General features: G+C 50.3%; 1 protein-coding gene across 1 annotated transcript; it reads right to left on the reverse strand.

Annotated features, from left to right (window-relative positions):
- Window positions 1-34,897: 34,897 nt before the first annotated feature.
- Window positions 34,898-109,630, reverse strand: UCK2 (uridine-cytidine kinase 2). Its single transcript, XM_051858423.2, has 7 exons — window positions 109,336-109,630; window positions 47,126-47,285; window positions 46,257-46,353; window positions 44,861-45,003; window positions 39,353-39,450; window positions 36,204-36,252; window positions 34,898-35,328 (listed from the first exon to the last, which is right to left on the reverse strand). Exons 1-7 carry the CDS (start codon window positions 109,432-109,434, stop codon window positions 35,189-35,191), a joined length of 786 nt encoding a protein of 261 aa, XP_051714383.1. The 5' UTR covers window positions 109,435-109,630; the 3' UTR covers window positions 34,898-35,188.
- Between the last annotated feature and the right edge of the window lie 9,873 nt (window positions 109,631-119,503).

Consider the following 119,503-nt stretch of genomic DNA (forward strand, 5'->3'; position numbering starts at 1 on the left):
CCTCAGTCCCTTATCTCGAAGGCCTTGTGAAAACCACAGCCCCGGGATCCAGGAAGGCAGTTCTAATTTCAGAAAAAAGCCACAGTCAATGAACACCAAGCCTTGCACATGCAGGAGACATGACCCTGGGCAAACCATCCCCTTCTGGAATGCCGTCTCGTTTGCAGTGAAGGGGTTGGTTTAGATCAGTGCTTGTCCATTTTAACCGCATCTGAACCACCTTGAGGGCTTTGTTAAAATGCAGATTCTGGCTCCGTGGATCTAGGCTGAAGCCCAAGAGTCTTCACTTATTATAAGGCTAATGCCAGAGGACCCTGGACTATATTTTGAGAAGCAAGGGTCTGGATCTGTGGTTCTCAAACAGGGACAATGTTGACCCACAAGTGGACATCTGGCAACGTCTGGAGACAGTTTTGGTTGTCACACCTGGAAAGCTGATGCTACTGGCCTCCAGTGAGTAGAGGCCAGGGAGCACTAAGCATCCTACAATGCACAGGACAGGCTCCTACAGCACAGACTCATTCAGTCCAAACTATTAGCAGCACTGAGGGTGAGAAACCTTGATCTAGATCTTGATCAGTGGTTCCAAACTTGAGCATGCGCCGGAATCACCAGAATTTGTTGCAGCACGGATTGCAGTAAGTCTGGTGTAGGGTCTGAGACTGTATTCATAGCATGTTCCCAGGAGAATAACCCTGGATAGGGGCCAGCACTGTGGCATAGTAGGTTAAGCATCCACCTGTGGTGCCACCATCCCACATGGGTGCCAGTTTGAATCCCCGCTGCTCTACTTCTGATCCAGCTCTCTGCTGATTCCCTGGGAAAGCAGTGGAGGATGGCCTAAGTCCTTGGGCTCCTACACCTGCATGGAAGACCTGGAAGAAGCTCTGGCCACTGCAGCCAGTTGGGGAGTGAACCAATGGAAGACCTCTCTCTCTCCCTCTCTCTGTCTGTAACTCTGCTTCTCAAGTAAGTAAATGAATCTTGAAGAAGAAGAAGAAGAAGAAGAAGAAGGAGGAGGAGGAGGAGGAGGAGGAGGAGGAGAGAGGAGGAGGAGGAGGAGCGGGGGGGGAGGAAGAGGAGAAGGAGGAGAAGACCTGGCTTGAACCTGGTGTTGTGGTATAGTAGGTAAAGCCACCACCTGTGACACCAGCATCCCAAATGGGTGACAGTTCATGTCCCAGCTGACCCACTTTCAATTCAACTCCCTGCCCATGACTTGGGAAAAGCAGTGCAGGATGGCCCAAGCACTTGGGCCCCTGATACCCACATGGAAGACCCAGATGAAGCTTCTGGCTCCAGGCTTCAGCCTGGCCTAACCCCAGCCATTGTGGCCATCTGGAGAGTGAACCAGAATATGGAAGATCTCTCTCTCTCTCTCTCTCTCTCTCTCTCTCTCTCTCTCTGTAACTCTTCCAAATATCACAAAGGAACCGCAAGTCTCTGAGGGCCTGGCACTGAGGCTTTATACATCCCTTCTCTGTTTTCCTCTGGTTGTCTGCAAAAGAAGTTGAGAGAAGGAACAAGGCAATGTGTGCCTTAGGACATGGACAAGCCGGAGGCCAGAGGCCAGCCCTGACATATCAGCAATACGCTCTGCATGACCTTGGCAGCCTGCACAATGTCACCTGGTTGGTAAGACGGTCAGGTGGGCTCAGTCAGCCCGGGGGCTTCACGCATGTGGTAAGCACTTCCTGCCTTAGACAGACCAGGAAGGCCGCTGTGCAGACCTGAAATTCCCTCAACACAATACTGACCACCAAGATTTTATCTGTTGCAGAAGCAATTGGCCTCATGGGTCTGGCGATTAGAATCTTGTAGAACCAGCTATTCTCCCTTAATTTAGTGTGTTAAGCTAAAGTATGTTGGATAGGAGACTGGGGATGGTGGGTATCTCACATCTGCACTCAAGCCACTAGTTGGGGGCTTGAATTCACACACACAGTAGACTACGACCCTCCCTCCTAAACACCCCAGCAGGGTCACAGGTTATTGGCCCTTAAGTACGAACTGGCTCCTGGATGACAGCTTCGGATCTAGAGGTCAGGCAGGACCAAGGTGGGAAAAGATCAACTCTAGCTTCAAGAACGTTCCTGAAACAGCTGGTGGATCTGTTTTTCAGGGAAGCTCACAGACCTTCTCTGAGGCTACAAGTGAAGTATCAGAAAAGCAGCAGCTCACCCCAGAGCTTCCTGCCCCTCCACTCTCAGTTCCTCACAAGTGACCCACGGAATGTCAGACCATGTGCAGGGAGGGAGAGGAGAGGAAAAGAGCTGTCTGCCTAGGGTGACCATTTAGGAGGTCCATGAGAGGGTACACAGTGTGACTGGACCACGTGACCCTTCCATTTGCCTCCCAGCAAACCGTGACTGAATGAATGTGTGATTCACCTCTCAGCCCGCCCACTTCTGCAGGCAAACTCAGGCAAGTCACCCCATCACTGCTGTGAGTGGGAACCATACAAGTGAGGGTGCAACACAAGGCTGCATATGTTATCAACCCCCTGCTATGTGCCAGCACCCATGGAAGAACCAGGGCTACACCGTGAGCAAAACCCTCAACATTTCCTGGTGAATGTACCCAAGGAACGTCAACGGGGGTACCTCTCCCTAAGAGACCAGTCAAACACAGCCTTCAGTCCACTCACAAAGAACAGCTCCACCCAGCATGGCAGCCGAAGCACAGAATGGAGCCCAGTGAGGCCTTCTCCATGATGAATTATTTTTACCTTGGGAAGGGATGGGACAGCGGCTCCCCGACCTTTAAATATTAAGTGATTCATTATGACTGTACCACTTCCCTGAGAAGTGCACTGCAGGAGACACAGTTACTCAGTGTGACCAAGGCAGGTGGGAGGCTGGCTGCCTTCAGGGACCTGATGCCAGGAGCTGGCAAAGCTCGGTTGGCCAAGACCCTCCTGAGGGCAGGACTGCGTCTTGCTCATCCGTGGCCATGTGAGGCAGTCCCTCTGAGTGCCGGGCTCTGGGCACCTGGCAACACTCGGGGCGTGGATGCTGAGTGATGGGCTCTGCAGAGCCGGGCCAGGCCCTGCCCCAGCACTGCCACAGAGTCCTCTCTGGAGGAAGGACTCATGGAGAAGACGGCTGCAAGCTCCTGGCAGGTGAACACAGTGGTTGGCCAGAGCCTCCCCGGGCCCAGTGACATGCATTCTGGTCAACAGCCAGTAGCTGTATGCCACCATTACCCTTAGTCTGCCTTGCTCCCTCCATCATAGCCCCGCTCTCAGAGCCCCTTGGGACCCCCAGCCTTCCTCTCCCCTCACCCTGCTGGCCCCTCTTCCAAGATAATGCCCAGTGTTCTGGGTCCTTTCACGGCCTACCTCGCCTCTGTCCCTTTCTCTCTGGACTCACTCCTTGCTGCTCCTGTCTCACTAAAGGCCTGACTTCTCCAGGGGCTAGGGTCAGCGGTGCTGACTTTCCACCCATCCCCCCACCGCTGAGATGCTGATTCAGGCAACACGTTTACCTTGTTCCTAGAGGTCTCTTGGAGACGATTTTTTGACCCAAAGGAATGACATATGTGGAAACTTGCAACTCCACAAAAAACTGTGGGGCCTGAAAGGTAGGACAGAACGGGGTGGGGACAGGCATCGTGGCGCAGTGGTGAAGCCCCAGCTTGCGACACTGGCTTGCCACATCGGAGCACCAGTTCCAGTCCTGGCTGCTCCATTTCCCATCCAGCTTCCTGCTAATGCACCTGGGAAGGTGGTGGAAGAAAGACCAAATCCTTGGGCCCCTGCCACCCATGTGGGAAAGCAGGATGGTGTTCCTGGCTCCTGGCTTTGGCCCAGCCCAGACCTGGCTGTTGTAGCCATTTGGGAAATGAACCAAGGATAAAAGATCTTTGGCTCTGGCTCTCCTCCTCTGTCACTCTGCCTTTCACATAAATGAATGTATCCAAAAAAAAAAAAAAAAAAAAAAAAAAAAAAAAAAAAAAGAGGGGCTTGAGGACAGCTACTTTTGAGAACACAATAACCCTAAGAGGCAGGTAGAATTTAGGCAAATTATTACCAGTGAGGACTCCCTGCATAACAAAAGCTTTGAGGATCTCTCTTGAGATCCTGAGGCCCAGGCTTCCCTCAGAGGGCGTGGAGTGTTCGCCCTCAAGCCCCCCACCCCTGTAGGGCCCCAGCTGAAAGATGCTGTGGAAGCATTTAGGGAAACAAGGCAAGCAGCCAGGCCCAGCCTGTGCCTGGGGCAGCAGTCAGTACAGTTCAGGTGTTCCCTGATGGGAGTCCCAGCGCAGACCCAGGTACCACTGCCAAACCTCCAAGCCTGGCTCGGGGCAGCCAGTCCCCGTGTGCCTGGGGCTGGGGCTACCTGCAGCTGGGGCTCAGCCCAACCACAGGTAGTGGCTCAAACTGCAGCCCTTCCCGTCCCATCAGCAGTGAGCAGCCAGGTGCACGTGGCCACAGTGCAGACAGTGAGATGTGACAGAGCTTTACCCAGGCCTGGAAGCTTTGGATTCCCAGAGAGCTGCTTTTCCGTGTCTTACTCAAGCCTTCCTAGCCAGGCTGCTTCTCCTATCCTTTCTCTGCAGTGGGAGAGGCTCCCCCACTTTCTGAACCCCCCTGCCTGTCTCTGACAAGCAGCCTGGCCTCAGCTGGGTCTTCTGATGAGGCCAGGGTTCCAGCTAATGGGCTCCCAGACGCTTCCCAGTCCATGCTACAGAGGCCAGGAGAGCAGGCGTCTGTGCCGTTCTCCCCTGTGGCCCCACTAAACACATCCCCAAACCTGCCTTGGGTACTGTCTCTCAGTCCCAGTGCCTCTGACTGCCACACCCCTGCAAGCTCCACCCTCTCCTCTCTTCTGCCCACGTAAAGGTCACGCCCTGGCCCATGCGCACCCACACACAGCCATGGGAAAAGGGGAAGTGTCTGGGTTCTGGGCTAGGTGATTCAGGTACGACTCACCACTGGCATTTATTAGCTGTGAGCTTACGCAGGCCACATCACGTCTAAGCCTCAGTTCACTGCCCTCGCAAGCAGGGAGGAAATGAGCTCCTGCCTACCTGACCAACGTGGGGAATAAGGTCGGGCATACAGGGGCCCAAGAAATACCGTGTGTATCTTCTCCTTCTGGGGTTAGAACCAATGGAGGAAAAAGACAAAAATGAGACAGTGTGCTTTTAAAAATCCATTTTGTTGGTAGAGCTGAACTGGAGACCATGAGGCAGCTTTGTGGCCCAGGGGACTTCCTGATATGTCCCTCCTGAATGCAGGGTGACGTGGCAGGCATTTGTGAGTGTGTGAGTGGCACGCTGGGCCAAGGGTGTGTCATCTGGACCTCCAACAACCGCGCACAAGACCTGACACACATATGGCTTTTTTTTTTTTAAACAGCAGAGAACTCTAAGAGTTTATCAACACTCAACTAACAAGCTATAGGATTGCCATCTGGACCCAATGAGTGAATTCCAAAGCCAGGCCCCCTGTCACCCGTCTAGGGGAAGCCAGGCCCCTGCTAACTGGCCTGTGACTTGGGTGCAGTACAGGACAGCTGTCTCAACCAAGGGGTAGGGGCCAGCACTGTGACTCAGTGGGTTAAAGCCCTGGCCTGAAGGGCCAGCATCCCATATGGGCACAGGTTCAAGTCCTGGCTACTCCTCTTCCAGCTCTCTGCCGTAGCAGAGAGCCTTCCACTGGGAAAGCAGTGGAAGACAGCCCCAGTCCTGGGGCCCCTGCACCTGCATGGGAGACCTAGAAAAAGCTCCTGGCTCCTGACTTCAGATCGGCACAGCTCCGGCCATTGCAGCCATCTGGGGAGTGAACCAGGGGATGGAAGATCTCTCTCTCTCTCTCTCTCTCTGTCTCTACCTCTCTCTGTAACTCTTTCAAATAAATAATTGAAAAAAAAGAGGTAGCACTTATACTTTTCAAGGTATTTCACATTCACTATCTTGCTGCATCCACTTGTTCAGTAAGTATTACTGAACATCTCTATGTGCTAGACCATCTTCTAGATCCTGGGAACACAGTAGGGAACAACCCAAAACCCCTGACCACAGAAGCTTACACTCTAGTGGGGAGAGAGACCTCAAAGAACTATTGGCCGGGAGAAAGATAGACACAGACACAGAAACATTCACCAAAAATATTAAATCGGGCTTAAGGGACAGACAGACTGGCCAAGGACGGCTGCTCTGAGGGTCAGAAGCCGAGACCCCAATGGAGTGAGAAAATATGGATATCAGAGGACGAACTTTCCAGTGCAAAGGAGCAATGCAGTCATCAGCACCAGCCAGCACCAGCAAGTGAGGCATAATGGCTGAAACAAGAAGAGGGGTGGTGGTGAGAGGCGAGAGCTCAGAGTCAGCAGCGGGGGCCTTGTTGGTTATGAGCTGTATTCTTCAGTGTGTAGGGAACTGGAGGATTATAGAAGTAGTGGTTTGATTTTACTCCCATCTGTTATTTTTATTTTCTACACGTTTATTTCATCTACTTGAAAGGCCAAGAGAGACACACACACAGAGACAAGGACACAGGGAGAGATCTCCCATTTGCTGGTTCCCTCTCCAAATGCCATCAACAGCCAGGGCTTGGCCAGGCTGAAGCCAGGAGCCTGGAACTCCATCTGAGTCTCCAATGTGGGTGGCAGGGGCCCAAACACTTGAATGGTCATCAGCTGCCTCCCATGAGGCATTAGCAGGAAGCTGAACTGGAGGCAGAGCAGGTGGGACTCAAACCCACACTCTGAAATGGGATGCGGGCATCCCAAGCACAGCTGAACTTGCTGCACTTACATTTTGTAAAATATGGCAATGGCTGCTATGGGAGAGTAGGCTAGAAAAGGCAAGACTGGGAGCAGGGAGCCCAGGCCAGTCTGAGGCCCCTACAGCACTTCATTGACAGACAGAGGGCAGGTGATGGACAAGCTAAGAAGCGGATGTGGGATCTGTTGTGAATACAGCAGGGAGGGTATTGTCCCAGAAGCAGAGAAAGAAACAGAGCTGAGGAGCAGGCTGGGAGGATGAATGCACAGTGAGAGAGGAGTCTGGCTAATGAGAGCTGAGCCCACTCTGCACTCAGCTCCCTGGCCAAGGACCTCTACAGCAGGTGCACTGGGACAGCACCTCAGGTCCAACCTGACACCCAGCCCCAGCCGCTGAGGCCTCCGTGGCTCCTCATCCCTCTCCTGTCAAGATGGCAGACCAGATGCGCCATCTAACACTTGCTGTGTATTTTGCAAGTGACATTTTCCCAGGAGTGGAAACACAGCATGCCACTTTAATGCAAGATGGTAGAACAAAGGCACAACTCTGGGGGAAGCACGCCAAATCCTTCCCATTGAGGGAGCCTCACCACACGGACCCCAGAGGGGCTGCAGATGCTATGGCTCATCCGTGTTCCTGAGCACAGGCTGGCCAGGGGCTTGCGGGGGCACCAAGTTGTGGGAAAGGGCGCTGTGCTCTTCGCCTGCTGGTGGGGAGGGAATCATTCACAAAGGGCTGGCAGCAGCATATGGGGGACACAGAGAAGGAGTGAAGGGGCCAGCACTGTAGTGCAGAAGGTTAACACCCTGGCCTGAAGCGCCGGCATCCCATATGGTTGCCAGTTCTAGTCCCAGCTGCTCCGCTTCCAATCCAGCTCTCTGCTATGGCCTGGGAAAGCAGTAGAAGATGGCCCAAGTCCTTGGGCCCCTGCACCCATGTGGGAGACCCAGAAGAAGCTCCTGGTTCCTGGCTTAAGATCAGTGCAGCTTCAGCCATTGAGGCCATGTGGGGAGTGAACCAGCGGATGGAAGACCTCTCTTCTCTGTCTCTACCTCTCTCTGTAACTCTTGTCTTTCAAATAAATAAAATAAATCTTTAAAAAAGAGAGCGAGAGAGAGAAGGAATGAAGAATGAACCTAAGGGCAAGGAAAAGGGGCTTCCATGCATGGTCTGAACAGGGCTCGCGGACGCTCAGGGAGGGGAACACGTGAGCAGAGCCCTGGAGGAGTTGCAAGGGCCCCATGCAGGAGTCCTGCCCCAGGGGTCGGTGTGACCTGAGCAACAGGAGCTGCAGCAGACAAGAAATCTTCACTGAGCAGGGAACGATGCTCTGCCCGGAAAGCCCACAGGCTTTCATCCAACACCATGAACAGACAGTGCTATTCATGGTGAGGCTGTGGCACAAGGAAGCTGTTTTTAAGATGAGTATCTTTTACTGAAATGTACACACAGAAAAGATGACAAGGCCTAAGTGTACATTTGAGCACATGGTCATGTTGAGAACACAGTCAGAAACCACCACCCTGGTCAAGATGATTAAGACCAGAAATCTAGGGCAGGCACATAGCCTAGAAGATACTGCTTGGAACGCCTGCATCCCACATCAAAGTGCCTGGGTTCAAGTCCCAGCTCTGCTCCCGGTTCCAGCCTCCTGCTAATGTGCACCCTTGAAGGCAATGGTGACGACTCAAGGAGTTGGGGCCTTGAGGGAGGCCTGTGCTGAGTTCCTGGCTCCCAGCTGTGGCCTGACCCAGCCCCAGCTATTGTAGACACTGGGGAGTGAACCATCAGATGGGAGCACTCACTGTCTCAGCCTCTCAATTAATTAATTAATGTTTTTAAATTAGCAGAATGTTTTTTAAGACTTATTTTTTATTTATTTGAAAGGCAGCATTACAGGGGACACAGAGAGAGAGAGAGAGAGGGAGAGAGCTCTTCCAACTACTGGTTCACTCCCCAAATGCCCTCAATGGCAGGGCCCATGGTAGGCCAAAGCCATAAGCCAGGAGCTTCTTCTGGGTCTCCCACATGGATGCAGGGACCCAAGCACTTGGGACATCTTCTACTGCTTTCCCAGGTGCATTATCAGGGAGCTGGATTGGAAGTGGAGCCGCCAGGATTTGAACCAGTGCCCATATGGGATGCCTGCATCACAGGTAGCTGCTTAACCCACCATTCCACAGTGCCGGTACCCTGAATTAACAGAATCTTTTGATTCTGAAGTCCTTCTCTTGCATCTCCCAAATCTCTGCCCTCCTTCCCAAAGGTATGAGGGTACTTCAAAATTTCATGTAAAATGGAATTAAAAGATAAATTTATTGGGGCATAAAAAATGTTGACATTCATGCATTGTAGGGGCTTTTGAAAAGCTCATAGAAAATGTAGGGGAAAAAAACTGCATGTGTTTCAATTTTTGTATCAAAAAATAAATTTTTATTCCATTTTCCATGAACACTGTGAAGTGCCCTCACAAGCCAAGTCCTCAGTTTGAACCCCATGGATTACTATTGGAGTGGAAGTTTGCACCCAGGTCTGTGAGTGTCCTAAAGCCAGGATTTGCAGGAATCTATAAGGGGTGGGAAGACTTCCCCCGCCTGGCTGGCACAGAACTGTTTTCCCCAGGCCACATCCCAGTCTGTGCTGTTCCCTTGCATCCTCCAGGCTGGTCAGTCAGAGGCAGGTGACAGTCCCAAAGAGAAGCTCCGGAATCCAGTGCGGGAGTGTCCTCACCTGCTCAACAGGCATGCACTCTGCAGAGGTCAGAGAGGTTTCCCACACCCCATCTCTAGGAAAGTACTATTGAATGACATACCCTTATGGATGCAATGAATCAGTATCCCTGGGCAGTCTTCTTGTTTGGATTTTTTTGTTTGTTTGTTTGTTTTTTTACAGGCAGAGTGAACAGTGAGAGAGAGACAGAGAGAAAGGTCTTCCTTTGCCGTTGGTTCACCTTCCAATGGCCGCCGTGGCTGGCGCGCTGCAGCCAGCGCACCACGCTGATCCGAAGGCAGGAGCCAGGTGCTTCTCCTGGTCTCCCATGGGGTGCAGGGCCCAAGCACTTGGGCCATCTCCACTGCACTCCCGGGCCATAGCAGAGAGCTGGCCTGGAAGAGGGGCAACCAGGACAAAATCCGGCGCCCCGACCGGGACTAGAACCCGGTGTGCCAGCGCCGCTAGGCGGAGGATTAGCCTATTGAGCTGCGGTGCCGGCCCTTGTTTGGATTTAACCACACTCTCCAAGTGAATGGTTTCAATTTGTGAGATGTGTGAAGACTACGAGAAGACTCACCCCCTGCTCTCCTATCCCAGCCTCTGGTCTGTGTACCAGGACAACAAAAGGAAACAGACAGGAGACTCACAAAGGAGCACTCTGGAGCACTCCCTGGATGCCCCCTGCTGCTCCCTATCCCCCCCCTCCCCCCAGTCACAGCTCGTCCAGCTCTCTGCACAGAAGCCCCTGGTGCAGGCCCCTGCTGACCACTCTGCTCCCAGCAAATCTCACTTTTCCCTGCATCCTTTCCCAGGACAAGTTCAAGCCCACACTTCTGAGGCCACACCCTCCTGCTTCTACTCTCCTGAGCTGAGAACACTGGGTGGGAAAGGCTTAATGATTGCTTCTCTCTGAAGCAATACCCCTCCCCTAAAAAGCCACTGCAGGATCAGGGGACAGCCACGGGACAGAGGCTCAAGCCAAGCCGCAGAGCTCGAAACCTGTCTGTTGGGAAAATGCCTATAAAACGCAGATATGAATGATGATGTTCTGGGTGGGGATATTATAGGGGAACAAGAAGGCAAGGCTAGGGGCCATGGTAATCATTGCCTGCTAAGGTGGACAGTGGCTTCCATGGAGTACCTTAGAGACCCTGTAAGGATACCCAGGATCCACAGAGCCTAGGAGGACAGAACTTGGTCTTTGAGACGGCATGTCATAGCAGAGGCTACAGCACCAGGTAAGGGCATGCATAGGGGTTTAAGCTTTGCAGTCAGGAAAACACAGGGTCACATTTCAGCTTCTCCAGGTATTGCTGACTTGGTGCAATTTACTTAACTTATCCTAAACCTCAACTCCCTTTATGGAAAAAGGGGCAATATACTCTACCTCTCGGGATTCTAATGAGCTTTAAAACAAAACAATGCATTTCAAGACAGGCACACTGGGGAGACTGGCTAGCTAAACAGTTGATGAATGAAATGAAGGGGAGAAGTTGCGATTCTGCCCCCTGGTGGAGTTTTGAAGCCTCGCACAGGGGAGAATGAAATGGTGTAATTACAGGACTTGTGGCCAACACACAGAGTCTAACTCTGCCAGATCCTCCAAGCTGCTGCAGGGGAAGCCATGCATTAGTCCCTCTGCCTGTGCGCTCACACCCACACGCAAACAAAAGAAACATCTCCAGATCTGAGTGTGTTCAGAGCTGCATTCGAGATCTGTCATCAAATTATTAGCAAACTGGATGGTGTTGTTGTGGACTGCAGGATCCTTGCTGAAAAAAAAAAAATCTCTAATGTGAAAACAGCAGTCAAAGCACAGATTACAACCCTCCAAGAGGAATTGCTCTTCTAAAACAGCCTCTCCTCCAGAGCCCACACCATCAGCCTCTGCACACACCCCACCCACACACACACACACACTCACATACACACACACACACACTCTCACATACACACCAAAGATGCCTGCATGGAGCTCTCGCCTTAACCAAAGTTTTTTAAACATTGGTTGTGATCAAATCAATAAACAGACTGGGTTTTTTTTTAAGATTTATTTATTTATTTATTTGAAAAGCAGGGTTACAGAGAGGCAGAGAGAGCGAGAGCGAGAGAGAGAGAGGTCTTCCATCTGCTGGTTCACTCCCCAGATGGCCGCAATGGCTGGAGTTGTGCCCATACAAAGCCAGGGGCCTTCTTCCAGGTCTCCCATGCAGGTGCAAGTGCCTAAGCACTTGGACCATCTTCTACTGTTTTCCCAGGCCACAGCAGAGAGCTGGATCGGAAGTGGAGCAGCCTGGACTAGAATTGGCACCCATATGGGATGATGGTGCTTCGGGGAGTGACTTAACCTGCTACGCCACAGTGCCAACCCCCAGACCGTTTTTAAATCGCCTGTGAAGGGATCAAGTTCTGAGGAGCTCATGGGGGTGTTCTTCGGTGCAGCACACGGACAAGCGTGGGGACTCTGCCCTGTCTTCTGGCCTCCTCCCATGGGTCAGAGACTGGCCACTCAGTTCCTTTATCACTGTGGCCCTGGAAATGACATTGGCTTTTCTTCTCAAGGGTGAGAGCACAGCCTGATTCCATCCTACATCCGCTCTCCCTCAAAGTCTGGGGCAGGGAGCTCCTCTCCCCAGGCTGGGGCAGGTCCCACCCACAGGATCACCCCTCTCCGATGCCTGGTTGAATCAACTCCTGGCGAGGGCCAGCCCAGTGCTTTTATGACACGGCTGTCCTGGCTCTGTCTGAACCAGCCTGGCATCTATCAGGCAGCCACAGGGCTCTGCCTGCAGCAATGTTTACATTCTTACCAAGTCTGTAAATGCCCACAGCAGGCCCAGCCCTCCCAAGCACTGGAGATTGCAGAAATTCCTATCAACAAGCGTTGTCATGCGTCATAAATATATAGCACTTACAAACTCTCAAAGCATTGGGGCATTGCTTCACTTAAGGTTGGCACAAGCCTGTGAAGAGGTAAGGACGTGGCATTACCATCCCTAAATACAGGGATTAAGGATGAGAGGGTGGTTAATCCAGGGTCATGCAACCAGCCAACTGCAAAGCTACGCCTGGGGACGGCTAGTAGTGGCAGGGAGTGAGAAGACGTATGCATAAGCAACCACTGCACAATGAGGTTGGGTGAGACTGCAGAGTGGGCGACTCAGGCCCTATACATTTCCCTTACAGACTGGCCAACCTGAGCCCACAGAGCAGACGTCACAGCTGCCCCTTGCTGTGAGACACCCCCAGGTCTGGGAGTTGGAACTGCACCTGCTTGTGCGTACTCTGTTCTGCTTTGTATGAGACTTCTGTCCACACATGAGTGGCCCTGCGCTGTGTATGAGTCCTTGAGGGCAGACAGGTGCCTGGCACAGTCCTGGCCCAGGTCCTTAAAGTCTTCACATTACCTGTCCTTCCCCTGTTCTGAAGGTTACAGGTCGACTGTGCTGTGGCTCACTCCCACCATCTAGTGGCCAGTTCTGAGAGCGACGTATAGCGGGGGAACTGAGCGTGGAGGCCCAGTCATACCTGGACCTCAGTGCACCGTTCTCATTAGGAGCAACTCAGACAGATAATCATGAAACTCCTTAAAAACACATATCGGGGGGGGAGGGGTGGGCACTGTGGCTCAGTGGGTTAAGCCTCCACTTCCAATGCCCGCATCTCATTTTGGAGCAAAACTTCAAGTCCTGGCTACTCTTTGTCCAACCCTGCTTCCTACCAATGCATCCTAGGAGGCAGAAATAGGTGGCTCAAGTACTTGAGTCCCTGCCACCCAGATGGAGCTTCTGGTTCCTGACATCAGCACCTGGCCATTGCCACCATTTGGGGAGTGAACCAGTGGGTGGAGATCTCTATGTGCGTCTCTCCCTTCCTGTCTTTCATTCTGCCTTTGAAATAAATAAAGTAAACATTTTTTAAAAAATACTTGTGCAACTCACACTAGCAGAGTCTGGTTCTAAAGCAAAAGTCAAACAAACCAATGGGCCAACTGTTCATCAGGCATTGATTGTATGCGCAAGCACTCTGCAGAGACACATGAAGAGATTGGAGGACGTGTCACAGTCCCTACCTTGCAGAACCTCTGATTTAACTGCGGCAGCAGCACTCCGTGCCCAGGCATCCCACTTTACATAGAGCAAGGCCAGTCTTGGAACTCCAAAGTGACATAAGATCCCGTGGACAAAGCTGAACTCCTCTGGAGAAAAAAGGCTGGAGAACACCAGAGAGACACTTTTATTTTCTTCACCATCATGGATCAGATAAGCAGAAAACTCTCCTTCTGGAAAATATCAGGAAGTTCTGGATTAAAAAAAAAAATGAGAGCCGGCGCCGTGGCTCAATAGGCTAATCCTCCACCTTGCGGCGCCGGCACACCGGGTTCTAGTCCCGGTTGGGGCGCCAGATTCTGTCCCGGTTGCCCCTCTTCCAGGCCAGCTCTCTGCTATGGCCAGGGAGTGCAGTGGAGGATGGCCCAGGTGCTTGGGCCCTGCACCCCATGGGAGACCAGGAAAAGCACCTGGCTCCTGGCTCCTGCCAGGATCAGCGCGGTGCGCCGGCTGCAGCGGCGGCCATTGGAGGGTGAACCAGCGGCAAAGGAAGACCTTTCTCTCTGTCTCTCTCTCTCACTGTCCACTCTGCCTGTCAAAAAAAAAAAAAAATGAGTCCTGCCTAATGCACAGCTGAGCACATAGAACATAAATAAATTTTACAGGGCAAAGGATAGGAGCTGAAAACATAACAATAAGACACTGTAGAGCTCAATAAGAAGGTCTGGGAATATAACAAAAAAGCGAAATATGTGGCCAATGAAGTCAAAAAGCTACAAGAAGCTCAATATATAGGGTTTTTTTAATGGTTTGTTTATTTATTTATTTATTTGAAAGGCAAAGTTACAGAGAGGCAGAGAGAGAGAGAGAGAGAGGTCTTCCATCCTCTGGTTCACTCCCCAAGTGGCCGCAATGGCCGGAGCTGGATCGATCCAAAACCAGGAGTCAGGAGCTTCCTCCAGGTCTCCCACACAGGTACAAGGGCCCAAGAACTCAGGCCATCCTCCACCACTTTCCCAGGCCATAGAAGAGAGCTGAATAAAAAATGGAACAGCCAGGACCCAAGCCAGTGCCCATATGGGATGCCAGCACTGCAGGTGGAGGCCCCACCCGCTACACCACAGCGCTGGCCCCAATAGATAGAGTTTTTTTTAATATGTAAAATTTATTGTATTAAGCCATTGAGATTTTTAAAATATTTATTTATTTGAAAGTCAGAGTTACACAGAGAGAGAAGGAGAAGCAGAGAGAGGGAGAGAGAGAGAGAGAGAGAGAGAGAGAGAGAGAAGTCTTCCATCCTCTGGTTCACTCCCCAGTTGGCCACAATGGCCAGAGATGCACCTATCTGAAGCCAAGAGCCAGGAGCTTTTTCTGGGTCTCCCACATGGACACAGAAGTCCAAGGACTTGGACCATCTTCCACTGCTTTCCCAGGCCACAGTAGAGGGCTGGATCAGAAGTGGAGCAGCCAGGACTTGAACCAGCGCCCATATGGGATGCCGGCACCGCAGGCGGCAGCTTTACCCACTAAGCCACAGTGCCAGCCCCTAGATAGATTTTTAATAGCACACTAAACAGGGCTGCAGAGACAACTAGATGTAAGCAATTTTGCTAAAATGTGGCATTGAGGCATAAAAAGATGAAAAATAAAGCAAGAGAGTTAAGAAACATAAAGGAAAGAACAAAGTTACATGCACATAACTGCAAATCTGGAGGAGAGAATAGGCAAACAAGACAACATCAGAAAAGGTAATAGGTATGAGTTTTTCTAGAATAGAAGAAACATACGGATCTTGCCAACAGGAGGAACAGGCACAAGCAGGATAAAGAAAAACAAATCCACATCACAACACTTCATGACAAACTGCAGAACATCAAAGACAACAAAGGTAACTGAAAAAAAAATGTCAGAAGCAATAGAAAAATCTGTTCAAAACGTGGAGATAAACAGCGGAATTGTCTTTCAAGAATGAGGGCAAAACAAAGACATCTTCCAAAAAGAGGTTCTAAAGCCCTCTGTCAAAGAACGACTTAAAATGTGCTTTAGAAGGGCTGGCACTCTGGCGTAGAAGGCTAGACTTCTGCCTGCAGGGCCGGCATCCCATATGGTCACCGGTTCAAGTCCTAGCTGCTCCTTTTCTGGTCTAGCTCTCTGCTATGGCCTGAGAAAGCAGTGGAAGATGATCCAAGTTCTTTGGCCCCTGCACCTGATGGAAACCTGGAGGAGACTCCTGGCTTCAGATCGGCCTAACTCTGGCCATTGTGGCCATTTGGGGAGTGAACCAGCAGATGGAAGACCTTTCTCTCTGTCTGTCTGTCTCTCCCACTCTATATCTCTCCCACTCTATACCTCTAACTCTGTATCTCTAACTCTTGAATAAATAAATAAATAAATAACCTTGGTGGAAAAAAAAAAAAACCAAAAGATAACCATTAAGGTGTGAAAAATATAGAATGGTAAGATGCTGGTTAAGACGCCCACATTCCACATCCTGCTCCCTGGGTTTGATAACCAGTTCTGGCTCTGGATTCCATTTTCCTGCCAGTGCAGAACCTGGGAGCAGCAGGTGATGGCTCAAGTCACTGAGTACTTGGCACCCATGTGGGACACCTGGAGTTCCCAGCTCCTGGCTTAGATCCAGTCCCATGCAGCCCCAGCTGCTGCGGGCATGTGAGGAGCGAACCAGTGATGGGAGGATGCCATCCCCCCTCCCCCTTTCTCCCTCTCCTTCTCAAATAAAGTTTTTTTTAAAGACAATAACATCTATTTTCCAAATGCAGAAAGACAATAAAAAGTTGTTATAGCAAGATTAAGAACTGCTGGTTAAAACATGTATTGAACCACTGTTTTATCTCTGCTCCCTCCTTAAACCACTCTAAAAATAATAACACCAGTGAGTTTAGCAAGATCACAGGATAAAAGACCAATGCATTAAAAGTCAACTGTATTTTTATATACTTGCAACAAAGTATTACAAATTGGGATTTTTTAAAAAATACTACTTACAATAGCATCATAAAACATGAGATATGCAGAGGCCTCTAATAAAGGTATACAAAACCTATACACTCAGTGTACAACAAGACATTGCTGATAGAAATTTTAAAAGACTGAAATAAATTGACAGTTATACCTTGGTCATAGGTCAAAAGACACAACACTGATAAAATGTCAATCCTCATCCAAATTGACTTATAGATTCAACACAATCTCAACAAAGGTTCCTGCAAAGGATTTTTTATAGAAATTGACAAGCTGATTCTCTGAAATTCATATAGGAATGCAAACGACCTCCAACAGCCAAAAGAAAATTGAAAAACAATAAAATTGGAGGCTAACAGGACTCAATTTGAAACTTAATATAAAGCTATAATAAACAAGGCAGTGTGGTATGACACCACAATAGACAAATTAGTGGGACAGAGAACATGGAAAGAGACCCATATATACGAACAACTAATTTTTTGACATAGAGTGCAAAAGCAACTCAATGGAGAAAGGACAGTCTTCAACAATGGTGCAAGAACAAATACATGGAAACCACATGCAAAAATAATGCACTTCCATCTACCCCTCACATCCCCCAAAAAATTAACTCAAAATGGATCACAGACCATTTTATGTCTATGTCTATATTGTAGATAAATCTACAACCCAAAAAACTTCTAGAAGTCAAACAAGAGAAAATTGTTGTGCTATTGAGTTACACAAGAATTTCCTGGATATAATCCAAATTCACAACTAATAGAAGAAAAAATCGATAAATCTGACAAATCAAACCTCATCAAAATGTTAAACATTAGTTCTTCAAAAGACTCTGTCTTAGGAGAAAAATGACAAGCCATAAAATAAGAGAAAGCTTGCAAAACATAACAGCAAAAGATTGGTATGCAGATATATTTTAAAAAAAAACTCTCAAAATTCAATAAGAAAATAAACAACCCCCACTAAAGATTTGATACATAAACATGGATGAATTTCAAAATGAAGTTGAGTAGAAAAAAGCCAGACCGAAAGAAGTACATATTGTATGATTCCACTTATATAAAACTCTAGAAAATACAAAATAGGTTGTACATTTGGCCTAGCAGTTCTGATACACTTTGAGTACCCATAGTCCACATGGGAGTGCCTGGGTTCAAATCCCAGCTTTGTTCCATCTTCCAGATAAAGCACATCCTGGCAGGCCAGTGGATGGTGGCTTAAGTACTTGAGTTCCTGCCACACACGTGGGAAACCTGAATGGAATTCCCAGCTCCAGCTGTTACAGGTCCTTGAGGAGTAAACCACCAGATGTGAGCTTGCTCGCTCTCTCTCTCTCTCTCTCTCTCTTTCAAACAAATAACAACATAAATAACTAATTTTTTTTAAAGATTTATTTATTTACTTGAAAGTCAGAGCTACACAGAGAGGAGAAGGAGAGGAAGAGAGAGAGGTCTTCCATCTGCTGGTTCACTCCCCAGATGGCCGCAACGGCCGGAGCTGTGCTGATCTGAAGCCAGGACCCAGGAGCTTCTTCCAGGTCTCCCACGCAGGTGCAGGGGCCCAAAGACTTGGGCAATCCTCCACTGCTTTCCCAGGCCATAGCAGAGAGCTGGATCGGAAGTGGAGCAGCCAGGATTAGAATCGGCACCCATATGGGATGCTGGCGCTTCAGACCAGGGCTTTAACCCACTGCGCCACAGCTCCGGCCCCATAACTAATTTTTTAATTTATTTTTATTTAATTATTTATTTTTAATTTATTTACTTGAAAGAGTTAGACAGAGAGAAGGTAAGACAGAGAAGGAGAGAGATCTTCCATCCGCTGGTTCACTCCCCAGATGACCGCAATGGCTGGGGCTAAGCCAAGCTGAAGCCAGGAGCCGAGAGCTTCTTCCGGTTCTCCTATGTGGGTGCAGGGGCCCAAGCACTTGGGCCATCCTCTGCTGTTTTCCCAGGTGCTGGGAGCTGGATCGGAAGTAGAGAAGCCAGGACTTGAACTGGTGCCCATATAGGATGCCAGTGCAGCAGGTGGTGGCTTTACCGACTATACTACAACGTTTGCCCCTATAAATAATTTTTAAGTAATAAAAAGGGTTTTTTGTTGTTGTTGTTGTTGTTGTTGTTGTTGTTGTTAGATTTATTTACTTGTAAGGTAGAGCGACGGGGCGGGGGAAGAAAAGGCAGAGAGAGTGCGAGAGAGCCACCACCCACTGGTCCACTCCCCAAATGGCCATTAACAGGCAGGTCTGGACCAAGCCAAAGCTAGAAGCCAAACATTCCATTTGGGTCTCCCACATGGGTGATGGGGCCCAAGTACATGGGCCATCTTCCGCTGCCTTCTCAGGTGCATTGGCAAAGGAGCTGGATCAGAAGCAGGGCAGCTAGGACTCAAACTGGCTCTCACATGGGACGACAGCATTGCAAGCAGAGGTTTAACCAGCCACACCACAATGCTGATCCCAGGGGGAAAAAAATGCTTTTTTTGCAAGAAAGTACAAGGCAATCCATAATAAAGCAGAGCACAAGAGTAGGAGAGAGGAAATCAAAGGGCATCAGGAACTTTTAGAAGGTGATGGTTCCACAGGTGTATACATCATACACTTCAAATATGTGGTTTATTAAATATCAAACCTCAGTAAAACTATTTTTTAGAAAATAAAACAAAATCACATTGATTCTTTCTTATATTATCTTTTGCATTTCTTCCTTTATTCAGGGTAGGATGCACTTGGCTAAAACGATCACATTCCCCAATTTTCTCAGCAGGTAAATGTAGACACAGACTGGGTCCTGACCAATGAGATGTGAGCAGAAGTGTCATGTGGTCCTTCTGAGAAGTCTTCTTTAGTGGGGATGAGGCAAGCCTTTCTCTGCTTCATTCCATATTGGATGAGAATCTGTTGGCCGAACCATCAGCAGGCTTCTTGAGCCACAGTGTTTTTGTTTTTTAAGAGTTATTTACTTGATTAAATTTAACTGAAAAGTGATCTCTGTTAAATATAAGAGTGGGAATAAGAGAGGGAGGAGAGGTACAATTTGGGACATGCTCAATCAGACTTGCCCCAAATGGTAGAGTTAGAAATGTGCCAGGGATTCCAATGCAATCCCATCAAGGTGGCAGGTACCAATGCCATCTCACTAGTCCAAGTGATCAATTTAAGTTCACAATTGACCATAATGATAGATCTAAGAGTCAAAGAGATCACATAAACAAGACTAGTGTCTGCTAATACTAACTGATAGAATCAAGAAGGAGAGAACGATCCAACATGGGAAGCGGGATACACAACAGACTCATAGAATGGCAGATGTCCTAAACAGCACTCAGGCCTCAGAATTAGCCCTTAAGTCATTCAGATCTGGCTGAAGAGCTCATGAGAGTATTTTAGGCATGGAAAGCCAAGACACTCTGGAAAAAAAAAAAAAAAAAAAAAACGCCACCTAAATGAAAGATCTCTGCAAGTGAGATCCCAGTGGAAAGAACGGGCTATCAAAAAAGGAGGTACCTTTCTCTGAAGGGAAGCGAGAACTTCCACTTTGACTATGACCTTGTCTAAATAAGATTGGAGTTGGCGAACTCAAAATGCTTCCATAGCCTTGGCAACTAATGACAAGAGCCTAGTGTGATAACTGACGCCATAAACAAGAGTGTCAATTTGTTAAGTCAACAACAGGAGTCACTGTGCACTTACTCCTCATGTAGGATCTCTGTCCTTAATGTGTTGTACAATGTGAATTAATGCTATAACTAGTACTCAAACAGTATTTTACACTTTGTGTTTCGGTGTGGGCTCAAACTGTTGAAATCTTTACTTAATATATACTAAATTGATCTTCTGTATATAAAGCTAATTGAAAATGAATCTTGATGAGAATGGAATGGGAGAGGGAGAAGAAGAGGGGAGGGTTGCAGGTGGGAGGGAAGTTATGGGGGGGGGGGAAGCCATTGTAATCCATAAGCTGTACTTTGGAAATTTATATTTATTAAATAAAAGTTTACAAAAAGAGTTATTTATTTGAAAGTCAAAATTACTGGGGCACGGGGCGGGGAACAGAGAGAGATCTTCCATGCACTGGTTCACTCCCTAAGTGGCCACAATGGTCAGAGCTGGGCCAAGCTGAAGTCAGGAGCCAGAAACTCCATCCAGATCTCCCATGTGGGTTGCAAGGGCCCGAACACTTGAGCCATCTTCCACTGTTCTCCCTAGGCCATTAGCAGGTAGCTGGATCAAAAGTGGAGCAGAGGCCGGCGCTGTGGCGTAGCAAGTAAAGCCGCCACCTGCAGCACTGGCATCCCAGATGGGCAACAGTTCAAGTCCCGGCTGCTCACTTCTGTTCCAGCTCTCTGGTATGGCCCAGGAAACCAGAAGCAGATGGCCCAAGTCCTTGGGCCCCTGCACCTGCATGGGAGACCAGAAGAAGCTCCTGGCTCCTGGCTTCAGATCAGCACAACTCTGGCCATTGTAGCCATCTGGGGAGTGAACCAGCGGATGGAAGACCTCTCTCTCTCTCTCTCTCTCTCTCTCTCAAGACTCTCTCTCTCTCTCTCTCTCTCTCTCTCTCTGCCTCTGTCTCTCTATAACTCTGCCTTTCAAATAAATAAATAAATAAATCTTTTAAAAGAAGAGGAGGAGGAGGAGGAGCTAGGACATGAACTGACACCCATATGGGAAGTCAGCATCTGCAAGAGGCAATTTTATCCTATATGCTACAAGCCCAGCCCTCATAGTGATTTTTTTAATATACGCCAGGGGCAGGCATTTGGCACAGGGGTTAAGACGCCACTTGGGATGCCTGCATCCCGTATCAGAGTGCTCATGTCTGAGTCCATGTTCCACTCCTACTTCCAGCCTCCAGCTAATGCAGATCTTGAGAGGCACCAGCTGATGACTCAAGTAGTTGCATCCTTGCCACTCCCTGGGAGACCCAGCCTGAGTTCCTGGTTCCTGGCTTCTGCCTGGCCAGGACCCTGAGATTGTAGGCATCTCAGGAGTGAGTCAGCAACGGGAATGCACTCTCTCTCTCTCTCTTTTTAAAAAATAAAATAAATGGGCCCCGTGTTGTGGCACAGCAGGTTAGGCTACTGCTTGTTATGCTGCTGGTATCCCGTGTAAGAGTACAGATTAAGTCCTGACTGGGATGGTTCGAATCCTGGTTGCTCTGCCTCCAATCTAGCTCCCTGCTGAAGTGCCTGGGAAAGCAACGGAGATGGCCCAAGTGTTTGGGCTCTGGTCACCCACATGGGTGACCCTGATGGAATTTCTGGCTCCTGGCTTTGGCCTTGCCCAGACTTGGATGTTTCAGGCATTTGTGGAGTGAACCAGTAAATGGAAAATCAATCTCTCTCTGTCTCTGTCTCTCTCTCTCTCTCTCCTCTGCCTTTCAAATATATAAATAGGCCAGCGCCGCGGCTCAATAGGCTAATCCTCCGCCTTGCGGCGCTGGCACACCGGGTTCTAGTCCCGGTCAGGGCGCTGGATTCTGTCCCGGTTGCCCCTCTTCCAGGCCAGCTCTCTGCTGTGGCCAGGGAGTGCACTGGAGGATGGCCCAGGTGCTTGGGCCCTCCACCCCACGGGAGACCAGGAGAAGCACCTGGCTCCTGCCTTCAGATCAGCGCGGTGCGCCAGCCGCAGCAGTCATTGGAGGGTGAACCAACGGCAAAGGAAGACCTTTCTCTCTGTCTCTCTCTCTCACTGTCCACTCTGCCTGTCAAAAAATAAATATATATATATATAAAAATAAATAAGACTTAAAAATAAATATCAACAAAACGGACGCAACTGGAAACCATTATACTTAGTGAAATGAGCCAGTGTCCAAAAGACAGATACCATGTTTTCCCTGATCTGTAGTAACTAATAGAGTACCTAAAAGGTAATGTATAGGAGTGAAATTGACATTTTGGGATTTGTTGATTGTTTACAGCCCTTGTCTCTACTGTTGAGGAACAGTGTTTTGTTTTCTTCCATACTATTTGCTGATCTCTTTACTTAGTGTAGGGTTAATCTTATGAATATAAAGTAAACTGAAAATAGATCTTTGTAAAAATTTAAGAGTGGGGCCGGCGCCACAGCTCACTAGGCTAATCCTCCACCTGTGGCGCTAGCACCCTGGGTTCTAGTCCCGGTTGGGGCGCCAGATTCTGTCCCAGCTCCTCCTCTTCCAGTCCAGCTCTCTGCTGTGGCCCGGGAAGGCAGTGGAGGATGGCCAGGTCCTTGGGCCCTGCACCCTCATGGGAGACCAGGAGGAAGCACCTGGCTCCTGGCTTCGGATCAGCGCAGTGCACTGGCCACAAAGCACCGGCCATAGTGGCCACTCTGGGGGTGAACCAACGGAAAAAGGAAGAGCTTTCTCTCTCTCTCTCTCTCTCTCTCTCTCTCTCTCTCTGTCTAAACTCTGCTTGTCAAAATAAATAAATAAATAAGAGTGGGAATAGGAGAGGAGGAAGAAGGGTGGGAGCGTGGGGGGGGGGGGAGGCTGGGTTGAAAAGCATCACTCCATTCCTAAATCTTTATCTATGACATACATGAAATTTGTGTAGCTTAAATGAAATCTAAGCAAAATAAAATATAAACCAAGTGCAGATGATAGAAACACAGTAGCTGGAGTCTCGGATGACATGAAGACGACACTGTTATCAGCCCTCAACTTCCAACTCCTAGATTTCTTTCACAAGCAGAACAAACTTCTACCTAGTCAGTTACCTGGGGCGTGAGCTAGCTTGTTTCCCTAAATGCAATAGACCCCAAGCCTACCTGGAAGGGCTCTTCTCAGTGATGCCTGGCCCTTTCCAGACACAGCTGGCAGGGCTAGATCTGTGACACGCCGACACTTTGGTTGGCACGGCCCCAAACCTGACTGACACCGGCTTTGACCCCTTGGATCCACTTTGATGTTCTCATCTGCTTCCTGGCCTTCCTCGGCTCACTGGTCTGAGCCAAACGTGCTGCATTCTTCTCAGCACTTTGGCCTAACTGCACTTTGCAGTGAAAATAAATAAAAGAGCTTCAGGCTCGCATGAGCCACTTCATGGCTTCTCATGTTTGTTGAATCTGAGACCCCATGTGATGCTCCACGGGACCCTGGGCTGAGGAGGGCCGGGATTAGGCTCTCAGTTCTTGGAGGACGTGGCTGGCACGAGTGAGCCGCCAGCCAGCACACCAGGGCAAGAGTGGGAAGCTCAGTCCAGAACGAGGGGCCCTGGCTGTGCGCCCCTCCTGCGCGACAGGCACAGTCCCCCTGAGTCACCAGCTCCTTGATCCTCTTTTGTTTCTTAAATATCTGCCCAGCACTTGACAGTCGGACAGGAACTACACCTTGCCAAGTGTCGGGAATACTACAAGCAGCCAGACAACCTCTCCACCATCACAGAGACACCAGCCCAGGAAACAACTTAACTACACACTGCTGAGATGTGATGAAACACTCCCTGGTGGCTTCCCTTCTGTTTGTAGGTAAGAACCAGAGAATTCTGGTACTTCCTCTTTCCCTTCAATGACCAGCCATTTCTACCTTCCACTTCATAATTATTTCATCCAGACCTCTGCAGAATAAATGGATTCTTAATGCATTCCTATCCACTCAATACTGTCACAAAATCCTTTTACCGTGTTCCTTACTGATAGCTTTCTTCCGATTTCCAATTCCCTGAATTCCCATGTAAAATATTCATCTTATCCTCACCCACTGTGCGGCCAGCACGCATCCTGCCCTCCCACCCCATCTTCCATCCCAGACACTTTCCGAGCCCTGCACTCCCCAGGCCGTTCTCTCCTTGGCTCCTTTCAGCGGTTCTCCCAGCATTCTCCTTCTCTGGGCTTCAGGAAGAGACACCCCAAAGCCTACGCTCTTCCTGAAACACTCAAGGCCTCCTTAGCCCTAGGGATGGAAAAATGCATTCTTTACCCAACGGCAACAGGATCGCCCATGAGACCAGGGCTACCCGAAGCCCTGCTCTCTAGCTAATGAGCCACAATCCCAGGTAAGTAAGTCACTTCCTCTCTCTGGGCCCTATTATCCCTTTATGCAAAAGGAGAGCATCCAACCAGGGCCCTGACACAGTATAATTCTAACTTACTGACCTGTGCTGCCCAATGAGGTAGTCAATGAGCCCTTGACATGTGGCTGGCCCAGACTGACAGGTACCATCAGTGCCAAATAGACATCAAGGACTTTAAACAATGAAGGAATACAAAATATTTCATGAGTAATTTTAATATTGATTACTTGTTGAAATAATAGTATTTATATATCATTCAAATTAATTTCACCTGCTTCCTACTCTTTCAAATGTGGCTCCAAGAACACGTTCAGTTGTATTTGTGATCCCCATTCCGTGTGTGCTGGTCAGAGGCAGCATAGAAGCCCAGCACTGTCCAAGTCACACAGGGTCACGGGGACACCTCTGGTCTACCATTCTTCACCAGGTTCCCCAGCTGATGAGGTGATCTGAATCAGACTAGGGCCTCTCAGTCTGAGGATTCAGGACAAAACCCTGAGGAGAGCTCAGGCGATCCAGGCACTTGACAAATGACACTTCTTTTTCACAAGCCTCTAAATGAAACTGAACATTTCCGTCCATTAGGAAGACAATTTGGAAGCAACAAATCAGTGGAACGTTAGGTGTCCTTATCTGTCGGCTACAGGAGCCCTGGGCACCTCACATCACAGAGTGGTTGCAGAGTTGCAGTCTATCGTGTGGGCCCATCACTGCCCCACAGCTGCGGTGCACCTGCCACAGGATCTGGGCACTCGGTATTACTGAAGCCACACGCACATCACTCGTCCACAGACTTGGATAGTCTGTATCTCAACAGAATTGAGTTCCTTTGATGGTTACTGGATTTAATTCCATGTGGATAAAAACATCAACATGAAAAGAGGTCATTTTGCCAGGTCTTTGATACCAAAAAATTAAAATTAAATTTTTAAAAAGATGAAAGTCCTTTATCGAGAAAGATGTATTTCCACCAGCCAGGCACATCCTAGCGGTGGAAGACGCTGGCCCTGAAGGGGTTCCAGGAACAATGTCCTACTGCTGATGCCAATGCCTCTAGGCCTGTGTGACATCAGGGCAGGCCCTCCCCAGCTGCAGAGCCAGAGGCCACAATCTCCAACCCCTTGTTTCTGATGCTACAACTTTTTGGCACTCATTTTTCTGAGGTCCTAAGACACATACCATTAAACTTTAGGATACATTTAAAATTACTAAATCATATATGCAATTCACATCCTTTCTGACTCCACCCAGGAACCCAACTTCCCCCTCAGAAGCTCGCTCCAGGGTGGGTGTCAGGATAGGCAAGTGGAAGGGTCTCAGGCCTGGACAGCTCAGAGCCTCAGGGACAGGCCAGCTCTGAAACCCGCTGAATGTCTCTGGGCCAAAGTCTCCTGGTTTGCTGTTGCTAAATTCCTGCCTCTCTAAAAGCTGGCTCCAGCAGCAGGTGCTGAGAAATCAGCGCAGGGACTCCTCCCCCAAGCCAGCGGCTGCTCCTAGGAGCACAGCCTCGCCCACCCCGCCCAACACGGGGGCACACCAGAAACTCAAGAACCACCGTGCTGGGCAACTCGTGCACAGGACGGGGACCATCCATCAACACTCAGGACAAGGCAGAGGGTAGCGCTGGGTTACAGTTGCAGCCTGAGGCCAAACAGCCAAGCTAGTAGTAGGTGAGAGAGCAAAGTTCACAGTCTAGGTCTGCATAACCCAGAGTTACATTCTCAAGCACATTCCCTCCTTGTCCAGCCGAGGCGAGTCAACACTGAAACCCTTGTAAAGGTGGAATGCTTTTCACAGAACACAGCTGTCCCCAACTTCCAAACGCAAATTTTGGATGTGTTCAAGTCTCTCTCCAAAGCCTTGATTCAGGGGCCGACGTTTGGCACAGCAGCTTAAGTCGCCGCATGCAACACCGGTATCCCATTATCAGAGCACCTGCTGCTCCACTTCCTATCCAGCTCCCTGCTAATGTGTCTGGGAAAGCAGCAGAGATGGCCCAAGTGGATGGACCCCTGCACCCACACAGGAAACCCAGGTGGAATTCCAGGTCCCTTGCTGGCTTTTGAGTCTTTTTTTTTTTCTCTTTCTCTTATTTTTCAAAATGAAATTTGCTATTTCTCCAAAATTTTTATTTGAATTTTTATTTACTTAATACAAACAGAGAGACAGATCTCCCATCCTCTGGGCCACTCCCTAAATGCCTGCAACAGCCTGGACTGGGCCTGGCTGGGGTCTCCCACATGGGTGGCAGGGGCCCAAGCACTTGAGCCATCACTCTTGCCTCCCAGGATAAGAAACGGGAATGGAAAATGGAGAATGGAGACAGGAACTGAGACCAGGCGCTCCAGTATGAGCTGGGGTGTGGACATCCCAAGCAACGGCTTAACCACCATGCCAAACACGTGTCCTCTCGTCTCTGATTCCTACGCTGAGACTTCAGGTGAGAGTCCATGCGGGGCTCAGTGACTAAGACATGCTTGAAGGCCACCAATCTGCAGGGTGTCTACAGCTTGCCCAGCTCTGGCAGACATCCCGGGAAGACTGCCAGGGTGGGCACAGCCCCAGGCCTGCTGGGTTCTGACACGCTGAGAGAGCAGTGAATGGGCTTGAGGACACACTCACAGCCTCATCTCAGTCTCCAAACAGCGAAGGGAGGGCCTTCACAGCACCCAGTGGGAAAAGCGGGACCCTCAATGCTGGCAGCAGCACAGGTTTCATGGTCTTCCTGATTAAATGCATAAGGCCCCCTGGTTTCCAACCCGATGTGTCTGATCTGCACGGTTATAAAACATTGTCCCCCTACAGAAACAGAATTCTTGGGGATATACCCAGGTCATTTTTAAGATTATTTAATTTATTTATATAAGAGAGAGAGAAAGACACAGAGCGCATCTGCTGGTTCATACCCCAAATGCCCACAGAGCCGGGGCTGGACCAAGGTCAAAGCTGAGAGCTGGCAGCCGGAAACTCAATCTTGGTTGTCTTCCGCGCGAGTGGCAGGAACCCAAACCATCACCTGCTGCCTCTCAGGATGCCTGAGCCAGGAACAGAACCCAGGGACTCCAAAGTGGGATGCTCGTATCTTAATTGCTAGGCCTGACCTGCCCCAGTAACGTTTTTTAGTAAGTCCTTCACTAACGACAGCCAACTTGTGGAATCATTCCAATGATTTGTAGCAATGCAGAAAGAGGGTCAGCTGCTATGGTCCCTAGTGAGGGCTTTCCTACTTATCAATAAATAAGTAACAAATTAGTAGCTAGACTTCTAAGGGCACGTGGGCAATTTAGAAACAGCACGGTGACTAAGCAAATGACATGCTGCGATCTGAATCCTACCACTAGGTGGCAGACACACACCAAGCAACCTGGCTACCAGATGGATTGGTCTAACTCCTGGCAGTCATTTGGGTTCAGCAGTTTCCTCTTCAGTAAACAAAGCATGATCACATTCCTTTCACACTGTGCAGGGCTGTTTTAAGAATAAAATGAAGCAAAGTGAAGGTGTAACTAAGATGTGGAAAGTCAAACGCCGGGGCCAGAGCTGTGGCATAGCAGATGATGCCTGCATCCCAGATGGACAAGGTTCAGACCCGGCTGCTCCACTTCAGATCCAGATCCCTGCTAATGCGCCTGGGAAAGCAGCAGAGGACGGCCCAAGTGCTTGGGCCCCTGCACCTACGTGGGAGACCCGGATGAAGCACCCGGCTCCTGGTTTCAGCCTGGCCTAACGCTGGCTATTGCAGCCATCTGGGAAGTGAACCAGTGGATGGAATATCTATGTCTCTCTCCCTCTCCTTCTCTGTAACTCCTTTAAATAAACAAGTATTTTTTTAAAGTCAAATGTGAAGACTACAATGAAGTTGAAAAGTCAGAAACAAAAGGTAAACTACATATGGCACTAACAGAGGAAGAAGTCCATCTGGACACCTGGACCAGGACAGTCAGAGCTCAGTATACCCAGGCCATCTTCACTCAGAGCAAAACATTGTAGGTGCCATCAAATCCAGTCGAAACCAATCCTCAGGGTAAGACAAATCCATGCCTCGACTTGGCTGTATGAAAATTGCACATGGTTGAAGCCGGTGCTGTGGCGTAGTGGGTAAAGCCTCTGCCTGCAGTGCCAGCATCCCATATGGGAACCAGTTCAAATCCTGGCTGCTCCACTTCCAATCCAGCTCTCTCTCTACTATGGCCTGGAAAAAACAGTAGAAGATGGCCCAAATCTTTGGGCCCCTGCATCTGCGTGGAAGTCCTGGAAGAAGCTCTTGGCTTCAGATCAACACAGCTCCGGCTGTTGCAGCCACTTGGGGAGTGAACCACTGGATAGAAGACTTCTCTCTGTCTCCTCTGCCTCTCTGCAACTCTACCTTTCAAATAAAATAAATTAAAAAAAAAAATGCATGTGGTAAGGCACAATCCAGGTTTTCCTGCCCCTTGCCACCAATCCATTAACTGAAAATATGACTGGATTTTTCTAACTCACATTGATTCACTTGGCTGCTTTAGTTTAGCCCATGGTTTATTGAAGACACATATAAGCACATGCATAGGCATAGTTTGAAATCCAGCGAGTGGGGCAGGCTTTGTGACACAGCAGGTTAAGCTGCTAGTTGGGACTCCAGCATTCCATATCTGAGTGCTGGTTTTGCATCCTGGCAACTCCACTTTCAGTCCAGCTCTTCCTGCTAAAGCACATGTGAGGCCACAGACAATAGGCCAAGTACTTGAATTTATTTATTTATTTATTTTATTTTATTTTTTTTTTTTTTACAGGCAGAGTGGACAGTGAGAGAGAGAGACAGAGAGAAAGGTCTTCCTTTGCCGTTGGTTCACCCTCCAATGGCCGCCGTGGCCGGCGCGCTGCAGCCGGTGCATTGCGCTGATCCGAAGGCAGGAGCCAGGTGCTTTTCCTGGTCTCCCATGTGGGTGCAGGGCCCAAGTACTTGGGCCATCCTCCACTGCACTCCCGGGCCATAGCAGAGAGCTGGCCTGGAAGGGGGGCAACCAGGACGGAATCCGGCGCCCCGACCGGGACTAGAACCCGGTGTGCTGGCACCGCAAGGCGGAGGATTAGCCTATTGAGCCACAGTGCCGGCACAAGTACTTGAGTTCCTGCCACCTATGTGGGTAACCCAGATGGAGTTCTTGAGTCCTGGTTTCAGCCAAGTCCCAGCCTTGGCTGTTATGGACCTTTAGGGAGTAAACCAGCAGGTGAAAGTTATCTGTGTGTGTGCAGGGGGGTCTCATTCTGCCAGTCAGATAACCCAACTTGAAATAAAAGAAAATCCAGCAAGTAGACTTATGCCATTCTGGGTTTAGAAATTATCTGATTAATATGTCTTTTGGGATGCCTAGTCCCATATCGAAGTGCCTGGGTTCAAGTCCCAGCTCTGCTTTCCACTCCAGCTTCCTGCTAATGTGCACACTGGGAAGCAGCAGGTGATGGCTCAAGGAGAAGGGGTCCCTGCCACCCACATAGGAGAGCTAGACTGAGTGCCAGTCTCCTGGCTTCGGACTGGTCCAGCCCCAGTTGTGACATTTGGGGAATGAATCACTAGATGAAAGATCCCTCCACCTCTGTATACCTTTCATTCTTCATTCTGGGTTTAATTTTTTTTAAATTTAATTTGTTAAATTCTTAAATTCTAAGTAGATCATTTAATTAAGTTCTGGTTTAAAACAGAACTCTAAACACCCCTCAGCGAGAACAGATAGAAAACCATCTCCGGGCACTTCCGCTCCAAGCAGACTTCCCCACGTCAAGTCTCTCCTTCTCCACCTCTCTAAAATCTTGACGCAGGTTCTAACAGGCTTCTGTTAATCACCTCATTCACAGCTTGATTAAAACAGCACTGGTTAAACAGGTGTCTCCTGGCTGTGCAGCAGAAGGCTGGCTCAGAGGGCGTTGTCACCAAGCACACGTCCCTGAGGGCTTTGCCAGCCTGCACCACCGTCCCTCCAATGGCAACGGAGCAAAGCGTGAGTCCAGGGGTGGCCCACAGGGACAGTGGGACGCTGAGTGAGGAAACAGCAGCCCAGATAAGCATGAGTTTGCTCCACTGCTACTACATGGCATCAAGCACAAGCCAGGGGATGGCAGTGCTGCCTGCTAACAGCCACTCTTGTGGCGGCACCGAGGAGTTATTTGAAACACCCAGCAGCCTCCTAAGGATGGATCCTGATGAAAAAGCTGCTCAGTGCCCAGATGGGATTGCAACTGTCCAAAAGCAACAAGTGGCTTGAAAGAGCTGCTCAGCTCTGCTCACTGGTGAGGGTCTTTTGGGACAAAAGGGGAGTTGGGAAAGAGGGGGACAGCTGGCAGGGGCTGGATGCTACCATGAGCACAAAAGCCAATCATTTTTAAATCCTGGGTGGATGACCTAGGTCTTTGCAAAACAGGGACATAGATACTCATTCCAGAGCACACAGCTGTTTATGGCTCCAACTTGGCCTTGTTTGCTCTGAAAAACTGTAAACATTCCTTTTGCCACTGCCCACCCCACTCAAAGGTCTACTTCACTTGGAAAATTTTGGTTTTACTATTTTTTTTTTTTTTTAAGATTTATCTATCTATTTGAGAGGCAGAGCCACAGAGAGAGACAGGGTTAGAGAGAGGTCTTCCATCTGATGGCTCATTCCCCAGAGGTAGGCCGATCCACAGCCAGGAGCCAGGAGCTTCCTCCAGGGTCTGCAACCTGGGTAGAGAGGCCCAAGCACTCAAGCCATCTTCCACTGCTTTCTCAGGCCATAAGCAGAGAGCTGGATTGGAAGAGGAGCAGCCAGGACATGAAATGGAGCCCATATGGGATGTCAGTACAGCAGAGGCTTAGACTATGCCACAGTGTTGGGCCCCTAGTTTTCACTTTTAACATCAAAGGGCAGCAATGGGCTGGGTAACTGGCTCAGGGAAAGAGGTGGGAGGGGGATGCATAAGCTGGGTGATATGAGAGAGGACACAGAGCCAGAAAGTCCCAAGAACCAAGACCTCACAGAAACTTTGGCCCAGGCTTCCTGCTTAAGAGAAATACAAGTCCACTCTGTAAGCCCAGCTGAAGTCTGGGGTCTACCCACTTATACTCCAGGTTTGACAGGCTTAGCCGCAGCAGGCTGGGTGACCCCCACATCTGCACCTGCGAGGCTCAGCACACCCGCCCCTTACCCTGGGGCACTGCTCCAGACCAAGCACCACAAAGCAGGCGGAAGTTGGGTCACATTTGTTCAGTCTTTATTGACAGCAAAGTACATAATACGTGGCCACTTCTGTAACTGCTAACAATAAAGGTGAGGCGGTAAAAAGAAAAGGAGCCAGAGCAAGCATCTCCAAGGAAAACAAATGTCTAAGCCTGTATGTAGCTACTAACCCTGTCCTGAGGCAGGACCAGGTGGGCACTCGCTGCCTCCAGTGTGTGGGAAAGACCAGCCGCCTGGCCCAGCGAGGGCAAAAGAAGGCCCCTCAATGTGTGATTTAAGGGGACTTGGAGCTCCAACTACGTCCCAACCGTGCCTTTCCCAACCCCTTTCCCTCACTTTGACACCAAGAATGTTGCCCCGACTCCACCCTGAGCCGAATGTGACAGACCAGGGTGGCCTAAGTCCAGCTGGTCTTTCCCAGAAGCACAGCCCTAAACCCCAAAACCTACCCTGGCCTTGCCAAAAGCAGCCCAGCACACAGGAGACCCCTGGGGCAGAGGGAAATACCTGCCTGCAAGAGGCTACTTCCTTTCTGCAGCCTTGAGTGCCAGCACAAGGTCAAGGTTGCTAACAGGAAACTACACCACAGAGGGTAGCAAGGGAAGTCAGGCACGATCCAACCCTGCTGGAGTCCCTCCGCTTCCCAACTGCTCCGAGGAGCACACAAGCCTCTGGCTTGCCCTGGTGGCTCCAGAAGCAGGCAACCCGTTCAGGCACAGTGACAAATATCGAGTTCCAAGTACAGGAGAGGCAGGAGCCAGCACCCCTCCCCGCTGCAGGCCAAGGGCAGAAGCAGAGGTGATTTAAGGTCGTCCTTGGGGGAGGTAGCCTGGAGGCTGCCCTGCCCTTTCTGTTGGAGGTCCTGGTGTTGCACCCCGCCACCTCTTCAACAGTCCGCCCTGTCCACTACAAACCAAAGGAATCTTGGAAGTCACAGAATTTTCATCTTCAGACCCTGTCTCTCCACCCATGCTGGTCTCAGCCCACCCTAGTAGGAACTCAGGACAGCAGAAGTTCCATTGGTATGACAGAGTATGAGGCCGAGCCTTCCCTGGACACAGGGCGTGGTCCACAGACAACACCCGTGGAAGTGGAAGCACCCACCCAGGGAAGGGGAAGCAAGCACCGTTGGGTGGCTGTGAAGCCAAGGGACTCCCATGCCCCCTGTGAGCAACCTCACCCCACTCTGCTCCTCTGTGCCTCTCCCTGAAGAGCAGAGAGGACCCAGATGACAGATGCCACAGCCATGGCTCCATTCTAGGAGGTCTAATTCTCCAATAGAATCAGAGATTAAAAAAAGAATGAAGACCACAACCTGTCCTATGATAAGCTCAAGTTCAGATATATGAACGGATACAGGCAGAGCAGCCACAGAGTGGGGCAGAGCTTCCCAGCCCTTTTTGGCCCCGGGCACGGTGTGTCCCAGCCACGCTCCAGTGGCCACGTTAGCAGAGGCAGGGCAGTGGAGGGGGGGCTGCTCATTCTGGAGGCTTGGTCCCAACACCACAAGTCAATAAGGAAGCAGCTTAAGTGAGTCAAGGCTCAGAGATGAGAAGAACCCTCTTCCAAGGCAGTGGGATAGACAGCCAAGGCACTAAATGGTTTGGCACCTGGGAGCTTCTTCAAGTAAAGTTGAGCGCCCTACCCACTGAACGGCCGAGGTTTCCCCTAGCACAGACCGGCAGCCCTTGCGTCCTCAGGATCCTGACCCAGGCCTGCCGTCCACCCTGCACCCCAGAACCGTGCGAGGCACACTACGGAGAGAACAGACGCTGAGGCTGGAACGCGCCAGTCCCACGAGCGCACAGGGGCAGCCATCCCCGCTCCAAGGTCACGGTTGGCACCACCACGCTCTCCCTTCAAGGCCGGCGGTGCCGTCTCCTGAGCTCTCTCGGGGACTAGGTTTGACTTTTCGTTTTTAATAGCCAAACAGATCTGAAGCCCCAATTTTAAGTCCAGAAAAACGAAGACTCGGGCGGCCTGGACGGCTCCGAGTCCGAAGTGGGAGATTCGGCGTGGGCTACAGAGTAACGGAGTCGGGTTTAACTGAAAACGGCTCGGCCGGGGCTCTGAGGGCTACAGGAGGGTCTCCAAGGGCGTCCGCCAACGGCCGAGCAGCAGCCGCCGAGGGCGTGGCCCACCAGGCACTAGGAATACAGATGCGGAAACCGAGAGGTTAACGATGCTCAAGTCCCCCTCCTGTCTGGTCTCCCTTCTCCTCCACCCCCGCACCCACAAGGTCGGGAATCGCACTCCTTTCAGACAATGAGCTTCGGCCCAGGATGTTCTCAATCTAAGACTCCGACACAGGTGCCTGTGATTTACAAGCCTTGCTTTTAAACACTTCCGGAAAGCGGCTTCCGCCACCCCCAGGCCCCTCCTGGTCAGCAACGCCAAGTTCGCTGGGCCGCACTGGATATGAACCGCCGCAGACGGCCACCGTGGTGGGGGAAAGATGCCTGCCCACTACCCTAGCGGTCACAGTGAACAAAAACGACCGCCCACCATCACCACCACCACACACCAGCAACGCCACCCTGTGAGCGCGAGTCCGCCACCAAGGGGCCGCCGTGCGCCTGGCAATGCAGGAAAACGCGCAAGGGATGTGACCAGTCACTTCTGGGAAGCCGAAAGAGCCGGCGCTGCCCCGGACGCCGCAGGAGGCACGGTTCCGCGCCTTCCTTCCTCACTGCGTTCATGAAGTTGAGTCCTGCGTAAGTTCCCTGACCGGGCAGGATGGGCCACTCTGGCTTCTCGAAGGTTCCGAGAAGCAGCAAGGAGGGCGTCACAGGGCCACCCCGGCAGCCGGAGGCAGGCTCAGGCTCTCCGCAGTGGGCCTCTTCCCTGAGTTTGACTTTTGAGTTGAAATCTTAACTCATTTCAACTCAAAAAAAAAAAAAAAAAAAAAAAAAAAAAAAAAAAAAGATAGGAGTGTCTCTCACCCATCTGTCACTACGCTCCAGCTCTACTTGGGAGCAAGGAGGGAGGGAGGTAACACGGAAAGGGTTTCAAACCCCATTCTGGAGGTTGTCAGGGCAGCCAGGCGCTAGCCAGCCTCCTCCCTCCACGCACCCCACAGGTGCCCGAGCCTGTCCCACCTAGAACACATGAGGCCATTTCCCCTTGGAGGAACTCCAGCTCCCGACCCCAAACACTCAGTACAGGCCCTCCTGCAAAATACTTACGGCAAACAGCTTTACAGTATTTGTACATTTACACAAAAATAGATCCTTTTATATATATATATATGTATTTATAACTGGTTACACGTTGGATTCATAATTAGGCATCACCAGTAGTAGTTGGCACAGTTTGTCATTTAAGCTCAGGGTCAAGTTCTGTTTTCATTTCGCCGTTCCAAAGTACAAAAAGAAAAAAAAAAAAAATCAAAGGCATTTCCTCTCCGTGGTGTTTTCTTAAATACAGTAATGTCATAGGAAACGATATGTACAGATGGATGGTGCCTCCTGACCCCTCCTCTGTCTCCTGGAGATAGGGGCCGGGGTCTGAAGGAGGCAGGGGTCAATGCGGCCGGCTGCTGGACTCTGATGCCTGCCTCTTGCGTGAAGGGGTGTAGCCGTTGAGATAGCCGTTGGTCTGCCTTTTGGAAAGCCCTCCGTTGAGGATGTCCTGGATGTGTTGAACGATGAGGTTGATGGCCACTGTGGGGCAGAGACCAGAAGCATTAGGAAAGGAGGGAGGGACGAGAGCTCGTGCAGGGCTGTGGGCACACTCAGGTCTGTCTGGGTGAAAGGACACACAGGAACCAGAGGCAGACTTCCAGGGAGGTGGCTCCAGCCCTAGCGGCCAAATCATTCAACCTTCCGGGGCCTGTGACGGGGCAGCAACCTCTCACAGCAGAGTGCAAAGGAACAAGGCAGACAATGCCTGGCATTCAGGCAGCCCTTCATGAAGGGGCTTCTTAGCAGCAGATGGTCAAGAGTCACCACTGGAGGAAGCAATCAAGCAAGGTACTGCCGACCTCAGGCCTGCCCATGGTCCTGACCGCAGAAGTCCGGAGACCCTTCCACCAGCCGCCCATGGAAAGCCCTTCTCTCCCTCCACCACAAATGCAGGACGGAGATCTGTTATTAGCCTTGGAAATAAATTCTGCACCTCAATCAACTGATCAATGCCAACATCTCCAAATAAGGAGGAAGCACCCAGCCTTTTCTGATGTGACACACCATACTCCCTCCTGACCGTGTCAGCTCACACCCAGAGCGAGGAAGCAAAGGATGCGTCCACATGCAGGACCATTCTAATGAAAAATGGGTCTATACTCTTAAAGATCCTGTCAATGGGAAGCTTCCTGGAGTGGGTGACTACACTGGGGCTGTGAATGAGCATGATGGCAAATCATCCTGAATGAGGCCAGCCACGTGAGGCAGCAGAACTGTTCTGCTCACAGCTTCAGGCTAGTGGCACACACATGCCTGCAGGGCCCTGCCGTGGTCACCGCACATCTTGCCCCACAGTACGCCTAACCAAAGGGCACAGGTTTCACACCCAAGCACGGCGCCCGGCCCGGACTCACCGAGATTATCTGCACCTCTAGGAATGATCACATCGGCGTATTTCTTTGTCTGTGGAGAAAAAGATTTCCAAGACATCAGTGGGACTATTCAGAGGTTAAACTGGCCCGAGCTCCCCCTCCAAGGGAACACGGGAAAGGGCCAGCCTTCCACTACCAACCCCAGAGGGCACAGCAAGAGGCGTCCAATAGGATCCTGTGCACCACTTCATGGCCGAGGCACACCTAGAGATTTGGGGGCCCCCGACAAAGGCCTTATTTAGCTGCAGCATGATGGGAGAAGGGAGGCAGAGAATAAGGCACAAGGAATGAGGACTTCTATGTTCCCGTGAATGTGAAATGATCCGATTGGGTGGCTCATTCAAAACCAATTAATAATTTGACATTTTAATTATCTACCTCAAATTTTTATCTACTTTGAATGATAATAAATCAGCTTTTGCTTAAGTTCTTGTTAGTGATGTCTCTGATAGTAACCGATACAGAGGACACGGTCTTTGAAACCAAGTACATACTTGCATCTTTGCCACTAAGAAAAACATCAGTTAGAGAAGCCTAAACGTGAAAAGGGAGCAGTTCACCTTGGCCTTTTATGCTCGGGGTTAAGAGGTGGCACCACTGACCCCTAGGTGCAAGGACAAAGCCAGGAAAGTAATCCCCACCCATGGCCAGTGCCACTGGCTGCTATTATACAATGTAAAGATTTTAAAAGGGGAGGGGGGGCACCAATAGCTAGACCCATTTCTTTTGCTTTTATTGACCTTGCTGAGATTTTGTGGGCCGTTTTACAAGGACCCATGTCCTGGCATATGAGCTCAGTTAAGCCTAAGAGCAAACAACACCCTAGTAATGACCAGCGCAAGCCCCTCTTCCCCCAGGCAGCTTCCATGCTGATGCTGTTGAATGCAGCTGCAGCAGGCCCAAATCCAACCTAAACAAAGCAGGTGTACATCAGGTCTGGCTTCTGGACTTGCAAAGCAATGTGCTGGTCCTCCCTGAGCAGGCAGCAGCTGGACAGTGGGATCAACAAAAGCAGCCCAGGAAGTACCTGTCTGTAACTTTGAGCTGCATTACAACTAAGTCAAATGGCAAGAAACTGGCGATCATCTTAACTCACTGTCCAATAATAAACTAATTTCTGTTATTAAGTTAGAGCAGGACGATTCTCAGGAGAGAAATGGATGATGGAAAAGAGGAGATGATGGGCCTGGCGCTGTGGTGTAGTAGGCTAAGCCTCTGCCTGCAGCGCCGGTATCCCATATGGGCCACAGTTTGTGCTCCTCTTCTGATCCAACTCTCTGCTATGGCCTGGGAAGGCAGTGGAAGATGGCCCAAGTGTTTGGGCCCCTGCACCAGTGTGGGAGACCTGGAAGAAGCTCCTGGCTCCTGGCTTCATATCGGCCCAGCTCTGCCCATTGCGACCATTTGGGGAGTGAACCAGTGGATGGAAGACTTTTCTGTCTCTCCCTCTCTGTCTGTAATTCTACCTCTCAAATCTTTTTTTAAAATTTTTCTTTTAAAAAAAGAAAACAGGAAAGGACCTCCTAGCTCCTTGGCATACTCTGTCCTCTTCCCAGAAACCTAATCTTGTAACCTAACCGTCTCCAAGGCAATGAATAGGGCCTCAAGGTTACTCAGCTAACTCAGAAAGTCCACCTGTCCTTGATCTGAAACAGAAGTCTGGTTTGATGTAAAGAAATAATGACAGGTTTAGAACACATTTCCAGGAGAGAAGGAGAAAAAGTTAATTGTTAAACAGAAAAATCCCCAAACCTAGCTTTACTCTAAACCCGTTTCAAGGCCTTCCCAGATGGTAGGCGCCCCAGAAGACCTTACCCAAGACGAGATCAAGTCCCAACCTCTCCCTCCCTACCTTCCACCCACTTTGGAGCTTAATTATCAATAATTGAGGAGTCTGATCACGGTGTGGCCAAGCTGGAGAAGGCACCATGACTCGGGTGTAGGATTCTCCTCCTCCCCAGACTAAACCATCTCCCCCACTTCCCGTGACTTCTACCTTTCTGTGCCACCCCTCCCCCACCCCTGCCCAACCCGAGAGGTAGATGGTGTCTCCTGGGCTGAGGACTCCACCCTCACTCCCTACTTCCTTCTCCGAAAGGTACCTATGTAGAGAATTCCCAGCCACCACCATGCGGAGGACTACGAGGAGGACCTGAAGTCTATGCCAGGGCATTGTCAGGAAGCTTATCCCTGCTGAGACTTCTCTGGGGGCCCGACAGGTTTGAACACAGCTCCTCTAAGAGCCATCATGAGGTAGGACACAGCCTGAACTGAGGGTCCCACACCACAACCCCACCACACAAAAATGTGTAGGACTTGCTGGGAATCAAAATGGCAGCCCAAGGACTGGCTCCACCCTAAAAGGGCTGCCTGGAGACACAACGGCAGAGCTCAAGGCACCCAGGCTGCCCTCTCATGTGAGCAGTGAGAGTTACTCAAATATCTCTGCGTGCTTTCCTGAATTCCAGATTCTGGGCTGGTGTTCCAGCGTAATGGGTAAGGCTGCTGCCTGCAACGCCAACATCCCATATGGGCACCAGTTTGAGACCCAGCTGCTCCACTTCCGATCAAGCTCCCTGCTAATGTGCCTGGAGAAGCAGTGGAAGATGGCCCAAGTGCTTGGGTCCCTGTACCCAAACAGAGACCCAGAAGAAGCTCCAGGCTCCTGGCGTCAGCATGCCACAGGCCTGGATTTGGGGAATGAAGCAGTAAATGGAAAATCTCTATCTCTCTCTCTCTAACTCTGCCTTTTAAGTAAATAAAAAATAAATCAAGGAGGCAAGTACTATGGCTCAATGGCTTACAACACTGGCATCCCACGTGGGTACCAGTTTGAGACCCAGTTGCTCCACTTCCAACCCAGCTCCCTGCTAATGCGCCTTTGGAAGTGAAAGCAGCAAAGGATGGCCCAAGTGCTTGGGCCCCTTCTCCCTACGTGGGAGACCCAAAAGAAGCTCCTGGCTCCTGGATTTGGCTTGGCCTGATCCTGGCTGTTGCGGCCATTTGGGGAGAGAACCAGCAGATGGAAGATTTCTCTCTGGAACTCCACACCTTTCAAATAAATAAATCTTCCAAAAAATTTTTTTCCAGATTCTACAGTCAGCAGAAACCAACCAAAGAACCCCACTCACTGGCAAGCAGAACTCCTCGAAGGCGGGCTTGACGAATGTGATGTACTGAGACAGAATCTGCTCCAGGTCCCGCCCTCGCTCACTGATGTCCCTTAATACTGTAAGAGAAGGAGAAAACAGTCAGCCAGCATGCCCGCCCGCCGTGAGGCAGGCCAGGCCCGCACAGGCCCCACGTTTGCTAGGGGTGATTCACATGCCGGAGTCCAGAGAGACTTGGCCAAGATCTGATCAGCAGCAGTTGCAGAAAATAGCCAAGTTTACATTCTTTTTTGGTTTACTATGGTCAGATTTCTGCTGTGACAAAATGTTCTCTGAAACAAGAAGAATGCCTGGCCAGAGCCAACGACCTTCTTGTCTCTACATCTGACCCAAACAAAAAAGCAATGTCATCCCCAAAAAAGAGGGAGAGGGGTGGGCACAGCCCCGGAGAACTCACCGCTAACAGGAAGCAAGGTGGTGGGGCTTCCTCCTGTCCTCTGCGCTTACCTGTGTTCGCAAGTCAAGCAACCTGCTGCGTCTGGCTCCCACCCACACTCCCTGAGAGACGGTGAGGAGGCAGAGCATGCCGGGATGGTAGCTGTTCCCACTGCCCTCACATACACAGGTTTGCACACAGGAAAAGCAGTTCATGAAGAGGAGAAAACCAAGGTCTAGAAAACTGTGGGCTGCAGCCATGGAGAAGCCCAGGTAGACCCTAAGTCACCATCTTCTCTCCTCTTCCTTCTTCCCCCAGTCAGTTTTATACAGGGACTTTTCACCCACATTTCTTTTTTTTTTTTTTTTTTAATAGAGCTTAAGAAATGGAATAAAGGGGGCAGAATCCTGATGATGCCATGGCACATTAACCCCTGGGAGCCTCGGTTTCCCCTTCAGGGCTGACTCTGGAAGGAGGTGCTCTCAGATCAAAATGGCCTCGCCCGCCGGATGTCATTTTACAACTTGTTCCCCAGCTGCCAAGTCTTTCATCACCACGGCAGAGGTTACCAGATCCGCCCACAGTCACTGGCAACGGCCCCTCAGCTCCTCCTCGGCCACCTCTCAGCTAGCAGACTCAAGGGTGGGGTGAAGCTCTCTGTCAACAAACACAGGCAATCGCTGTTCGTTTCTGGAAAGCTGTGGTTCCAAATACCACAGGTGCACATGTGCAGACGCGCAGGGGCAGGGAAGGAAGCCTGCAGCGAGGGTTCAGATCAGAAGGCTAGGAAACCATCGGGGAGTCCGTGTTCCAGGGAGCCAGCCAGGGACTAATGACGCCACCATCTGACTTTCAAACCAGCTCCTCCATTTACGAAGTGGATTTTTAGCACATGCGTCCTGGTAATAAGACGGCTGCCTGGTCTTTAATGTGTCAGGGCTTGTTCACAACCCCTCCTACTGGCCCAGCCCAGCCTGGCCAGGAAACGGCCTTCTCCCGCACTGCAACACAGGCATCGGCTGGGAATGCTCAGCCCAGAGGAAGCCCTGAGGAACTGCCACGTGGCCGGCCCCTAGGAGTCCTCCGAGCTCTGGCATACATAGCCAATGAGCACAACGTGGCCAAAACAGAGTGCAGCCTCCTGCTCTTCACACGTTTCCAGAAAAAGGTCAAGGGAAAAAGGAAAGCAGATCAGGAAGATATCAGGGCTGGGGTTAAAGCACACACACACACACACACACACACACGCATACACGGGCAGTGTTCACTTCCCTGCCAACGCCCAATGCCAAGTTTGTTCTACGAGATGTGCTTTTCACACGACTGCTTATGGCTTTGGCTACGTGGGCGCCTTTGCCACTCTCCCGGCACGCCCGCATTCCTTCACGTGGCCCCAGCTCCTGGCTCCCTGTGTCTGGCAGACATGGTGGCCTTATCTGCTCTGTCACCGGAGAGAAGCGAGTGGCCATGCAGAAGCCTGGAAAGAGATGACTCACGGGGCATCTGTCGAGCAGCCCAGACTCTGCTTCCAGCACTACCTGCTGCGGGTGAAAACTGGCCTGGATGTGAATGCTGTCCCCAGCAACTCCTCTGTGACCTTTGAACCTCCATGACCTTGGTGGTAATATAGTGGCAACAGCAGGACCTTCTTCCTAAAGTTATTATGCAGGGTACAGAGAGAGGAGCACAGAAGCCAGGACACAGCACCCATGCACACGCGTTTCTGAAATGACTGATGACAGCACCCTCTGCAGAGCTATGGCTCCCTGACACAGCACAGTGGCAGCACAGGAACCAGGATCTCGGGCAGGCAGGAGAGGCCCAGAGTGAAGCAGGGAGTCCTGCAGCGCAGCTGGACAGGTGACGGTGTGGTCCAGGAGGGGCCCGCAGGACGCAGACACCCGCAAGACAGAGTGCCGTAGAAGAAACGGGGCAGGCAGGGGAGAAGAGACAGATGGGGGTCAGCAGGCTGCCCACACAGAGGGAACACGCAAAAGCCAAGGGTACCGCCCACCTCTGCTCCCCAACAGCCTTGGGCCCTTCCTCAAGCCAAGGATGACATGGGGCCAGCCAGCTGGCTGTGTTGAAACGCCCTGCCCCTCAGGCACAGCCCAGAGACGGGGCCAAGCCAAAGATGCAGTCTGAACCGGGCCAGGGCACAAATGGGAAACCAAAGACACAGAGCCAGCTGCCCCTGACCTCACTAGGACCCCAGCTCATCTGCTGGACCAGGACAGGCCCTTTCGGAGGAGGAAGCAGAGGGCAGGAAGCTACTGGTCTACCCAGAGCCCTTGCCTGGACGTCTGCTTAGGCCCTTCTAAACCCAGCAGAACTTCTGGTCAGCCCAGGACGAGGGCACATTTAGAAGGACCTGAAACACAGTGGCTAAGTCAGTTCACTTCCGAAGCCAGGTGAGGAAACGTGCTATCCCACAGGAAAAGAACAGACTGGACATCCTGAAGGCCACTACGGCCCCAATTCTATGTGATCCAGGCACAAAGAATGGTGCAGGGGGGACCAGGCGTCCACTGTGCTAAGTCCCCCAGCCCCGCCCTGTTCCTGTGGCCAAGGGCAGAGCCAAGGGCGAGCAAGGAGGGACGCAGAGGCCGGCACTGCTGGGAACCAAGGCCCTTGAACCACAAGGGGGAGGGAGGGGTGCCTCCTCAGGCCCCTCCCCCCTCACGTGGGGGTCTCATGCCCAGGAGGGTGACAGACAGATGGGTGAAATCCTGGAGCAACTTGGGAATGTTCTCAAGCCCAACAGCTGCTCATGACTAACCCACTCCCCTCCCTCATCCTGCACCCCTCCCCCCCGAAGCACATGCCAGGCATGTTTCCTGTCCTACGTGGAGAGAGAATGGGTTCATGTGATCGGCATGGGGGGGGAGGGGGGTGACTTGTGGGCAGGTGGCAAATCAGTAGGTCCGAGCCAGGAAGCTCTAGGGAAGGCAGGGGCTGGCAGACCTGGCCCACAGAAGCCCCCAGGGACAGCCCCATCACCTTGGGGATTACCTCCATTCCTCCTAAGGGTCCCAGGACAAGGAAGTGGGAGTGTTCTATTCAACTCACACCATGATGACCCCAATTTGAGTTAGAGGCCCACAATTCACTGACTTTCCAACATCATGGCCACGACTCCTGATACGGCTCTAATCCCCTGGGCCCTCCTGCTGGACAATGCTGGCACCAGCTCCTGGGGCCCTGACCTAGTGGTTTGTCCTAGTGGCAGATCAGAGGATGTGGGTGGCTTGAGCCAAAGCAGACTCTCATCCACCAGGCAGACACTCGTTGACTAATGCCCGTTCCACCTGACACCTCACCTGCCTTAGGAACACTCATGGGCTACGATCGCCCAGCAGGAAAATGACACACACAGAGGTTAGAACACCATCTGCCCAAGGTCGCACACCTAGGAAGAAGGATCTCAGCCCAGTTCACGGGACTCCAAAATGTGCTGCTCCTGAGACACTGTGCTGCCTCCCTAACTTGGCAAAGGTGCTGAACCAGACCCTGGGGACTGCCAGGCTGGGGCTTCACTGATTCGAAGGTGACCACACATCCTGCCTCATCTAGAACCTTCTCCCCACCGAGAGGCCTGTTCCTCTTGGCTTCCCTATAACGAAACCCAAGCCTGAGGTGCCACAAAGCCTCCAGGAGGCTCTGTGCAGGGCCTACACCACAGCAACCCCCCCCCACTCTTGTCCTCCACGAGGTCCCACCTGTCCCCACCCCGATTCACTCACAACCGCTCTTGGGGCAAACCCCAGGGCCGGTTCTTCTGTAGGATGAGCCCCTGTGACGACAGCACGCACCTGGATGATGACAGATGTGCTTCACCAACCAAGAAACGGAAGTCACCCACCTCGGGAGGGAGAAGGCTCTTGGCCGGGGCCCACAAAACTGGGAACGTGTTCTGTGATAGGGAGCTAAGCTTGCCGTTCCCCGCCTCCCTCCTCCCGGGCACAGCAGAGCCAGAAACCTCAGTCACCTTTCATTCCTCACAAGTTACCCCACCTCTCAACCGCCCGTGCTGGGTCCTGTCAATTCTCACTCTGCTAATACCCTTTGCAAGTCTCCCCGGCCCCACGTTCCATCTCCCACACAGCAGCACGACAGCCCGCAGTCCAGGTCAGCAAAACAGACTCCAAACAGACTCCCCGGCCACAGTCTTTACTCAACATCTCCTCAGAATGGTGGTGCAGCACAGGGCGGTGGTCACTTCATCTGCCTCCCCCAGTTCAAAACTGCCCAGAGAGACCAAGTCACTCTCCGTCCTCACAGCCTGGCCCTGCCCTACTTTCTGGCACCTCCTCAACACAATCCTCTGCACGTTCCAGCCACCTGCCATTCTCAGAACAAGCCACTTCTGTCTACACCTGCGACATACGCTTTCTTGGATGGTGTCCATCCGCCCCACCCCCACCCTCTCTCAGCATGAAGCCTCGGGAAGTCTCTTGCAGGAAGCAGACTCTGCTCGGTGTCTACAGAGCTTAAATCACAGGCCAGCTCCCCATCCTGAGCGCCTGTGCCTCCCGTACCAGGTACAGGCTCAGCAGGGTGCAGACACTCACTCAGCAAAGCCTGATGAGGGAACAGGGCTGCTGGGCTGCCTGGGAAGGGCAGCAGGGCCCCACAAAGCTCTCTGCAGGATGAAGGGGCTAGGGAAGCAGGCTGGGAAGGCGAGCTGCCCAGCACTGCGGGCACAGCGGGCTCCTGTCCCCAGATGCCCTGTGGCTAGTTCCCATCATCGAGGCATCTTGGTTTCGATGCCTTGCAAAGGGGGCGGGGAGGGGCTGGAACTCACAGGCATCACGGGCATCGCACCACACTTTTTCCCAGCAAAACCAGAATGTCAACTTCTTATTTTGTCTCAGTGACCTCACAGGCCTTTCGTTATCCAAAACAGTAAGTGACTAATCCCTTCTCAAATGTCACCGAAGTCTGGGCAGGAGGATATCCTGGGGCTGGACAGACGCAGCTGGGCTGGGCCACACAGCTGCCCCAGGCGAGGCACATGCTTCAGGCTCAGGGCCCGACACAGGCTCCTGACCCCCACCCCATCCCAGACAGCCATACAGCCTTGAAGAACACACCTCTGCGGGACAGCCGGGTGTCGGCGTCTGTGTCCACAAAAAGCTTCATCTGGAACAGGTCTCGGACCTCCTGCGAGTAGAAGGCCAGGATCCCTTCGAAGAGCACCACGTCGGCGGGGTAGACAGTAACCGTCTCCTCCTTCCTGCAGGCAGAGGGCACATGAGGGCAGGCTAGGCCGACGCAGGGGTCGAGGAGCATGGCTCCCACGGCCTTACAGAAGAGCCCTCCACGCCACCCAGGAGCCAAGAGGAAGTGTTCACGGCGAGGACAAGGGGCTCCTTTGACCAGCTCTCCTGGGCTCTCGCCACAAAGCAGAGAGGGCAGACATCCTTTTCACAAGAATAAAAAAAAAAACCTGCTGTGGGCCTCAGAACACAGACAGACAACAGCAGACGCCACTTCTCGCTTCTCCGGGGGCGTCCTGAGGAATGCCCTGCGCCAGGCATCTGTGGAACCTCACAGCGTGAACTTTGAAACACAGAGGCTCGATTTTCTCTCAGCAGCCCCATCCCTCCCCCAGGTCCTGAGGCAAATGAAAGGGGGAAGAAAGAACAGAGACCGGGACAGAGGAGAGGAGGACACAAGGCTTAGAACAAGAGGAGACAGACCAGAAGCGTCTGTGCAGAAGTCAGGTCCCGAGTTCTATCTGATCTGACTGTACCCCAAGCCAGCACAGTGGTCACAGGTCAGGACACAGGTCCCTGGGGGCAGCCGCCCTTATCTGCACCCCAAGGCAGGTGGGGATGAGAAATTCCATAAATGGATAAGCAATGGCTCCAAGAGGGAGCGTCTGCTTGGGTCCGGCTCTGTCTGCTCTCAACAGGTTGCTATAGGGGCTGGTGCTGGGGTGTGACGGGTTAAGCCATGACTCTGTTCCTACTCAGGGTCACGGAAACAGAGGCTTCCCTTCAGAGGGCTGGCGTGATGGGATCGGCATGCTTCCTGGAGGGATCGTGAATTCTGGGAGCACACCCTCACACCTCTCCACCTCGGTCCAAGCCCGGCTCACCCAGGAGAGCAGAAAAAACTGTTTTCTTTGTTGTTCTTCCTGACCTTCCCTCCACCCCTCCTCCTCGTGTGTTCCAGGAACAACAGCTCAGGGGTGTTGATCAGAACAAGCTTGGTGCAGTTCCTCACCCAAGCCCCAGTCGTGATCTCTTCCTTCAGCGTTAATGAGACAGGACGGCTGGACAGTTCCAGGAAGAGCCTAGGTGAACGTGCCAAGGGTGCAACCCACGGCGTAGCCACTGCTCTGCCACCCGCTGCTGCAGGGGCTTCGAGCAGGGCCAGGGCAGAGGCCCCAAGTGTCCTGAGTGGGGAAGCAGGCCCAGCGCACACCAAGGGGGACACTCTGGGTTGCAAGCGGTACAACCCAGTCCAGAACCGTCTACCTACCGGGAATGGGACACAAAGTCGTACACGGGGATCTGGACCGTTTTCCCTTCTGTGATTTCTTTGAGTGTCTTGAAGATGAGTTCGTTGTCAAAGGCATCTGAAGGAGAAGCACTCTGTTACCAACACTTCTCAGCTTTAAAACGATCTCTCCTGCTGTCCTGCCCCCACCCCTCACCCCTGCCATGCGCCTCGAACTAGAGGAGCCAAGCTCTGGCCAGATTTCGCCTCTCCTTCTTGGCCACCCTTGCCCCCGGCCTCAGGCGGCTCTCTCTCTCGCCTCTAGGTTCAGCTGCTGTCCTGAGATTGGTATCTGCCAGCCTGGAAAGTTGACTCACAGCCGGTGGGGTATGTTCCACGGGCACCACGCCGAACCACCATGAGAAACCCAAACCAGAGCAAGGAGTGCCGATCGGGGCGGCCAGGACAAACCCATTCAGGCAGCACCCAAACTCGCCATCTCTTCCTGCCAGCCGCTGGGCTGAACCCACCCACTGGGTGCACCCACACCAGGGAGCAGAGGCTGCCTCAGATCAGAGTGGGTGCAAGGACCAGCATGTGTGCTCTGTCTGTGGCTCATAGACAGTCACCATGTTCAGACTCAGCCAGATATGAGCCAAGGGCTACAAGGGAGCGTTTCAAAATCCCTTCTCCCACAAGCCCCAGCATGGCCCTGACAGGTGGTTATTAGGCCCCTATGGTATACACTTCCTCGTGAGAAGGACAAGAAAACTGCCCCCAACCCACCACTCCCAAACAAGCTCACGCATGTTCTCTTCTCTCCCTCTGTTTCCCTTATACACACATGTGCGCGCGCATGCACACACACACACACACACACACACCACTCGTCCCTTTAAACCCTGACTCACCCGGGTGATCAAAGTTGAACTGGCCCTTGAGGGCCTTGGCCTTCTGCTCGGACGTGAGGACGCGGTAGAAGCTGTCCTGACTCAGGATGACCACCTGCTTCTGGCGATAGTCCACCTCGTTCTGGCCCAGGAGCTGCACGATCTTGGCGCAGACAGAGGACTGTGTGGAGGGAAGAGAGTACCAAGGAGTGAGAGACAGGAGTGTGGGTGGCAGGGCCACTGAGCTGACGCCCACTCTGAAGGAACAAACCAAAGGACCGTGAGTGAGCTGCGGGGCTCAGAGAGAACGGATGCAGGGAGACGGAGGTCCCTTCCCCCTTTCCTTAGCACAGTCATTGCTCTTCAGGCCTCTGCAGTGACCCAAGCCTTTCCCAAAGGCTCTAATAAGAGATGTCACCACCTGATTCTGCCTGCTTGCTCCCTGGTACGGGCAGAGGGCACACGGATGACACTGGCCCCGGAAATCAAGAAGCAGCTGCACTGCCCGTGGGACACCCCTCGAGCCCCCGCAATTCTCTCTACAGTGACAGAATTAAAGTCACAGCCAGGGGTCAGGCCAAGATCAAGGCTTTACCCCCACTTCTGCTGGTTACTTGTGCTTTAGTCCACAGGCACCGACCTCTTCAGCTTCAGAGTGATGTGAGACACATACATCATCAATGCCTACAACAACCACTTAGGGTAGCGAGGCCTGTTCCAAAAGACCTCAAAGCTGCACGCTGGGGTGGGCACTGGGGTGCAGCAGGTTGAGCTATTTGCGATGCCTGCACCCCGTATCGGAGTGCCAGTTCAAGTCCTGGCTAATCTGCTTCTGACCCAGCTTCCTGCTAATGTGCCAGGAAGGCAGCTGATAATGGTCCAAGTACTTGGGTTTCTGACATCCATGTGGGAGACCAGGATGGAGTTCAGGCTCCTGCCTTCACCCTGGCCCAGCCCTGGCCACTGCAGCTATCTGAGGAGTGAACCAGCAGATGGAAGATCTCTGTCTCTGTGTCTGTACCTCCCCCTTCTCTCTAACTCTGCCTTTTAAATAAGTAAAATAAATCTTTTTTAAGGAAGGAAGGAAGAACGGGCAAACTACGTGGCTTTCAAAATTTTTTGCACCAAAATAAAACTGCATTGTCCATTAACTTTCATTTATTTATTTATTTATTTATTTATTTTGACAAGCAGAGTTAGACAGTGAGAGACAGGGAGAAAGGTCTTCCTTCCGTCGGTTCACCCCCCAAGTGGCTGCTATGGCCAGCACATTGCAGCCAGCGTGCTGCGCCGATCCGAAGCCAGGAGCCAGGTGCTTCCTCCTGGTCTCCCATGCGGGTGCAGGGCCCAAGGACCTGGGCCATCCTCCACTGCCTTCCTGGGCCACAGCAGAGAGCTGGACTGGAAGAGGAGCAACCAGGACAGAATCCGGCACCCCAACCGGGACTAGAACCCAGGATGCCGGTGCTGCAGGTGAAGGATTAGCCTATTCAGTCATGGCACCGGCCATCCATTAACTTTTTCAAGTACCCTCATATAGAGTGGGAGATGGGATGGTTGCAGGTGGGAGGGAGGTTATGGGGAGAAAAGCCGCTATAATCCAAAAGTTGTACTTTTGAAATTTATATGTGTTAAGTAAAATAAAGTACCCTCATATATCTATCTTTTTCTCCCCAATAACACTCCTTTTAAAAGGAAAATTATAAAAACAAGTAAATTCAAAATAAGGATTATGTTTATAAAGTAACTCACTTTTTTTACTTTTGATGCAAAGAGTAACATAAAAAATGTTGATATAAAAACCCTAGAAACCATAATTTTGAGCCTCCTTGTGGAAGTGGTGGGCCAATTATCAAGTTTTAAAAAATAAACAAATCTAGGGGATTCTTGGGTTCAACCTTAGATGCCTAATAGTGAGCTTATTTTATTAGACCAACTGATGTTAACACAGACAGCTGTGAAGACATTTTAAGCTATAATTCTTATAAAGTCATTTGATGTGTCTGAGCATAAGGAAACCCGCCATTCCTGCTGTTCCAGTCTACATAAATTCAACAGTTTTGCACAATATGCTCTGTGGCACAAGCTGTGACACCCAGCCCCACCCAGGCTCTTTGGGGAAACATTAATGCCCATCATCATCATCACCTGTCGATTATTTGAACACAAGTTCTTTTACTTCCATCATACTTTTTCATACTAGCATTGAAAAGCATATTAAGCTACTTTGGACTACAGGGTAGAAGTTGTGCCATGACTTTAGCTGTATTCAAAAGTGAAAATGCAGGGCAGGTGTTTGGCATAGCAGTTAGGATGCCAGCAAAGACGCCCGCCCCCTGTGTCAGAGCCCCCGGCACCGGCTCTCACCCATGTCCCTGCTGAGGCGGACCCTGGGAGGCAGTGGTGACGGCTCAAGGAACTGAGTTCCTGCTGTCCGTGTGCAGAACACGAACTGAGTTCCAGCCTCCAAGCTTCAGTCCCTGCCTGCTGTAGGCATCTGCAGAGTAAAACAGTGGATGACAGGGTCCTCTGTCTTTCTCTCCTCGCCTTTCAAATAATTTAAAGCAAAAACAAAACTTTGTGACTGAAATGATCCGAGAGAAATCAAAGACTCTATGCAATTATAAACCTGAACTGCTAAATATCAGAAGGCCATGCTTTCCTTTTACAACTGGCATCTGTTTCTTACATGCTAAGGTTCTGTGAGGGTAAAATCTACTATAACCTTTACTAGTAGAATTTCTTCTAGACATGTCAAAATCATACTTTTTTTTTTTTTTTTTTTTTTGGACAGGCAGAGTGGACAGTGAGAGAGAGAGACAGAGACAGAGAGAAAGGTCTTCCTTTTTGCCGTTGGTTCATCCCCCAATGGCCACTGCAGCCAGTGCATCGCGCTGATCCGAAGGCAGGAACCAGGTACTTCTCCTGGTCTCCCATGCAGGTGCAGGGCCCAAGCACCTGGGCCATCCTCCACTGCACTCCCTGGCCACAGCAGAGAGCTGGCCTGGAAGAGGGGCAACCGGGACAGAATCCGGCGCCCTGACCAGGACTAGAACCCGGTGTGCCAGCACCGCAAGGCGGAGGATTAGCCTAGTGAGCCGTGGCGCCAGCCCTCAAAATCATACTATTTTCCACCTATAATTAAAACTCAGAAAACGCTGTTCATACGCAAAATAATCGCATCACTGCTGATAAAGTCATATATATATATAAAAGTCATACCACCCAACTTCGCAGAGAGACCACCCTTCCCCTCGACCCACACAACCCAGGACAGAAGCTGAGCTCCCACGGTAGGTACGGCTCTGGAAAGCCAGTGCTCACTGCAAAGCCTCATTGGCTCACAGCTGCGCGTCTCCTGTCTTCAAGGGATGGCTGTCGACCCTTCCTTCCACAGAAACACCACCACTGCCTGCTGACATTGCACCTGACCGCTTATTCGCTGGTTGGCCCCATGCCAAGTGCTCCATTCCAGCCACCCTTAGGAGCCACAGGTGCTCTCTCCATCAGGGAGGAGGAGGGCAAGGTAAATGACCTGCCCACTGTCCTGCAGCCCTGCCTCCTTCTGACCTCCACCCAGAAGTCGCAACCCAGAGATAAACACCACCACATGAATGAGCAAAACAAAGTTGCCTCTGCAGTCATCTACATTTTCAAGGTATTTCTTTACTCCTGGGCTGTGTTAGAAATGGAATCTTACAAGACCAAGAGAACTGCTGAATCTGAGTGACATGTCCTTAGGGGCTGATAGTGGTGGTGGTCTCTGTTTTCCTATAGGTTTTCTGTGGGCTCCATTCTGCCATGAGGGAAGGGTCTCTTCCTTACCTAATGCCCACGCCCACTTCTTTATACCTCCTTTAAGGATCTTTTTGTTTTTTTCTAATTCTGCCCCCTTTTCTTAAGGCTGAAATGAGGTTTCAGAGTGTCATCTTGTTCCTTTAAGACAAGAACTAATTCACCCAGAACTGCGGTTTGAAAAAGCAGACAATGATGAGCCTACAGAAAGCTATGGGCTGGAGAGGATGTAACTGGGCCCACGCTTAACCACAGGAGCAACAAGACAAAGCCCATATGATTCCACTTCCAGGTGCATGAGCAGCCAAATCCTTAGACACAGCCAAGTTGGTTGGAGGCTGCCAGGGGTGCAGGAAGATGGAAATGGGGGGGTCACTGAATGGATAAAGCTTCAATTTACAAGACAAGAAAGTTCTGGGGAATTGTCCAACCATGCAAATACTCAACACTGCTGACGTGTACATGCAAGCACGGTTAGGATGGTTAAGTTTTAAAACATGCATGTTAGCACAATGAAATGTAGTAATTCTTATAACATGAGCCAAGTTTCTTCCTACATGCTGGACACTGGGCTCAGCACTTCAAAGTTTTTCAATTGTTGTGACCTTATAGATGGAAATTATGAGTGCTGGGGGCGAATGCTGGGAGGAAGAGGTTAAAGGATGCGCCCATTGGAGCCGGGATTCCAATGGCACACTCCAGTGCCAGACTCCACCTCTCCTACACAGCTGCCCTGCACCACCTCACAGGCAGACAGGCACTGCCCATTGTGGAGCATGGCTCCGCTCAGTTCTGCCAGAGATGTCCATATGTGGCACAGAGTATCCAGCCCATATTCTGTCCACTGCCACTTAGGAGAAGCAGAGGGATAGGCCCGCTGAGACTACAGATTGCTGTCTGAATGCAAAGTTAAGGTCAGCTCAATATGTCCAGGAATCCTCAAAAAAAGCAGAAAAAAAAAAAAAAAAAAAAACAAACCCTACATGGATGGCAGGATCCATGAAAGTGATTTATAATTTCCTCGCTTGTAGGATACTCTGAAGACATTACTTCATGAGACTCCTTCCAAGATATTATTTTATCCATTTATTTTCTCATGAGGAAAAGAGGTGGTTAGAGAATGGATAGAGTTAAACGGCTTGCGCATGGTCGCAGAGCTGAGGCCCAAACCATCGATCGTCCTGCTCCAAAGCCGCAGTTCTTCTCACTATGCCAGAACTGCAGCTGTGGCTGTGGCGTCTGCCCCAGCATGTTCCACTGAGCTACTCCACTCCCAGAGGACACTGCTTAGGAAGGGAAGGGGTCCCAAACAGTAAACTCTCATCCCACGACATCACAGCAAGGGATGTGCACCCCCAAAACAAAACCATTCTCGAAATGTTGACGGAAGCTACAAAGAATCCAGCTGTTAAGAGCCAGAGGGCACCAGATGTGCTCAACAATTAACTCCTTCAGGAAGCTGCTGGGTCCCTGCACTGCTACAGAAAGGCTGTGTCGCTAGCATCATTCTTTCCTGGGAGGTGGCTCGGACAGCCCTGGCTCCTTCTTACTGTGCTATTTCTGGGGTGTGTGTAGTGTGTGTGTGTGTGTGTGTGTGTCTTCCAGGACCTAACGCTTGGGACCCTTCTGTCCCATTATGATACTGTCAAATGAGTAAGACACATGGGACAATAGAGTCCTGACAACTACTTGGTCACCTGTGCTCCACACCCCTCAACGCCAAGGTGCTAAGAACCCAGCGTCAAGGTGCTGGAGCCCAACGCTGAGTAGCTCAGAGCAGCTCAGCCCCGGGGAGGGCGTCAGGCTGCAGTCAGTGTCCCAGGGGCACTGGGCTGGCACTGCTCCAGCTAAGGACCACTCTGCCCACATGTGGTCTGTCACTCCCAGGCGAGCTGCTCTAGAACAAGAGGGCAGAAAACCCAGGAAGCCCACAGCCCAGGGAGCAGGGACCCATCACTTCCTCCTGCTCTTGGGAAGAGGGCACAAACTGGTGGCTAACACCTGCTCTGGGGTCAGCACCCAGCAGGGACTAGTGCAATAAGGCCAGACGCTCATCCTCCTCGGCTCCAGGACCATGCAATGTGACACCTGACAGCAGTGGCTCTCCCCTTTGTAAAGTCAGAAGCACACCCACTAACTCACATGGTATCCATCCCAAAGGGACCAGCATGCCCCCCTCCCAGACATCACGTCACTCCTCTGGGGGCAGGACTGCTCCCCACACACAGTGCAGAAGCTCTAATTTATAGGCACGAGAAAACCAAAGCACCAGTCATTAGCCCTGGGTGAGCTGAGAACAAAGTTCAAACCTGCTGACCTGACTCTAATCAGAAGCAGGCAGGCGGCAGCAGTAGGGTGGGGCTTCCATGGAATCATCTCTAGGCCATCTGAATCCAGGCATTCTGGATGGGCCCCCTGCCCCGGCAGTGCAGTGCAAGCCCTTCCAGGTGCAACACAGTCACCAATGTGCACACAAGATCTGAGTCGGAAACTCGCTAAACGACTATTTAGAAAGAGTCGCCAATATCCAAAGGCAGCCACAGGCGGCCACAGGCCGATCCAGTGCTCCAAGGACAAGGACCAGGGTGACTCAGCTTTTATTCCTAGGGTCCTGGCACAGAGACATGGCGGGGGGAGGGGCTGGGGTTCACGCGAGTATCTGTTAGATGACCACAGACAATGTCAGAATCCATCAGAAGCCCTCGTTTTTCTTCACATACACCTGGAACTGTAAAAGTAACGCTGGCCCTGCTCCCTGTTACCATCGGCACTCAGGCCACCCTCCCCAGCCTCCAAACAAGCTTATATGACACACGTAGCAGACGTACTGCTCATGTGCCCAAAGCTCAGACCCGGCTTTCACCTGGGCCCGTGACCCTATCCCCCAGTTTTCTCCACAGTTCCTGGTGGCCACAGTAAGATCTGACTTAAATAAGTACCAGTGTCAAGTGGCGGCATCTTGGACTCTCCTCCAAGAAGTAACTGTCCCCTCTCTTAGCCCTCCTTCCTGCTGGCTGGAATGAAGCCTTGATGGCCGAAGTTCAAGCAGCCACCTTGCAACGCTGCCAACGAAGGGTGAGAAAGTAGCGGAACCTAAGAGGCCCAAGATTCGAATGACCTCAGAGCAGAGAGAAGAATGAGAGAGAGGACAGAAGTCTGAACGTGCCCCCTAGAGATTCAAGTTAAAACTTAACCCCCACTGTGGTGGCATTAGGAGGCAGAGCCTGTAGGATATTAAGCCATGAGGTTAGAGTCCTCCTAACCGGTGGCATTCGGGCCCTGATAAAAGGGCTTGAGAGAGTGGGTTCATTCTCTTCTCCCACATGAGGACACAGGAGATGCAGCAAGAAGGACCATCGTAGAAGCAGAGTGCAACCCTCACGTAAGAAATCAACTTCTGTGCTTTATGGATGACTCAATTTCAGGCACGTGGTTACAGCAGCACAGTCTCAGACAGCAAGGAAAGCTATCTTGTTTAACTCCTGTTTTTTTTTTGTTGTTGTTGTTTGTGTTTAAAGGTTTATTTATTTGGAAGTTGGAGTTACAGACAGATAAAGGAGAAGGAGAGACAGAGAGAGAGCTCTCTCCATCAGCTGGTTCACTCCCAAGTGACGGCAATGGCCAGGGCTGGGCCTGGCCAAAGCCAGGAGCAAGGAGCTTCATCCAGGTCTTCCCCACACGGGTGAGATTTGGGCCATCCTCTGCTGCTCTTCCCGACAGTAGCAGGGAGCTGGAGAGAAAGTGGAGCAGCCAGGACATGAACGGGCACCCATCCGGGATGGCGGCATTGCCCCCCAACACCGGCCCCTAACTCCTGTTTTATTGATGTTTTCTGTGACTTCCAGCAGCAGGGATCCTAACACTGATGTCCACACCCACACACCGCATGCCCTAGTGGAGGCACTCGCTCGGTGTCGGCGTTCTCCTGAGAGCTTGGGAAATCCTCTCACCCTAGCCCAAAAGGCTGTGCTCACCATCACAGCAGCACAGGGAGCTCAGCAGCTCCCTGATACCACCCGAGTATCAGAAGGTGGGGTGGGCAGCATCTGCCTGGGCCAGGGTCCCCAGACCACTCACTGGCCCGCTCTATCCCCTGCCAGGCCATGTTTACCTAGAGATGTCAGCGCTGACTTCAACATCCTCCCCACTTCCAGCTCCTGCCTGTACCACAGACCACACTCTCTACAGAGCAGGTGGCATGCAAAGACTATGCAGAGACGGAACCCCCCCCCACACACACACACAGAGGCCACCAGCTTTGACCCCTGACCCACAGGTGGTGCTGCAGGAAGACCCCAAGGGGAGGGAGGCTTTGCTTCTGAACCATTCTGGCTGGTCAGCAGCCACCAGCAAGAGCAGGTCCCCAGGGCTTTTCGGTGGATGCCAATCTCATTAACTTCTGCAGAGACATCTTGAAAATTCACTTCCGGAATCATCAAATGGCATGTTTGGCTCTGTTCCCTTTGGTGTCACCAGCACTTGGAAAGTGAACTGGCTCAGAACCAACAGAGTATAGTCAGTTACAATCGATAACAGACTACACGCCAGAAGCTGTCTCAGGCTGTTGTCCCTTGGGATCTGTGGATACCAAACTGCTCCAGAATCTTGGGTAAAATGATACATCATTTGCATATAACCCACCCATATACTTAAGCATCTGTAGGTTACTTATGATACCTAATACAATGCAAATGCTATGCAAACTGTTACACTGTATTCTGATGATCTCCCTCTTACATAACAGTAAACTGAGTGGCAGATTAGGTGACCCGGCCCAGGCTCATACATTCAGAGAACAGCTTGACCGGTCTTCAGCTGGGACAGGCTGGCTTCAAGACACACACACTTAACCCCTCTGCACAATGCTGGCCCTGCTGCACCATCAGGAAGGGGAGACCGGCCTCATCCCAAGACCCACCGTGGCCCCACACACAGGCATGCGATGCCTGCACATTTAAACCGAATTCACAGCCAGAGCACTCCCAGGAAAGCTCTGTGACTTACACATGCCGGGCTCTGCTAAGCAGGCTCCTACTGAGCTTCCGGAGCAGTCAGTGTTTCTCATGAACGTTTTACCAGTTAAAGAGAAAAAGGAGTCACTTCTGATTATGCACAATTTGCTCTCTGGTGGCTAACTAGATGCATGAAGGGGCTGCCATTGACATTCTGAGAAGCAGGTGAGCCCACATACCTGGGGGAGACGGGGGAGGAGAGGCAGAAATGGCCTGCCAGAGTGGAGTGTCTGAAGCCCCCTGCTCCCCTACCCCACACACTGGCTGCCATGTGTTGAACTGGCCACTCCCTGGAGAAAGCAGCACACAGGAAGGCTCCCAAGGGCATCCCCAGCTTCTCACCGTGTGGCAGCCTGACCATGAGATCAGGGAGGGTTCAAGGACAACGTGTGGGGCTGGCACTGCGGCTCATTAGGCTAATCCTCCACCTAGCGGCGCCGGCACACCGGGTTCTCGTCCCGGTCGGGGCGCCGGATTCTGTCCCAGTTGCCCCTCTTCTAGGCCAGCTCTCTGCTGTGGCCAGAGAGTGCAGTGGAGGATGGCCCAAGTGCTTGGGCCCTGCACCCCATGGGAGACCAGGAGAAGCACCTGGCTCCTGCCTTCGGATCAGCGCGATGCACCCGCCGTAGCGCGCTGGCCGCAGCGGCCATTGGAGGGTGAACCAACGGCAAAAAGGAAGACCTTTCTCTCTGTCTCTCTCTCTCTCTCTCTGTCCACTCTGCCTGTCCAAAAAAAAAAAAAGGACAACGTGTGAATGTCAAACAGGAGGGCAGACCTCAAGCTGGAGCCAACACTGCGACCACTACCAAGTAAGCATCTGGGGAAACGTGCAGGGAGGCATGGGAGACAAGCCGTCAGAAATGACAACTGGTGTCACCTTCCACTCCACCCGGCATGTAGGCGAGGCAAGAGACACCCCTCCCAACTCAGCCACGTAAGAATCGTCTCCTAGGAAATGGGGGTGAGTGTGAGCCCCTCTCTGCGTGGCCTAAGCCTGAATACGCAATCTGTGGATTCTCCTTCATATCTATCCCCATGGGACAAACATAAAATGCGCCACGCCATGCACATGCATTTGCCAACCACCACCAACCACCGCCCCCCAAAACAGAATAGTTCTCAGCCTGCTGGGAGCTTTGATCAGTTTATTGTATGTGAAGACCGGAGCAGAGAGGTGGGGGGCTGGAGAACAGGCTCGTGCTTCCTTCTTTTACTGGGGAGGGGTCAGGAGGCGAGTCAGGATGGTGCAGCCCCGAGCCGCAGGTGCTGGGAGGCACATCAAAACCCACTGCCTGCTGCAGCCTGCTGCTGAGCAAAGACAGGACCTGTCACAGAAACAAGGGGTTCAAGGACAGACGCCAGGTCTTGTGGACAAAGAAGGCTGGCTGTCCCTCCTCTCTTTGAAACAATGGCTGCACAAAGGCGAGCACTCGTACCTGCCGGCTCCTCTACTGAAACCTTCCTAACCCAAGGCCACACACGGGCAGGCGGTGCCCAACAGGGCTGAGCTGCACACAGTGCATTTCAGTTAACTCCACCACCCCATAATCCTTGTCCAATCCTGGGAAAGCAGGTGTCAACTACCTGATTATCAGAAAATCGGTTAAATGTCTTCTCTAGTCCTCCTCCAGCCTCGCATCTAATGCCCAACTGACGGCAGCTGGGGAAGGAGGGGGAAGCAGAAAGCATGTGCCAGGCACCCACTGCCCTTCCCTTCCCCTCTGAGTCTCTTTTACTTCAATGAAAACTCAATTTATTATTTACTCCCCAGAGCGCTTGAAGAAAGGGGTTCTGTTAGCAGTCTCAAACCCCATGAGTGTATCCTTCCAGATTTTGCTGGATTCATCATTCGTCACCAACTCCAGGGTCCCCAAATCCCTTCCAGAATAAAAAAAAAATGCACAAAAGAAATCCCAGGACTGGCATTGTGGCACAGTCACAGATCAAACATATGAATTGGCCTAAACCAGTATCTTACATAAAAGTTAACTCTTTCTCGAAAAAGTGAAACTATAGAGACCATAAAAAGATCAGAAATGGGGCCAGTGCAAGTCCCAATTGCTCCACTTCCAATCCAGCTCCCTGCTAAAGCACCTGGGAAAGCAGTGGAAGATGGCTCCAGTCCTTGGGCCCCTGCACCTACGTGGGAGACCTGGAAGCCCCTGGCTCCTGGCTTCAGCCTGGCCCAGCCCAGGCTGTTGCAGCCAAATGGGAAGTGAACCAATGGAAGGAAGATACTCTAGATATTCTCTCACTCACTTTCTCTCTCTCTTTCTCTCTCTAACTCTCCCTTTATATAAAAAAAAAAAAAAATCAGAATTTGGCAGCGGTCAGAGGTAAGGAAAAATGAATAAACAGGGCACAGAGAGTTTTTCAGCACAGAGAAAGCACTCTGTATAACAGTACAGTGGTGGACGTCTGTCAGTACACATTGTCCAAACACGCAGAATACGCAACACCCAGAGTGAAGGCCAGTGGAAACCATGGTCTTTGGGTGCTCACGGTGTGGGTTCATCTACTGGCATCAAGGGCCCACTCCAGTGCAGGATGCTGATAACCAGGACTCTGCATATATGGGGTGAGGGAAGAGAGGAAATCTGAGTACCACTTTTCACTCCATGTTGCTGTGAAACCACAAGTGATCAGAAGTCTATTAAAACTAAACATGTAGCTATCATACTCACCAACTGTACTCACAGGAATTTATTCCAGGGAAATGAACAAACATGTTCACACAGAAACATGTACAGAAATACTCACAGAAGGTTTGTTTGTCAAACTACGTGGGCCCTGTTACCCACATGGGAGATCCAGACTGAGTCCTAGGCTCCTTGGCTTTGACCTGGCCCAGCTGGAGCCATTGTGAAAATTTGGGGAATGAGCCAAAGGATGGACAATCAGTGTGTGTGTGTGTGTGTGTGTGTGTGTGTGTGTGTATGTGTGTGTGTGTCTCTCTGCCTTTCAAATAAATAAGTAATATATTTTTAAAAAAATAGAAAGAGCAGGTAAGTGGCTGACCAGGGCTAGGGAGAAGGGGTAGGAGGAAGAAGAGGAAGAAGAGGAAGGCAGGGATGGCTAGCTCATGAGGCCACGGCAGATGCTCTGGCGATGCAAATACTGTGCTCCTTCACTATACGAAGGCCAGTGCCCTGGTAGTACGTTCTGTGAGCTATTTCCATGCAAGGTGCGAGCAAAAGACATACGAACCTCTGCATTACTGCTCTTAAGTGCACGTGAACCTACAAAGATCTCAACGCAAGAGCTTCATCGTGAGGCTGGCGCTGTGACGTAGCGGGTAAAGCTGCCACCTGCAGTGCCAGCATCCCATATGGGCACCGGTTCATGTCCCAGCTGCTCCACTTCCCATCTAGATCTCTGCTATGGCCTCGGAAAGCAGTGGAAGATGGCCCAAGTTCTTGGGCCCCTGCACCTGCGTGGTAGACCCAGAGGAGGCTCCTGGCATCAGATCAGTGCAGTTCCAGCCATTGCGGCCAATTGGGGAGTGAACCAGCAGATGGAAGACCTCTCTCTCTCTCTCTCTCTCTCTCTCTCTCTCTGCCTCTCCTCTCTGTGTGTAACTCTGACTTTCAAATATATAAATAAAATAAAATTTAAGAAAGAACTTTATCGGAAAAAAGAGAGAAATGAATGCTATTTGCCTTTTCTTCTATCCCAAAATTCAGCCTCTCTATCAAAATTCTGAGGGAGTGGGGTCAACTGCTGCTCCTAAAGATAAGGAGCATGTTGAGGCTGGCGCCGTGACTCACTTGGTTAGTCCTCCGCCTGCGGCGGCAGGCACTCCATATGGGCGCCAGGTTCTAGTCCCGGTTGCCCCTCTTCCAGTCCAGCTCTCTGCTGTGGCCCGGGAGGACAGTGGAGGATGGCCCAAGTGCTTGGGTGCCTGCACCAGCGTGGGAGACCAGGAAGAAGCACCTGGCTCCTGGCTTCAGATCAGCGCAGCGCGCCGGCTGTAGCAGCCATTTGGGGGGTGAACTAACGGAAGGAAGACCTTTCTCTCTATCTCTCTCTCTGTCTCACTGTCTATGACTCTATCTGTCAAATAAAATAAAATAAAATAAAATAATATAAAAAAGATAAGGAGACTGTCCTAACTCCATGAACTTCAGACGGTCATCTTATTTGGGGGGGGGGGGTGCTTTGTAGGTATAATTAAGGTAAGGATCTTGAGATAGCGTGGGCCTTGGAAGAGACAGAACAGAACAGGTGAAGACAAAGGGACATAGAGGGAGGCCGCCTGAAGACAGAGGAGTGAGGCGCATGCGCCAGGTATAGCACCAAAACCTAGAAGAGAAACGGGGGCCACAATGTCTTTCAGATTTTCCAGAAGGACGCAATGCTGACGGACACTAGACTCCGGTCTCCCCACCCAGCTTGTGGTCATTTGTTCCCGCAGTCTCAGGAAACTAACACACTTATTTTATTTATTTTATTTTTAGTTTGCAGCCTGATTTCATTCTCTTCCTTCGAGTCCCAGAGGACATGACTGCTTTCTTCGACTTGTATTTGTGTGCAGTTCTGTGCACAGACGACGCTTCTCTCCTTCCCTGTCACTACATTTTATAATCTTTTCTTGCACAATTTTTTCCTGGCACTTTCTGTTTGCTCTAATAATAAACTGTAGCTATCTGTAGTGTAGGCGTGTCTGCTTCACCAAATATCCTGGTTAATAAGTATCATACATACTAAATAAACACTCAAAAAGTAAAAAAGCCACCTGAGCACCCGGCGTCATCTACCGCTCCCTTGGTGAGCAAGAAGTCGCCTCCAGGTCGGGCAGTGGGCACCAGGGTCCTCTCAACGAGCAGCAGCTTCCAGGCTGCCTGGGCGTCGAGACGCCTAGGGAGCCTGTGTGCTTCCACAGAGATGCCCCCTGGGCAAGAAGCAAAAGCGGGGTCCTGGTGCGATTCCCGACCGTCCCACACAGGGTACATCTCTTGCAAGTTGACTTCTGAGAACTGGTGTCCTTACTGTAACTGTGAACAGAACAATATCCAGTCCAGGGATGGGCCTTAGTATTATGGGCTGATTTGCAGAAGACAGAAGCCCGCTCAAAATATGTGTTTAGTAAAGAACATTCTCTTCTTGAATATGCCTCAAATCCTCACTCAAAACTTGCCTGGAGAGCCCAAGAGGAAGCATTCTGATTTATTTATTGTTTTCTTTTTGGTAACACAGTTGAAAACTTTACCACGATCCATAACCGTCAGTATATACTAGGTCCAAAACTACATTATCATACCGCTGAGCTACACTACACAATGACAGCAGTACACGGGTGGTGATATATTATGTTCCAGGAAAGAAAAAGCATCTGCTTCCTTATAGTGGGTGCTCCTGCCCCAGTCACCAGAGCAAACACCAGGGCAGGAGCCAGCACCCCCCCTGGAGGGCCTTCCTTACCACACCATCTGTAAAAAGCATCTGTTTAACAATTCATAGTGGGGGGCCAGCACTGTGACAAAGCAGGTTAAGCTGCCCCCTGCAGTGCCAGCAATCCCATATGGGCACCGGTGTGCAGGTTCAGTGTGCAGGTTTGACTTCCAGCTGCTCCACTTCCAGTCCAATCCCTGCTTATGTGCCTGGGAAAGCAGCAGAAGATGGCCCAGGTCTTAGGCCCCTGCACCCGTGTGGGAGACCCAGAAGAAGCTCCTGGTTCCTAGGCTTTGGTCTGGTCCAGTTTTGGCCACTGAAGCCATTTGAGGAGTGAACCAACAGATGGAAGATCTCCCTCTCCCCCTCCCCCGCCCCGTAACTTTCAGATAAAATAAATACCTCTTTTAATACAAAAAGTTTAATAACGTCAAAAAAATTCATGGTGGAAGAAAAGGGATTTTTACGTGAAGGAGATCTCTGTGCATGAATCAAGCCACAACATACTCACTCAGGAGCAGGCTGGGTGGCCCAGGAATCGGCCCAGAGGGTCTGAAGTCCCAGAAGCAGTGCTCCAGGAGGGGAGAATTCCTGTTCACCAGTGTCTGCTCTGCTGTTCAACTACAGATAGTAAAGAAGTGAATCCAGGGGCCGGTGCTGTGGCGCAGTGGGTAAGGCCACTGCCTGCAGAGACAGCATCCCATGTGGGCATCAGTTCAGGTCCTGGCTGCTCCACTTCTGATCCAGCTCTCTGCTATGGCCTGGGAAAGCAGTGAAAGAAAGCCCAACTCCTTGGGCCCCTGCACCAGCATGGAAGACCTGGAAGAAGCTCCTGGCTCCTGGCTTCAGATTGGCACAGCTCCAGCCATTGCAGCCAGTCGGGGAGTGAACTAGCAGATGGAAGACACTCACACTCTCTCTCTCTCTCTCTCTCTCTCTCTGCCTTTCCTTTTCTGACTTTCAAATAAATAAATAAATCTTAAAAATAGAAGAAGATGTGAATCCGTAAGCTGGAAGGCTGTTCTCCCAGGAAGAAATACATGAAATGAAAGTTTCAGAACACCTGCCATTCTTCTGTGTGCAAAATCGTACTGGGGAGAAAGCAACAAGAAGGCAAGGAAATGATAAAGCCAGGCAGAGCTGACTCAGGAGCAGCGAGCGAGTCCTTCAGTTAGATCCAGAGCTGGGTGTGTGAGAGTGGATCCACCAAAGTGAGGAGCACAGGGGCCCAGGCCCAGCTCCAGGCGCTGCGCCTGCAGGGGAGGGCAGGGAAAGAGGGGAAGTGAGGAAAGACAAGTTTCAGGGAGAACAGGTAAAGGACACAGTCTAATAGGGGGCTGCAAAGGAAGCAGGCGGTTTCACCAAGATAATGAAGCAGGAGCACCCTGGGGGCAGGAGGGGCAGGGCAGAGGCCACAGAGACTGGGAGCAGAGGCCAGAGAGGCCACAGGGACCCGGAGCTTTACTTTCCCTAATTAAAATGATGCATTCTAAAAGATACCAAAAGTAAAACAAAATTAAAAAAATAATACTGGCTAAAGCACAGCACCAGAGATAAATGTGGTAGCCACTTTGGCAAGCACTTTTCCAGACATCTTTATATATAGCTGCGGGAACTTGAAAAAGTTCCTGGGAAAACTGAATTGAAAGATAAGTATATTTCAGCACAATTTTTTTTGAGTCCTGCATGTTTTTTATCATGAGAAGTGTTTTCTGTGACATTTTTGGAACCCCCTGTGAATGCGGCAGCCTAGGATGACTGCCATCCCATCACTTCCTAGACCAGCAAGCCATCCCTCCACTGAGGGGCCAGGTCTATGCAATCAATCATATGTCCACTTCCTTCATTCTTCTCTCTTTAGGTCAGAATTCTGTCAGCAGTCCCTACGTTAGCAAATCTAAAAACCAGACGAGAAATTCTGAGTTTTTTAAATATTTTAATTTTATCTTCACCTGCTTGAGAGGCAGAGCAATAGTGAGACAGACAGACACAGAGACACAGACAAACAGAGATCTTCCATCTGGCTGGTTCATCCCCCAAATGCCTGCAATAGTCTGGGCTGGCTCAGGCCAAAGCCAGGAGCCAGGAACCCTATTTGGGTCTCCCACATGGGACAGCAGGGGCCCGAAGAACAGGAGCCATCACCTGCTGCTTCCCAGGTGCTTTAGCAGTCAGGATCGACCTGGCACTCCAACAGGGGATGCTGGAGTCAGGAGCAGCGGCTTAACCCACTGCTCCACAACACCCAACCCTGAAAATTTTTTTGAGTTCCTACCTTGTCCTTTCTACTTGAGAAGATCAACCTTTTCCTTTGCAGGTTATCTCATTCTATGTTTCAAGGCAGTTAACTTTTTAAAATGCATCCCCAGCATGGTATGAAATTCATATGGAACAAGAGAATATAGGACACATAACCCGTCTCCCCCCTCCTCATCTCCTGGCCACCTGGTTCGCTGTGTCTCTGGCTCTGTTCAATTTCCTGCACACGCACTTCTAGACGGCATGAGCAGGGTGAGAATTTGGCAGTTAAGACACCGTTTGGGGAACTGACGTCCCATACCAGAGTGACTGCTTCCTACTCCTGGTTTCACCTCTGATTCCAGCTTCCTGCTAATGCACACCCTGGGAGGCAACACATGAAGGCTCAAGTACCTGTGCCCTGCCACCCATGTGCAAGTTCTAGATTGAGTTCCAGGCTCCTGGCTTCAGCCTGGCCCAGCTCTGACTTTGGTCGGCTTTTGGAGAGTGAACAGCAAGTGGAAGACCTTTCTCTTGGTCTCTGTGTCTGTGTCTCACTAATTGCTCAACCTTTCAAACAAATGAAAATAACATTTTTTTATTAATAGGCATCTGAGAATTGAACAAGTAGACAGAAGATTTTCTGTGTATGTGTATGTGTATGTGCGTGTCTCGCTCTTCCTTTCAAATCAAATGCAAATAAATAAATAAATTTAAAATAAAACCATGAGTGTGTGTAAACTTTCAAACACACACACCTGTGGCCTGCACCATCATTCCCTCCTACAAAGCCTTCAGTGTCCTTAAGACTGCCTGTGTGGGGCTAGCACTGTGGCACAGCGGGTTAAAGCCCTGGCCCGAAGAACCGGCATCCCATATGGGTGCCGTTTTTAGTCCTGGCTGCTCCTCTTCTGATCCAGCTCTCTGCTATGGCCTGGAAAAGCAGTGGAAGATGGCCCAAGTCCTTGAGGCCCTGCACCCACATAGGAGACCAGGAAGAAGCTCCTGGCTTCTGGCTTCTGATTGGCCCAGCTCTGGCCGCCAGCAGAAGGAAGACCTCTTTCTGTTTCTCCCGTGCTTGCGCTCGCTCGCTCTCGCTCTCTCTCTAACTCTGCCTCTCAAGTAAATAAGGTCTCCCACAGGGCTCACAGGAACCCAAAACTTGGACCATCACTGCTGCTTCCCACGATATGCATTAACAGGAAGGTGGAGTCAGGATATCTTAACTACCAGGTTAATCGCCTGACCCAGGACTGCCTCCTTAAGAGCTTCGTGGTATTCCATTTTATGAAGAAACCATGCCTAGTCCTCCAATAGACATTCAAATTACATTCACCCTTTGCTAAAACAAACGTTATATGTAGCCATGTGGAATATGTCCAGTGGTGGAGTTGCTACAGCAAAGAATCTGGTTTTTTATTTCCATCCATAAGCCCAGATAGCTCCCAGCATCAACAGTCTACATATACTATTTCCCCACGCTCGGAATATCTAGCTCCTTGGTGTTTAGTTTTGCCTTCCTGTTTTAAATGAAGATAAACATCTCTTGTATTACGAAAAGGCTTCTGTTTCTCTGAGCTCGTCTGTTGATATCCTAACTTCCCTTCTGTGACTAGTTTCATTGACTTATCAAGCTGACATATCAAGAAAACTGACTACTTCTCATTTGTATCAAATTCTTTCCAGTTAGCTATCTTTTTACTCTGAAGAGACGTTTTCTGATTTTTAATTGATGTAGTTAAAATGACTTGTGTTATCACGCTACAGTAAGCAACAGCGTCCTCACCCCACCCCCAAAGATTTGTTTTCTAACTCCTCCAAGTTTCCTTTTTTCCACAATGTCATGCCTTCCTGACTCAGTAGCTCTCTCACGCTCTGCCTTCATCTCCCTAGCGCACAAACAGATCAAAAGAGGACCACAAGAGGGCGCCAGCCCAGCAGCTCCCTGGAGCCTCTAGAGATGAGCCAGACACCCAGGGAGGGCGCAGACAAGCGATGGAAAAGAAGTGAGTGGGTGGTAAGGAGCTTCCTGTGCACACACAAGGAGGCACAGAGACCTGCAGCTGTGACCCTCTGGAATTCATCAGCAGGGAGACATGGATCTGCCTTCCCCTCTCTGGCCCCCAGCATCACACCAAGGGCAACTTGGCGCATCGGCAGAACAGCCGCACAAATGAAGGCCATTTGTAAGGCTCTTCTTAAACACAAGGTATACTCTCCCTGTGCAGACTGTGAAATCCTGTTGCTTCCTGCCATTGCAAATAAGAAAAATCAGTGCACACACACACACACACACACACAAAAGAACTCCACCCCTCCCCCCCAAAACACCCCATACTAAATACTGAGGAATGTCTGTCCAAACAATGCATATATAACTGAAGACATGAATAAGCACAAAATATACCATGGGCCTCTAATCTTAACTTGTTAATCTCCCTCCCTCCTCCATCCTCCAGACTCGAAATGATTCCTGCAGATGTCTAAGAAATAGACCCTAGAAGGTTCCTCAAGGAAGCTCCCCGCCTGCTGTCTGTCACAACCACAGTGACATACCCTTTCATACCCACTGGGATAGCAACTGTTTTAAAAGGGGTGGGGGTGTTTGTGGCTGAGCTAGAGGAAGGGCTGCAGGGCATGGGAAAGGGGGATGGGCATTTCATTTGCCATAGCCGCTAGCCCACCAGTTACTGGGACACCTGCATGTATATCTGAATGCAGGGATTCCAAGTCCTGGCTCCACTCCTGATCCCAGCCTCCTGCTAACACACACCTTGGGAGGCAAGAAGTCATAGCTCAAGTAATTAGGCCCCTGCTACCCTGGGAGAACCAAATGAGTTCCAGCTCCTGGCCCAGCTCCAGCTGTTGCTGGCATTTGGAGAGTGAACCAGTAGATGGGGGAGTTTCTTCTCTCTCTCCATCTTTCTCTTTCAAATAAATAAGTATACATATAAACAAACATAAGATTACCATTATGATCGAGCAATTTCATTTCTGGATATGTGCCCAGGAGAACTTAAATTCAGGACCAACAGATCTGCACAATTACGTTCATAGCAACATTATTCCCAGCAGTCCAAAGGTTAGCAACAACCCAAGTGTGCACTGACAGACCAGTGAGTAAGGCACAATGGAGTGGCTGGCGCTGCAGGGCAGTGGGTAAAGCCACCGTGGTGTGCAGTGCTGGCATCCCATACGGGCACCGTTTCAAGTCCTGGCTGTTCCGCTTCTGATTCAGCTCCCTGCTAATGTGCCTGGGAAAGCAGTGGAAGATGGCTCAAGTGCTTGGGCCCCTGACCTACGTGAGAGACCTGGAAGACGCTCCTGATGGGCCCTGCTCTGGCTGTTGTGGCCATTTGGGGAATGAACCAGCAAATGGAAGACCTCTCTCTCTCTCTCTCTGCCTCTCTGCCTTTCAAATAAATAAATCTTTAAAACACACACACACTGGAGCACAGCCTTAAAAGTCAGGGAATTCTGACACCCAATACAGCATGGGTGAGCCTTCAGGGATTGAGCTGAGTCACAAAGAGACAAATACTGTATGATTCCACTTCCACGAGGCACCAAAGAGGCAGAGTGGACAGTGGCTGCCGGGGGCCGGCAAGGGGGCAAACAGGGAGCTGCTGATGAAGAGTTACACAGCCTGCGCTGAAGATGAAAGGCTGCAGAGATGGATGCTGATGATGGCTGAGACCATGCAGGTGTACTTAATGCCACAGAACTGTAAAACAGTTAACTGCTATATTATAATAGCTTTAACCACAATGAGAAAAATTACTTACGCTACCACTCCCTTCTCCTCCTCTAAACTGTATTAGTGAAGAGCAAGGATCACATTGTACCAATCTTTGTACACTGCTACTGGCGCGGAGCCTGAATAAAAACGATGCCGCAGGCAACACACAATTTCTCAAGGAAGAGTTGGTAAAATCAAGATATCCTCTAGGTTTGGATTGCTAAAAGGGGGCACCTGAAACCTCGACTGGGCGGGGGAAGAGTCCATTAACCTTTAGCTCAGAACTCAATTCCTTCGTTAAAAATGACGGTGAAGCGGTGACGGTTCAATTCACTGGGTTCTGAACAGCAAGGTGAAGACCTGGAATGAGCTCCCCTGCTCTGGCCCTGGCTGTCGCAGGTTTCTGGGGAGTGAACCAGTAGATGGGGGTGCTCTCTTGCTCGTTTTCTCTGTCTCTGCACCTCTCAAATGTATTTTTTAAAAGATTTATTTATTTGAAAGGCAGAGTGACAGAGAGGGAGAAACAAAGACAAACAGAGAGAGCGAGAGAGAGAAATTTTCTTTTTGTTGGTTCACTTCCCAAATAGCTATAAGAACCACGGTTGGGCGCGGCCCAAGCCAGGAGCCAGGAACTCCATCTTGCTCTCCCACATGGGTGGCAGAGGCCCAAGTACTTCGTCTACCACCTGCTGCCTTCCCAGGTGCATTAACAGGGAGCTGGATTGGAAGTGGAGCGGACAGGACTCAAACAGGCATTGGGATGCCATGGTGGCTTAACCTGCTGCACCACAACAGGAGCCCTCCAATCAAATGTTTTAACTGAAAGGGGGAAAAGCCCCAGAAGACACCAAATGGTGGCAGACTCACCTATGAGTTCACTTGGATGGTAAAGAAGAAGGCTGAACTGCTGAAAAATAAATGACATCTTATGAACATAACAAGAGGGGCCAGCACTGTGGCGTAGCGGGAAGAGCCGCTGCCTGCAATGCCAGCATCCAATATGGAGCAGCTGGTTCAAATCCTGGCTGCTCCACTTCCAATCAGCTCTCTGCTATGGCCTGGGAAAGCAGTAGAAGATGGCCCTAGTCCTTGGGAAGACCCAGTAGAAGCTCCAGGCTCCTGGCAGTACATCTCTGGCCATTGTGACCAATTGGGGAATGAACCAGCTGAAGGAAGACCTCTCTCTCTCTACCTCTCCTCTATCTGTGTGTAACTCAAATACATAAATAAATCTTTTAAAAAAATAAGCATAACAAGAAACTAAGATGCACTGCAAATGCTTTTTACAGAAATTTCAGAGAAATTTAATCTCCGTCCTGGATCAAAGCAGCCGGCTGACCAGCCACCAGGAAGCACTAGATGACAAGGCCCCAAGCACTTCCACTCTGCATTGCTGGAGGTTACGGAGGCTCAGCTGTGCTAAGGTCAGGTGAACTGTGGTTTCCAGAATGCTTCCTTAGCATCTGGTTCCAATGAGGACTCCCCTTACCCACCACAGCCTTTGGCTTGCAAGGAATGTTTCCTCCTTTATCAACACCCCGAAGGCAGTCCTGAGCACGCATGCTCACTCGCTCTCGCTCTCGCTCGCTCTCTCTCACACACACACACAAACACACACACACGTCATCCAAAAGTTCCCTGGCTGTGCAGAATTGGCAACATGTCTCCCCACTTCTCTGTCCCAAACCTCCCTGGCTCTGCAAGTTTTGTGTGTCCACCTAGATGAGCCCACAAGTGCATAAATTACTCTGGGGAGTTTCTCTGCAAAGCAGATCATTAGCACCCCCGCCCCGGAGCACCTGGCCATGGGAAGTGCTGCGCCCTCTGAATGACCACTGCCAACAGCTGTCCGCCTCTTTGCTCTGGACCCAAAGGTTCCTAAGTTCTCCTTCGGACTGGGGGCAGCTGGGAACTAGATGGCAGAAATGATCTCTATCCAAAAATCCCCGACAGAAATAGTTTCCCTGTTCTACAGAGGAAAGCCCTGTTACTTACTCTTTATTGCAACGAAATCCAACCTTCGTTTTCAGATTTCAAAAGCCTAAAAAGGGAAGCGAAAGAGAGGGAGCCTAGCATTTGTTGAGTGCTTCTCTCGGTCCCTGGCACAAAAGGAAACAGAAGCTTCCGGTGTCTTCTCAAGGTCACTTAGCACCAACATAAGGCCTGTGAGCTGAAACCAGAGCCCACCTGGCTGGCTCTGAGGCCAGCAGAGACATGGCCACTGCCAGCAGCCAGCAAGCCACCTGACTGTGCCACCAACGAAGTCCAAAAAGCTGAGAGTCAGCCTGGGGCAGGGGCTTCCCCTTAAGGAAACAAAGTGGCTCTTGGACTACTTCCCCATAATTTGCTCTCTAAAATCAAGGTCTCCCAAGTGTTGGTCCCTAAAGGGGCTGACTGAGAGGCAGCTCCCCACAAGGAGGCAGATGGATGAGGCTTTGCACCTCACTGTCTGGTGCAGAGACTGAGCCAGAGCCAGACTGTACACACCGGGGTTGTCTCTGGCCTGGAATGCAGCGCTGTCCTGGCCCTGGCTGCTTTTGCAAGAGCACTTGTGCGCTCCAGCTGTTTGTAATGCAACACAAGACATTCCAGGCTAGGGTGAAGGCATTAGCTTCAGAGGGCTTTATCATCTGAGGCTCTGCATTCAAAACGGGAAGGAAAGCAGAGATTAAGAGACTAAGCAGATCAACAGATTGATGAGAGTCAGCGCAGGTGGCTTTAATTTTTTCAATGAAGTAATTAGCTAAGGGTTTCCACGAAGGATTACAGATAAGAGCACTGAGGATTTTCTCTTCAACAAGCAAGGACCTGCGGGGGGGAGTGGGGGCGGGGGGGGGGGGGGGCATCATCATAGAACAAGCGGATGAGTGCCTCTATCGGAACCCTGATGTCTCCAGACTGCCCCAGTAATTTCCAGTCACTTCAGGAAAATGATAAAATATTCTGTTGAGGTCACAAAAGTGGAATCATGGAACTGGTATGTATTTGGCTACAGGCAGCATAGCATGACCAAGAGAAAAACAGGCTTGAGTTGCACAAGCCTGTATTTGAGTCTGGATGTGGCTGTGTCTGACCTCAGACAAGGCGGTTAACCTCCCTTAGCCTGAGCTGCTTCATCTCTAATAGGGCCAGGTGGGGGACCCCTACCTTAAATTTGGTAAGCCTTAGCCCATCCATTTTCCTGCAGTTAAAACATCCTATCTGACAAACTGCTGTATGGTCTGCGTATCTGTGCTCCTTGAAATCCACAGGTGGAAACCCAACTCTCAGTACAATGGTATTAAGAGGCGGGGCCTTTGGGAGTGATTAGGGCATGGGGGCTCTGGCCTTGTGGCCAGGATTATAAGACAGACCTGGAAGAGTCTTCTTGCCCTCCTGCCATGAGAGGACACAAGACAGACACCACCTATGGATGCAGAAACAAGTCCTCACTGGATACTCAATAGCCTTTAGAATCGTGAGCAGTCAATCCCTGTTGTCTATACTGCACACTCTAAGGGATTTTGCTTTTCTTTTGTTTCCCCAATAAAAATCAGTTTCAAGCATCTTCTTACTCCTGGCAAAGTATCAAGCACACCAGTTCCAAGGACACTAACAGAAACAAAGGAGTGAAAGGCAGCGACAGAGACTGCCCAACCATTTACTCTGCATAAATATTCATGCAAAATTGCAGCAAAGGAGAGCTAGCATTCTGTGGTCACTGTCCCCAGCCCTCTTATCAACAGCAGAACACAGAGAGTGCTTCTACAGAGAAAAGGACAACTCAAAGGTAGAGCTGTGTGACCTGGAGACAAGACTGAAGAGGAAGGGGACAAAGGTGGATAAAGACAGCAACTAAAGGGGCGGGCCTGGCAGTGCAGCAGGCCAAGCCTCCACTTGGGACACTCGCATCCCACATGGGAGTGCCTGGGCTCGAGTCCTGACTCTGCTTCTGATCCGGCTTCCTGCTAAAGCACACCACTGGAGTCAGCAGATGACAGCTTAGGTACTTGGGTCTCTGCACCCACATGGGAGACTTGGAAGAAGCTCCTGGCTGCTGGCTTCAGCCTTGCCCAGCCCCAGCTATTACGGGCACTTGGGAAATGGCCCAGTGAATGAAAATCTCTTTCTTTCTGTCAATCTGCAAATAGACAATGGGACACAGGTGGGAGCCTCTCATATCTGCTCTGCAGGGCAGCAGGTATACACAGAGTCAGGGCAGGGATGCGGAGCTGATCAAAGTCCTGTGTCTGGGCTACAGCAAAACACGATGGGGATCTGAGCCTGCTTCAAAGAAGTGAGTAATGAACGCTTGAGGGCTCAACGCCAAACAGCAGCTCGGAGAAGAGTGAGAAGTGTCCACCCATAAGGAGACTTTGGGGCGTGAGAGTGAGTCAGGGCTGCAGGGGAGAGGCCTGCCGTGATGGGCAAGGCAGGGTGGGCAGGTGAGGAAAGCAGCGTCCAAAAGGGGATTTGGGGACAGGACTGATCTTGTTGACAGAGCACTCTCTAGGTCTGCCATGCAGGGGAAGGTTCGGGGACCTGGGCCCAGAGGGCAGCAGGTCACTGCATCATGAGCTGCAACACACTTGGAACAAGCAGTATGTGGAGGGACCACACCAGAGGTTTGGTTACTGTTAACGAGGGATGAGCCAGCAGCCTGGCGAGCTCTGGAGGGGAGGGACTCCTGGGATCATTCAGAAGAAGCAGGGGTAGCAACTGGCGTCACCCTCCACTCCCAGGCTGCCGACTCCTCTGGAGGGAAGGCTGAGAAAGTGGCACCTGCTCAGAACACCTGTTCCAGGAAGTTCAAAGTGCGTACGGGGAAATGTGCCCTTTTAATGTAGATTTAATTATATCCCCGTGTCATAAATGCTGCAATTCAGCGACCTTTCGGATCATTCTCATTCTTCAAAACACAAGGTCATTAAATGAGTTGTAACAACAAAAAGCAATCCCAGCAGAGGATTTGTCCAGTAGATGCCAATCTTGCAGAGCTGCACCCGTGGTTTACCTGGCAGCAAAACTCCACACGGCTAATAAGACAGCAGCTGCTCCACAGTGACTGTCGCTGCTCTGGTCACAGCTGGGACGCCTGGCCTCCTCAGTCACCTTTGCTTCTTCAGCAATTCACCTCTCTGTCCTTGCAAGAAATGGCCCTTGGCCAGGCCACTGTGAACAGCCACACCGGGAGATAGGGAAGAGAAAGTGTCTGTAGCAGAGGCAGGAGATAAGGAAAAGGAGGGAGGGGTAAGTTCCCAAAGCACAGGTGCCGAAGTTGCTCAAACTCTGCCTCCGTCGAATGGACCTCTCTCCTGGACTGAGGGCACGGAATCACCCAGGGGCCTACAGAATGGGAGGTGAAGCAGCTGCCGCTGGCTCAACAGATTCTCTGACACGTCCAGACACTTCTACTGCAAGGCCTGGCATAACCTTCCTGGACTTGGCTACTCTCTCCAGGGATCAGTTCCCAAGCCTCTCAGAGAGCTGGCTGCTTGCTTGTTCACCTGTCATCGAATAGAGCTAATGCAGGCAAGGCTGCCAAGGGGGCAGACTGGGAACCACAGCCACTCTGTATGACACTCAGGCAACCACTAACAGACTCACCTGCTTGTGTGGGAGGCACAGGGTACACACGAAGGGATGGACAGACCCAGATGGGAATCATGGTTCCACCTGTTACTGGCTGAGGAACCCTGGGTATGCTACTTAACCACTCAGAGCCTCTGGTCTCTCTCCTGCAACCCAGGACCAGGCCCTCACGCTTCCAGATGGAAACCTATGGGTTATCATCTTTTATGTGCACCTTGCGCAGTGGCTGGAATACTCAGTAAATGCTACTGGTGCCCCACACGCCCACCTCACACACACACACACACACACATACACACACACAAACCTTATGAGAACTCACCAGAACTGGTGAGTTCTCATAAGGGCTGGGAAGGAGCAATCCTTCTACCATGCTTACATCTCCCACTTTCTCAGTTAATTCTAGATACCATCCTGTGCAAGGCTCCCGAGCCCTCTATCCTTCCAGCACATACAGACATCAGGAAGTCTCTCCTGAAGACAGATCGAACCTTTTTTCAGGGGTGGAATCAACACCGGCAGCCTAAGGCCAAGGCTGAGAGCTATAATGAAGAGACAGTAAGGCCAGAGGACTGGGCAGGGGGACTGGGCCAGGTGTGCGCTGGAGCTGCAGGAGATGTGGTGTACAGTGTAACGGGACATCAGCCAAATGCCTCTCGTGGCACGTGGTTGTCTAGCTGGCCTCGGGCTGCTGTTCTGGCCCCTCACCCTGCTATGAACCAAGCATGAGCACAAGCTGCCATTCCCTGCACACCACCCTGTGCCTGTCCGCACCCCCACCCCACCCCCGCCAACCTAGCTACCTCCTGTTCATCCTCCCGATCCAAGTGCAGTCATCACCTCCTGTTGTCTGCCTTTTCAACTCCCTACCCCAGGCAGTCCCCCTCCTTCCTGGGTATTCCCATGGCACTCTGCTCTGAATTATGCCACTCACTCAAGCGCACTGTCATCGGTAATATCAGCCGTCTTCAGCCTTACTCATCTCTGCGTGCCAATGACTCAAGTGGTACTGAGTGCCTGACACTGCCCACTGCCTCGGCGGCCCCTGCTCAGCTTAGCAGAGAGCAAGCAGGACTCAGGAGAAAACAGTCTAGGTGAGGGGTAAGCACCCTTGGTTCTGCCAAGGGCCCATTTGGATATTTATAACAGCATTTGCAGACCAGGCGAAATTATCAACTTACAAGTGAAGCCTGCTACACAATGATTGAATTTCGAGCCCCACCTGTGGTTGCCTTGGCAGGGCCAGAACGATTCTGTGTGCCTTATAAGGCCTGTGGACTGGACGTTCCCCACCCCTGGAACCCCAGACCCTTTCCTTTCTGAACCTTGGTTTTACCGTGTCTTAAACCAGGAGGGACGATGTTGGCACCTAGCTCCCGGCACTGCGGTCAGCTGAGGCTCACCTGAGAGAGAACTCCAGCAACTGCGAGTGCTCTCCAGAGCCCAGGGCTTTCCCAAAGCCCCTCAAGCATTCTCTGCACAGGGAAGACACGTGGACACAGGCCTTCTTAGTCCCATCTGGGACAGCAAGAGGTACAGAGAAAGTCCCTGAGGCCTGGGGTGCCTGTGTGGAACACATGCCCTTAATTCTGGTCCCAGCTGACACCTGCAGCAGCCAAAGGAGTGACACTTGACTGTGAGGTGTGTTCCAACGAATTAATCCACTAGCACTGTCCAGCTCCCACCAGTGGAGCCCAATGCTGAATCGTCAGGACGGCTAGCAGTGACATCATCTCCTGGCCAACCGAACAAGCAACCTGCTAGGATCGCATGTCACAACTCACAGCTCACCCACCCACTGAAATCACTTCTCAGTCGCACCTCCTAAGAGATGCCGCTCTAGCCACCGGCAAGATACACATAGGAATGTCCGCTTAGAATATAAGAGGAAGAACCAATGAAGGCACGGGTAAAAAGAGGGGAACACGTTTCTAAAAGCTCAGTGCCTTTGAATTTCATTAGTGGTTACTAAGGAGAAAGAAAATTTGAAAGACAGCAAGCAAATAAAAGCCACCTAATTCCTGAAAAGCCAGACACTTGGGATATGATAGGCATCTGAGTTTGTTGAATAAAAACACATCAGATGGCTAGCAGTATAAATTATCTACTGCTTCTGCGGGCTCTGACCAGTTAGTGTATGTATGTATGTATTTATGTGTGTGTATGTGTGTGTGTATATATTTAATGGTTTATCTTACTTATTTAAGAGGCAGTAAAGACAGACAAAGAGGGACAGAGAAATCTCTCAACCACTGGTTCACTCCCCAAATGCCTGCAACAGCCAGAGCCGAGCCAGCCTGAAGCCAGGAGCTAGAATTCAATCTAGGTCTCCCATGAGAGATGGCAGGGAATCAATCTCTTGAGCCATCCATCATAGCCACCTCCCAAGGGTGTGCTTTAGCAGGACACTGAAGCCAGGAGTCAGGAATTCCATCTGGGTCTCCCACAAGGGTCGTAGGTGGTAAGGATCCAACCAGCTGAGCCTTCACTGCCTAGTCTCAAGGGTACCCTTTAGCAGGACGCTGGAATTAGGAGCCAGAGGCAGAACTCAAACCCAGGAACTCCATTATGGGGAGCAGGTGTCTCAACCACTGCACCAATTGCCCACCGCTGCTTTCATTTCTTATGAAAAAGGCTTAGTTCTCTCATCTACTATAAATGGAGGAGGACACATACATTACACAATGAGGGATGTGTTACTTTCAGGGCCACACCCAAAGAGTCAACCAACCAAGACAGGCTGCATCTGTACTCAACATGTACAAACGTCTTATCATGATTCCCTGAACAATACAGTGTAACAATTGGCATGTAGCATTTGCATTGCAATAGGAATTGTAAGTAATCTAAACATCAGTTAAGCTACATGGGAGGATGCATGTAGGTTCTAGTAAATATTACAGCATTTTACCTACAGGGCTTAGAACCAATCCTCCTCAGACACCAAGGGAAAACTGTAAATGTCCTTGGGCCCCTGCACCCACATGGGAGACCTGGAAGAAGCTCCTGGCTCCTGGCTTCAGCCTGGCCCAGTCCTGGTTGTTGCAGCCATTTGGGGAGTGAACCAGCAGATGGAAGACCTTTCTCTCTTTCTCTCTCTCTCTCTGTCTCAGACGCTACCTCTCAAATAAGTACATAAAATCTTTTTTAAAAAATATAATAAAAAAAAAAAACACACAGGCAGAATACAGAATCAAAGGTGAGTTTATTTTGGTACAAAAAAAAAAACCTTTTGAAATCTATGTGTAATTATTAAATAATATGCCTTTCCCACAAACTTGACAACTGCTTGTATGCATGAATTTAAAAATTATTAGCACCAAAATAATCTTTTAATTCCATTTTTCATGAACTTTTTGAAGTATCTTTGTAATATCTTGTATAGTTTATACATATATATATTAAATTGCATTTTTAAAGTTTTACTTTATTTATTTGAAAGTTACATAGAGGTAGAAAGGTTTTTAGGACTGGGAGTTTGGCCCAGTGGTAAACTTGCCAGTTGGGACATGCACATCCCATGTTAGAGTGCCTGGGATTGAGTCTCAGCTTCACTTCTGACTCCACTGCTTCCCGCTAATGTGCACCCTGGGGAGCGGGGGCGGCGGCAGTGGCTTAAGTACTTGGGTCCCTGCTATGATGTGGGCGACCTGGATGGAGTTCCAGGCTCCCACCTTCCGTCTAACTCAGACCCAGTCACTGCAGACATCTGGGGAATGAGCCAGTGATGGAAGCTCTGTCAGTCTGCCTCTCTCAAGAAAGAAATTTTTATACCAATTTGCATACTGTAGTCTCATTAACACCCAGGTGCCACAGGACAGATTCCCTCCCACTAAACAGATGATAGAAAATCAGGTTAGTCTCCCTAAACCAGAGCACACAGAAGCTGAGCAGAGAGTAAATTCAGAGTCTCTCAACCTCTCTGCTTCACAATTCTTCCCAATGTCCCACCCTGGCCAGGACAAGGAAACTCAGTTCTGTGTCTCCACCCTGCCCTGAGACGCTGCTGCACCCATAACCACACACACTCCCGGAACCTCCACATTCCACATCACAGGTGCTTCAGCGTCCACACACTGCAGCTGTCTGAGAACAGACAGTGCAAGCAAGGTTCAAGCATTACTTGTTCCACTGCCCTGCGTGTGTTCAGGCCCCAGAGGAAACCCTGGAAACGCCAGTCAGCTCACACAGGACAGACGGAGCTTGCGAGACAAAAAGCAAAAAAAAGTAGGAAGTGACTGGATATACGTACATATGTAAAAACAGACTTACTTCCTACCGCGGGGGATTGTGTGCCTGCTGCAATGCATTAACTGTGTGAGCTGCTCTGAAACAAGATGTAAGGAAGCAGGATCCCTAGCTATATTTAAACACCTTATTTTGGGATACCTCTGCTGCAAAACAAATGAAGATTCAAACAGGGACTGGGAATCTGTGTTCATGGAATGAATTCAGAAAGCCTACCTACCTACACTGCACATACCCAGGCCTTCTGCTTCCGTTGCGCCCTGAAAATTACAATCTAATGTCAGTCCGGAGATACAGAAAGTCCTTTGTGCTTATTTTACTAGCATCCATCCCTCTAGGATAGAAAAAGACACAGGTAGAAAAACACCAGGCTGGTGAATATTCGGCAATACAGTCGTTCCCCTTACCCCAGGAGGTATGTTCCAGGACCCTCAGCAGATGCCTGAAATCTCACAGAGCACCAACCTCCTTAATACTATATGTTTTGGGGGGCTGGCACTGTGGCATAGAAGGTTAAGCCTCCACCGGATGTAGTACCAGTATCCCATCAGGGCACCAGATCAAGTTCTGGCTGCTCTCCACTTCCGATTAGCTCCCTGCTAATGCTCCTGGGAAAAGCAGAAGAAGGCCCAAGTAGTTGGGCCCCTCCACCCTTTTGGGAGACCTGGAAGAAACTTCTGGCTCCTGGCTTCGGCCTGGCCCAGCCCTGACCATTGTGGCCATCTGGGGAGCAAACTAGTGGATGGAAGATTCTCTCTCTCTCTCTCTTCTTCTTCTGTCTATGCCTTTCAAATAAATAAATAAACCTTTAAAATACTGAAAAAAAAAAAAAAAAAACTATGTGACTTTTTTTCCAACACATACCTAAGATTAATTCATAGGGGTATCGCTTCTAGGCCTTTTGGCTAAGATCAAGTGTAATTCATAGGGGTAAGTTTTTGGCACGGGGATGCTGTTTGGGACACCTGCATTCCATACTGAAATGCCTAGAATCAATTAACAGCTCTGTTTCCGATTCCAGCTTCCTACTCAGGCACACCCTGAGAGGCAGCAAATGAAGGCTCGAGAACTTGGGTTCCTGCCCCCTACACGGGCAATCAGAATTGAGTTCTGGGCTCCTGGCTTCAACCTAGCCCAGCCTGTCTGTAGCAGGCACTTACAGCACAGTGAACTAGTGGGTGGAAGATCTCTGTCTCTGTCTTTCAAATAAAAATGAGAATAAATTTTAAAATGGTTGGGTCCAGCGCTGTGGCACAGCAGGTTAACGCCCTGGCCTGAAGCACTGGCATCTCATATAGGCGCCAGTTCTAGTCCCAGCTGCTCCTCTTCTGATCCAGCTGTCTGCTATGGCCTGAAAAAGCAGTACAAGATGGCCCAAGTCCTCTCAATAGCTGCTGGGTCTCTGCATTATTTGGGTCACCAGGTCCTACAAGGAATTACCAGAATGAAGTTCCGAATACCCAAGAACCAGACGCCACTTGCTCTCCACCCCACCTTGTGGCAGCTGTTCCAAAGTTCCAACAGGAGATAACACATGTGTGTGTGTCTGTGTGTGTGTGTCTGTGTGACACTCCTAGTTGCTGCTTCATTCCCCAAATGCCTGCCTGGGCTGGGCCAGAGCCAGGAACTCAACCCAGGTACTCTGACAAGGGACTCAGGCATCTTAACCGCAAGGCTAAAATGCCTGCCCTGTGGCCAAGTCTTTTCCTGTGGGCTCAGGGCTGCCAGGTGCCTGGTGAAGCCACTGCAGAGCCCCCTGCTTGCTTGCTGCCTGCCCCCTCCCTCAAAAGCCCTCATGGTTTTCTGCCTCACAATGTGCTACGCAGAACAAAGAGGGGTGTTAGGGGCCCCCCAAAGTTGTGGCCCAGGGGGCAAGGCTGCCTGTCTGTACCAGCCAGAGTCCTGCCTATTCCACTTCCAATCCAGCTCCTGGGAAAGCAGCAGAAGGGCCCCCTGCACCCATGCGGGAGACTTGGCTGAAGTTCTAGGCTACTGGCTTCAACCTGGACCAGCCTCAGCCACTATGGCCATTTTGGGGGGTGAACGAGTAGAGATGAAAGATCTCTCTCTTTCTCACCGACACTCTGCCTTTCAGATAGATAGATAGATAGATCTTATAAACAAACAAACAAAAAAACAGGGATGTGAATGATGCCTTGACTTCCAGACTTCTGAAAATGCTGGTGAAAGTTCAGTGTCCGAGAATCTACAACCATTAAGGAAGGAACTCCGACAGATGACATCTTGATATTCAGGAGAGTAAACACAATTGCCCTGGGAGTGGACATTCCAAAAGCCCTCACAGCTAATCCCAGTTACAGGTCCTGGAGACAGTAATTCACTTGTCTCTCAGATGGGAAACACTCAAGGAAGACACTACTAAGGCACAGAGACAAGGGCAGGAGAAGTTCCCAGCTATTACTGAGCCCAGTAATGCTGGGGGTGATAAACAGGACAATCAGCATCAAGGGGAACAGGGGGTGGAGGAGGAAGAAGCATTTTCTAGGAGCCGCATACTCAGGGGAGGCGGCACAGAGGTCAAGCAAAACAACCTCGAAGTCAAACTCCTTCATGGACAAAGATCCTTGTTGCCAACACCTGGTAGGAAGCGGAGCCAGAACTCACTGGACTAAGCAGGCACACACAAAACCACTCCTTTATTTGGTATAGTTGGCATGTTTTGTTTGTTTCTTCTCCAAGACAGAAAAATCTCAAATGCGCTTGACAAGTTAAGGGTAGGAAACGCAGCAGGGAAATATCTAGATGCTTTTACAAATACAAGTAGGCATCAAAACCACTGAGGCGATCTGTTCTACACGGAGTTGCTCCCCAGCATCCAAATGCCAGTCCCCTCCCTCAACTCTAATTAGACCAAGGAGACATCATCAGATGTGAGCCTGACTCCAGCCCAGTCTTACAGCCAGTTCTCTGGGACCCGCATGGCCTGGATCCTGGCCCCTGGGGCTCACAGGGAGGACAGACTAAGCCCTGGTATTGATACAACAAGTGACTCCCAGGAAAAGAAGCAAGTTGAAAGAAAAAAAATCAGCATCAAGGCACCAGGAGGGGACAGCCTGGGGAACAACAAGCTTTAAGAGGAAGACTACTCTGTCACTTGAGAGATATCTGAAGATCCACTAGTCCTGCACTATATCCCAGCAGTCTCTACAGAGCTGTGGTCACACTTCCCATGCCATTCCTTTCCCAGTGCAATCTGTACACACGAGCGCACACGCCATCCTTCCTACCCACATAGCCAGGACTTAGGACAACACAGACGTCAACAGGCAGGGAAAAGAGAACTAGGACCTAGTGGTGGGGCTCAACGTGGGCCCCCTGACCTAGGAACCTTAAAAAAAAAAAAAATACACAAGGGACCAGCACTGCAGCATAGTGGGAAAAGCCACTGCCTGCAATGCCAACATTCCATAAGGGCGCAGGTTTGAGCCCTGGCTGACCCACTTCCAACACAGCTCCCTGCTAATGCCCTGGAAAAAGTGGCAGAAGATGGCTCAAGTGTTTAGACCTCAGCCATCCCAACTGGGAGACCTGGAAGAAGATCCTGGCTCCTGGTTTACAACCACCGAGGCCCGGCTGTTGGAGACATCTGGGAATGAATAAGCAGATGGGAGATCAATCAATCTCTCTCTCTCTCTCTCTCTCTCTGTAACTGCTTTCCAAATAAATTAAAAAGAGAGAGAGAGAGAGAGAGAGAGAGAGAGAGAGAGAAGTGGAGCCAAGACTCAAACCCAGGCCCTATGGTATGGGTTGTAGGCATCCCAAGCAGCATTTTAACCACTGTACCAAATTCCTGTCTCTTGCCTAAAGTTTTGATGGCCAGGTAAAGCTCTTAATGTAAATAAATAAGTCAACACACTCACACACACACACACAGTGGTACAGTGAGTTAGGCTGCCTCCTGTGCCACTTGCATCCTATAAAAGTGCCAGTTTGAGTCCCAACTGCTCCATTTCTAAACCTGCTAATGCCCCTGGGAAAGCAGCAGATGATGGCCCAAATCCTTGGGCACCTGCTACCAATGTGGGAGACCTAGATAGAGTTCTGGCTTCTGGCTTTGGCCTGTCCCATTCCCAGCCATTGCAGTCATTTTGCAAAGAGAACCAGTGGATGGAAGATCTCTCTACCTCTCCCTCCCTGAGTCTCTGGAACTCTTTCAATAAATAAATAAAAAAATTTTTTTAAAAAAAAGGACCACAAGCAGTGTCAAGATTACCATGAGTATGTTATTTAATAAATGTGGGGTGGGGGTAGAGGGAAGAAGGAACTATCCTACATAAAGCAACAGTAGCAGTGTTGTCACTTGATTTTGATTCTTATCACTCTATTAGAAGACTTTTCAGAATCTTCACATTGAGCTAAATTGCACCAGGTACTCAGGTCGGGCTCTGAGATTCATCCCCGAGGACCACGCCCAAATCCAGGAAAAAGAACAAGGGCAAAGAGCAAATGTTCCCAAATGTTCAGAGAAAGGCTAAGAGAAAGGCAAGAGGCTGAGAGCCTGTGCTTGTGGGTGAAGCCAGGAGACAGAGAAACCATCCCGACAATGCCGCCTTTCACACGCCCCCACAGCTCACTCCTGCAGCCCCCACCGGGTAGGAGGACCAATGAGCTCAGAGATAGCAGGTGCACTGGACCAGCTCCACAGATGAGACAGGGATAAAGGAGGGACAGAAGCTTGGGCTTGCCTTCCCAGAGGCTTGGATTCGGTGCCCTGGGAAGGACTTTAAGCTGCTGAACCCAGTTCCCTTGATTTACACCCTAGGCGGCTGGCTGGGCGACGAGCAGCCAACTCAGCTCCTTTTCACCACATCACACCCTCTCTGGGTTACCCAAGTCACTGCGCCTGTGGATCCAGTCCATCTCTGCCTGTTAATAGTTACGCCTCCCTTATGCAGAAGATGACCAAGTCAGAGGCTGGGATGCCTTGCCAGCAAGACTTAGCCAAGAGTGCAAGGCAAACATGGAATCAGGCACCACACCAAGAACAGAGAAGGAAGAAAAACCACCTTGAATGAGATGCAGCTTAACAGACAGGCTTCTTCTCTAAAGCCAGCCTGCTCCACGTTCCTAGGCTTTTCACAGTCCCTGTCTACATTCTCCAAAACGAGTCACTGATTCCCCAAAACACCTAGTGCCAAATCTGGAAAAAGGAGCCCTATTAAAAAAAAAAAAAAAAAAAAGATTTGTTTATTTATTTGAAAGGCAGAGTTACAGGGAGGCAGAGGCAGAAAGAAAGAGAGGTCTTCCATCCGCTGGTTACTCAACAGATGGCTGCAATGGCCAGAGCTGCGCCGATCTGAAGCCAGGGGCCAGGAGCTTCTTCTGGGTCTCCCATATGGGTGCAGGGGCCCAAGGACTTGGGCCATCTTCTACTGCTTTCCCAGGCCATAGCAGAGAGCTGGATCAGAAGTGGAGCAGCCAGGACTCAAACCAGCACCCATAATGGGATGCTGGCACTGCAGGCGACGGCTTTACCCACCACGCCACAGCGCTGGCCCCAGGAACCCTCTTTTAAGCAGAAACTAATTACATATTTCTTTGGAACCAGCTTGTGGCCCAGTAGGTTAGGCTGCTGCCTATAACACCAGTATCCCATGTTACATGCCAGCTTGAGTCCCAGCTGCTCAGTTTCTGATCCAGTTCCCTGCTAATGCACCTAGAAAAGCTGCAGAAGATGGCCCGAGTACCTGGGCCCCTGCACCCACGTGGTAGACCCATATGGAGTTCCAGGCTCCTGGCTTCAGCCTGGCCCAGCCCCAGCTATTGCAGCCATTTACAGGGTGAAGCAATGGATGGAAGATCCTCTCTCCATAACTCTGCATTTCAAATAAATAAAAATAAATCTTAAAAATAAATAAGGAAGAGGGCCCGGTGCTGTGACGGAATGAGTAAAGTCACTGCCTGCAGTGCCGGCATACCGAATGGTGCCTGTTCAAGTCCAGACTACTCCACTTCTGATCCAGCTCTCTGCTATGGCCTAGGAAAGCAGTGGAAGATAGCCCACATCCTTGGGCCCCTGCACCCATGTGGGAGACCTGGAAGAAGCTCCTCGCTCCTGGCTTCGGATGGATCAGTGCAGCGGTGCAGCTCCGGTCATTGTGGCCAACTGGGGAGTGAAACCAGCGGATGGAAGACCCCTCTCTCTCTCTCTCTCTCTCTCTCTCTCTGCGTCCCCTTCTCTCTATGTGTAACTCTGACTTTCAAATAAATAAATAAATCTTTAAAAAAATAAAATTGCTGGTGCCGCGGCTCACTAGGCTAACCCTCCGCCTTGCGGCGCCAGCACACTGGGTTCTAGTCCCAGTCGCGGCGCCGGATTCTGTCCCGGTTGCCCCTCTTCCAGGCCAGCCCTCTGCTGTGGCCAGGGAGTGCAGTGGAGGATGGCCCAAGTCCTTGGGCCCTGCACCCAATGGGAGACCAGGAGAAGCACCTGGCTCCTGCCATCGGATCAGCGTGGTGCGCCAGCCGCGGCAGCCATTGGAGGGTGAACCAGCGGCAAAGGAAGACCTTTCTCTCTGTCTCTCTCTCTCACTATCCACTCTGCCTGTCAAAAAAAAAAAATATATATATATATATATATATAAGTAAATAAGGAAGGAAGAAAGGAAATAACATGTTGGGGTCAGCATTGCGGCACAGTGGGTAAAGCTGCCGCCTCTGATATCCCATAGGGGTGCCACTTCCAATCCAGCTCCCTGCTAACAGCCTAGGAAAGCAGCGGAAGATGGTCCAAGTCCTTGGGTTCCTGCTCCCACATGGGAGACCTGGAAAAAGCTCCTGGCTTCAGTCTGGACAAGCCATGACCACTGTGACCATTTGGGGAGTGAACAGCAGACTGAAGTTTCTCTCTCTCTCTCTCTTTCTCCCTCCCTTCCTCCCTCCTTCTCTCTCTCTCTCTAACTGTGTTCCAAATAAATTAGATCTTTACGAAAAAAATAGATAACATGTTTCTGTATCCCTGCTGGATCTTGTCATTTTGGGTAAAACTATAATCAGTGCCCAAGCACTGGCTGCCCCACGAGAAAAAGCATCGGCCTCACTCCCCTTTCCTGTCAGTCTCAGGGGCCAGAGAGCCCTGACCAGGATCGTCTCAGGGCCAGTTCACGCACTGCAGCCCCAGTGAGAAAGCTGGCTTCGGTTTGGGTCCCCGCTACCCCTTCACTGGCCTGGAGCCCACAGTCTCACCAATGCCTGCCCTCAGCGTGACACTCAGAGCGGACACGTGCTGCCACCTGCCCTCCTCTCTCCAGCTTGTTGGTGAACACTTGAGACCTACAAAACCACGTGGCCCTTTTGCCTAGCCTCTGCCCGATGCCCCAGCCCCGGGTATCAACACTGGCATTCCAACGTGGAGAATCTGCAATGTGCTTTTAAGGAAACTCTGCTCTTTCCTGCTATCATTTCTGTCGACTCTCCCTGATCTAACTATTTTGCCTTTTTTTTCCCCCATGCCAGGCACATTGTAAGCCATGCTCAACTAACTGGGTGTGCACTCCTGTGACCCATCACATTTTCTGACAGTAGTGAAGCTTTTCTGGCTACAGGTGACACGGGCCTGGGGCACGAAGGGCAGCAGGAACCAAAGGCTGACCCAAACTCCTCCTCTACCTGTGAAGCCCCGTGACTCTCAAAAGAACTGTTTACTCTCTACAGATTCTCCTCCAGGGTCCCAGCTGCTGCACCCAAATCATGGGGGTATAGCTGAGATGCTGAGGAGAAAAGTGGGCGAATCACAGAATAAAGCCAGACAGACAGCAGCCACGGCGCCTTTACTCACACGCACAGCTAAAGGCCAGGCAACACGAGCCCTTGCAAAGTTTTCTGCAACGCAGATTACCAGTTACAATGTTCACACACCCGTGACAACATGAAAGGCATTCAAAATTTCACGGAAAATGCTCCTTATTTTCCAATTCCATTTTCTGTGAACTTTTTGAAGTTCCCTCACTTAAACAGATGTCTGGGGCAGTGGCTACAATTCCGTGGGACACCCACACACCGTATCGAAGAGCTTGGTTTCATCCTGGCAGCTCCACTTCGGATCCAGCCTCCTGCTAATACATACTCCGGGAGGTGACGCTCCCGTTTCCTGCCACCCATGTAGGAGACCCAGACTGAGGTCTGAGCTCCTAGCTTCTGTCATGGACATCTGGGGAGTCAATCAGTGGATGCAAGAGATTACTTTCCTCTTAGGAGACAGAGGGAGAGAGGAAGAGAGCTACAGCTCTGCCTTTCATATAAATGAAAATACTAAAAATTAAATTAACATAATTTAACATTTAATAATTATAAACAAAAACTAAGTGCTAATTTAGTCAAACCTCAGGTGTGGAGAAAGGGGTTATGGGCTAAAACCTAATCTACATTAGAAAGGAATCAAGAATGTCTAATACCGGGAGGGGGATTGGGACATAGCAACGTACATGTGATTTTTTTGAAATATGGATACAAATAGCAGGCGAAATAAGCAGGAGAATTGAAAGTGGCTGTTTCCAGGCAATAAGATGAGCTGCAGGTGGAAAGCCCACCAATTCCTGGCCACAGGCATCACAGCTGAGGTAGTTCCATTATCCTTTTCTCACCACCACCACCCTACCAGCTAGCACTTACTGTCTGCTTACCATGTGTGAGGCTACCCTTAAATTGCCTTTTTTACATTACTTTGTGTAATAACTGGGGCTAGTGTTAAGGCACAGCGGAGTAAGCCACCATCTACGAGCCACCCCTGATCTGAGCATCAGTAGGAGTCCCGGCTGCCCTGCTTCTGATCCAGCTCCCTGCTAATGCACCTGGGAAAGCAGCAGAGGATGGCCCCTGGAGTCCACGTGGGAAACATGGATGGAGCTCTAGGCTTCTGTTTCTGGCCTGGCCCAACCCTAACCATTCTGGCCATTTGGGGAGTGAACCAGAGGTTGGAAGATCTCCTCGCCCTTTCCCCCAATCTGCATCCCAAATAAATAAATAAATACATTTTTAAACTTTTAAAAAATGCCCGCATAATTAAGGTAGGCATTATTTTGGTGCCCGTTTTACATGTGAAGAAAATGAGACAAGTAACTGCCTAAGATCACTCTGTCCTAGGAAGTGGCAGAGCTACTATGAGCAGAGACAGCATGGTTTGTCTTTCTACACCATATGCTCTTTTACCTCTACCACAGTGATAACTTATAGGTTAAATATTTAATGATGGGGTCTGGCATTGTTGTACAGCAGGCTAAGCTGCAGCTTGCCATGCCAGCATCCCATAGCTGGTTCAAGTCCCAGCTGTTTCACTTCGGATCCAAATTCCTGGATGACCTAATGCTTAGGCACCTGCTACACATATGTGAGATCCAGATGCAGTCCCTGGCTTCAGCCTGGCCCAACCCCAGCTGTTGTAGCCATTTGGGGAGTGAACCAGCAGATGGAAGATCTCTCTCACCCTTTCAAATAAATAAATACACCTTTTTCTTAAAAAAAAAAAAAAACTATTAATGATGTACGTGCACACACAGCCTGCAGCAGTGGCGTTTGGAAATAAATACGGTTAGCTAAATACAAGGTTACGAGCTGTTTGCACAGTACAGCACAGTACAGACTCAGAAGAGGACAAGAGCAGGCAATGACAATGACATTGCTGTTCCAGGTTATAATTAAACCATCGTATTGTGACGATTTGGTCTAACTGGTACCCCCTGCACACAGGCTGGGCTCACACGTCCCCGGACAAGAAAGAACTCTGGTTTTATTCCCACCCACCTCATTTGCCAAGACTAGGAAAAAAAAATATTTTGAATCCCCAAACCCAGTCAGCTTCCAGGATCCTGTTGCCAAGGAGACAGGGAGTGCGCTGACACCCCGCCCCTATCACAGGGGGCTCTTTCTTGTCCGCCTGCATGCTGAGATCTGGGATGGAACGTGGGCCCTAGGAACCAGCACACACTTGACAAGACCCGCACACAGCTTCAGGGGATCGACGGCTCTTCTGAAGCCCACGCAGGGGCCTCAGGCCACCCCAAGAACCAATGCCTCCAAGGACACTGCAGGCCGCCACTACAGGGGAAGGTTGAGACAAGACTCAGCCAGCATCCACGTATCTTAAAAAGGGTCCATCTCACTCACTCACTCTCTCTCATCAGCAGTTATAGGGACTAGGAAACGACCACAGTCAATCCTCACCATGATGCTCACAATCCCAAAGGTTATCGTCAGGAATTCAGGAACGTTAACTTTCCTTCTCCAGCGATGACCTCTTCCAGCAAGAATCAACAGACAACAGGTGGCAGCAGCTACCTGGGGGAGCACCTGCATCCCCAGGATACCGCTGGGGACGCTAAAAGGCTTCCAAACCTCGGGAGACTGACATGGAGCATCAGGTACATAGCTGAGATAATGTCCTATCTCAAGGGACATGATCCCCCTGGGAGTCGTGGAGGGAAACAAATGTGTTAAAAAGGATTCTACCTGTGCACAAGGGCAGTAACTCGAAGAAGAAAAAAGTCTCCATCAGGAAAACAACCAGACTGCAGACTCCGAGAAAGAGTAGTCTGAAAGCCCTCCGGTTTGTATGTGGGATTGGGGTGGGGGAGAGGGAGGAAGACACGCCACGGAGCCAGCTGTCTGGAAGCTCATCCAAACCCTGTCATTCTGGCGTCTCATGGGAATCCCATTACTTGGGCATGACTGATCATACTATTGGCCACCGGTGCTCATCTCAAACTGTAGTCCCTCCCTCTCCCTTCCTCCAGAGGAGGGGGCTGGGATGTCAAACCCTCTAATCACAGGGCGGGTGCCCCTAGCAACCAGCCCCTATCCTGAGGCTGTCCTGGAGCCCACCCAGAGCTGCCTTGTTGGAACAAAAGATGCTCCCACCACACAGGAAATCCCCAGGGATTTAGAAGCTGTTATCACTCAGGAAATTACAAAGGTCTCAGGGGCTCTGCGTCAGGAAGCAGGAATCAGACCAAATATTGTAACTAATGGCTCTCCTAGTGCCCCTTATTTACAGGGCCATCCTGAACAAAGTTACACGCTCTGTGCCAGGAAGCAGAGGGCAGAGGTCAAATGTGTATTTCTCATTATCTCCCAGGATCACATGTCCTGAAGGATTCTGCTTTTCTTTGCGATTGGGGTCCGTCAGGCTCATGATGCAACTATGAAGCGGTGTCATTCTTGGGTTGCAGATATGGCAGCAGGAAGTGCACCTGCCCTGTCAAACACCTGCCCTGAGACTCATTAGAACCGACCAGGTTTCTGCACTCCAGATCCAGGCCCACCACTTCCTGGCCATGGCACTGGGGATAGGGGATACTCAACTTCTGAGTGCTACAGTCTCCTCGTGCAGAGACTGGGGACAATGACAGTAACTTAACTCGTGGGAGCTCTTAGGAGGATCACAGAAGCTAACACCCAGCACAGCACCTAGTACATTATCAGTGCACAGAATGTATTGGCTGTTGTGAGAAGTTGCACACTGAGAGGAAACAGATAATAAACACATAAATAACTTCAGGTAGCAGTAAGAGATGTAAGGAAAATGAAATACAGCAGAATAGAGTGGCAGTGAGAACGCCGATAGAACTACAGCTGTTTTACAGGAGCAAATGTAACTTCTGATTAACAAAAATGGTGACAAAACCTGATACAACTTGTTCTTTCTAATAAGTTACAAGCCTGAATCACCCCTCAAAAAAAAAAAAAAAAAAACCTATGTCCATCTACTTCTTGAAATTGAACCATCTGCTGAAACACTCAACAGAAGAGGAACAGGTTTTGCTTTAGAGGCAGAGTTCAGTCAAAGCTGACTTTCCCAAGAACTGGACATGTGAGACTAACTTTTCACATCTCACATTCTAAAGAAGAAGATGACCCTGATGGACCCCTAACATAACCCACTTCCCCATTCATGGCCAAAAAATAAAATAAAATACTGATTCATTCACTCAACTATTTCTGAGCACCTGGTATATCCCAGGCATCATGAACAGAGCTAAAAGACGGTGGCCTTAAAAATTACCTTCTGGAGGGCCGGCGCCGCGGCTCACTAGGCTAATCCTCCGCCTTGCGGCGCCAGCACACCGGGTTCTAGTCCCGGTCGGGGCGCCGGATTCTGTCCCGGTTGCCCCTCTTCCAGGCCAGCTCTCTGCTGTGGCCCGGAGTGCGGTGGAGGATGGCCCAAGTGCTTGGGCCCTGCACCCCATGGGAGACCAGGAGAAGCACCTGGCTCCCGGCTTTGGATCAGCGTGGTGTGCCGGCTGCAGCGCGCCGGCTGCAGCGGCCATTGGAGGGTGAACCAACGGCACAGGAAGACCTTTCTCTCTGTCTCTCTCTCTCTCACTCTCCACTCTGCCTGTCAAAAAATAAATAAATAAATAAATAAATTACCTTCTGGGGGCCAGCGCTATGGCACAGTGGGTTAAAGCCCCAGCTTGCTGGCATCCAATATGGACGCCGCTTCTAGTCCCGGCTGCTCCTCTTCTAATTCAGCTCTCTGCTATGGCCTGGGATAGCAGCAGAAGATGGCCCAAGTCCTTGAGCCCCTGCACCCGCACGGGAGACCCGGAAGAAGCTCCTGGCTCCTAGCTCCTAGCTTCGGATCAGCACAGCTCTGGACATTGTGGCCATCTGGGGAGTGAGTCAGTGGATAGAAGACCTCTCTCTCTGTCTCTACCCTCTCTCTGTAACTCTTTCAAATAAATAAAATAAATCTTTTTTTTAAAAAATTACCTTCTAGCAGGAAGAGAAGAAACACCTTGGCTGGGGACTTAATTCAGACAGCAGTGGGCTGGCAGACCACTTCTAGGGGAGGGCACACTGCAAAGGTGGGGGATGGGCACTGAAATCTGGGAACAGGAAACAGCTGGAAAAGAACAGGTATGGCATGTGGGAGTGCTGGGAATGAGGGTGGAGACCCTAATCCTCCCTCCTGTGCTTGGCTGGGAGGAAGCGCTGACAGCAAGACTGCGGGAAGGAGAGCCGCTCAAGAATTCTAGAGGAGTGACAGACATGATGGGAACTGCGTTTCCGTCAAAGATCGCTTCAGCAGCAATGTGCAAATGCTCTGGAGGAGGTCCAGACTGGCGGCCGGGCAGTCAGCCACCGGAGAGCTACCCAGGCGAGAAATGACGGGGGCAGCCTGGAAGGAGGAGAGGAGGATGGCGGGCACCAGGCGAGCGGCGGGATGTGCCAGGGCTTCTGGCCTCTGTGCCTGGGAGGGGTAAAAATACAGATGGAGCTGCAGGTCTGTGGCTGGCAGTGGGAGGAGCCTGGGGATGATCGGGAGTCTGGTTCCTGATAAACTCCGTCCAGAACATCCAGCGGAAATGCCCCTGACTCACTGAATGAATGAGAATGAGGCCCAGGAAAGGACGTGGGGCAGGAAACGAGCAATGAGATAACCACTGACCGAGGGAGAATACAGAGACCCAGGGACCAAGACACTGGGTTTGTGAGACATCCACATCTGAAACACGCGAGAGGCAGAGAGTTAACCAGTGTGGCGGCTCCGAGAGGACTTGGCAGAGCCCAGCGTCCCAGAAGAGGAAGACAAGGGCAGCTTGAACAGGCTCTCGAGGCTGCGTGATTGCAGGTGACTTGAGCAAGGAAAGCTTTACCAGGGCCACTACCACGTCCCAACCCCTCTTGATCTACGACAACACTCAAGGGACCACACCACATCCGTGGCGCTCGCGGCCCTTCAACGGCAGACTGAAGCCCTCTCCACACAAGAGGCTGCAGACAAGGGACGGATCACCTGCGCTCCAGAATCCTGAAAGCTGAACTGCCAACCCTGATGCAAGGGGACCAGTGCCCCAGCACACCAGGAGAGGGAGCGTTAGGTGGCTTATTCTGGCAGACTCCGTGTTACACACCTGCCGGTGGGTGGGAACCCTGCGGTGCACTGGGTTAACATGGGTGAGGTAGCCCCAGACGCGGAAGCCTGCCACAGTCAGCAGCTCTCTCGATCAGACAGTTGCATTCTCAGTGCCGCACAGAGTGCCTGGCACACTTGTAAGAGCTCAATACATATTTAGGAAGGGCAGTGCAGGATGGCCCAAGTGCCTGGGCCCCTGCACCCATGTGGGAGACCTGGAAGAAGTTCCTGGCTCCTGGCTTCAGATCTACCCACCTCTGGCCATTGCGGCCATTTGGCGAGTGAACCAGATGATAAAAGACCTTTCTCTCTGTCTCTCCCGCTCTCTGTAACTCTACCTCTCAAGTAAACAAAGTATGGGGGGGGGGGGTGCTTTCATAGGGGTGAGCACTGTGCAACAGTGGTTAAGCTGCTACTTGGGTCACCCACATCCCATACAGGAGTGTCTGGGTTCAAATCCCAGCTGCTCAGCATCCGATCCAGCTTCCTGTTAATGTGCACCCTGAGAGGCAGTAGGTAATGGCTCAAGTGCTTGGGGTCCCCACCACCCACGTGGAAGACTCAGACAGAATTTCAGCTCCTGGCTTCAAGCTGTTCCAGCCCTGGCTATTGTGGAAATTCAGAGAATGAACCACTGGATGTAAGCACTCATATTCATTCTCATTCTCTCTCTCTCTCCCTCCCTCCCTCCCTCCCTCCCTCTCAAATAAAAATTCTTTTAAAAGTTTCTTTAAAGGTAGGTAATACTAATAAATTGCTTTTTCTTCCTCCAAGTACCCATCATAAAAAAAGTTATCTCAACTCTTTTTAAAGAAACAGTTCTTCTAAAGAAAACTGCAAAGTCAACTCTAGGAGAGGGTGCCCAATCTGACCAGCTAGGGGCTGGTAAAGAAGCCATGAGTAAAGAAGAAAGGCAACTGCCTAAGTAATTAACATCACATTAGGCAGTGGGAATCAAACCATAAATAGTGGGTCCTTATCATTATCAATGCCACTGTTCCTGGAAGCAATCAGGGAGTGGTGCCTGTTAGAATTGGCTAGAGAGAGGAGGAAGTTCAACACACCACTATACGGCATGCTATCATTAATAACAATGTATTGTGTACTTGAAAACTCACGAGTACACTTTAAAAGATTTATTTACTTATCTGAAAAGCAGAGACACAGAGAGAGCGCTTTCTACTGGTTTACTCCCCACATGCCCATAACAGCCAGGAAGGGGCCAGGCCAACGGCAGGGAGCCAGGAACTCAATACAGGTCTCCCATATGGATGTCAAGAATCCACATACTTGGGCCAACATCTGCTGCCTCCCAGGTGCGCTGGCAGGAAGCTGGATCAGAAGCGGAGGTGGGATGTAATCCTCGGCACACCAATATGAAATGTGGGCATCCCAAGTGGTGACTCAACCCATGACCCCACATCATCTGCCCAGCTCAGAGTAGATTTAAGAGTTCTCACGACCAAAAAATAAGTGAGGTAATGAATATGTTGATTAACTTTATTTAGTCATTCCGCTACACACACACACACACACACACACGTATCTCAAAACACCAATTTTGTGGCTGGTGCTGTGGCATAGCAGATAAAGCCGCCACCTGCAGTGCCAGCATCCCATGAGTGCCAGGCTGCTCCATTTCCCATCCAGCTCTCTGCCATGGCCTGGGAAAGCAGTGGAAGATGGCCCAAGTCCTTAGGCCCCTGCACCCACGTGGGAGATCAGTAAGAAGTTCTTGGCTCCTGGTTTTGATTCGGTCTAGCTCTGGTCATTGTGGCCATCTGGGAAGTGAAACAGCAGATGGAAGACCTCTCTCTCTCTCTCTGCCTCTCTGTAACTCTGCCTTTCAAATGAATAAATCTTAAAAAAAAAAAGCATTAAAAAATCTATGTACATTCCATAAATACATAAAATTTTTGCCAATTAAAAAAAGTTAATGTTTCAAAAATATAAAAAAGATGGGGCCAGTGCTGTGGCATAGTGGGTAAAGCCACCGTCTGCAGTGCCAGCATCCCATATGGGCACCGGTTCAAGACCTGGCTGCACCACTTCCAATCCTGCTCTCTGCTGTGGCCTGGGATAGCAGTAGAGGATGGCCCAAGTCCTTGAGCCTCTGCACTTGCATGGGAGACCCAGAAGAAGCTCCTGGCTTCAGATCTCCATATCTCTGGCCGCTGCGGCCAATTGGGGAGTGAAGCAGCAGATGGAAGACCTCTCTCTCTGTCTCTCCTCCTTTCTGTAACTCTGACTTTCAAATAAATAAATAAATCTTTAAAAATATATACAGTTCCCGCTGATGCACATCTTGGGAGGCAGCAGATGATGGCTCAAGTGATTAAGTTTTCAGTAATTAAGATGTCCATGTTCCATATCAGAGTACCTGGAATCAGTTCCCAACTGCAGCTCCTGACTCCAGCTTCCTGACAGTGCAGACCCAGAGAGGCACCATGACAGTTCAAGTCCTTTGGTCCCTGCCACCCATATGGGAGACCTGGATTGCATTCCTTGAATCCAGCTTGGCCTCAATCCTGGCCCCAGTCTTGGCTATTGTCAGTGTTTGGGGAATGATCTCACAAATTTCTTTCTCTGTCTCTTTCTCTCTCTCTCTCTCTGTCTCTCTCTCTCTCCTCCCCCAAACCCCAAATAAAATTTAGGGGAAATGGCTTTTTTAGTTGACTAAAGAAAATCCTATTATAACAGTTTATCTATGGTTACGTGTGTCACATTGCAGGCAAGCAACTCCTCCCCACTGCAGAAATGCTCTATGTATATACTTTTTTACCGATCTCTTCATTCAAGCCTAACAGCTCTGCAGACAAGACCTTATCTCCTTGTGGCGGATTTGGGAGTGGGCATACGAAGAAACCAATAGCGGTGACAGAGCAGGGAGGTGAACCCAAGGCCCCGATTCCAAAGCCCACGTGTCTCTCACCCCATCAAGTTCTGGGGGCCTAATGTACCAAAAGGGCATGTGCAGAACAAAGCAGAGGTTCTCAATCCTAACTGAAGTAGAGACAGCAGAACACTTCAGTGTTGTCTCCTGGAAGACTTGAAACCTCACCAAAACCCAGCTAGTGGAGCCCTACAGCAGGCCTTCGATGCAACTCTTCCCAGAGGCCATGTCCGGAACACAAGCTCTTCCGCCTCCAGCACAGATGCCTCTTGACCACTTTGCATCCAGAACCCAAACAGTCAACCCAAGGTGCACTTCAGTTGGCGTCCTCTGGAATCAAGACACGGAGCGCACACTCGGCTTCTATCTCCTTCTAGAAGACTGTTCTCTGGGTGACACTCCCTATTCTCTTCTGCTCTCAAATACTTTCTCCACAAAGGAGGATTGAAAAGAATGTAGACACTGACTAAAGCCTGTCCTACTTCGACAGACAGGATCACCACCGGCTGAGATGTGTGTCACGGTGAAGCTCTGAGCCAGCCTCCTCACCAAGCTTGGACTTCTGGAGAAATTCCAGACAAAGTCCCTCCATCCACCACTATGCATTCGCCATACGAGGGAGCATTGCGGAGCCCTAGGAACTCTCTGCCATTCCAGGGCAGTCGTGCCTCAGCCAATCCAATGCACCTGCTGGCAGAGATGCCAACCTATGAGCCACACAAGCCCCCAGCACACTTGCCCTGGGTTCTGAGTGCTGCCCACGCTCAGAACTACTTCTTCTTAATCCTACCACATATTTACTAGCATGGAAAAGACCACAACTATACCACAATTGACAGTGTGCTTCTTTTGTCAAAAGCCAAAAACAAAAAAATGTTTTAAGTAGCGATGTCACCAATCGTAACACTGCTGTTTCAGAGCAGACACTTTAAAAGCGTGCAATACAAATTATAGATCATCTGTCTTGACGGAAGGAAGAACACTGATGAGCCAAACAGGACGATGCGGAGTTGTCCACGTGGCTTTCCCAGCGACTCTGTCACGTCTTTAGCCTCTGACTCAATGAGGACGTGCTTGATTCCCAACAAAGCACACAGAACTCAGATAAGAAGCTGCCAGGCTTCCCCACTCTGCTCAGCACTCTCCCAGTTTTAGTGCATGCCAGAAAAGGCCTACAGGAGAATGCTGCAAGCTGCCCAAAGGAGACATACTTTTCTCCAAACATCTTTCTTGCAGCTATCTTTCCCTAAGACAGGAAAGATAATCCTTTTAGTTTAGAAGATGTTTCTGGGGGGCTGGCATTGTGGTATAGTAAGCTAAGCCACTGACTACAGTGCTGGCATCCCATATGGGTGCTGGTTAGAGTCCCGGCTGCTCCTCTTCCGATCCATAGCTCTCTGCTATGGCCTGGGAAAGCAGTGGAGGACGGTCCAAGTGCTTGGGTCCCTGCACTCACGTGGGAGACCCAAAAGAAGCTCCTGGCTCCTAGCTTCAGATCAGTCCAGTTCTGGCAGTTGCAGGCATTTTGGGGAGTGAACTAGTGGATGGAAGACTTCTCTCTCTGTCTTTCCCTCTCTGTCTATAATTCTAGCTCTCAAATAAATAAATAAATAAACCATTTAAAAAAAGGTTTATTCTGGAGGCCAGCATCATGTTGCAGCAAGTCATGCCACTGCCTGTGGCACTGGCATCCAGTTCAAGTCCCGGCTGCTCCACCTCCCAGCTGGCTCCTTGCTAATGTGCCTGGGAAAGCAGCAGAAGATGGTCCAAGTGCTTGGGCTCCTCCCCCCAACATGGGAGGTCCAGATGAAGTTCCAGGCTTCTTGTCAGCCTGGCCCAGCCTTGGCCATTGCAACTATTTGGAGAGTGAAACAGTAATGGAAATGCTCAGATGCTCTCTCATTCTAACTGGCCTTTCAATTTCCATTTTATGTGAAAGGCAGAGTGATAGGTCTTCCATCTGCTAGTTTACTCCCCAAATGCCCACATCAGCCAGGGTTGGGCCAGGTGGAAGCTAGGAGCCTGAAATTCGATCTGGATCTCCCACACGGGTGGCAGTGAGTGCAATGGGAAGCAAAGCCAGCACTCACACTCAGGCACCGATGTCAGATATGAGAATCTCAAATGCTCACCCCAACAATTCTACTCTTATAGTATTTCTTGAGTTAAACATGTAGTTCATATCAAACGTTCAGTTAAACTTTTTCAAACAAAATGGCTGACAGCCCTGTTACAACTTGACAAGGGTTGCTAAATCGCTCTCTGGCTGATTTTATATGTATATTTTAAAATACACTATTAAAGGAGCTTCTAAGCTGTCTATCCAGCAGGTACAGCAATCATATCCCATGAGCCGGCCCCAAGAGAAAGCATCAATGCAAGTAGTAAAGGGACAACAACGCATGTCTCCCATAGAGACACAGCACCCAGGTTTAAATACCAAGAGACTCATAATAAGACTGAGCAAAGGAGCAACACATTCTTCAACCATTCATGCAACAGATAGGTGTGCCGACCAAGTACAAGTTTGTGAAAAGGGTTGTGAGAAGGACACAGGTGAGCAAATACCTTAAAGGAGGCAATAAAATGAACCACCCTGCATTAGCTATTAGAAGCATTAGGGGGCCGGTGCTGTGGTCACTAGGCTAATCCTCCACCTTGTGGCACCGGCACACCGGGTTCTAGTCCCGGTCAGGGTGCCGGATTCTGTCCCAGTTGCCCCTCTTCCAGCCCAGCTCTCTGCTGTGGCCAGGGAGTGCAGTGGAGGATGGCCCAAGTTCTTGGGCCTTGCACCCACATGGGAGACCAGGAGAAGCACCTGGCTCCTGCCATCGGATCAGCGCGGTGCGCTGGCCGCAGTGGCCATTGAAGGGTGAACCAACGGCAAAGGAAGACCTTTCTCTCTCTCTCTCTCACTGTCCACTCTGCCTGTCAAAAAAAAAAAAAAAAAAAAAAGCATTAGGACTGAGGTAGCTGAGGTATCCACTCCCACTCCCCTCTGGGGGACAACATGTGCTAGCAGGGTGAAGAGCCAGTGCAAAGGACTCACTTGGAGAACCTTGTGGGTCTTTGAGGCTTTGGCTCGTACTGGGCGTAGGACAGGAAGCCAGTGCAGGGTTTTCAGCAGAGCAGGGAGTTGTCCAACTCTCCTGTTAACACAGATCACTGTGTCACTGCTGAGGAGGACAGAGTGGTAAGGACAAGGGCAGAAGGAGGCAAGAAAGAAAGGCATGGGTCAGGGTAGGTGCAATGGAGGTAAGAAGTGGTCACACTGTGATGTGACAGCCAACAAGGCTCCTTAGTGAACTGGAAGCAAATCAATGAGTGGACAAGGATGACCACCAGTTTTAGGCCTGAGCAACTGGAAGGATGACCCACTGAGATGCAGAAGGCTGCAGGCACGCTTGGTCAGGAGTTACAGACTGGACATGTGGAGGTCCCTTTTTTAAGTGGAGTTGGAGCAAGAGGGCCTCCATATCTGGCTATCTGGCAAACATCTGAGAACCTACCTGACCTGGATTAGGCTGTGGGTTAACATGAGACAACAGTGAGAGAAATCATAGTCCCTGATCCTGAAAGCTAAGTGTAGAGAAACAGACATGCAAGCCAAGGTACATTGGGTGGGAAGGAGATGTCCTATGAAAAGTTCATGCCGGCGCCGCGGCTCACTAGGCTAATCCTCCGCCTAGCGGCGCCGGCACACCGGGTTCTAGTCCCGGTCGGGGCGCCGGATTCTGTCCCGGTTGCCCCTCTTCCAAGCCAGCCCTCTGCTGTGGCCAGGGAGTGCAGTGGAGGATGGCCCAGGTGCTTGGGCCCTGCACCCCATGAGAGACCAGGAAAAGCACCTGGCTCCTGGCTCCTGCCATCGGATCAGCGCGGTGCGCCGGCCGCAGCGCGCCGGCCGCGGCGGCCATTGGAGGGTGAACCAACGGCAAAGGAAGACCTTTCTCTCTGTCTCTCTCTCTCACTGTCCACTCTGCCTGTCAAAAATAAAAAAAAATAAAAAATAAAAAAAAATAAAAAAATAAAAAGAAAAGTTCATGACACGAACGCACATGGCAACATCAGCAGGCGTTATCTAACTAAGGAAAAGGAAGATGGGTGAAGACAGGGGCTCCAAGCAAAAGAAGCAGAATCTAAAAGGGCATGGAAGTGAAAGTAAGCATACAGGGTCCCAGGCCACGTGGCTGCTTATCCAGTCGAGCTGAGTGCAAGCAAGTGGCAGGCTTCCAGAATCCCATCCAAGGAGCTTACAGATGCCAGCACTCCTGCAGGTTCAGATCCGGTACCTAGTATGTGTGACCAGCGTGAGAAACAATTCCTGGGTTGTTCCTCGAGGCTGGCTGCAGAACTGTGAAACTGGAAGGGTTGAATGCACTATGTCCTGTAGATGATAACACAGATACCAAGTAAGTGGCAAAGTGGAGCGGGAAACCATCTCCTCAGCCAAGCACCTTCAAACTTGGGTAGCAAGAAGGTTTCCCGAGGCGAGGGCACTTTTAAAGGAATCATTTATCAAGACCCTGATCCTCAACTTCCCTAAAAGGAGTCTTTCCTAAATTCATATATGGGAGGTCTGCCTTTGCGAACTTTGCCTTTCACAACCAGGCTTTACTCATTCTACAGAAGAAAGGTCCATGAGTCCTCTCTCTGGATTCCACATGAAGGGAAGAGATGAAAATACTTGTGCTAGTACTAGAAAATGGATGACTAAAAGATGTGTTGATTTGAAAGGCAAAGCAACATAAAGACAAAGATTTTCCATTAACTGGTTCACTCCCTAAATGGCTATAACAGCCAGGCCCTGGGCCAGGCCAAAGTCAGAAGCCAGGAACTCCTCTGGGTCCCTCACATGGTTGGAAGAGGCTCAAGGATTTGGGCCATCGTCTGCTACATTTCCCGGGTATATTAGCAGGAAGCTGGACAGGAAGTAGAACAGCCAGGACTTGAACCCGCACCTCAATATGGGATGCAAGTGGCAGCATGTCCCACTGTACCACAATGCTGGCTCCTAGAAAATGAATGACTTAATGGCAGGATTACAAGTCTAGAGGTTTCCAGTTTCTGGTTTTTTCTGTTTTGTTTTGTTTTGTTTTTGGCAGGCAGAGTTAGACAGAGAGAGAGAGAGAGAGAAAGGTCTTGCTTTTTGCTGTTGGTTCACCCTCCAATGGCCGTCACGGCTGGTGTGCTGCGGCCAGCGCATCGCGCTGATCCGAAGGCAGGAGCCAGGTGCTTCTCCTGGCCTCCCATGCGGGTGCAGGGCCCAAGCACTTGGGCCATCCTCCACTGCACTCCCTGGCCACAGCAGAGAGCTGGCCTGGAAGAGGGGCAACTGGGACAGAATCCGGCGCCCCAACCAGGACTAGAACCCGGTATGCCGGCACCGCAGGCAGAGGATTAGCCTAGTGAGCCGCAGCACTGGCCCAGTTTCTGGCTTTCAACAGAACTAAAGACAAGCTGGAAAATTCACAAAAATCTGCTGGGTTCTAAGGTGTAATTTGAAAAGTAAAAACTGAGTGACCTTGATATAACAAAAGTCTTTCCATCTCCCATCCACTTCATGCCAACAGATTCCTCAAAGTTTAGATCTACATGAATGATAAATCTTATTCTAGCATTAAGTAGTATCATTCAGACTCAAAATACTTGCGGGTACAGAGACCCATCTTTATCATCAAGAGATAAAGGTGGGGCCGGCGCTGTGGCGCAGCGGGTTAACGCCCTGGCCTAAGGCGCTGGCATACCATATGGGCTCCGGTTCAAGTCCTGGCTGCTCCTCTTCCAATCCAGCTCTCTGCTGTGGCCTGGGAAGCCACAGAAGGCAGTAGAAGATGGCCCAAGTCCTTGGGCCCCTGCACCTGCATGGGAGACCTGGAAGAAGCTCCTGGCTCCTGGCTTCAGATCGGCGCAACTCTGGCCATTGTGGCCAATTGGGGAGTGAACCATTGGATGGAAGACCTCCCTCTCTCTCTCTCTCTCTCTCTCTCTCTCTCTCTCTGCCGCTCCTCTTTCAGTGTAACTCTGACTTTAAAATAAATAAATCTTTAAAAAAAAAAAGAGAGAGATAAAGGTAGGCTTTCTTCAGAACGGATAACATTGGGGCTGATGTATGGCACAGTGGGTTAAGCTGCCGCCTACAACTCCGGCATTCCCTGCTCCACTTCCAATCCAGCTCCCTACTAACGCACATGGGAAAGCAGCAGAAGATGGTTGAAGCACTTAGGCCCCTGCCACCCATGTAGAGTTCCCGGCTCCTAGCTTCAGCCTGGTCTAGCCCTGGCCATTGCAGCCATCTGAGGAGTGAACCAGCAGATAGAATATTGATCTCTCTCCCTCTTTCCTCCCTGTAACTCTTTCAAATAAATAAATAAATCTTTTTTAAAAATGGTAATCTCAAACCTGTTTTGATCAACTTATACCACTCAGTGTAGATGTTATAATCCAAAAGAAACTAACACTTAAGAGACTTAAAAGAGGAAATCACTACGAGAGAATGATCAAAAAAGACCTGAGCATAAAAATAAATTAAATGAAATTAACATTTTGTGGGAAGTGGAATTTAAATATGATTTCAAACAGGAAAAAGGAAAATACAAACATTTCAGACTGAAATAAGAGCTTGTTCATGTATTTTTTAAGATTTATTTATTTATTCGAAAGAAAGAGAGAGAAAGGTCTTCCATCTGCTGGTTTACCCCCCACTTAATTGGCCACAATGGCCAGGCCTGGGACAAATCGAAGCCGGGAGTCAGGAGCTTCTTCCAGGTCTCCCAAGTGAGTTCAGGGGACCAAGCACTTGGGCCATGCTCCACTGCTATCCCCAGGCACATTAGCAGGGAGCTAGATTACGAAGTAGAGCAGCCAGGACTTGAACCAGTGTCCATATGGGACACTGGCATCATCGCAGGTGGCAGCTTTTATGCACTATGCCACAATGCCAGCCCCTGTTCATGTATTTTCACGAGGATAACAGTAGGTCAAATAACTACAGTAGTCTGAGCCCTCCAGATACATTTAAAAGAGTAATGTAACAGTTTTAAAATGTCAACATTTGGGGCCAGCATTGTGGCATAGTGGTGAAGCCGCTGCCTGCAGTGCTGGCATCCCATATGGGCACCAGTTTGAGTCCTGGCTGCTTCATTTTCGATCCAGTTTTCTGCTATGGCCTGGAGAGCAGTGGAAGATGGCCCAAGTCCTTGGGCCCCTGCACCCACGTAGGAGACCTGGAAGAAGCTCCTGACTCCTGGCTTTAGATGGCTGTTGTGGCCATTTGGGGAGTGAACTAGCAGATGGACCTTTCTCTCTTTCTGACTGTAACTCTATCTCTCAAACAAATAAAATCTTAAAAAAAAAAAAAGTCAACATTTACAATATATCAGAAAATATTTCTTTTGCAACTCTTTCCTCATATGATGTCAAAAATGTGCAAATGGGGCCGGCGCCGTGGCTCAACAGGCTAATCCTCTGCCTGCAGCGCTGGTACACCGGGTTCTAGTCCCAGTTGGGGCACCAGATTCTGTCCCAGTTGCCCCTCTTCCAGGCCAGCTCTCTGCTGTGGCCAGGGAGTACAGTGAAGGATGGCCCAAGTGCTTGGGCCCTGCACCCAATGGGAGACCAGGAGAAGCACCAGGTTCCTGCCTTCGGATCAGCGCGGTGCGCCAGCTGCAGCACACTGGCCACAGCGGCCATTGGAGGGTGAACCAACAGAAAAGGAAGACCTTTCTCTCTGTCTCTCTCACTGTCCACTCTGCCTGTCAGAAAAAAAAAAAAAAAATGTGCAAATGGAGACAGAATTTTCCAAAAGCCCTTAGTGGCTACAAACTCAAACACATTTGAAAACCATGGTCGGAAGTCAGCACTCTTGCCCTCTACACTTGGGAACATGCTCTCTTTGCAAGGCTGCAAAGGGCCAGGAAGGGATGCACCTGCTAAGGAAGGGGCAATCCTAGAGCCAACGGCTGAACTCTGGACCTCTAGACCGGTCAGGGCAAACTACACACAACCACCCCGCTCCCTGCTCTTCAGCCATGGGATGAAGGGGGGGGGGGGGAGTGGTTCAGAGCTGAGTGCTTACCTATGGACTGTTTAAAGCAATAACACCCTACTCTACAGTAAGACACAATAAAAGACTTCTGCTCCTGCCATGCCTGCGCCAGGCAGAACATGGGTAAGACAGAAAAGGTATTGCTAGTTATCTCTGCTGTAGAGGGCTGAATGCTAAAAGCATGGTGGGTCACAGAAACAGTATGGATACTTTGCCTGTAGTGCCAGGAGAGTAACCCACAGGAGACAATCGCTTTAATTTTATATATATATATTTATATATATATATATATATATATATATATATATGCGCCAAGGAAAGAGCATTTTAAACAGCCAGTTTGCAAAGCAGACTGTTTTCCAGAATTACCACCTTTCCCACTGTCACAATTCTCTCAAATCATACCTTAAACACTGCTAGGGAGTGGCCTGAAAGCCCAGGGCTGGAGGGCTTCAGGCAGCTGGTACTCAGGTTACTGCATCCATGTCTTCTGATGGTAACTTTAGGACTATTATCACTGCTTTGTCTTTCTCATGTTAGACTTTTACTCTCACATGTCTGTCAACTGATTGCTGGACCAGTTACCCCTCTCATTCAGTCTTCTAGAAAACCTGCTTTCTTCCTTTTTCCTTTCACGGACATTTTGCAGCCACTTGCTCATATGGAAATATTTCACTGTTTCAATTTTGTTTAAATTTGTTATTGTTTGATGTAGGACTGAAAGAATATTAACACATTTTCAAAGCTATCAAAGTATCTGTCAAAAACTTACTTGACAATGTGGCTGCTGTTAAGCAACGTTGTTGCCAAAAACTACATAAACACCTGTAAACCTCCTAAGGAAAACCTGTGGAGCACACATCTGGCACCGCAGTTAAAGTGACACTTGGGATGCCTGCATCCCACATTGGAGAGCCTGGATTCAAGTCCTGGCTCCACTCCCACTTTCAGGCTTCTACTGATGCACATCCTGGGAGGAAGCAGAGATGGAGTGGCTGGGACCCTGCCACCCACATGCAAGACCTGCACTAAATTCCCAGTTAACAGCTTCAGCCTGGACCAGCTCTGGCTGTTGTGAGCATTTGGGTTAGTGAACAAGCGGATGGGAGATCACTCTTTCTCTCTGCCATTCAAATAAATAAATAATTTTGTAAAAACTTGTAATTGCTAACCTAGATATATATAGATATATAGATATATTCCAAATGGGGATTTTTAATAGTTTTTTTTTAAGTTTTATTTATTTTATTTGAAAGGCAGAGTTACAGAGAGGCAGAGACAGAGAGAGGTCTTCCATCTGCTGAATCACTCCCCAAATGGCCAAAACAGCTAATCTGGGCTAGGCCAAACCCAGGAGCTCCAAACTCCATCCGAGTCTCCCACATGGGTGCAAGGGCCCAAGCATCTGGGCCACCTTCCACTGTTTCCCAGGCCATAGCAGAGAGCTGGATTGGAAGTGGAGCAGCCAGGACTCGAACCACATGGGATGCCAGTACTGCAGGTGGTAGCTTTACCTGCCTTGCCATAGCACCAGCCCCTTTAATAGATTTTTAATCTACTAGGTAGAAAAATTTTAGATGTAGCACCTTGGTTTTTGAAACAAGTGATGGATAACAGAAGATAAAAGTTTCTAACTGGCTTTCAGTAAAGCCACTGCATAATTGGGGGATGGGAACATCAAGATTCAGTAATAAGTGCTACAAATGATGAGTTTCTCCCACCTGGATCTTTTTATGGGATTTTTAATATATGATAGTGACTACATCAAAATTCAAAAGGCAGAACAGGGGCCAGTGCCGTGATGCAGGGGTTAAAGCCCCAGCCAGCAACACTAGCATCCCATATGGGTGCCGGTTCAAGTCCCAGCTGTTCCACTTTGGTTCCAGCTCCTTGTTAGTGTGCCTGGGGAAGCAGCAGAGAATGGACCAAGTCCTTGGGCCCCTGCACCCATGTGGGAGACCCAGAAGCTCCTGGCTCCTGATCGGTTCAGCTCTGGCCATTGTGGCTATTTGGGGAGTAAACCAGCAGATAGAAGACCTCTCCATCCCTACTTCTCTCTGTAACTTTATCTTTCAAATAAATAAAATAAATTTTTTAAAAAAAGGCTAAACTTAGACCAAGCCTTTCAATCATGTATTATCACCAAAGCTAGTTATCACCAAGGTCATCCAAAACTCACAAAATTAACAAGATTTTTAAAAATCAAACACTCTTTAATCACAACTATTATGTCAAGAATCAAAAGGTTTTAAGTCACTGAAAGAACTGTTTGCTTCATCTTTCTTGTGTCCTTTTATAAATCCTACTTTTGTACTTCTCAATTAATATATGGGTATATGTGTATAATTCAAATATACATAAGATGAAAATAAGATCAAATGCTTTAATAAGTCAGCTTATACATGTTTATAGGGATAGTCTCTCAAATCTTTTTATTTTTGCACTGAGTTTAAAAACTGAGACACAAGATTTCAAGACTTTAAGCAGTTCCAACAGCACCACTGCAGATGACTAGCAAAAAAAAAAAAAAAAAAAAAAAAGGGCGAGGCTTTCAGCAGTGGAATTCCCAAATACCATCTGTCTGCATCAAAGACAGTCACCAAGACCAGCCCCACAGAGCCATGGGGTCATGCAGAAGACCTCCACGAATGCTACGATGGGAGCTGGAGCTGGGTGGTCGGACAGGGTGAGCATCGGGAACGGAACGTCAAGTCACTCAAACAAGGGATACAGGGATACAGCTGCGGGGAAAGGAGCTGCAGGAGACCATGAGCCCTGCTGCGGCTGCTTCATTCCACCCGGCACTGTGACAGGCGAGGCGGAGTGAGCCACAGAATGCCTGGGGTGGGGGAGAAAGCGCAGCTGGCCAGGCAGCAGGTGTGGCTCAGACTGGGCAAGCAAGGGGTAGAGCTGCAGGGGGCTGGCATGGCTGGATCACAGGAGGCCTTCAGGATCAAGACAGCAGTTTGAGGGGATGGCAAACACACAAGGCCAGCTCAGAAAGACGGGGCGGGAAGACCAAACCCGTGCCCCAGTTCTGGGGGCACCCGATAGAAGGAGGGCGTGGAATATGTATCTCACGGCATTGGGATGGCTTCTGTGGGTACAGAAGCAGATCGGATGGGAGCCACGGTGACACGGTGCGCAGCACACTCTGAAGCACTCCCAAAGCAGCTGCTGACTCACGGTCAAGCTGAGCTGAGGTGCCGGCCCACACCTCTGAGGGCTGCAATTTCCTCTCTTGTCCTGTATTACTCATCCACAGACAACCTCCCTAAAAATACCTACACCAAGTGGCTGCTGCTTGTGGGGAAAGTTCACCAAAGGCACGGGTTTAGAAGAAAGAAAAAATCTGGGTCCCAGTCCTAGTTCTGAACTCATCCTCCGCTGCAGCCACCCATGACACCTGCCCTGTGGACTTCAAAGGGAAGAGCTCATCAAGCTCTTGAGTGATAAACTGGCTTGATAGGAAAACCAGCTTCAGCAGCTTGTAAGCAGTGAAACACTAGGACAGCTCTCTCCTATTCCCCCTTCTCAACCTCATATCCTTAATACAGCACTGTCTTACAGAATGTGTACTCAAGGGGCCAGCGCCGTGCTGCAGCGGGTTAGGGCCCTGGCCGGAGGTGCCGACAGCCCGTGTGGGGGCCGGTTCGGGTCCAGGCTGCTCCGCTTCCGGTGCAGCTCTCTGCTGTGGCCTGGGGGGGCAGTGGAGGATGGCCAAAAAAAAAAAAAAGAATGTGTACTCTGGTGGGGAAAGCAGACAGCCAGCACAGCACAAAGGAAAATGCAGCAAATCCATGGAAGCAAGAGAGATGGGAGAAAAGTGAATCTGAATAAGGAAATGGACAGCAGTGCTCCCTGGAGGGAGGAAGTCTTAACAGAGCTGAACCTTCAAAGAACTAAAGGCCACTGGGGACAGACTGAGCAGAAGTGTAAGCGAAAGCATCTCAGTGAGATGAGTCTGTGTGCAGCTGGCAGTGGGGGGAAATGAACACCCTGGCGCCCCTTTGGGGCATCTGTACCGTGCTGAAGTATTTCACCTGTTCTCTGGGCAAGTGTGGGGGTGGGTGGGGGAGGGGAAGGGGAAATCACCCAAGGTTTCCACAAAGGAGGATGACACACCTGGAGCTCACTAAGGGAGACCACTTCCTTTGATAGCACGGGAAGAGCAGAACAAAGCAAGGAGAGGAGTGGGCACCTAAAGTCATGGGCACACAGGAGGCAAAGAAATTTAAACTGGGGGGAGAGCCCACCCCCCTCACCCCCAGCGCTGTGGCACAGGGAGTAAAACCACTGCCTGCAGTGCTGGCATCCTATATGGACGCTGGGTTCGAGACCCGGCTGCTCCACTTCCCATCCAGCTCTCTGCTATGGCCTGGGGAAGCAACAAAAGATGGCCCACGTGCTTGGGCTCCTGCACCCTCGTGGGAGACCTAGAAGAAGCTCCTGGCTTTGGATCTGCCCAGCTCTGGCCACTGCAGCCATTTGGGGAGTGAACCACGAGATGGAAGACCTCTTTCCTTCTCTCTCTGCCTCTGTCTCTCTCTAACTCTGCTTTTCAAATAAATAAATCTTAAATAAAAAAATAAAGTGTACTGGAGGATGTACATAGATTATATACAAGGACTGTGCCTTTAAAAAAAAGAAATTTAAATTGTTTTTTGCCTTTTGTGTTTTTCTTTTCTCTTTCCAGTGTTACTTCTTGCATCCAGCCCTGTCCTTTAGTAGGAAATTCAAGAATCTGGTTTTTTAACAGTCACCATGGCTTTCTCAACCCCCAACCTGGAGGTGAGTTTTTTAACAATGGTTGGCCATGTGGGCCCAGCAAGAGTTTACTCTCAAGTTCTAATTCATCTCCACTTAGAAAATAAACTGCAAAACACAATACAGGGAGCTCCCTGGTCCTGGCATTTATGACCCAAATAATTTAGTCTGAGATAAAGTATTTGTACCCTGGGCAGCCACAACATTCAGACAAATTAGAGCCACGCTGGCAAAGGTATCCATCCCTCAGAGAAGCTGTGCTTCCAGAGAGAAGAGGGACCAGAGAGGAGTGCTGGGGCTATGGGGTGCAAAGCCATCTGCCTCTCCACTCCCTTTGGCTTTACATCCTGGAAAATGCAACATTCTTTCTGTAGTCATTTCTGAGTGGACCGTGCTAGCCTGTACTCTCTCCATGCCCTAGTCAACTCTTAGGGTAGTAGCAGGAACTGAACAGCCCTGGTCTGGTCCTAGCCCCACCATTACGAAGACGAATTGAAGACAGTATTAACTTCAGGCTGCATTTTTCTCAACTGTTGGATTCCCAAGGCTCTGAGGGTCCTTCGAGCTCTAAGTTATCAGTAATGGTCATGCTCTCAACCCTTTTCCCTCTCCCCAATGTCTTTAACCAGCACAGAGGCCCCTGCATCAGTATGCCAGGGGGAGACTTCCAAAGGAGGTAGGGTTGTTGCGGCTGATCATCAAAAAACAAAGAACTCTGTGAATCCCTTGCAGGAAAAGCAACAAAGACTGGAATAACAAAAATCAGGATATGCTCATAGTCAACTGCTTACCATATGGAATTTCAGAACTCCAACACCCCGGACTAAGTACATATACATAAAAAATAATATTAAGCAATGACAAAGTATCATATTCCAAAATGTACTTTTGGAAATGACAAGAAAACAGATCCATCCTTTCTGGGAACCCTCTCTACTCCTCCTCCTTGGTGAGAAGTGGGGACAGCAGAGAATCAGCTGTTCCCCAATGGCTCACTTAACATTTAAAACGAATACTAATTATCAACTGTAAACAGGTAATCATTGAGAAACTCGCGGAATAATAGAATTATTCACCGTCCAGGGTCTCCGTTTTCCCGTCTGCCGCGACTAATAACTTATTTAGATGGTTTTCAAGGTCACTTCGTTTCTGAATGCCCCACTCATCTGCAAGTTTAAATAGCGTTCCTCCCCGAGAGGACCGGCCTTCGGACTGACTGCCTGGATCCCAAGTATATGCCAGGCACCGGGTTGGCAGCGCTGGGAACGCAGCCAGGGACAAAACAGGGTCCCGCGCAACAGGAAAACGCGAGGCCAACAACAGTTCTATAAGCCCGGGTCAGGCTTCCTGAAGGAGCTGGCTTCGAATTACCAGACGTGCCAGTGAAGAACACATTTAAAAATTCCTAATTAAAGAAAAAGACAAGCCCACCAGGGAGCAAACACAAGCAGGCGGGCTCGCAGCCCTGGCAGCCGGGGCACGAGGGTTAAGTTGGTCCATAAAGAAGTTCCGCCGCGTCCGCGCCGCCTCTGCGCCCCTGGCGCGCGCGTAAAAGCAAGATGGAGGAGGGGCTCCGGCCGAGGCGGCTCGCTGCGAAAACCTCGTGGCGCGCCTCATGGCGCCAACCCGCCTTCCTGCTCTGCCCTCCCCGGGCGCGGCAACACCTTCTGCCGCGCCGCTCCGAGCGCGGGACCCCGCTCCCCCGCGGCGCCCCTCCAGGAGCCTGGCTCCGAGCCAAGCCGGAGGCTGTTCCACCGCAGGGAAACAAGTACCGCATCTTAGGGGCGCAGAGAACAAGCCATCCGGGTTGGGGGGTGGGGGAGCTACTCCACCCTGTTCCACCTGCGGAGAAAGCCCGGGGCTCAGCTGGGAGGGCTCCCCTCGCCTAGCTGAGAAAACAAAGAAAACTGGTTCGGAGGGGAGGCAGACCCCCAGACGATGCCCCTTTTCCGCGGACGCAAGACACGCACGACCCGGACGAGTACTTGCAGCCGGCACAACTTTCTCATTGGAGCCGATCGCGTCTCCTCTTAGAGCCAAAACATCAGAAGCCCCCAGTAGTATCCCTTCGCTGATGTCCCTGCACCTATTCGACCCTCGGGCTTTCACCCCCACCCCGGGAGTTGGGGAGACCTGCAATCCCCAAGTGGGCTCCCGTTCCCCGGGACGCCGCCTCGCGCGTTCGCGCCACGCTTGCAGCCCTCCTGGGCCGGCGTCCCGCTCGCTCCGCCCTTGGCGCCCAGGCTGCGCCGCAGGGCGCGCACGTCCGCGCGAGACCAGGGGAGGGGGCGCCCTCGGGGTCTGGTGGGGGGCCCTGCGGAACGCCCTCTCCCCTCACATTGGACTTGTGAGACAATAAGCATCCGCTCTCGCCGCCCCTCCCCCATAGGATCCGGGCCACGAGTTGCCGCCGCGGCCGAGCGCAACGAGAGGGAGCGCGCCCGTCCTGCCACCGTGGCCGGGGACCTCCGGGGCCTGGGCGGCCCGGGTCGCCCGCACCGCGACGCCTCGGGGCCCGCGCGGGGGCAGACGCGGGGCCGCTCGCGAAGGAGGCGCGCGGGCCACGCGGTGGCTACCGCAACTGACACGGGCCGCGGCCGCCGGCCACATGCGCCGCCCGGTCCGGGCCGAGAAGGGTGCGCGGCCGCGGCCTGCCATACCTTGCCGCTGGCCGTGCCCCCGCTGACGCCGATCAAGAAGGGCTCGCCGCCGTTGGGCTGCTGGTGGTTCTGTAGGGTCTGCTCGCTGTCCCCGGCCATGGCTCGCGCCGCCCCTCCTCCCACTGCTGTGCGAACGGACGCACGCTCCCCGCCCGTGCCCGCGCCGGCTCCCTCCGCTGCCCGCAGCCGCCGCTGCCTGGGCCAAGGCTGCCGTCGCCCGCCCGCTGGCCGCTCGGAGCCCGCTGGTGGCGCTGGGTTTCCCGCAGGAGCCGCGAGCCTTCCTCTGCCCGCAGCGGCCGGCCCGGTTTACATCCCAGACAGAGGTCAGCGTGATGCTGCTGCTCCAATCCGGCGGGCAGCGCGCTGCTATTCGCCGAGGCGGAGGCGGCGAGGCGGCGGCCCCAGCCTCCGCCCCTCCCGGGCCCCGCCGCCGCCGCCGCCCGCGGGCTCTGGGAAAGGTGCGAGCCCAGCCTCCTCCCCACCCGCCCTTAACCCTTTCTCCGGCGCCCTCCGGCAGCACCCCCCCAACACCACCACCACCTGGGGGAAAGAGGCCGGCTGCTGCGCGTTCCTGTGGCGCGCCACCACCCGTTTCCAGCGGGATGCCGAGCCAGCGAGCCCGGGCTCCGTGGGCAGGTCAGATAATGGAGGGGATTGAGAAGCTGCATTAGAGCTTGAGTAGCTACATTAGAGCAAGCTTGGAAGGTGAGTCTGAAACAAAGAGTTAATGTCATTTACCCACCATCCAGGCCAAAAACTTGTGTTTTCAGAAGATGAGATCTCTCCTTTCCACCACCACCACCACCACCACCCCCCATTTGCCAAAATAACATGTCAGCCGTTGGCTTTAGATATTTCCTGCCTTGGAAACCCCCAGACGCCGTTCTGTCCAGCAGGCCTGTCCTCGTGTGACTCTGCAGAGAAGGGTGCCCTGTCTCTGAAAATCCAAACCACGGTCCCTCATCCCAGGCACTGAGGTTCCTGTGCAGTGAGGCTTTGTGGGAACGTGAAAATAACCTTTCCTGCCATGCTGTCCTGTCAGTGCCTTGGATGGAACTGTTTTTTCAGAGATCAGCGATTCGGCACTTTGTTGGAAATGGGGCACCAGCTAGTGCCAGAGAGCACTCAGCCTCCAACTCTGGAGCCAAACTTCCCAGCTCACATCAGGGACCATGAGCACGTTAGTCTTCCTGGGCCTCGGTGTTCCCATCTGTGAAATGGCAATAATGATGACAGTGCACTCCCTAGAGTTTTGTCAGGATTCCATGAATCAGTCTGTGTAAAGTCTTAGAATAGTGCCCGGTAAGGACTGAGACCCTCTGGTAGTGCTGGAAGGCAAAGGGCCCCTGAGGGCCTGAGGGGTGGAAACTGGAAAGGGAAGTTTGGGCAGGGCAAGCCTGGGCCAGACTAGAAACTTCCAGTCCCTGCTTCTGTGAATTCAGGATGGGTAACAAGGAGCTGATGGGCCCTTAGAGTCTAAAACTGAACTCAAGTCCATAGCATAATCTTAGTAAACTACCTTGGGTGGAAAACTATGTTGAAAAACATCACTAAAGAAAATCAAAATGATCAGAAAACAAAAACATTGTTTCCACTTTTTTGTTTTTGTGTGTGTGGTTTTTTTGTTTTGTTTTGTTTTTTTGTTTTTTAATTGACAGGCAGAGTGGACAGTGAGAGAGAGAAACAGAGAGAAAGGTCTTACTTTGCCGTTGGTTCACCCTCCAATGGCCGCTGCGGCCTGCGCCCTGCAGCTGCTGATCCGAAGCCAGGAGCCAGGTGCTTCTTCTGGTCTCCCATGCGGGTGCAGGGCCCAAGCACTTGGGCCATCCTCCACTGCACTCCCTGGCCACAGCAGAGAGCTGGACAGGAAGAGGAGCAACTGGGACAGAATCCGGCGCCCCAACCGGGACTAGAACCCGGTGTGCCGGCGCCACAGGCAGAGGATTAGCCTATTGAGCCGTGGTGCCGGCCTGTTTCTACTTTTGAAATGGTTTAGATTGCCATCCAACAGCAAACTCCAGGGCAGCTCAGACAGGAGACTAAGATGAGGAGCATGGTTACAGGTGTTAGAGGCAGAGCATACTAGGAGGAGGAGGGTGCCCTACCATGTGGCTGTGCAGCGGTGGGTTTTGGTTGATGCTTGACCTCTTCTCCCCAGAAACTCTTCTCCATTACAGAGGTCGGACTTTGACAGAACTCTGTACAGCCCAAAATAAGGCCTGCTGGGATTTGGAACTTGGACCCACAGCTAAGGGTTAACATGGGGCTCTTAGGTAGCTGGGAGAAAGAAGGCGAGGACAAAGCAATGGCACAACCTTCATGAGTGCTTCCTAGTCCTCGGCTTCCTTATCATCACTGTAGCTTTTTTCCATAATCTTGTAAAAATTTCAAACACAGTTGAAAGACCTGACAGTAAACACGGACTGCCTACCGCCTCGACCCCACCATCACCACTGCACCATTCTCTATCACATCACCAGTCCTCTGCCCGCCCCCTCCTCTTTCAAGAACTTTTTGTCCTAGTACTTATTTCCCTTTGCTTTGTTAGTTTGAATCAGCTTCCTCCAAACTGAGCTACATGTGTATTTTTTTAAGTGCTTTATACCTAACACCTAGAACAGTTTCTGGTAGGACCTCAATAAATATGTGCTGAATGAATGAAGAGGCACCATGTCTAATGTCTACATTTGCCAGACTCACTCAGCAGAATGGCAGGCAAGTACAGGACTGGTAAATGAATGGATGAACAGACAGGCAAGTACCAGGGCACACCAAGGAAACACTTTTTCACCCTTTTGAAAACAAAGATGGTGTTCCTTTGATTATGTCCATGCAGTTACTATGGTTTGTAAATATTTTGCTTTTCTGGCATTCCAGAATAAGTGTAAATGCCTACATCTAGTCCTGGTGTATCTAGTAACTAGTCCAGCTGACTCAGCTGAACTAACACACTACACTTCCCTGCTCCTTGTTTAATAATAATATTTTATCTCGGCGTGAGATAATGTACATCACCGTGCTCCGACAAAAACCAAAAGCCTGCTCTAGCAAGGTAAGGCCTAATTAGCGGAGGAGAGCCGGCTGCACCCTGTGCTCCTTGTTTTCACTTTGCTTCACTTTCCCTAGGGCTGGCTTGCCTACACACAAGGAAGTTACCAGTGCACATTTAAATGATTAAGAATACTCTCAGCACCAGTGACCTCAACAAGGACTTTTGCATCTCTGCTCTCTACAAGGCGAGGCAAGCTGCCTGCGCTATTCCCCATGCTGTGTCATCCTCTCGTGGGAGCCTGGTCACCAAATCCCATAGCTAGGGATGTTCAAATCACATTTGCGCCTACAGTAGCAATTATACTGCAGGTTCTGAATTAAGTGATTTTTGAGCTGCCTTCTTTATCCTTCCATTAAGAGAAAAAAATCAGATATTTTAAATAAAATCCAGAGTTAAAACTCAAGGAAATATATTTTCTCATTCTCTGTGATCTTTCTTTGTTCTTTATACAGATTTCAGTCTGATCAAATTCTGGCCTGGTTAACATTTGGGGATGAAGTCAGCATGAGTATGCAACTGCAGCTGTAGCCGAGGAGCACTTAAGACACATTGCTGTTGACCATTTTTGCCTGCCTGCCTGCTCTCCTTAAGTAGCCACAGTTCTGAACCACACAGGAACATTACATTTTGCATCCAAAAGAAATGTTCTACCTCTGGGTGCTTCATGCACTATGATCAATTCTCTATTTGCTTATCTCATTTTCCAACCTGAAAAATAGTTATCACCCTTCAGCGTGTATCCAAAGCATTTGTTCCCTGGGTTGCCTTTCCAATTGCTTTCCACCGTTTATCCATCAGCAATTGCTTTGACAGATCATCAGTGCTGTTCTGCACAGATGACCAGATAGTAAAGCCACTTCAACAGCTAGCTCTGTGACCTTAATCAATCACTCTCTCAGATGCAGTTAGGCAACACAATACAAGTATCGTCTGGTTTCAGACAAGCAGTAGCAGTGGCATCTGCCTGGGCTCCACCCCAGAACTAGTGAATCAGAGACTCCGGGGGTGGGGCTCAGAAATCTGTGTTATATAAGCTTCCCGGGTGATTCTAGTGCCCACCCGAGTTTGAGAACCACTGATGTAGTGCAAAAAAAAGGAATAAACCCTGGGCTGGCGCCATGGCTCACTTGGCTAATCCTCCACTGCAGTGCTGGCATCCCATATGGGCACCGGGTTCTTGTCCCGGCTCCTCCTCTTCCAGTCCAGCTCTGCTGTGGCCCGGAAGGCAGTGGAGGATGGCCCAAGTGCTTGGGCCCTGCACCCGCATGGGCGACCAGGAGGAAGCACGTGGCTCCTGGCTTCGGATCGGCACAGCGCACCAGCCGTGGAGGCCATTTGGGGGTGAACCAACGGAAGGAAGACCTTTCTCTCTGTCTCTCTGTCTATAACTCTACCTGTTAAATACATTTAAAAAAGAAAAGGAAGTAACCCTAGTCAGTAAACCAAGGTTTGTAGCCTTGCTTTGCTACTGGTTTTGCAACCTTAGACAAGTTACTCGATTCCTGCAAACCTCAGTTTCTCTGACTGTTAAATGATACCTAGCTTGTAGGATGGTTGTGAAAATGGACCAACACTAGCTTATAGCAGTTGTTAAGTAAGTCCCATTTCCCTTCCCTCCCATTTCTATCACAGCTCTCTTATCATCACAGATATCCACCATTTAGTAATCGGTAGTTCCAAAACTAAGAACTCCTAATTCTCAAGAGCACTTTTGAATAAAAATTAAATGATAATTTTGTCCAAAGCAGGCAAATCTATAGGGTCAGAAGTAGCTTAGTGGTTACCTACAGCTAATAGGAGAGGGACAAGGGGAATGACTGCAAATAGGTTCTAAATTTTTTTTAAGATTTATTTATTTACTTGAATGGCAGAATTATATAGAGAGGGAAGGAGATAGAGATAGAGATAGAGATAGAGAGAGAGAGAGAGAGAGAGAGAGATTTCATCCACTGGTTCACACCCCAACTGGCCACAACAGCAGGAGGCTGGACCATGACAAACCAAGGAGCCAAGAACTCCATCTGGGTCTCCCATGTGGATGGCAGGGGCCCAAGTACTTGAGCCATCTTCTGCTGCTATCCTAGGCACAATAGCAGGGAACTAGATCAGAAGCAAAACAGCTGGGACTTCAACTAGCTCCCATAGGGGACACTGGGATCCCATGCGGTGGCTTAACCCAGTTCAGAATTTCTTTTTGTGATGAAGGAAATGTTCTAGAATTGATTGTCAGAGAGGTTGTACAGCTTTGAATATAGTAAAAGCCACTGATGAGTACAATTTAATCAGTGAATTATACGTGAATTACATCCTCAGAAAGCTGAGATAAACCTCTGTCTTGATCAACGAAGTTTCAAAAATAGGTGTCAGTGTGGGCATTTGGTACAGCAGCCTACATTACCGCTTGGGACCACCACATCCCATAGCTCGGTCAACTCTCGAGAGCTATCCTGCTTCCTATCCAGTTTCCTGCTAATGTACATCTTGGAAGACAGCAGATGAAGGCCCAAGTACTTGAGTTCCTATCATCCTTGTGAGAGATCCAGATAAGAGTTCTGGGCAGGGGGCTGGCACTGTGGCATTGTAGGCTAAGCCTCTGCCTGTGGTACCAGCATCCCATATGGGCGCCAGTTCGTGTCCCGGCTGCTCCTCTTCCAATCCAGCTCTCTGCTATGGCCTGGGGAAGCAACAGAAGATGGCCCACGTGTTTGGGCCCCTGCACCCACATGGGGGGCCCAGAGGAAGCTCCTGGCTCCTGGCTTCGGATCTGCCCTGCCCTAGCCATTGGGACCATTTGGGGAATGAACCAGCAGATAGAAGACCTTTCTGTGTATCTCTCCCTCTTTTGTAACTCTACCTCTCAAATAAATAAATAAAATATTTTAAAAAAATAGAGTTCTGGGCTCCTGGTTCTGGCCTGGCCCAGCCCTGATTATTGTGGGCATTTGGGGGGTAAGCCAGTGGATGGAAGATCTTTCTATCTCTCTGCCTTGCAAATAAAAATTTTTAATTTTTAAAGTTACTTTCTTTAATTCCTTTTTTTATTTTTTTAAGTGTCAACAAGTAGGCTAGGAGAGGGAGTTTTTTAGGAACTGGGAACAGATATGGACAAAATACCTAAGCATTTGAAAGACAATGTGAGAGAATTTTGTAACCCTACCAAACATTTTACAAATGCAAGTTAGTTATTTTGTTGAATTCACATACTCTCCCTGATGAAAGATAACAGTCAGGGCCCTCATTGTGTTGTAGAGATTAAGTTGCTGTCTTAAAGCTGGGCATCCCATACGAACACCAGTTTGAGTTCCAGCTACTCCACTTTCTGATCCAACCCCTACTAATGCACCTGGGAAAGCAGCAGAAGATGGCCCAAGTGCTTGAACCCCTGCACCCACTTGGAGGGCTGAAATGGAGTTCTAGGCTCCTGGCTTCAACCTGGCCCAGACCCAGCCATTGCAGCCATTTCAGGGAGTGAACCAGCGATGGAAGATCTCCCTCTCTCTCCCTCCGGCCCCTCCTCCCACTCCATAACTCTGCCTTTCAAATAAATAAATAAATAAACATTTAAAACAAACAACAACAACAAAAAAGATAATAGTCATTTAACAGCTCTTAAATTTTACTTGATTCAACTTAGAAGTTCCATTATGTCCCAAGAAGCCTTTACAGACATTTGAAAGAGTTAACATGCAGATGTTAGCTCAAGATTTTCCAATATCTTTTTCTTTCCTCCCCATACCAGGACATACTTTCTAGTGGATTCTTTGAAAAGAGGCTGAGATAAAGTCAATAATTCGGTTGCCTTGCCCAGCCTGCATCCAATTAGAGTAGTTCCCAGCAAGCATCTTGTTTGTTTGTTTGTTTGTTTGTTCAATTGAAAGGCAGAGTTAGAGGAGAAACGGACCTTCCATCCAGTGGTTCAGCCTCCAAATTGTCACAACAGCCAGATCTGGCCCACGCCAAAGTTAGAAACTCTATCTGGGTCTCCCACATGAGTGACAGGGGCCCAAGTACTTGGGACATCTTCTGTGACTTCCCAGGAGCATTAACAAGGTGCTGGACTGGAAGAGGGACAGCTGGGACTTAAACCAGCACTCCAATATGGGATGCCAGCATTGCATGCTGCAGCTTAACCCACTGCATCAGGATATCGGATCTCGGCACCATTTTTTTTTTTTTTTTTTTTTGACAGGTAGAGTGGACAGTGAGAGAGAGAGACAGAGAGAAAGGTCTTCCTTTGCCGTTGGTTCACCCTCCAATAGCCGACGCGGTGCGCTGCGGCCGGCGCACCACGCTGATCCAACGGCAGGAGCCAGGTACTTCTGGTCTCCCATGGGGTGCAGGGCCCAAACACTTGGGCCATCCTCCACTGCACTCCCTGGCCACAGCAGAGAGCTGGCCTGGAAGAGGGGCAACCAGGACAGAATCCGGCGCCGCGACCGGGACTAGAACCCGGTGTGCCAGTGCCGCAACGCCGAGGATTAGCCTAGTGAGCCGCGGCACCGGCACCTCGGCACCATTTTATTCACTATGTTCTAAGCTGTTTAGCCTCATGCTGTTCACAGGTCTTATTCTAGACTCGTCTGACTCTTTGCTTTCCTGTCCCCAAACTAAATCCCTACTATCCCACTTTTCTTTTCTTATGTCTTATTTATTTGAAAGACAAAGTTACAGAGAGAGAAGGAGAGAGAGAGAATCTTCCATCTGCTGTTTTCATGCCCCCAAAGGACCGCAACAGCCAGAGTTGAACCAGGCTAAAGCCAGGAGCCAGGAGCCTCATCTGGGTCACCTACATGGGTGCAGGGGCCCAAGCATTTGGACCATCTACTGCTGCTTTCCCAGGCACATTACCAGGCAGTTGAATAGAAAGTGGACTCAAACCAGTGCCCATACAGAATGCTGGCATGACAAGCCACAGCTTTTCTTGCTACAACACAATGCCACCCCCCAACCCAACTTGTCTACAGTGAGTTCCTTGATCTTTGCCAATTAGCTCCAGAGTCATCTCCTCTGCAAATAATCTGCCTCCTCCCTCCCCTTGGGATTAATGCTCTTTCTGTCACACCATTAGGGATATATTAAAATTAGTAGTACAGGCCTACGACTAGGTAAGAAGGCTGGGGCCAGAATTGTGGCTCAGCTGGTTAAACAGTTGCCTGCAATGGCATCCTATATGAACTCCAGTTCAAGTCCCAGCTGCTCCACTTCCTATCCAGCTCCCTGTTAATGGCCTAGGAAAGCAGCAAAAGATGGCCCAAGTGCTTAGACCCTTGCACTCACACCAGAGACCTTGATGGAGTTCCAGGCTCCTCACTTCAGCCTGGCCCAACCTCAGCCCTTAAGATCAGTTGGGCAGTGAATCAGCAGATAGATGATCTGTTTCCCCCGTCTCTGTATCTCCCTCTGTAATTCTCCCTTACCAATAAATAATAAATCTTTAAAAATTTTAAAAAATAAGGAGGCAAAGAAATGCAAGTGCAGGGCAAACTTATAAAGGAGTGACCCCAGCAGTGAAGGCCTAAGTAATTAGATCCCTGCCACTCCCCTGGGAAACCTTCATTGAGTTCCTAGTTCCTGGCAATGGCCATAGACAGGAGCCCTTGCTGGCATTTGGAGTATTCAACAGATGAGTCTCTCTCTCTGTCTCCTTTCAAATAGATTTTTTAAAAGGAGCATCTTCTTCAGTATTATGCCCCAGGCACCTCCCTAGCTTCACCCTGGTCCCCGCCGTGGTAATTGTCAACAGGAGCAGCACAGGACAGTGCTGCTGTTGGCATCAACCTCAGCGGAGTAGTTAATTGTCTGGTGACTTGTCTTGAGCCCAGTGGCCACGGATGGCAGTTTGCCTCCCCAGGAGAATGCAAGAACATGCACACACAGGAGTACTTTGAGTATTATTGAGAAGGGTCCAGAGACCCCAAGAAGTCCGTCCATGCAGAGCTACAGAGGTTTTTGTTTTGTTTTGTTTTGTTTTTTTAAGAAATCCTGCTGTAACTAGAAGAACCTACAGCCATAGGGAGAGGGGGGCAGTTATCCAAATTCTCCTTTCAGGGTCATGGAGGAGGCTCCTAGGTGCCTCTCCTGAGAGTCTGCAGGATCTTCACTTGAACAGATGGATCATCAGGGCTAGGGAATTAAAATAGCAGAGGGGGAAAAAAGTGTGTATCTACAGATAGAGGTATGTATAGGAGCTCTGGATGGATGGCCTTCTTGAGGCCTCTGGGCACTTTTAAATATACTTAACATTCTTGCATAGAGAAAAATATTTTATACCTTAATATAGAAAAGGTTAAATGGGGCAAAACCTTTTTTAAAAAAGATAAATTATTTAAAATGTTAACCTATTATAGATAAAAGAGAATGATTTTATCAGTCAACTTTGTTTATTTGAAAGTCAGAGTCTCAGAGAGAAAGAGAGAGGAGAGAGAGAGAGAGAGATTTTCATCTGATGACTCATTCCCCACATGGCCTCAAAAGCCACGTCTGGGCCAGGCTGAAGTCGGGAGTCAGGAACTCTATCCCAGCCTTCTACATGGGTGGTGGGGACCCAAGTACTTGGGCCATCATCTGTTGCCTCCCAGACACATTAGCAGAAAGCTGGATCAGAAGCACAGCAGGCCGGCGCCGCGGCTCACTAGGCTAATCCTCCGCCTTGCGGCGCCGGCACACCGGGTTCTAGTCCCGGTCGGGGCACCGGATTCTGTCCCGGTTGCCCCTCTTCCAGGCCAGCTCTCTGCTGTGGCCAGGGAGTGCAGTGGAGGATGGCCCAACTCCTTGGGCCCTGCACCCCATGGGAGACCAGGAGAAGCACCTGGCTGCTGCCTTCAGATCAGCGCGGTGTGCCAGCCGTAGTGCGCCGGCCGCGGCAGCCATTGGAGGGTGAACCAACGGTAAAGGAAGACCTTTCTCTCTGTCTCTCTCTCTCTCACTGTCCATTCTGCCTGTCAAAAAAAAAAAAAAAAAAAAAAGCAGAGCAGGCAGGACTGGCTCTCTGACATCACAGCCACAGCTCCACCTGCTTCACCACAATGTCAGACTGTATTTTGTTTGCTTGTTTGGTTAATTTTTAGTTATTTGAAAACAAAAATCAACAGACAGAAGTCTTCCATCTGCTAGTTC

The sequence above is a fragment of the Oryctolagus cuniculus genome, chromosome 7, assembly GCF_964237555.1.
Source record: "Oryctolagus cuniculus chromosome 7, mOryCun1.1, whole genome shotgun sequence".
Taxonomy (NCBI): Eukaryota; Metazoa; Chordata; class Mammalia; order Lagomorpha; family Leporidae; genus Oryctolagus; species Oryctolagus cuniculus.

Coding starts and splice junctions, on each gene's coding strand:
- UCK2 (XM_051858423.2), bottom strand. CDS start 109,434: ATGGCCGGGGACAGCGAGCAGACCCTACAGAACCACCAGCAGCCCAAC. Junction 45,004..46,256: donor GACTTTGTGTCCCATTCCCG/GTAGGTAGACGG, acceptor CTCTGCCTGCAG/GAAGGAGGAGACGGTTACTG. Junction 35,329..36,203: donor TAGAGGTGCAGATAATCTCG/GTGAGTCCGGGC, acceptor TCTGCCCCACAG/TGGCCATCAACCTCATCGTT.